We start from the raw sequence: 114,051 nt of genomic DNA on the forward strand, positions 1-114,051 counted from the left end.
CAATTTTGTGTTGCCTAGCGGCTCCACTTTCACTATAGAGGATTGCAGGCATTATGCGGTAAATTGAGCTCTGACCTTGACCTTCACTAAGCTCAAAATATAACAAGAAGGGGTGAGAATGTTTTGCCTGCCGCTAAACAATATTGCCATCTTCACTTTATGCTAAAAATCAATTAAGTTAGATTTTTGTTACAGGGAATGGAGTTTTTGTTCTCTCGATGACAGGCAAAGTTCTAGGAGGCAATGGTACCATTCGGGAGGCAAGCGTCAGGTTGTGAACCTGAGTTTAGAAAATGCTTCTGAGGGTTAGGTCAAATTTAGTACTAAATTTTGAGAAAGATTGGGGCTCGAGCTATTTTTTTTTAATTTATCGGGCCGGGGTCGGGCCAAAAACTTTTAAAATTTATCGGGCCGGGCTTGGGCCAAGAAGTTTAAAAAACTTATCGGGCCGGGCCGGGCTCGGGCCGAAAATCTCTAAAACTTTTCGGGGCCGGACTGGGCCGGGCCTAGGTATGTTCGGGCTGGATTGGGCTCGGGCCGAAAAATTTGGCCCGTGCAGGTCTCTCCTAGATAGCCACATAATACACAAGAAAAACATTAAGTAATCAATCGAATCAGAGAAAAATGTTGCACTTATTACTATTCCTCTTCACTGTAGTTACAAGATGCAACTTCTAGATGTGCTATTTATGTTTCCCTTTAACACATTCTAAGTTGATGTAGTTGAGATATACCTAGGGAACATCCCAGGCAGAGTTGCTACTCAAATTCAAATCAGTAAATTGTTAGGTGAGGCATATATCAAAACTGCTACTCCAAAAACAGCAATAAATGAATTCGAAAAGCGTGGAGTTGTTCTATTTGATGCAGATGTGTTTGTAGAATCGAATTTTTGTCCCTGTGTTTCAAGTGATTGACCTATCCATGGAGAGCATAAGCATTCAAGTTTTCTGAATTCTTTCAACCAATCTGTAGACAGACTTACCACTGATGCATTTTATACTGTCCTATGAACAACCAAAGACTCGTCATTATTAGGTTGTTCTTCCAAAACAAGTGAACCATACTACTCATTGCAGATCCATCCACAAGTTTTAAGTCCCATTGCTCAATCAACAACGAGAAAAGAGAGATTTTGCTACCGTATTAACTAACATTTCCTATGGAAAACAAGTTGTTGACCAGAAACTCCAACAAAGCGAGGAGACACGGAGAAAGACTCAACCATAGAGACGAGCCACTTCCAGGTCAACTGAATCAACTAGGTCAAATTTATCCAAAGGAGGACAAACAGTAAAGTCTGTGAACATCATTGTAGAGCCGGCAACAAATTTTGAAGAGGAAAATGAAGATGCAATATGCCTTTACTAGAGTGACGCCTATTCCCGATCATGTCATGATGAAGGATAGATTCGTTGTTGTGTTTGTTCGAAATTGGCTCATGATGCATGTGTAGGAGTTGATGAGAATGGTTGTGAGGCGTTCATATGTGACTTTTGTATGTAACCGCACAAAATAAGCGTTTTTATTTTTGAATTATCAGTTCAATAGATTCTTTCAAAAGATTCAAAGCTAGAGTTTCATTGATAAAGCATTATGAACACTTGTAGTTATATTTAGTTTTCAGTTCTCCAGAATCACTTGGAAAGATGTGGATTGTGTTTGGCTAACTGCATTATGCTCATAGTATTCAGTAAATTTACAGTGTATTTGATATAACTGCAGAGAAATGATGGATTTTTGCTATGGGAACATTTCACTTACATATCCGGGGTAAAGTAACCAGATGTAACTAGTTACAAAAAGTAAATTTAGGAAACATCTTGTTTGACTTCCAATTTCACATAATATCTAAACAACATGAGACAAAATCCTAATCCACAAAACCAGAAATTGTACGCGATTTAGAAAAGTAATCCTTAAGGTAACCACTTTATCCCAGTTTTCCCTATATCCTTCTTTACTAACTTAGTAACCCAATTTCGTTTTGTAAAATGTACGTGTATTATTACTTAAATTATTACGTAGTAGAGATAAAGACAAATCTTGACAATTAATTTCCGTCACTTGCCTGCATTATGGTATCCAGGTAGATAGCATTGGCACTTCTTCATAGCTTCTCTATATTTACATTGCATTTCACATGCACCACTACTGTATACATTACTTACATCCAATGCAATTTCCTCTTTATAAACACATTTTCTCTGTTCAACTGAAAGTTCCTTCACTGATGGTGTGCTTACAGTTGGAAATAAAGAAAGCACGTAGGCCACAGTATTATCGTCATCATCCATTAAATACTGCACATTGTTACTAAACATCGGAAATTCATAAGGCGAAAGAACAAAAATCTGAAAATATATATTTTTTTAAAAAAAATAGTTATTTCTACATTAAGGTTTTAAAACGCATCACTCATACACTCTTCGTAAAGAATAGAATAGTACTAGAAGGAAGTAATAATGAAGCTGTGTTAACATTACATATGACGCAAACTTAATTCTAGAAACGTATAGTTTTTGTATTTCATACCCTCTCCATTAGCCTAGCCAGTATAATCGTGGGACGTAAAACTAAAAGATTTCATTTAATTTCATTTCTTGTATTTCAAAGCTTGTAGTTTCTTTCGTAATCTACGTTGCTGTCTGCAATAGGTTATAAAACGTAGATATTTCAACACAGACGAACGCAGGAGGTGGAATTTGGGGGTCCGGACATCCGAAATCCTGATTTTTGTGCAAATTTAGTCTAATTCTAGACGATTTCATTCCAGTTTCAACGCTTTTTTGAAACTCTTGATGCATTATACGAGATCCGATTGTGATTCTATTGTAATTACAATTCGTATGAAATTTGTAACTATTTCCAGCTAGATCTGACAAAAGATCCCTAAATTTGCTCATAACTTAACAATGGACAATTGTGATCGCAATGAGTGAGTTGTGACAAATCGCTCTGCTGACAAATTGCTCTTTGGATAATTCCACAATTCAAACATCTCATTGTGTTACTGACAAAGAAAGAAGAAAAATATATTTCATTTCTTATTATTACTTTTGAAGTTACAACTTTTGAGTTGAATTTCCACTCGTTTCACATACTACCGGGAATGTCCATAGCATAAGTCTCTGAGATACACAATGAGATTGAAATCCGGGCTTCTCGGTTGTTGTTTCAGCAGGAAGAATTTGAATGCTCCTCCAAACAGATGGTGGCCAACCGGGATCTGTTACGAGGGTGGTTGTTCTGCTGGTACACTCCATTTCCACTCGTATGACAGAAATAAATATATAGTTGACTCGTATGACAGAAATAAAGATATAGTTGACTCTGGTGATCTTGGTAGTTCGATACAGTACGGGTGAATAGTAGGTACAAAAGGTCCAAAACATTGCTTACAGAAAAACACTATAAATCAACATGGTCTCCGTTATCTTGTACAATTCCAACCTGACATGATTTCGTTGGGCTGACACTAAATTATAGATCACTATCGCGTGATGAGATTGAAATCGAGACTCATCGCACCAGGGTTTGCTGGTTTAAAACAGCTGTTTAAAAAAATGGTTTAAACCAAAAAACGAAAAATGTTCGTAAAAATATGTGTTCGTAAAATCTTGGTGAACACACATTTATGGGTTATCACGTTTCACTCCCGTATATTATTCGTATTATATTCAGACCTAAATTTCCCATTCATTACTCAAAAAGATTATACTACAAAAGCAACTTTTGTAATTTTTAAAATAAGTTTATGAATGCTTCTTTTGTGATTTTTTTTATAGTTTGTTATTATTGTTATGCAATTTCAATCAAAGAAAAATTCTAAATATTGTTTCGTTTAAATAATGTTTACTATTGATAAAATACATCAAAATGCTGTAGTTTTTTGGGGAGAGGAGGGTTCATACAAATCCCACGAGAGGCATTTATTGAAATCAGAAGTATCTTTGGTATTTATTTATGTATAAATGGGTCAGAACCAAAGTGGACTCAAATAATTCGTATCTTTATTCACTTTTCTTACAGATATGCAAATTAAGTCTATTTCTTCTTCTTCTCGTTGTATTTCTCTATCTTGGACTAATAAAAGTCGTAATGAACTAACTTGGACTAAATTAGTTCTTCTGAACTCTGCAGCATTTTGAAATTGTCTATATGTAATTCTGTATAATAGTTTCACTTGTGCAACTGGTTATCTCTTTGTCCTTCTGAAATGACTCTTGACAGCTACATTAACAAGTATCTAAAGATCAGCACAACGTATTTTTAGCAGGAGTCCTTCATGAGTGAGTCGGCAGACATATCGCATTTGTGGTCAATTAGTCCCGGTTTGGAGTTCAAATGGAGGACAATTTCTCTCGGATGTAAGCCCAGAAGCGGTTTGATTCCGCTTTAAGCTTATGTGACCTCTTCCAGCATAACCCGGTTGTTGCATAATAATACCAAGATGAAATAAACTTATTTCTCTCCATATGTGATATAAATACATACAGCAAATTATTTAAAAAAGAAACCTGGTTTAAACTCAAAAATACCAGGTTTAAACAAAAAAAAGGGTTTATTGTTTTTTTAAACATGGTTTTTGCCAACCCTGCATCGCACCATGCTACTCGTTTTTATGGTCCAGTCACGGCATTCTGTTGCCACTGTAAAACATTAATCGTAGTGACATATAATGACAAGTAGTAACCTCGTGGGTCATCGGCTTCTGAAGTCCATACGATGAAGCGAACGTTGTCTACTAACTATCCGGCTGAACCCCTTATTCAGTTGGGTGTCCGTCTTGGCTAAGGTTTACTGGTGTTCGGTGCAGTAAGCAAAGTTATGAAAACATTTATGCTTTGTTCTCTTACATGTGAGTTTCTTTTTACATTGTTAAATTACTGTAGATTTCCAAATTATGCAGATTCAATATTGAAACCGGAAATATATCTATAACTTACGGCAGGAATAGAGTAATAATGTGAGACATGCAACCTGTTTATCGGAAGCTGAATTCTCATCAAAAACAAATTCTCATTATCTCTTACAATTTTTAATATTTAGGAATCAATATTGAAATCGAAAGTTGTACTAGTTTTTACTTTAATAGAAGACTCAAGCTGAGATGAAATCTATACTTAAGATTTGGAATCCATACCATAAATCGTTTGGATCGTTAGAGAAAGTGTCGATATATATACGATATATGAGTAGGCCAATGGCAAAACCCATTAAATTCACTTGTTTTTTAAAAAATGAGATAGTGGTTGCTCTGGAAACCTTAGTTGGAAAGCTATTATTTTCAAATAGTATTCAGTAGAAAAAGCCATTTTAACTAGTTGAAAATTGAGATTGAAATATGTGCCAATTACCAAAACTTGTTAAATCCGTCATGGCAACAGATGCAAAACCAGTTAAATCCCTCTTCCATATTCAGTTTCATAAACTGTTAAATCCCAAACCAGCAAATAACCTAATGAGAAAAGCAGAATCAAACCCGGTTAATTCCATATTTCAAACAATTTGAGTTTTTGTACTGTATAAGATTAGTTTAGTAATCTGAATATTTATTGCAACTCTTCGTAAATCATTCGAAATTTTATTTGGCAGAATTTGAAGTGTTTGCTTTCATTGTTTTAATTTTTGGACTGAAAATTGAAAAAAAAGAAAATGAAATCTTTAGTTTTACGTCCCACGGTTATGCCGGTTAGGCTAAAGGAGACGGTGATGATGACAAATGAATGAAACGGTGGAATGAAGAAAGTGGAAGGAAACGGGAGAACCCCGAGAAAACCAACGAGCACGGTGTTTGTCCACCACAAAGTCCACATGGTGCGAGCTGGGATCGAACCAGGGACCTCAAGCACCGGAGGTGAACGCTCTACTACTGAGCCACCGCGCATCCTGGACTGAAAATGGAGACACTATACGTCTTAACCTAACTGTTCGTGAAACTTTTCTGTGCTTATTTGCTTTTCTTTAATAATTACTAGACAAATGCACGCAAAATCGAAATGAAACGGTACTCTAAGCAGCGATGATCATAATTTTGTTATCAGACAACACCAAAATTGTCTAGAAAACGTACAAGACACATGAAAAACTGGAAACGAATTGTAGCCAAAAAGACAAGGTGAGTGGACTATCTATAGTTAAAAGTCGTTTGTTTTGTATTTCAGGGTAACTCTTTACTTTGAACAGAACATTGTTGGATTAGGTTCTTCTCTAAACGGTCTCTTCAGCTTCAGCAGAACCTCTTTCTCAAAATGTCTCGTATCAATTATCGTTCAAAATTATAACATGCTTCTGGTACAATATGTTAAAAAATTTTTTCACTTATTTACCATTTCTGATTCTATTTCTGCCACTGTTTTGCTCAAACTCAACATTTGCACATTTTGTTTTGCTATATTTCAAATTCATATATTGGGATAATTGGCAAATTAATATTCACCCTATGTTAGTCCATAAAAGGTTACAAACTCTTCCAAAATATAGTCATTCAGTTTAGAAATGTATATGGATAGGTATAATTAACTCCACTTGTAGTTACGAAGGATTTGACGATTGAAAGCAGCTCAAAGCTCACGTTTTACAAAGAGGTTTTTGAGGAATAGAAAACCGAGAAAATGGTGATGCACCAGAGGACGACGACGATATGGATTTCCATTTAGTAGATGATGATGGAGAGGAGGTTACATAATTCAATTTTTTGCACATTTGGATCCATTGTTTTCAATTTAGAACAACATTAATGTAGCATTTATGTATCCATATTCATTTGTGCCAACCTTGTGCAATGTATAGTTGATAATACATTCCCCCTAATATTTTAGTAGGCGTAATACTGATTTCTGACTCTGACTCCCTTTCTTTTTGATAGGTTTTGTATCTTGAGCCTCAACAAAAATGGCCGCTCGTTCAGATGCAAAAGCTATTATTTCCATTTACATACGCAAAACCTGTTAAATCCAAACTATTTTCTTCAATAACGCAATTCACAGACTAGTGTGATTATACAGCTTTCGACAGACCAACACACACATTAATTCTTTCACACGTATATTCTTAATTCACACGTATATTCTTAATTTATTAATGTTCTCTAGTTTCTAATGTTATTTTACAATTATGACGTGTTTAAACAGTTTTCCTGTCACAAATTTTAAAATGTGAATTTAACGGGTTTTGCTATTCACCTACTCATATATATTCGTATATATCCATGGTCCTAGTAAATACATAAAGGAGTTTTGATAATCCTAACTACTCGAAAATAGTTCATATAATATTAATCTATATATTTTGCATTTCTTAATTCTTTATATACTAGGGAATTTTCTCTTATATAATTTCGCTCTAGTTGAATTTCCACGATTTTTTCTTATTAGGCCAAAAACGAGGATTAGGCCAAACGAGGATCCTTTTTTCGCCTAAAATGGCGGACACAAATCTTATCATTTATCTGTCATAAAAGTGTCAGATAATTGGTTAGGCGAAACGAGGATTAGGCCACACGTGGCGACACGAATTGAAATATTTGTTATGCCTTTACTCATAAACTTCAAGCTCTTCTCCAATGAAAATTAGGTATTTTTAGAAAAAACTAAACATTAATATGGAAAACCCTCCCAAAATAATTTTCTGAATCCGCTACTGATTATTTCTATAAAACTGTAATCAAGGTTGTATCCGGAAGATTATTGCTAAATCATTGCACAGCTACGGTATAACAAAAATGTGGAGGTACGCTCTGACAGATATACTAACAAGGGACTTCACCCAATTGTCCGGCTCCGATTTCAATGAAATTTTTATTGCTGATAGAGGACATGTATTCATTACTTATGATGACAGAAATTTTTGCCATCGTGCATGTTTTCTATTTTTTAATAATTTTTAAATGTTGTGATATGGTTAATAGAGATTACTGCAGAGCTCCCTTACTACCCTTTGTAAATGGAGTATTAATGAAAGAACAACCATGTAGATACGTATAGGGCCTAGGGGGAAGTCGTATGGTACGTATGGCCTTGACGGCAGCCATCTTGAAATCCACCATTTTGAATTAAGGTCAAGTTTTTTAAATGGGAATAGGGTAATGTGATACATAATTTTGGGCTAGAATTTAATCAGGAAGACAATGGTGAAGTTAGTTTTAAGATGCGCTCATTTCGTAAAAAGTTACAGGCATATTAATTGTTTATACTTACTGTGTGCGTAAGTCTCTTACCTCCGCTTCTAACCCGCGTATTAATGATAATAAGTGGATAAAGGTTTCTGTAATACATATTATGCCTAGAGGGAAGTGATACGATAAGGGTATCATTGACGGCAGCCATCTTGAAATCCGCCATTTTGAATTAAAGTGAAGTTTCGAAAACTGAAAACCATAGCATGTGGCACCAAATTTTAATAGTAAATTTTCCCCAAAAGCCAATGATATGCTTAGCTTTGTTCTATAGTTAACCAGTATCGTATCACTTCCCTCTAGGCATAATATGTATTACAGAAACCTTTATCCACTTATTATCATTAATACGCGGGTTAGAAGCGGAGGTAAGAGACTTACGCACACAGTAAGTATAAACAATTGATATGCCTGTAACTTTTTACGAAATGAGCGCATCTTAAAACTAACTTCACCATTGTCTTCCTGATTAAATTCTAGCCCGAAATTATGTATCATATTACCCTATTTCCATTTAAAAAACTTGACCTTAATTCAAAATGGCGGATTTCAAGATGGCTGCCGTCAATGATACCCTTATCGTATCACTTCCCTTTAGGCATAATATGTATTACAGAAAACTTTATCCACTTATTATCATTAATACGCGGGTTAGAAGCGGAGGTAAGAGACTTACGCACACAGTAAGTATAAACAATTAATATGCCTGTAACTTTTTACGAAATGAGCGCATCTTAAAACTAACTTCACCATTGTCTTCCTGATTAAATTCTAGCCCGAAATTATGTATCATATTACCCTATTCCCATTTAAAAAACTTGACCTTAATTCAAAATGGTGGATTTCAAGATGGCTGCCGTCAAGGCCATACGTACCATACGACTTCCCCCTAGGCCCTATACGTATCTACATGGTTGTTCTTTCATTAATACTCCATTTACAAAGGGTAGTAAGGGAGCTCTGCAGTAATCTCTATTAACCATATCACAACCTTTAAAAATTATTAAAAAATAGAAAACATGCACGATGGCAAAAATTTCTGTCATCACAAGTAATGAATACATGTCCTCTATCAGCAATAAAAATTTCATTGAAATCGGAGCCGGACAACTGGGTGATGTCTTTTGTAAGAAACGTACGCTCTGACGGATATATTGAAAAACATAAGTTTAACTTATGTGCTGGAAGCTAGAGTAGACCTGCTAATCCCTAGGAAATGAAACACGGATGACTGAAAAAGAAATGATGTAGAGAAGAAAAAAATGTAGACAACTCAGAAGTTAAAATAAAGTTAAATATCCTCGGCAATTGCCCTCAAATACTACGTACTGTATGTTTACTTTAATTCATAAAACATGTGCTCCATACATCATGATGGTGAATTCCAGAGTGAAATATGGTATTTAGGTCATGAAATTTTATTTAACTTTAGTGTATACTATAAGAAAGCTATTCAAATAGAAAAATCATGAAAATGAAAAAAGCCAAAATTTCCAAAATTCACGTTTTTTCCCAAAAAAGCCGGCTTTTTATGTGCAAAAAAAAAAAAAAAAAAACAATCGATTCAAAAAAGCCGGCTTTTTTGCATCTCTATATTTTAGTTGCTTTTGCAGACATAACTCCGTTCTATCACGGTGCTAATTTTGAAGTATTTAGATGAATTGCACACAAAATTTCCCTATTCTAATTCGTTGGTGGCGGAAGAGCATTAAATTGTTCCGCTAATTTGTAGGCACATTTTGACCCACTTTCGATGACGCATAAAACGCAAGAATAGGCACACAAAACGGCACAAAGCGATGCAAATTAAGCATCTCGAAATTCCTTGTGGCGGAAGAGTTGGTTATTTTCGTCCCACTTTGGAGACTCATTTTAACCCACTTCCCATGATGCACAAAAGATGGAAATAGGCGCACAAAACGATGCAAAATAAACAACCTCGAAATTCGTTGGTGGTGGAACAAGTTAATGACGCCGTGAGCACCAATATAAGTATATATTGTAGTTCACCATCAAGGTTGAGAACTGCATGGTCCAATTTTTTTTAACCAAATCAGAAGCCCAACCGGGATAGTGATGTCAACCGGCTCAACTCTGATCAACTGAGCGAACAGCTTGAGCTGGCTTGGTTAGGATGAAACATCGACTGGTTTCAATTGAGCCGATGGCTTGAGCCGGCATGGTAGGGACAAGTCATCGACTCGGCTCAATTGGAGCCGATGGCTCGAGCCAGCTCCGTTGAAACGAGTCCATCGGCTTGGTTCGAGTCAGCTCAACTGAGCCGATGGCTCAAACAGGCTCGGTTGGGGTGAGCAATCAGCTCGGTTCGGTTCGGCTCGGATGAGCCATCTGCTCGAGCTGGCTCGGTTGGGTGAACTATTGTCTCGGCTCGATAGTGAATGAGCTGTAAGCTGAGTCGCTTGAGTAGTTGACAGTCCTAATCGTGGGTCGAGCAGTTTTGAACAAGTTTGGCCGGAGTCATATAACTTTTAACAATTCTTGGCTCAAGCCCGAATACTTGCTCCTCCTGAACTCAAACCCAGAACCTCGTGACCAATTTCCTTGCCTATTGAAGATTTTTCTACGACCGAGATCAACAGTCAACTAATTTTTAGTATTCAGATACAAACCACCTATATTTCATGTTTATACATGGTATAATAATAATAATTAGCTATAGTAGTATCATTGATAATTATATTGTCTATGTAAGATACTTGAAGAGAGTAGTACTTGGAACCACACAAAGGATTTAGCTCGAATTGGCTCGTTTTGGTTCAACTCGACTCGAAACGCGATCGAATTCGAGTCGAGTTGGGTAAATTTTTCGAGCCGAGTTCTCGAGTCGAGCTCAAAGATGTTTGCTTCGAGTCGAGTCGAGTTTTAAAGAAACTCGCTCGAACTCGCTCATGCCCATCCCTATACGGGAAGTAGTTGGCCGGAATGGACACCTTCTGGTACCGACCGCTTTCGTTCGTCAAGTTGACATATATATATATATATATATATATATATATATATATATATATATATATATATATATATATATGCACGACGTGTCATATATATAGGGCGAACTTGAAAGATGTGCATGAACTCTGGGAGGTGATTTGTGACATCAAAAGAAGACATTGGTCCTGTTGCATGTTGTCGAATTCCACGTCGTGTAAGAGTGACACGACTGGCAACTTGGAATCGACACTCGAATAATAATAATTGGAACGGAATAGAAAGATGTACACAGCGTACATGACGTAGAATTGGACAACATGCAAGAGGTCTTTATGTCTTATTTTGATGTTACGAATCACCTCTCGAAGTATGTGCACATCTTTCTGTTCCATATAAAGGCTTATGTACTCAAGCTACAGTCGAACACAGTACAAAGAAGTGCTTAGACAAAGCCAGGTATTCTCAAAATTTCTACGTGGAAACCGCGCGATATGTTCTCAATTGTTTTACATAATGTTCCTTAAGAAATATGTCAACAGCGAGAAACAACACCGTGTTACTATGTCACTTCTACATTGCACTAGAGCTCAGCACTGAGCACCGGGAACCGTGTTTCAAAAATGGCGGAAAACTAGTTGAAACACGATTAAGAGGCAAACATACTGTAAGGATATAGGTAAGATTTTTCTATTATTCTTGAATAAGTTGTTGGTGAAGGTTGTGTTTCGATCCCGGAACTTCACAATAAATGTTTGGAAGACCACAAAAAAGTTTATGAAGATTTTCTAAATGAAGTGTTCTGTAGTTTATTATTCTTATTTTAAAAGTAGAATCTTCGGTAATCGTAAGCATGCACACCACAAGCTTTTCTAACACAGAAAAATGGTTCCATCAACACTGCAAACGGAGTTATTTCAACACTGAAATAGGTGTCGTAGTAACACAGAACTGAAATCGAACTAACAACATAAATGGTGTTAATGTTGTGATTTGACCTTGAATTTTAACACAGAGAGTGTTAAATTAACACCAAAACGGTGTTACTTATAAGACTTTGACCTTGACTTATGACACAGATTCTGTGTTGAAATAAGAAAATGATGTTGAAATAACACAGTGACTGTGTTATATTAATACTTGACATGGTGTAATATTAACAAAAAATAATTAACACACTATACACTGTGTCACTTTCATCGAGTTGGTGCAACACAGCCACAAGTAACACAACACTTTTCCCCACACTACCGACCCTGACATGGTGTCGAATCTACAAAGCAAATACTAACACAGATCAGAATTTAACACCGCTCAACACCGGTTGTGTTAAAAACGTAACACACCACCTGTGTTAAACGCTAACACCACAGGGTCTGTATTGAATTAACACCGCATAGTGGTCGTCACGCTGGAACCACTGCCCTGTCTTAAATTTGAGTTGAATTAACACAGCCATTTTTTTACTGTGTATATTGCATGTGTGCAAACGCTTCAAACTCCCCATCATTGACACCCCTGGATGGAACCTGTATTAGGTAGCATGTGCCGGAACTGGCTGACCGGAAGTGACCAATTTCAATACTGATTGTTTTCTTTCGTCAAGGGAAGGTGATTGATATAGATGTTGCATGTGTGCAATCATTTGAAATACCTCACCCCCGGAAAATATATTAGGTTCTATGTATCGGAAGTACAGTAGTTGGCCGGAAGTGAGTAATACAGGCACTGACTGCTTGTGTTCGTCAACACGAGTTGATATATACGTTCCATATGTGCAAATGCTAGAAATACCAAAATCCTGGAAACAGTATTAGGTGCTTGTACCGGAAGTGGCCGACCAGAAGTAAACCATATCGATAACGATCGCTTTCTTTCGTCAAGGTGAATTGATTAATAATTATGTTGCATGTATGTATTCGTTGAAAATACCTCACCTCCGGAAAATGTGTTAGGTAATGTGTACCAGAAGTAGTTACCCGGAAGTGAGCAGCTCAGGTACCGACCGCTTTTCTTCGTCAGCCAGGATTAATTGATATAAACCTATACGTTGCGCGTGTGCGAAAGCTAGAAACACTCCACCCTCTGCAGACCGCATTAGGTACACGGTCAATCCAAGTTGATTGATATATATGTTGCATGTGAGTAATGATTGGAAATACTTCATTTCCGGAAACTGTATTATTCCCAATTACCCCCTAATTTTGAGACTTTTCTAATTATAGGATCTGTTTTCCTAATCGCTGATTTTGTCAGCAGTCGCTGTTTTTCTCGGCCGTTGTTTTAGGAGTCATTATTTTGTCCGTAAATTGAATGCATGACAGACTTATAGAGTTCTTTCGAGGGGGATAGAACCATAAACATAATATATTTAAAAAATACTGAGTTTCACGGCTTTCTTCCCAAGAGGCCGAAGGGAAGGTTGCTATCCAGCATTTCTTATAGGCATTTTATTTGAAATATGTAAAACAGTAACAAGTGAACAACACAATATACACACATCTTCTTATCTTTACTTTTAAACGCTGACTTCAATTGTAATTAACAATTACAATTAACAATTACAAGTTTTAATTGTCAATTGCAATTAACAATTAAATGTTTCAATTGCACCCTTTGCGATTGACAATTGACAATTACAAGTTTCAATTGCCTGTGACCAATTAAGAATTGACGAAAATTTAATTGCAAATTACAATTGAAATTAATTGCAAAGGACAAATTGAAATCAATTGCAATTGATTTCCAGAGCAATTACTTTCAATTGATTGATCAATTGCACTTGCACTGTTAAAATACTTCCTTAAATTTGAGAAACCATTTCTTATCTGTGCACCGAGAATATCTTTCCTTAGAAACAAGAGTTTGAAACTCTCATTACCGAGAAATAAACAAAGTAGATGAGGTTGCATAAAGCGAAAGGAGAAAATATACTGTTACTTTCTTTATGAATGAGAATTGCCAAATTTCATTTCTAAGAAAATATTGTCTCGGTGCACAGATAAGAAACGGTTTCTCAGATTTAAGAAATTATTTTTAACAGTGTGATTTCAATTGATTTTGCCCAACACTGATATACCCTAAAAATCCTTGGAAATACGTATTATATCAATCAATAAAAAAAGATATCGTTGGTAGAGCCAAAGATAATCGTTTTTGTCCAAAGTTTGCATGATATTTATGATTATAGGGCATATTAAGTAACTTCACTGATTTATGGAAACAATATTGATCTATCTTATTGTTTGTCTAGTATTAATGCAAAACACAACTCTTTGTTCAATAAGAACTTACGTTAACTACTTTTTCCCATTAAAATGTTACGTTTGCTAAATACTTATTAATAATTTTGAAATGCTTCATACGCACAGTAAATGCTCTAATAACATTTTGCTATTATTTCGAACCAAGTTCCGAGAAATATACAAATTAATTACTACAGAAGAGTCTTCTATTCTCTTTGTTAAATAACATTTATAAACGACTATCTAACACATTTCTGTGTTTCTTCTATTTTATTTCCGTGTACTCTACATAGTATTTTCGTTTCTACTTTAGCGACCCTCTTCAATAACTAACTACAATAATACTACGTCAAGAACTTAAAAATGAAATGAAATGAAATCTCTGAGTTGAACTTCCACGATTATGCTCTTTAGGCTAAAGGAACGATGATTAAAATAAGCGAATGATGATCGGAGAATTGGTGAAATGACAAAGTGGGAGGACACGGAAGTACCCAGAGAAAACATACGGGCACGATGTTGTTAACCACAAAGGGTCTTTCGTAGTAAGATAGTGACATCGGCCCATGATTCAAATTGAGTCTCTATTGACCTAAACGGTTTCCCTTGATCTAAAACTACCTAAAAATGACCCCTACTCCCACCTCTTACCGAATCATCGTACCGTGCATGTTCAAAATTGAATATTTTTTTTAATTTGGTGGGGGTGGTCGAAATATTTTGAAAGTTTCACAGATTATAAATACTATCTAGATGTAGATGTGAATTTTTTTTTCAAACCGTCGATGCGTGTTTTTTTATTTTTTGCATGTTGAAAATTTCAAAAAATTGTAGAAAAAAATTTGGGGGAGACACGTCCCTGACCTTTTGGTTTAAAAATTTGTTATACCCTTAGATGCAACATATATCTTTTTCGGGACCTGAAAGTGATGGTAACATTGCCAAAAAGAAATAAAACTGAAAACAAAGTGTTTCTCCCACAATTTTATGGCCTCAAGGTGAGGTTCCTTTCAAACAATCCTTTGACAAAGTTAGCAATTTTTTTCCTCTTTCTACTCATTCGCTCCTGTCGCATTTCGGCTGCTTCGATTGTTACCATTTCGGAATATAAACACCAAATATATCTCCATAACAGTGCTTCCACTTCAACCGATTCTTGCACAAAGAAGTTACACACAGCGCGCGGTAGACACAGACCTCAACCGGTAGAGAGCGCCACTGTGTGCGGCCAGTGAAGCAAGTACTGATAGATAAGAGGAGCCGACGCGAGGTAGGTCTAACTTTGCTGTGCAGGAGTCGGTTGAAGTGAAATCACTGTTACGAAGATATATTTGATGTTTCTATTCCGAAATGGACACAATCGAAGTAGCCGAAGAACGACAGAAGCAGAAGGGACGCTTTGAAAGGAAAACTGTGGACTTTGGCAAAGGATTGTTTGAAGGGACCCTCAGCTTCACGGCCCTAAAGTGGTGGAAAAACTATGCGAAGAACACTTTTTCAGTTTTATTTCTTTTTGACAATGTTGCCATTACTTTCAGGTCCGAAAAAAAATGTTGTACCTAAGGTAAGATATATGTTAACCAAACATTCAGGAACGTGAGCCCCAAAATTGTTACTACAATTTTTTGAAATTTCCAACACGCAAACAAATGAAGAAAATACGCACTGATGGTTTAAAAAAATCATATTTACATCTAGATAGTATCTACAATCTGTGAAACGTTCAAAATTTTTCGACCACCCCCAACAAAATTTTTTAAAAAAATATACAATTTTGAGCATGTATGATACGACAATTCTGTAAGGGTAGGTGATAGGGGGTCAAAATTCTTTTGGAGATAGTTTTAGGTCAAGGGTAACCTTTTGGGTCAATAGCAACCTAATTTGGATCAAGGGCCGATTTCACTATCTTACTGGGAGATACCTTTTACTTGGCCAAAGATCGAAAGACGGACCCCACGTACTAGAGGTAATCGCTTTACCACAGAATGAATAACTTAGAGTAGAATCTGAAACAGCGAGGTTTTACTGATAATCTAGTCTTCAGCCTCCAGCATCAAATGTACGAACCGTATAGAGCGCGTTTTACTGAACAATGGGATCAAGTCCACTTTTTTTGGGGGGGGGAGGGGGTGGTTGGACATGTTTGAACTTTTAAGATCTCAATTTCAAGTTCTTTCAGAGATTAAAGGATCCATATACATATATAATACAAACCTCTTATAATGTAAAAAGTAGTGTTATCTTTTCCATATATCTAAACTGAAAGTACAGACTGTATGTATCCTTTTCTCACAACTCTTGTTATTCGACCTTACTCTCTTGTGTCTTGATCGCCCCATATCTACTACTTAACATTTCTTAATTTACATATATATTGATATTATGTTCATAATGACATTAAGTAACTTTTTTTCGACAAAGAACTATTCATCAAACACTATTCCAAACGTTTTCCATCAATTTTCTACAAGATATACAGTAGATATATCACTCACTATAACAGATTTTGACCTTTGACCCTTAGGCCCGGCAGAAACTAGTATGTTGCTATGCTGTAATAAGGTTGTATGCCTATGTTTATGCTCTTGGACGGCTACTGGCAGTATAAACAAGATGAAACATGTTGTTTTCCTCTTCTTCGTCTTCTCGTCGTGTATTGGGTAGTTATTTTGAACCCCCGCCTCTCGTCCCCCGTTGAAGAGCGTAAGTGTCCATGGGAGCAGACTGAATGAAATTTGTACTTTGATCAATTTGGTCTTACGAGGAAACCTATTCAAGTGTGATATGAAATTGTGGACGAGTTTATGCGCAAACGAAGTGTTTTTGTCTACAATTAACCTCATTAGAGGGAAAAATCCTCGATCACAACCGTTCCGGAGATATAGAGGAATAAGGGGAAGGCTGGTGCTCCAATATTTTGCAAATTTTTGAATATGTAGCGTTAGTACAAATAAAAGAGTCTTTTAAAAATGAATAATTCCTTCATCCAGGAAACTGTAGTAATACGTCGCCTTAGACATGAGGGTTACAGAACCGAAGAGTCTATAAAAACTTTTAGGGGAAGGATGTTTTGGACTGGAAAAGCGAAAATACCGAAGTTCCATTTTTGCCTGAAATAGATGTGTCAGCTATCTATATTCAGGTTTCTTCGTACTCTGAACCGAATAATAGTATCATCAGTCAAATAGGATGAAAAAATGTAAAAAGCGGTGGCAGTCCGAACATTCCAAACATTAATAATTTCTAAATTATTAACCGATCGGAGCTGTATGGGAGACCGGAGTATTCAGAAATACTTAAGCTTTGATGATAAATAACTTTTTTGTTTTTAGAGATAAAATTAAGATTTCTTGTGTATAGAAAGCATGGAGTTTTTCCTGTTTACTAAAGTGCAGAGGAATGTCAAAAGTAACATTTTTCAACAAATCAGTGAGATGTTTTAAAAATATATTTATTTTCGGGGTAATCCCAAACATACTGTTTGTTTTAAACTTTGCTTTACGAAAAAAACGAAATGCATTAAAATACATTAAAATTATACCGTAATTCAATATTTAAATCTTTAATAAGAATTATACTTACAAACAACTCAAGTTAATGAGAAACATGACCAGATCGCATCATCTTTGAAACTAGTACAAATGAAAACTAATAGGTAATAGGCTAAACAAAATGTACTCTTATGAAAAAAAATCAGAAATAACGGTGCATTAAGTAAAATATTCGTTAAAATAAAAAAAAATGGAATTGTACAAATCACAGATATACGCATAATGCTTTGCTTCCAAGGACAGTGTTCTTTATTAGTTAAATGTTCAAATGCGGTTAATAGACTGAAGTTTAGCCGCTGAACAAAACTTGTTAACTGCTAATGGACGCTAGTATGCCAAATAAATTTGAAAAACGCTCTGTGAATCACACACAAAAAATGCTTCCTATGATGAAGAATCAGATATCTAAAATAGGGTTACTAACTATAGAATAATGAAATAGGTTACGAATGACCTAAAATAATAAATATTAAAAATTATTGTAATTAATAAATCTAATAACGTTTATTACCAAGACATGATCTATTTCCAATTTCATTAACTTATTACTTATTTTCAATTTTAAAAAAATAAAATTTTTTGATAATTTATTTCACACCATGTTGTACTCTCGAACACTTCGGGGTAATGAGAAATATTCTGTCCATCATTTCCCCATGAGGCGCCATTTTATTTTTATAATTGAAACTTATTATTGAATGCATAGAGGGTAATAAGATTACAAAGAACCAATGTTCAAATATAGGGGAATATATAGCTATATCTGCAACAATATAGATAAGAGCCAACTTCCCTTGCTCAGATTGTTGAATCAATATTATAAGCAAAACGTCAAAACCAACAAAACGTCTTCTTCCTGGCAATCCACTCAACCGACACTGTCACCAAATTTATGCTACACTTTTCTAAGTCTCTCCGCTAGCGTGCAGCTAAATCGTATGTTTTCTAACAAGCTTCCTTGGGCGTGAACTTGGATATTCGGCATTACTCTAGTGTTCACGAATACCCCGATTTCCCGTATGTGATATACAGCATATAAGGCGTACCGGTTTCCGTTTTTTTAAGTTGAAGATATTTTTTTTTTGTTTATTGATCCATACATTGCGTTTTAATATTTGTCACACAACTACACACTGTCGTACTTACGTTTGCAATAATATGTGTTTATGATTCATATCATTTAATTTGTTTTTCTATAGTACTTTTGCACAAAATATAACGTATTTTTTGTTCACACAACAACGTCTCTGTTCCTTTGGCAATGTAATCAATACATTTTTATATCACCGTTTCTCATTTTCTACGAACAAACGACATGATATATTGACATGTAATATCATACAATTTTATTATTCGTGTCAATGGCGTTTGTTATTACTTAAGCTCCTTCTTTTTCCGGCCCCGGATAAAACCTACGCCACTCACCTCAATATTCAACACCACTTTTATTCCACCCTGGTGCAGCTTCCTTAACGATTCAATGAAATTTTCAAACATATTCGCTTGCAACATAGCCGAAAAATCGCAAAATATACGAGTACCAACCTTCCCCTTATTTCTCTATATCTTCGGAACGGTCGAGATGGTGGGGTTTTCCTTCCAATGGGTTTAATTGTACACAAAATCACTTCGTTTGCGCATGAACTCGTCCACAATTTCATGTCACACTTGAATCGGTTTCCTCGTTAGTTGCTAAGGTGAATATCGTATTTCATGACTTTTCTTTTTTTGAAAATGTAGGATGAGAATTCGTATATGCAAGTGCCCCCATAGACATTGAATGGCCTTCGTTTCCACGAACAACTGCAGCAACAGCAGGAGCATAGAAATTTAACCTTGGTCCTATTCCCCCAGAGACGCCTGTATAAACAAGATGAAACATGACTTTTACCAGATTTTGAGTGAATTGTTCGTTATTTTTGATTTCATCTAACGTTGACTATGAACTGAAGTAGAGATATTGAATGATGGAAGCTTCTCATAGCGTTTCGTAATGTTTTGACAACGTAGAATGAAAAGTCGTATATTACAGCTCCCAGTGGCCTTGCGGTAACGTGAAAGTTGTTATTTGAAGAACTACATTATCGAAAACTATAATATATGATGATCATGCCTGTATTGAAGCCGTGATGAGATATTTTTTCGAAACACGTCCCAATAGGAAACGTTGATGTTGCTATGACTAGTATTCAAAGTCACTTTTGCAGATAGCCCAAGGATCAAATTGGAAGGTAGTATGGCCTTGAGGTCACACGAAAAATTGATTGTGGGTAATGCGGACCTGAATATTTGAAGACGTGTTTGAAAGTTGAAGGGTGCTTTGACCAATGTTTCATAGCCCCCCTTTTTTGCTTGAATGACATGGGAAAATTACTCAGTTCATAAATTCCATAGAATAAAACCCCTGATTCATGTTATGCCATGTTTATGTCGAAGGTAATCACATGTGTGTGTGTGTGATGAAAACTTGTATAGGACTGGAAAAGATTAATTGTAATTGAGAAGTAGATGTATTCAGTGATTCGTCTTCCGGTGATTTCAATATCTGCGTTCAATTGCTGTTTTTATTAAAATAGGTAAGTAAATGAAAGAACTTTGAAATATTAATAGTAAATAAATAATAATATTAAGTTTCGCGTTCTATGAATATGCATTAATATTAATTAAGTTCCACGTTCAATGAAACATTAAAACTGTGTTATATCTTTGCTTAACTACAAGGAATAAAGTGTATTACTTATAGTCATTTCGCACTTGGTAATGACAATGAAATCTAACGTTAAAAAAAGACAGTTATGTGCGTGTTGATGTTTCGTATTTCATCTTCGATCTCAGCCGTCGTGCGAGTAAACGTCTAGAGAGTTGAGTGAAAGCAGATGCTGAACACGAAATTAAAAGAAACATCACTTGTGGTATGTTAAAATATAATAATATGAATGACGATATGTTTGTTTTAGTTATGATAATATCAAATGATAGCTCTAAAATAAAGGTGTCTATCTGTCTATCTGCCTGTGGTCGGGGGCCAGACGAGTGAATCTAAAGTTATTAAAATTCGATCATGGTCCCAGATTAAGACGAAGCGGTTTTCGTTTTGGGTAAACTCGAGTTCATGTTACTTTCAAAGGTATCCCCACATGAGTTAAGGAACATCCCCCATAATAGAGGGTGGGTTATCGAAACATGTAAAAATAATTCAAAACGGCCGATATTAGTGTTAAATCCATAGTTTTCGGGTCGTTGAGCTCAAATGTAAATTCAAATTCACGTTATATGAATAAAAATAAACAGTATGTTTATCTATCCGTCTGAGCGTGTGACGCCTGTGGTGGGCCAGGAGAATGGACCGGTAGTTATCAATGTATATATTATATATGAACAAAAATTGAGATTATACTCATTAAAACACGTTTGTCTGTTGCCTTCATTACAGTTGGTCACGGGGCCCGGGTGATCCCCCCAGGGGTTGTAGGTATCAAGACGTAAAAAAATGACTGATATTAGTGTGAAATACATAGTTTTCGTGGTCGCTGAGATCAATGGTGAAACCCAAGTTAACGTTTACTTTCAAATTTATCCCTCACAGGAGTTAAGGAACAACCCCTAATAGTGGGGCTATCAAGGCGTAAAATAATTCAAAAATGGCTGATATTAGTGTCAAGTCCATAGTTTACTTGGTCGTTAATGATGAAACTTTAATCGCATTCAGTACATATGGTTGTGGACCAAGGTGATCACTAAGGGTGGGAATACCAAGACATGTAAAAATGGCCGATATTAGTGTCAAACACATAGTGTCGTGGTCCCTAAGATTAATGGTAAAACTCAAGTTGACGTTTACTTTCAAATTTATTCCACACAGGAGTTAAGGAACAACCCTTGACAGTAGGATTATCGATACATGTAAAATAATTCAAAACTGATTGATATTAGTGTCAAATCCATAGTTTTCGTGATCGTTGAGATTAATGGTGAAACTTTAATGGCATTCAATACATTTTGTTGTGGATCAGGGTGATCACTATGGGGTGGGAATACCAAGACATGTAACATAATCCATAATGACCGATATTAATATCAAATTCATAGTTTTCGAGGTCGTTAGAGCAATCACCTCTAGTGCGAGGCATCCCTGCTTCGATCCCATGTTATAGACAGAGGAGGTTATACAGATATGAAAAATGAATTATGTTAGTGACGAATACATAGTTTTCGTGGTTACTGAGATGCGTTATGATACTCCTGCATTCATTGAGTTTCAAACACAGCCACACTTGATGGTTATCATTAGACTACTGCTTTAAAAATCGTTTAACGATTATGCCTCGAAACTAAAGAAGACTTTTATAATATTGATGAACTAGATGGTTAAAAGTCCCAGGCATATAGGGTTTGCTCAAATCCGTTTCATGAATATTGGGATATAACCAGGAAACTCACGCACGAAAAGTTAACATTCGATCATGAGCCAGGGCTTCCCTAGAATATTTAATATAGTTATGTTAATCAATCTAGGGATCATGTAACATCACCACAGAGAATCGGGTCGAAACAAAAATTGCGAAACGGAAGAATAAGTATAAGAAACTACGCAAGGTGTTTATCCATCAGAAAACACACTTGAAGCAAACTGTGAACATAGGCTTGTTTCTCTCACGTGTTTATTTTATCGCAGAAGTAAGAAAAACCTTTTTAGTATACGTGTGATAGTGGAAAGGTATGCTTTTTGTTTCTTTGACATCATAAAGTTCTGTCTTACGTTTTCCTTATTACTATTTGAAATTTATGTGTATATATACTGTTTTATAACTATTTGGAGTGTGTGTATAAGTGAGGAGACGAATTTCTTGTTTATTTTAGGTTGAGTACAAATAAACAAAGACTGGTGTATACTACTTTCCTTATCTTTATCGATACTGTTATTCCTTTTTTTAAATACTTATATATATATATACAGAGAGAAAGAGAGAGAGGAAAATGTCCCTTTTTAAATACTTATACACATATAGGGGAGAATAAAATGGAAAACAAGAAGAATACGCAAGAACTATTAAATGAGATTACATATTTTTATTATCGACGTAGAAGAAGAAGAAGAGGACGTACTAAATAAAGAGACGCATGTTTTTCTAGTGGAAATAGATGATGTAATCGGGGCAGAAGAAGAAGATTATCATCATAAGTGGAAGGAAGAAAAAGAAGGTGATGAAAGGAAGAAGAAGGAAGGAACACATAAGGAAGAAGTAGGAATACCAACAGATGTAATTGCCCAAGAAGAAAAAGAAGAAGATAGAGATGCAGATAATGAAATTGAAATAGTAGAAGAAGAAAACGAAAAAGAAGAGATGGTGAACAAAGCTGTAGAAGACAATGAAGAAGAAGTAAAATATAAAGAACTGTTAGAAATATTAGAAAATGAAGATAACAGAATGATAACACAAGAAGAAGAAGAAGCTATCGCTTGTATCGAAAAAAAATTTAAAGAAATGATCACAAGAAGAAGATGAAGAAAAAAGAAGACTTCGAAGAAAGGGAAAAGATGAAGAGGTGCTAAATCTTACGTTTTCACTAATAATACAAGAGGATTTCAATGAGGAAGAAAATAATACAGAAGAAAAAGAGTTTTACGAAATGAACTACAAAATTGGCTTCGCAACTTGTTTCTCAATCCTGGAACAGAAGAAGAAGAAATATATCCATCTTTTATGGAAATATTAGCAGAGGCTAATACTGAACATAAAGAAATAGAAGTTAATTTAGACGAGATATAGAAGCGAATGGATGAATTGTTGTCTGAATTTAAAGCAGAAATAAAACACAAATGTACAAGTGAGATTTGGAAATAATAGCCTAATTAAGATAACAATAGATTTCATATAATAGAAGAACGTAGAAGACAGCATTTAAGACACAATATGGAGGGTACAATGCTAAGAATATGTTTAGCCCCCGTGCGTGCAGATGAAAATCATTTTATGTCATTCGAAAGAGATCAACGGGCTCTAATAGGGTATTTGTTACGTAAAGTGGACCAACATGATTACGTATGAATAACAATCACAAATGAAAGAGAAGGACATCGCCAATTCGATTATCGTTCAGAGAAGCTAGAAATCTCTCAGCAGAAGTGCTATGCATGAGTTATGAGAAAGCACTGCAAAGCAATGCGGCTTTTCTTATAAACGAAGATTGCATCGTGAACTTTCATCACGTACGTATACCAAGAGGAAAAAGTCGTTTGAAACATCATGTTATGAATACCGATGAATATGTGAAGGCAAAACGTGGTATCATCACAATTAAGAACAAAGGTACAAGAAGTTTAGCATATGCAAACGTCGTTGCTATAGGATTAAAGAAAACACAATTGGAGAAAACAAACCGAATACAATAGATATAAAAAACAAAATAAATATATACTTGAAAAAGAAGCAGAAGACCTGTGTGAAGCTGCCGATGAAGACCTTAGTCATGATGGTGGAATTCCTGAAATTCGTAAATTCCAATAACATTTAAAAGATTATAAAATCACAATGTATCGGGGATTTTCAGAAAGCGATGTCATGTTTGAAGCACCACCAAGTGATAACGAGAGAATATCTTTAAATTTACGTTTCATAGATAATCATTACAACGTCATTGAAAACTTGACATCATGTTTTAGCTGCAGGTATTATTGCGAAATTTGTCATAAGAAATATGAAAAAAGCATGAACATTTGAAACATTGTACAGCTGTATGTTACCCATGTCATCAGAATCCACCATGTGATTTTAAAGAAGGCCATATTACATGCAATGATTGTAATCGAGAATTTTATGGTCAGTCAAGCTATGAATATCACAAGTCAACTCCTTATCAAAATGGAAAGCCTTTATGTTCAATTGTGAAATGTTGTGCCCAGGGTTTGAAAATTTATGTGGTAAAAGAAAAAGGATTTCTCGTATGTGGAGAAACGTATTACAACAAGAGCTATACTATAGTATCACCTAAACACGAATGCTACATGAAAGTGAATGAAATAAGAAAAACAAAGAAGCCAATTAAAAGATTATCATGGAGAAGAATGCTGTGGTTGTATGGTATGATATTGAATGCACACAATATACGAAAATAGAAGAGGATGACGCAAACCTATATGAAGATATACGTGAGCATGCATGTACCGTTGTCATGAAGATAACAGCATGAAAAATGATAGTATCGTTTGTGGAAAACGAGAAAATATATTTGATGAAGAAAATGTAATAGAACACTTTCTAAAACATCTACAAAACGACCTCCAAACATTAAATTAGTAACATGTATTGCCCACAACTTGAAAGGCTATGATGCACATTTCATCATAAAGAGAATGGTTGAGAAGATGAATTGGACTCCAGAAGTGATCATGAATGAGGCGAAAGTAGGGAAGGTAATCTTCATAGATTCACTAAGTTTTCTTCCTATGCCCTTAAGTAAATTAAGTGGTGCGTTTTGTCTTCAATCCTGCAAAGGCTATTTTCCACACTTTTTCAATCGACGTGAGAACGAAACGTATGAAGGTACATTTCCAGACATTAGGAATTATGGAACAGATACCATGAAAGTAGACGAAAGACTCAAGTTTCTACAATGGTATACTGAACATAAAAATGAAAACTTCAAAATGAGAGAAGAACTCATCAAGTATTGTGTACAAGATATCAAAGAGATACAAGAGGACGCTTTAATATCTTGTGAGCAAGGAAACTCCATTGAAAAGAAGAAGCATTTATTAGTGCAACAGGATGGATTCTTACCGGCATTATTAGGTACTATTTTAAGTGGTGCATTACCAAGTATACTATTTCGTTAGTGCAATGGAACACGCAAAGAAAATGATTTTAGTTCCACCTGAAGTTCCTAATCGTATACAAACACCACCACCGTCATCATCAGCTCTGGAGAAATGACAATCTAGTTTGGATCAAGAAATGCAAAACATTTTAAATTTATCCTCTTTTAGTGATGAAGTAAATGGAGTCAATATAATAATGTTCGTCAAAAGTATTTACGTTTAATACGAAAACGAGAAAAACCTGACACTTTCGATTACGTCAACTAAATCAGAGAAGCCTGAAGTAGAAGAAGAAATATTGTTATCTATACCCAAAATATTTCGTAAAAGAGCTTAATTACTACTACATAGAATGAAATATGATGATAATATCACGTGGGATAATAAAGAAACTGTTTACATCAAAGGTGATAAACTAGAAGGATTTCACGTTGTAGGTTTAATTTGTGATGTGTCGCGATCACGGAAACACACAAATCCACCTGGGCGGGAGAAATTTTGTAATTATTTATCTTCTAATAACACACCACAAGAATTTATTGGAAATCGAAAACGTTTGTTATATATTTTACGACAAACCAAAGCATCACCGTCAAGGGGAGAACCTCTGAAATCGATTGTACAAGACGACGAAGAAGCAGAAGAAGTAAAAGAAAAAGTAGTATCTCCTATAAGGAAAAGGAAATGTGCGTGTAAACGTCCAGTACGGTCAAGATGGAAATCATAAACAAACAGTTAAACAAAATTTATTACAACCCTTCAATCCTGCTTCGTTTTCAACTGCTAAAAATTGTGGATAGCTGCAAAGAAGAAAATTCCCATACACTGTATAAGAAAGTAGTAACTAAAACAATCAACATATACGTTGCACAAATCAGTAAGTCGTCGTTTTAAAAGAGATTTCTATGTAGTGAATAACATCGATAATGAGTGGGAAAGTGATAATGATCTTCAGTCTCTTCATAAATTTAATGACGCATATCGTTATATTGTTAAAGTGATAAATGTGTTTAGTCGATATGTCTTGGCTCTGCCATTAAGATCTAAAGGTACAAATGATGTCTTAAAAGCATTAAAAATTGTTTTGAAAGACAGAAAATCAATTACATTCCGAACAGATAAAGGAAGTGAGTTTACTAATAAAACAATACAGAATTACTTGAAGGAAAACAAAAGAAAACATATTACAACTAAAATTCCTGATATAAAGGCTAGTATTGTCGAGCGTTTTAACAGAATTCTAAAAGAAAAAAAATGTGGAAATATTTCACAAAGTTTCAAACGTATAATTATGTTAATGTATTACCTCGTCTTGTGAAATACAATGAAGGTTATTATTCAAACATTAAGATGGCACTTGCAAATGTTTCTTAAAATAACAAGTATGGCTAAATCACTATGACAGTAAAATGAAGAAAAATCCGGGTTTCTCAAAACATCTTAAGATTGGTGATAAAATACGAAGTAGTAAAACTTAACGTACATTGATAAAGGATACATGCAAAACTGGACTTGGAAATATTTAAAGTGAAGAAGATGATACCCAAAGATCCAGCTGTTTATGAAATAGAATATTTAAACAAGGAACCACTAGATGGATTATTTTATAGAGAGAATTTAGAACCTGTGACGTTATCAAAAATGTTTTACATAGATGAAATCATACGCACAAGAAGAAAAGGTAGCAGAAAACAATATCTTGTTCATTGGCAATGATATCCTTCTTCTTTCGATTCCTGGATATTTGTATAATCCGTAAAGAAGATCAAGAAGTACAATGAAAAGTAATGGAGATTTTTATGTTACGCTTCCCAGTGATAGTTCTATGGAATATCTTCCTGACAACACCTTATCATACACTACTAAACTTCATCAAAGAATAGCATTCCGTGAAAAGTGGGGAGTAGGTATTGTTGAGATTCATTATCCTCATTCAATTTTAAATATCAATGAACAAAATAAAATTTATTTACAAACCTGCAAAAAGTAATGAATGAAAGTTTGTAACTATTGCTGTACGTTATTACATTGACATTTCAGAGTTGATGAAGATAATTAATACGTACAACAGATTCAGAAATTTACATAATTCCTACATTCGTGAAAGTAATACCTGTTTCACACGACGTCTTCATAAAGATATTAATGTGGACGTTGCATTACCACTAAGTGTTAGTGTGATGTTGGAATTTGAACCAAAGGTTGATTTAAAGGATATGCAACAAGACCAAAGAATTCCAAATTTACGTTTGGGACTTCCATCTACAATGAATGTATATTGTGACATAATTCAATCCGTATTTGTTGGAGATACAATAGCATCATTATTACGTATCGTAAATATGAATCCTGTGAATAATACATTGGGAAGTAGTGCTACAGAAATTTTTAATCTTCCACATTATGTATCTATAGAAAAGATGCATTTTGAACACATCAAAATAGATATAAGAGATAGTGCACGCTCTCCACTGGCATTTACTTTCGGCACTGCATGCGTAAAACTATATTTTCGACCACTGCGCCAACATCAACAATTATGAATAGTCCATATTTACAACATTATCAAAAACAAGCTCTTGCTGGAACTGGAAACGTTTATGTTGGATCACCTTATCGACTTGCATATGGTATTGGAAGTTTCCTTGGACGATTATTTCGTTCTGTAATGCCATTAGTTAAACAAGGAGCTAAAACAATAGGAAAGGAATTATTAAACTGTGGAGCAAACGTTATTAATGATATTATCATCAATAAACAACCTATTAACGAATCCTTTCATCAACGAGTGGGTGAAGCGAGGTATCTTGAAAGAAAAAGCTAAAAATAAGCTGAAATTTATGCTAGGATCTGGATATCAGTGAATTAAATGAAGAATTACACATCGCTCCATCTTTAACCCTTCATCATTACACACCATCAAGCGCAAGAAAAAGAAGTGCAAGAGGAAACGTACACAGAAAGCAAATAAAAATCAGTTTTATAAGAAGAGGAAATTATCAGATGATATCTTTGATTAAATCATCATCATCGCTTTCTTACATCATTAATCCTGCGAGTGTGTAAAAAGTGAACTAGATACTTTTTCTACAAAACCAACGCAAACCAGTATATTAGATAATCATGTTGTTACATATAAACCAATCGCTCCACTAGCTGATAAAGAAACCTATAGAATTTGTTATTCCAGGAAAAAAGTGATGAATACATAGGTCTACCACATACTCTCCTTTACATTGAAGCTCAAATCGTTAAGCCTGATGGATCAGTATTTGTTCAAAGTGATAAGGCTGTGGCTCCTATTAATGAGTTTTTAAATTCTATGTTCAGTGAAGTGGAAGTGTATTTAAATGACAAATTGATCTCATTTCTATCTCATAATCATGCATATCGATAAATTATGATGATTCTGCTAAAAAAAGTCATCTTCAATGTGCATTATCGTTTCAAGATACTGCTGGACATATTGATGCAACATCTAATGGTAATAAGGGATTTCAACAACGTTATGAATTAACAAAAAATAGGGCAAAATTCTACATGCTTGAACATCTTCATTGTGATATTTTTAATCAGGATAATTTTTTAATCCAAGGAGTAGAATTACGCATCAAGCTAATTTCTACAGAGCCAAACTTTTGTCTCATCGCTAGTGATTCGTCTGTTGAGGCTAAAGTGAATATTTTAGACGCTGCTTTACATATTAAGAAAATTGATGTTAGTCCTACAATAAATCAGCACATAACAAGCTTCTACAATCAACAACCGCCAAATATCCTCTCACAAGAGTGCAAATGAAGTCATTCATCATTCCAAAGGATCTTCACTCGAAAACAATCAACAATTTATTTATGGGAGTATTACCAACTCGAGTGATTGTGGCGTTTACTCAAAATGATGCCTATACAGGAACGGCAACTTGAAACCCATTTCATTTCAAATATTTTGACATCAATTTCTTCTCATTATACATTGATAGAAAACATGTACCTTTAAATCCTTTATAACCCAATTTTGAAGGCAACCTATATGTTTCTTCATATCACCCCTTATTCTGTGGATCAGGCATTGACTTTTCCAATCATGGGAACAACATTCCTCGCCTCGACTTTCCTCAAGGATACACTATCTTTGTTTTCGACATTAAGCAAGATGTAGAAGCCAGCGCTGGGCAGCATTGGAATCTAATTAAACAGGGTTGTGTTTGTCTGAAAGTTCACTTTAAGAACCCTCTACCCTCAGGCGAATATCATCATGGATTTTTAAAGGTACGTTATTTTTATTACAACATATATGTACATGTCTGTATTTTTAAGCATGATGTCCACTACACTAGAATTAATCCATGCACTTCAAGAAAACTCTTTATTTCAAAATCATTACGTTGGCTTATTTGCAGCCAACGAATTACCATCACATGTTCCGTTACCTGCACCTAACATCACAAATACCGATCCAGCCAGAAAAAATCAGTACCGATTTGGTATCCATATATATTAATACTGATGGTCGTGCCTACTACTTGGATACATTTGGATTTCCTCCATATGTAATGAACCACATTCAATTCCTACGTAGAAATTCCCTTTCTTAAAAATTCAATAATAAACAAATTCAAAGTTTGAAATCGTCCCTATGTGGACATTATTGATACCTATTCCTATGTTTTAAAGCTAAAGGAAAGTCCTTAAACAATGTTCATCACACCTTTGCATCCACATCCGAAAAAATGATCTTTGATTATTCTATCTATTACTAGAGATAATCATTTCAACTTCTTTGTTTTGTATACATAATATCATTTCTTTATTATTATGACTATATCTTCTTCTTCTTCGTTTGTTTTGTATACTTATTCTTATCATTTCTTTTTTGTTCATTATTATTATCAAAAAACAAATTCTAAAACTTATTTATTTCCTTAGGTAATCATATCTCCTTCTCTGTTAAAACTTCTTTTGTATACATATGATTTCTCGTTTGTTTTGTACACTTATTATTACCTCTTTATTTGTTCATGATTACAGATAAAATAAATTTTAAGTTGTTTTTCATTTTTTCCATTTCAGAGAATAAAAGATCGTCATCGTATGTATGGACAGCATCATTGTACAGTATGACTTCTAGCTAAGTTTGATCATCATCATCATTAATATGAAAATCAGTAGAACTGTGTATGAAGTCATCATCAACAACATGATAGAATATTATTGTGATGTGTGTGTGAAGTGGATATGATCATCAACACTGTACAGTATGGCTTCTAGCTTCGTTACATCATCAATACGAAAATTAGTGTGGACTATGTATGTATGTACCCCGGTTCATCAATTATTTATTGGTTTTAGAAAGGCGTACGCCTCGGTTAGGAGGGAAACATTATACAACGTTCTTACAGAACTTGGAATACCGAGAAAGCTAATTAGATAAATTAAGATATGTTTAAATGTATCTCAAAGTAAAGTTCGGATAGGAAAATTTTTGTCCACGAGCTTTCACGTCGAAAATGGCCTGAAACAAGGAGATGCGCTGTCGCCATTATTATTTAACTTTGTGCTGGAATACGCCATAAGGAAAATCAAAGATAGCAACCAGGGTCTACGTTATTCAGCAGGTATTGGCATATGCTGACGATGTAAATTTAATAGGGGATAATAGGAGAACAATAGAAAGAAATGCAGAGATCTTATTAAACGCTTGCAGAGACATGAGTTTACGAGTAAATGCAGAGAAAGCTAAATACATGGAAGTGCGTCGGGACCGTAATAACGGTGGATGTGTTAAAATATTAAATAATACTTTTGATAAAGTGGATAGTTTCAAATATTTAGGATCGATATTAACAGACGAAAATCATATTCATTAAGAAGTTAAATGTCAACAAAAAGCAGGGAACTTGTGTTACTATTCGGTTCAAAATCTCTTGTCGTCGCGAACTCTGTCGAAGAATTTGATATAAAGCGATAATCATGCCTGTAGATCTGTATGGTTGCGAAACATGGTCGCTTACTCTGAGGGAAGAACATAGACTGAAAGTGTTTGAGAACAAGATCCTGAGAAGAATATTCGGATCCAAGAGGTACGGGAATGGGGAATGGCGGAAATTTCATAACGAGGAATTACATAATTTATACAGTTTACCTAACATTGTTAGGGTCATCAAGTCTAGGAAGCTTAGGTGGGCAGGTCATGTAGCTAGAATGGAAGAAAGTACAAAGGCTTTCAAAGTCTTGACTGGAAGATCCATCGGAAAACGACAATTAGGAAGACCTAGGCCCAGATGGGAGGACAATATTAAGATGGATCTCGCAGCGATAGGAATACAAAGTAGAAACTGGATCCAATTAGCTAAGGATAGAAGCCAGTGGAGAGCTTTTGTGAACGCGGCTTTGAACCACCGGGTTCCATAGGCCATAGAGTTAGAAAGTTAGTTAGTTAGTTATGTATGTGTGTGTGGAGTCATCGACATCAATGTAAACGGATATTATTATAGGATGTGTGTCAAGTGACGCACTGAGTTTGAACAAAGATGCACAGTACTATACTTACCATCATTTTTCTTCTCTAAATATTATTATCATCGTCAATAAATACTGTAGTTTGTATTCTTCGTTTTGTCTTTGAAAAAATGTTTCATTTATTATTTTCTGTCACTTACTAATAAATGTGTTACGAACAATTATGTGATTAAATAAAAATATCATTACACACATTTTGTACTTTCTAAAACTCATTGAATTAAATAAGTTCATATTATTGTTTTAAAAAAAACAAGATCTAGACCTGATTTTTTAATTCAACGATCCAATCCTAATAGTACTAAAATAATAATGAATATTTTATTCATACTAAAAATAATAAGTTCAAATACTAAGGTTTGTCTTTCGTAAATTATAACAGGTATGTGAATTGAACATTATTATTAGGATACGACTTTGTTTTAAACTTTAATATTTTTTAAATAAAAAATTGGCCTGTCGTTCTTAAGACAAAGTTCTATAATAATGAATTTAAGTATGAACTTTTTCTTTTATTTACCAAACAATTCAAGTATGTGAATTCATTATTATTATAAATATTACTTACAGTATACAAGGAAAATATGATATGAATCATATTGCAGTGTATTATGCAAAGACAAAACACAAATTTATTTGTAATACATTTCGAATTCACTATATATTTTTATTATTAAATGCATTAAATTTATTACTACACTGTTCAGTATAAATGTAAAAAATCAATCTTTTCTTTATGAACAGAAGTCCACTACGTCGATACCCTCCAAAGGTTAAGTATCAGTTTCTCCCACTATCAAATAAAGCAGCCACAATTAAATTGATGTGATTTTGTTTGCAAAATACTTTCATTTCAAATTTTAATCTATCACCATCAGTTGTCACATTACTGTTCTCTTCAAGAGATACACCTGGAAAACTGATGTTCATTCCATTAATAATACTATGTTCATCCATACATGTATGAATTCCGGCAAGTCCGTTACATGTAAGACCTTGCGATTGTACATAATTGTGAACAGTATCTGTATACAAGTCAAAATATTCAAGTAGCACAAGACTGGAAGCTTTACTGTGTTTCATATCATGTTCAATACACAGTAATATTAACAAGAAATAAAGCTAATGACTTGAATTTAAGTACAGAGTATTTCTAGGAGCATGAAGTGTTTCTTTCTTCCCCAATATCACTAATTTTTCACCCATTAGTTTTCGTACCACCAGTTCGTTGTTTCCTCCAAGAGATTTTGTAATGTAATTTCCAGTTGAGAATTTAAATAGTCCAAAACAAAACGGGTCAAATCTACAAGTTTCTTCGACTCTGCCAAATTTAACTTCACTTCAAACACAAGTCCTTTACCTACACCGTATCACTGGTTAAAATGTGTCACTATCGAGTCCAATACAAATTAATTTGGTTTTCATTGAATTAAGACTATATTCAACATTTAACAAGTATTCTTTCTTAATAGCCATAGTTGAAGTACAAGCACTCAATGACATGTTACTTCAGTAGCTCATCAACATAGAGTAACGGCACTATGTATACAAACGTCTTTGCATGCATGAAGAGGGACGGAGAAGAAGAACAGGAAAATTAATTTTTCGTTTTGTTTATACATGTTCCATACACTTACGATGAAGATACCAATTCAGTAAATTCAAGATCGTGCATATTACGTCCAGGTAAATTAATCTTCATTCCTTTATATGTCGATCATACATTTCCACTTTTTAAATACATTAATAGTGCGCCATTATCTGCTTCCAATTTTTCAGTACAGCGTCCTGGTAAAATCACTTTTTCGCCTCCTTCAAATGTCACACATGCCTTTCTGTTATACATTTTTGTAATGATCTTACATTTTACAGTACGAAATGGTACGCCAATCTCTAAATCTCGCATTTTTGTAAAAGGTTCCACTGATGGCATATTAAGCTTATCGAATATATTCATTGATGTTGCCATCTTTACTTTGACGTTTCTTCCTTTGCGACAGCTGCTAATGGAATGATCTACACAAATACTTACGTGTACACTCTACGTTCCGTTTCCGACGCCACCATCCTTTCATTCGCTACTTTTCATCACGTGATCGTAAGCCTTTAACTCAAGATCTGGGAAATGACCATTCTTCATAGCAACGGCCAATAAATCAGGTTTCATCTTGTTTATACAGGCGTCTCAGGGGGAATGGGACCAAGGCTAAATTTCCATGCTGCTGTTGTTGCTGCAGTTCTTTGTGGAAACCAAGGCCAATTCAATGTCTAGGGGGCATTTGCATATACGAATTCTCGTCCTACTCTTCCAAAAAAATCATGAAATACCATATTCACCTCAGCAACTAAGACCAAATCGATCAAGGGACAAATTTCATACAGTCTGCTCCCATGGACATTTACTCTCTTCAATGGGGGACAGAGGGGTGGGTCTAAAATAACTACCCAATAGAGGAAAGCAACATGTTTCATCTTGTTTTTGCTGCCGATAGCCGTTCAAGAGCATAAACATAGGCATAATACCTTAATACAGGATAGCATCATACTTGTTTCGGCCGGTTTCGGCCGGGCCTAAGGGTCAAAGGTCAAAATCTGCTATAATGAGGGATATTTACTTATACAACAAATCTTAGTAACAGATTTATTGTTAAAAATATGTACATTACCTTGGATCTTGCATGAGGATTAATCATGTTAAATATTCGTCTAAATTCACTGTTGTCGAGCCTTTTGATATTATTATACTTCTTTCCGTTTAGCGGAAGATCCCTTTGAAGAAAAGAACGCATTTTTAATTTGCAGTATAATTTTCATCATACATTGAAAATCCTCAAATACAAAGGGTACATGTATTGTGTTTAATTGTTAGGTATTTTGAAAGTATTGATATTATACATTTATGTATATTTTAATTAAAGTAATATTATACAGTCAAATAAAGCTTTTTAACTTGTGAATGTGAATCTATGAAATTTTGTACAGCAGAAACGATTCAAACAAAACTGTGAATATCATGTATAAACTAGATATAATGGAAGACGAAAAAGTTCTTTTCATTACTCTTACGTGTGAATGGTTTATGTAAAAACCACTTTGTAAACCATATTATTATACAATTATTAAAATTAATACATTTGTACACTTTAGATCATGCTAGGCATATTAAAATATCGTAAATGATGAAGTGAAATGAAAATAAATTATATTATTTAAATAAAGGGATAAATATTGTGTACCTTAAAAATTTGGAAGAAAGCATACGTAGTCACTTCAATACGTCCGGCAGGTATGTACATTTTAGAGACTTTTAGAAGTCGACTCCCAGAATAGGGTGAGGAGGTTTTATTACGCATTTTTCTGAATGGAGTTGAAGCACAGCTCTGGATTTATGGATAAGTTTTGCTTTATATAATATGAACATCTCTTAGAAATGCAAATTCCGCAAGAAATGGGGATAAGTCAACCAGTTCTAGTGACTTCGATTCACTTGTTTTATTCAAACTTTATATGGACCTCAGTTGAGGTGATATATATGGAAGGTTCGTGGTAAGAAGTTGCTATGGTTACATCTGCATTGTTTCTAGATTGACGATAATTTAAGATTTCAAGAAATTTCATAAATAACATTTTCAGCTTTTTCTTAGAAAATGATGTTATAATGGAAGGTCCCCCATTTCTTCTGCCGATAAAGTTCAACTTGGAATGAATTTAGGCCTAAGTTACTGAATAAATGTAAAAAGAAAGTAAGATTAGTGCTGAAAATTATGACATAGCACTATATTGCTTCTAGACTAAATAAGATGAGCTCTGTTAAGTTATATGACATATTGCGATGCTTTCAGGAAATGTTAATAAAGGATACAGAACATTTGGTAATTGTCTGCTTAAGAGGCTCCATCACGGCGAAATCAAAATACCGCTGATTTTACAGTAATTATATGATATCTTCAAATAGATAAAAGATAATCGAAAAGTGAAACAAGAGCGCGCTAGACAATACCATTTTGCATGATATACTGTTATCACAACTCACTTATCTGCTTTCGATTTCCAGCCATTTAGAAAATCGGCATTTATTTTCACGATTATAAATGCCTGCAAACGGAAAGCTACTAGGTGATTCTTGATAACGACACCTCATGCAAAACAATATTATCTGCAGCGGCCTTGTTCCACATTTTGATTATATTTAATCTGTTTGAAGATATCACATAATTACAGTAAAATTAGCGGTATTTTAATTTAGAGTGATTAGGTCTCTTAATGCCGTTTCTGTATAAATTCTTGATAGGTACTTAACTATTGAATGTTTAGTGTGAAATAAATGTGAAGAAAATACCTATGTATGCAAACACCAAACGTTTTATAATTTGAATAAAACCACAACTTCTATTCCATGTAGGTTCAGCAACACATTCAAACTAAAATAATGTTTACTCTGAATAGTGCAAGATTATTTTTCATATATTCTTAACATTTACCCAACTTTCATATTCAACGATAAAGTATTATTACCGTATTTATATTGAATTTGTTATAGTAAATTTAATGTAATACCAAAGTTAGTTTAACGTAGTTGAAACGATTTGTTAAATGTCTAGAACTGAGTATTACATATTGTAAAACTCTGTCCCATATAGGATGTAGGTAGAGCAAGGTACTGAAAAGAGAGACCGGAATCGACTCCCACTACCGGCTTTTTATTATAAAATTCACTAATTAACTGTATTTTACAAAAAAATACTACAAAGATATTCTTCTCTATCCTTGTGAGGTTAGAATCAGGTAGTCTGTCAGCGAGAGGTTGCAGACAAGATCTCCATAAAGCCCCGTAGCAGGGTAGGCAGAGTGGCGAAGGATTCCCCAAAGCTCCGTGGCAAGCCGTCAGGGGTTAGTGATTAGCAGGCTAAGCAATTGGGTCAAGGATTCCCGACAGAGCCCCGAGGCAGCCTAAGCCAGGTGAAAGGAAAAGTCAAAAGTCCCGAAGCAGACTAGAGGCTTGGGGTTAGATTACTCCTAATGCTCCAAAGCAAAGAATAGGAGGGACACCAGTAAACTGGTACTGGTCCACTGTCGGCTGCCGAATTTGTAGATCCCAGGACGGCGGTGGCGCTGATGCTCCTATGTCGTCGTCTGCTTCGTGGGTAGAGCCAGAAATTCGTCGTCTGCTGATTCTAGTGGATCCACGTAGTGCGTAGTATCTTCACGTAAAACCATGTGGTGGTGTTTATAAACATAATCGTAAAGTATTTGTACACAATATCAGGAGGGATTTTACAATATACTAAGTTTAAACTATGTTAGTGAAAACAATCGTAAGAAGGATATGTGCAAATTTTGAACATCTTGCAGATTTTGATGTTAACAAACGAAGTTCACTCTGTGTTTTCCTTCCCCCGAAAAAATATAATAGTAAATTCACAAAGGCCAACATCACCCCTCGTGTGCACAACAAACGTTTTTCCAATCAAATTAAGACAAAAGTACTTGTCGAAATGATGTATTACGCTGATAAAAACATTATCTGATGCCCTATAGTCTGAATTCTCTTTTCTTCACCGCTGATATTTTGTAGATCAATGTATTGTGAAACAAATGTACATTCATTGGTTTGAGCAACATACACGTTATAATGCATTAACAAGTAATATCTGTCATAATTAACTTGTCATTATTCAGCTGACGTAAATATTGTTTATGACTTTGGAATAAATCCTTCAATGATGTTTTATTAATAATTTCATTAATGTAGTTAAGTGTTAACATAGTACCGGTTCAAGAAGGAGCATACGTTGAATTTGAGAAATAGAGTGCTAAGCTATATTATATTTTAAATCAATGCTCCACTTGCCTAAAATTCGTTCGGTTCCAAAAATTTTTCTTCACTAGCATGAAAAACATATTCCTCTTAACTAGTGCGAAGTATATCTTTTATATAACTTTCTTTGTCTATATAACACATTCTTTTTCTTGCACATTTTGTGATAGTACTGGTATTAGCTTCTGCGATGTAGCTCCGATACTTGGCATAGGTTACTGAAATTTTACGATCATGCTTGTGGGGACACCAAAGATTTATAGCACTTTTGTTGCTATGTCTTAATATGTGTTGAAGCTTTTTACCGACATTTAAAAGTACTACAGACGACTGAATCCAGTGAACGGTGGCGGACATAACTCATAGACCAGGCAATGGCGACTGCTTTGACACGAATTAAATCTGTCATATCTGTAGTTTCGGTGGAGAAGAAGCAAACTTGTGAACCAAAGTTTAAAAAACAACTCAAGTTCTTAATATAAATTTTGCCGAAAATTATTCACTTATATCATCATAAAAGAAACACGAAAGACGTTTTGAAATGAAGAAAAATAACATACAACTTTGCAAGCGGAGGCAAAGAAACCTAACGCAACCGGACTAAAAACGAATCATTTACAGCGTAGTGATCTGCTTCAGTGGCCAATGCGCTTGGTTAGTAATTTGGAGGTTCTTGGATCGAACCCACGTCGGGTAATTTTTTTACTCAAGTAATTTTGATGACGATTAATCGGCGTTGACACAAGTTTTATTATATTCAGATATTTGAATACCCGGATATTTCAAAACTTCAACTATCAAATCTTCATGAATAATAAGAGTAATAGCAATAACGATAATCATCTCGTAGAAGATTAAAAATTATTAGAAACTAATTATCGGTCGGCTCATACCATTACAAGCAGAAACATGATATTAGGCAAAAAGTTTCGGTTTTATTTAATGTTGCCTAAGAAAGAGAAATTTCTCATCTCGATTATAAAACAAACCAAACATAATTGCCATCAGAATGTACATTAACAAATGTAACTTAACATTTTACATTCCAGACGGGACAAAGCTTACTCAAATTATCGTCTCGGTTTGGAGATGAGAATCAAGACAAGGCGAAAAGTATGGTAAACATTATTCGTCTTAACTCGAATCTCGAAATAGTGTATGACACTATTTAAGTTACAATTGCTCTGTAGACTGAATCTTATATGTTATTTATTACTTTGTATTTCCGAGCTCACTGAATTATGGTCTGTGTATATATATTTTGCAGCAAAGCTTTTATAATTACATCTGCATATTCAACAAGTTAGTTTATTAAATGCCTTACTGTTCAACGATATTCAGTTATTTTTATTACAGTTATTTTCCGTAGAAGAGTACAGTAGATATTTTCTACATTGAACTTTAGTGGAAAGCTTTCGTTTAAATTTGGGTAGTTGCAGAGGTGTCTCTTGAAGGTACAGAAAGTCTTTCCTAAAATCCCTACGTTTAAGTAAGTTTTGCCAAATTTTAGGGCACTTTACATTTTTAATACTATTCTTCTTCTTCTGCTTATTATTATTATTATTATTACTGAGTGTTGTTAATATAATGGTTCACCCCATTCCACCAAGCTCTCGCCTAGTGGGCATTGTGCTGAACAAACACCGTGTGTGTAGGTTTTTTCCGGATTTCGTTTCCTCCCACTTCCTTTATTCCGATATTTCTTTCATTCTCATCATCGATGTCTTCTGTAGCTTAGCCGGCATAATGATTACTTAAAAACAAATTCCATTACGGCTCTTACGAGTTCAGTATTCCCACTTTCTACATGAAATATGCCTGTGAACATTCCGTTCTAATGTTTTGCTAGTTGTATGGACGTATGCAGGGGGGGTATTTCCTGATGATCCTGGCACTTCTCTCTAATCCCGACTATTTTGTAACTTCTGCATAATGCTAGGGGCGATGTTACAGATTTTAATACAGTCTATCCTCATACGGAATTTGTCATCTATATTATTATTATTATTATTATTATTATTATTATTATTATTATTATTATTATTATTATTATTATTACTGAATACTTGAGACCTCAATATTAGGTCCTATTAAAAAGCAAATAAGCATACTGAAGTTAAGAAAAATGAAAAGACATTTGTTGGACCCTCTATAAGGATGAATAGCCTTATAAGAGATACTTTGGAGAGAAAAGAAGAAGAAAAGAAAGTGTCAGCTACTGGTCCATATGAAAATCGAACCTTCGGATGCCTTAACAGAAACTAAGTAGGACGTGTCTTCATCACGATACATAGTAACGCCCTTTCTTTGAGTAAAAGACATTGGATTATGTATGCGTTATATTGATATTTTAACAAAATGTAGAAACAAATATAAAAAGAATAGTTCCTATTTACCAATTTTTGTTGAACGAATATATGGAACGTGTTGAAAAAGGCGAACGAAAATATTATTATTATTTCTAGTAAGAGTGGAAGAACTTAGTAAAAATTCCACAATGACGTTTCAGACAAATGTGTGACTGATACTAGGCCTTAAGGATGAGCCATCTGTATTCATGAATTGTTTGCGAAAACGCGAAGTTTTCAGACAGTAGGAATCGAGAGTGTAGACTGTGAAGTCATGTTGTTAGTTTTTCCCTGTGAAGGAAGTCGTTTCAACTCTAAGTTGTAAGAACGATAGAAATTGACTATTTTTCATGTTGTTATGCATGAAATATATGAACATTCTAAATTATAAAGTTTTTCTGAATTTCCTCGGAGGGAATCAAACTGCGGACACTTAACTCAGGAAGCGTATGCTCATGTCACTACCATAAGACTGCTCTTTTAAGTAGAAGTCAAGAAAGACTCGTCAATGTAGCAAATTGCAAACGTTTACGACTGCAATATTTTATTAACGATGAAACACTGATTTTGATCATGATAAAATATTATAGTCCAGAGAATTCAAGTTTAAATTTTAAAAAGACCGAAAGTATCTACGTAACTTAACTCTATTATATTCGGTTATCCTCGTTTTACAGTTATTTCCGATAATCTTGAACGACAGGGACACGGACATAGATACAGCGAGGACATTTAATCTTTTAATGGCTCTCCCATCGGGAATCGAAAGAGACCACGCCTACTAAACTATCTGGTGGGTGGGGTGCCTGGTTCGTTCCCAACGTAAGTAAGCTTGAGACGGACAACATTGTGTTCGTGGGTTTTCTCGGGACACTCCCACTTTTTCATTCCACCAATTCGTCCATCGTAATTCACTTGCTTCAATCATAGTCTTCCTTAACCTAAGCTGTATAATAGTGGGACATTAAACGTAAACTTTACATTTTCAAGCTGTTAACCCGAACCAATTTGAATTGACAGTTGTATTTTCCATTGCTAATTAACGTGTTTTCAGAAAAATATATATAGTAAAAAACATGGGGAATCGTAATTAAATTCAAAAAGTGCCAATCAGAGCTGGGGTGGGTCAGTAAGTCGGTGGGTTAGTGGATCAAGTGGGTCGAGTTTTGTGTCAGTGAGACGTGGGTCATCAGCATGTGACCCACTGTGGCCCACGACCCAACGTGACCCACTGCGGAAGACCACCGACCATGACCCACTGCGACCCACCACTCACCGACCCACTCTGCTCACTGCATTGTAGACAGCATCTCCTGAACAGCATATTTAACACTCGACCCTAACCACAGTAACTAAAAACACGTTTCTGATTAGTTGTAGTTTACGATTGTCCAAACCAGGTCCGCAACTAGAAATGAAATGAAATGAAATCTCTAGTTTTACGTCCCACGGTTATGCCGGTTAAGCTAAAGGAGACGGTGATGATGAGAGATGAGTGAAATGGTGGAATGAAGAAAGTGGGAGGAAACGGGAGTACCCCGAGAAAACCCACGAGCACGGTGTTTGTCCACCACAAAGTTCACTTGGCGGAGGCTGGGATCGAACCCGGGACCCCAAGCACCAGAGGGGTCCGCAACTAGAGGGGGCTAGGGGGCTGTACCCCCTAAACTTTTCGTCGCCCCTCCAGACCTCAACACAGACACACAATTTAGATATATGTAAGAGAAGTTTTAATCACTTGTCCCTCCTGACATATTCATGGCTCCTGCAAACCTCTGTGGCTAGTTGCTGGCCTGGTCCATAACTTCTGGTGTATGTATTGTGCATTATAGTTGTAATAGAAGAAACTTGTCACTTTGTTGGAACTGAACAAGACAATTGAAGAAGCAGTTGCTTTTACACTTATATCATGGCAGTCAAGGTGGAAAGAAACCAGCCCTGCGGGGTTCTAATCCGTTACTACTGCTACTACTACTACTACTACTTCTTCTTCTTCTTTTTCTTCGTATACAGTGGAATTGTATAGCAAACCTGCATACGTATCGTAAGTAAATAACTTTTTTGAGTATTATTTTTTATAAAAATAGAAAAAAATTCCTTGGCCCGTGTTTGAACCCATGCCAAAAGCAATTATAATTGCTAGCGCATTGCGCTAGTACACACGGCCACGAAGACACCAATAACAGTTATTTGATTTGTGCTCAATTTATGGTACGTGGCAAGAAACGGAAACTCTAAACAGAACTGCGTGTTTAGCTCCTATGAGTAGTGTCGAGTGTGATTTAAAAATACGCTTCTGAACACTGGTGAATTTGTCTACATTTACTTTCAAGGCATCCATTTCCCTTTTTCATTTGTTTCTATTTTACATACCTGAGATGAGTATCTCTAGGTGAAAAAAGAACTTGAGTCATTTTTGGATATTGATATTTACAATTGTAATAATAGCAATAGGACTTATACTACTACTACTTCGCTTTTGAGATTGTGAGTTTTTAGAGGAGCTATTACAGGAAAAAATACATTTTTGAATCACTGTAATATACAAATCATTATATAAAAATGAATGTAACTGTGTGTGCCTAATCATTACGGCGAAATTACAGTCAAATAAAATGAATTTTGGTATATAGTTAGGCCTTAATCCAAACTTGGATGTTATCATATTGCTGTCATTGTAATAATATCCTAAGGGATAGTGGGGACCCGAAATGCGCAAAACAAATTGAGTATCTTACAAGCCTTTCAACATACGAAGCTGAAATTCAGTATATTAACACTTTATTGAAAATGAAAAGAACGTCTCCTAGCTTTTTTTTTAAAAAAAAAACTCCTCCTTTATGAGGAGAGGCGGTACTTTTTATATATGGTAGATTGATAGTTTGTTAGTTTGTAAAAATAATCGAAAACGATCAATATTAGTTAAACAAACAAACAATACAGTGTTTTGCATGATATATCCATATATCCTTAGCATCAGGGGCGGATCCAGGACGCAATTCTGGTGGGTGGTGGTATGTTATACTGCTACTTAGAGCTACTTTTAAGAGCTCCGATATCCGGTTTTATTTATATGTAAAATAAGAAAGTTTTCTCTGAGGGGCGATCGCCCCCTGGATCCGCCCTGCTTAATATACGCTTTCTACGATAATAATTGCTGAAGCTTGTTTATTATATGGAGCGCTTAGAGCACAGGGCAATCAACCCATAAAATTGTGAGAAAAATAGACATAAAATTTGTAACGTAAGCTTCTCTACGTTGGTCTACTTACTTCTATTTGGGACTTTAAAAATTTCATCCGCTTTTACACTGAAAAGTATCGATAACTCAACAAGTAAATAATTAGACCATGATAATTTAGTTGAAATTTATCGTAATTTTACCCATGACAAACACTTTACCATTTATATCGTACACGTAAGATATATCGTTATTGTAACAGTGCGTTGCTTGAGCGATTGACCGCAGAAATTCAAACTCCGATTAGTTAGAATTTCACAACCTCGTTGTATGACAAGTATAAACTCTTTAGTCGGTAAAGAGGCCGTGGATCATGTGTAAGAATTGATCACGATGTGATATGGTGGGTCAGTGGTTCATGGTGGATGGTGGGTCGGAGTGGGTAAAGATGCGTGGTGAGTCATTGGTCAGAGTGGGTGGGTGCTGGGTGATGGGTCACGGTGGGTGCTGGGTGGCTGGGTCAAGTTTTCATTGACCCACGTCATCTCCGAGTTAACTGGTTTGGGTTCGGTTTAAACTCGAAACAGAATGTGTCCGTTTATTTCAGAAAACAAACCATAATTTGGTTCAGTTTTGTTTGAAAACAGAAACTATATTGTCACTTTTCAGAATATCCGTATATATTTGGGAAAAGTTCCAAACGATATGTAATGGTTACGTTTTAGGTTAAAGTATTATGAGTCTGCTGTTTCATTTTTGAATGGAATTACGATTCCCCATGTTTTTTCTCTACATATTTTTTTTGTGAAAACACGTTAATGAGCAATAGAAAATACAACTGTTTTTCGGTTCGGATTGGTTTGGGTTAACAGCTTGAAAATGTAATCTTTACGTTCAATGTCGCACGATTAAACATGTTAGGTTGAGGAAGACTATGATTGAAGCCGATTATAATAGAGTTAAGTAGATACTATCGGTCTTTTTAAAATTTAAACTTGAATTCTTTGGACTATAATATTTTATCGTGACCAAAATCAGTGTTTCATCGTTAATAAAATATTGGAATCGTAAACGTTTGCAATTTGCTACATTGACGAGTCTTTCTTGACTTTTACTTAAAAGAGCAGTCTTATGGTAGTGGCTTGAGGATTTATTTCCTGAGTTAGGTGTCCGCGGTTCGATTCCCTCTTTATTCGATTATATTCGCTTCGATTATATTTATCATGCTCAAGATTCGGTTGTTTTAAATCGGAAATATGAAAATCATTAAATATAATATCTTGATATGCAAAGTTAAATTTCTTTATAAGATATCAAAGAATATTTACGTCTATATACGTTACATGTGGTTTTAAATATTGTTAAAATATTTGATCATGAGTTGATCTCCTAATTAGGAAATTCCACAAAATAATATTTAAAACTTCACCAGTTTCACTTACATATTTGTGCAGTTTCTTTTTCACTATGTATTCGCACCATTTCCACAAAGTAACGGTTCAAAGAGTTTATAATTTTGTAATAATTGTTTTACACAAACTTCACTTACTTCATTAGGAGTACAATCACAGTTCACATAATTGAATATTAGAATGAATTAAGAATTGTATTTTGAACTACTACTTCTTCTTCAAAGGGACATCTGGATATCTGAAATCTCTTCTATACACAGCGTTATGTACTATATCTTGTATGCGATAGATGTTGACTGCATCAAATTCTTCGGGAATATCAGGATGATTTGGAAGTACAACAATAGTTTTCTTTTGATATTCAAGTTCAAAACGTTTTTCATGTGGTAAAATATAATTAGAGTTTACACGTTTACTTTGCGATAAGAAAAGATTAGTTTGAATTAGTTATTATGAGAAGAATATGTTCTTACATCCAGAACATTATGTAAGTCTATTTTTTCGTTTTGCTTCCGCTGAAACAGCTAGCTTTTGACTGAACATCTTAAGAATGTATAAATCACTTTATTTGTACCAGTACCACACCACGCATGCGACAATTTATACTGAAAAGGATTCGCAAAAAATGCGCGAATTTTAGTACTTTGAAACATAGTTTCTATTCGACTTTCCATAGGAATTTTAACAGCGAGTAAGTTGCATGAAAAATAAAAAAAACATTGGGAAGCATTGGGAGATACTGAGGAGTGCAGAGGCCATGTTTCAGGGCTCATAGGAGGTCCCTGGATGGTGTGTGAGGTATGGGACATATTTTAATTTTATTATATCATAATTAAAAATTGTTCATCGAGCTTTTTAGTACGTTTACACAATCTGTTCGCGTATAATTTGGCATACGAACTAATACAAAACCTGAGCTTCCTATGTAATTTTAATATGATCATAGCATAGCTGTGCGAGTAAACTATGAGAAGAAATAAAGAAAACATCTGGCGGTCATTTTCCAGAGCGGCAACCCTGAAAAGCTTCAGGACCCATGGTTCTAGGAACAGTAAAGGTTGACAACCTCACCACAACCTTTCAGGAACCAGTCAAACTCTTCTAACGGTGCGGCAATAAACGGCACAAAATATTCTCATCTATCTAACCACACCAGGGCCATTAAAAAGCAATAAATCGAATTTTATAGTTCTAGGCGCTATTGTAGTGTACAACCTCGTCATTTTCTACTCACTATGTTGGTCTGAGCCCGCCAAATACAAGATTTAGTTATGTACGGAGGAATTTAACATGAGGAAGCAGTATAGTGGAAAATTTGGAGAGTTAGGGAAATTTTGATAAAATACAAGATTTCTTCCAGATCTGAACGTAGAAGTTAGATTTACAGATGATTCTTTTTACATACTATTCAATGCACGGTAATAAACGTTATTAGATTTATTAATTAAAATAATTTTTAATATTTATTATTTTAGGTCATTAGTAACCTACTCCATTATTCTATGGTCAGTAACCATATTTTAGATATGTGATTCTTCATCATAGGCTGCATTTTTTCTGTGTGATTCACAGAGCGTTTTTCAAATGTATTTAGCCTACTAGCGTCCATTAGCAGTTAGTCAATTTTGTTCAGCGATTAAACTTCAGTCTATTAACCGCATTTGAACATTTAACTAATAAAGAATACTGTCTTTGGAAGCAAAGGATTATGCGTATATGTGTGATTTCTACCATTTTAAATCATGTTCTCATTTTGAGGAATATTTTAGTTACTGCACGCTTATTTCTGAATTTGCTTCATAAGAGTACATTTTGTTAGGCTATTACCTTTAGCTTTCATTTGTAACAGTTTCAAAGATGATGAGATCTGGTCATGTTTCTCATTAACTTGAGTTGCTTGTAATTATAATTGTTATTAAAGATTTAAATATTGAATTACGGTATAATTTTAATGTATATGATGCATTTCGCTTCTTTGTTAAAGGAAAGTTCCCAAACGGTATTAGTTCTCAAACAGTATGTTCGGGATTACAGTATGTTTTTAAAACATCTCACTGATTTGTTGAAAAATGTTACTTTTGACATTCCTTTGCACTTTAGTAAACAGGAAAAACTCCATTGTTTCTATACACAAGAAATCTTAATTTTATCTCTAAATACAAAAAAATGTTTATAATCAAAGCTTAAGTGTTTCTGAATACCCCGGTCTCCCATACAGTTCCTACCGGTTAATAATTGTAGAAATTATTAATGTTTGGAAAGTTCGGACGGCCACCGCTATTTACATTTTTCATCCTATTTCATTGATGATACTATTATTTGATTCAGCGTACCAAGAAACCTGAACATAGATAGCTGACACACCTATTTCAGGCAACAATGGAACTCCGGTATTTTCACCTTTCCAGTCCAAAACATTCTTCCCCTGTTTTTTATGGACTCTTCGGTTCTGTAACTCTCATGTGTAAGGCGACGTATTACTACAGTTTCATGGACGAAGGAATTATTCATATTTAAAAGACTCTTTTATTTGTACTAACGGTACATATTCAATTATTCGCAAACTATCGGAGCACCAGCCTTCCTCTTAGTCCTCTATATCTCCGGAACGGTTGAGATCGACGATTTTTCCCTCTAATGAGGTTAATTGTACACAAAACATTTTGTTTGCGCATAAACTCGTCCACAATTTCGTGTCACACTAATAACAGCATATTTTGTTATATACAAGTATTCAGTCGTATTTTTAGCTATATTATATCACTAAATTCATTCAAACAGTTTATGTAGCGTTTAGATTTCTTAGTGTTATGGTGGCACAGAATTATTGAAATAAAACACACATTTTTAATTATGCGTACATACTTTATATGATGGTTCGTGAACTATTATATCGTTTATTTATAAAACGTTGTTATGACAACCGAAGAACACAAAACTCATCACATTAAAATATTAGAATCAATTTTGATTCTCTTTTTCATATTATTTTCTTCTTCTTCTAACTAGTTATTGCATATTTTAAAATTACACATTGCCCAGAAGTATAACAAAAGATATTTAGAATTACACTGAAAATTAAGATATCGTTACATATGTCGCCTGAAATATAGGACTTTCTTTTATTGAATTTACAGATAGAAGAGAAGAATCCTGGACCGTTAAGTAATACATTTTAATCATTCGAGTTTTCGAACGCACCTCGTATATATGAAAATTACAATTCACATAAATATACATATATCATATTTATTTTTATAACAATATTATTATCATATTTATTTTAAATTTTGTCATTGACTTTAATTATTTATACATTTGAACGACGATAAGGCACATTCGAAATTTGATTTACAAGTTATTTAATTTTAAGTCCTTTTTCGGGTAAATTAAATGTTTGTTACAAGTTAATAATTATTTATTTGGGAATAATGAAGGGGGTTTTGAAAGAGATATATTTATGATATTCATATGGTTGTTCTTTGTACGAAAAAGGATTAAACACATATATTTTCAACAATAACATTCAAGATAAAATATGGCAATTAATATTAGAACAGAAATTAAAGTTACACTGTGAGCAAAAGACAAGATCTTACCATAATCATGAATATACAGAATTTAAATAAAAGTATGAACGACAAACTGGATCATAACGACATTTACGATAAAGCATAACACAAAACTAATTAAATATATTATAGCAATTAGCTTATGTTACATGTGCAACAAAATCATTTATTTCATATTAAATATGATAAACTAGAATAGAACATGACACGTCATATATATCTCTAAATTTCTTTATTTCCCATTTAAGAGTTAGTGCTTTACAATATTATCCACACTCTTATGAGACGAATCATTGTTTCCTAACATAGATTGTTCCTTTTCAATTTCCTTAACATTGTTTTTTTTCTGAATATCTGAGTTGGTACTTAAAACGTCAATAATAAACGGACGACATTAGCAAGCAACGCGGTCATTAACGGGGATTAATTTTTGAATAATTTTGTCATCCAGTGTGCGTATTGCAAATATTTTTTCTCAAAGTCTATAACAGCACATAATTGGGTTAAGAAATCTAATCCTATTAATACATTTTCATTTAATTCGTTAATGAGTAAGGGACCGTAATTTCATAATCTTGTATGGTAATTGCTATTTGTGTTTTACCCATAACCATTTTCATATGTTTGACTGTATAATCGATTCATATCAAATTATCTACCTTTTGCAATCTGCGATTAGAATAATCTTTTGTAAGTTCACGCCAAAATGAATAAGACAGAAATGATACTCTAGCTTCGGTATCAATTAGAGCTTGAAGAGGAATTCCATTAATTTTGACATGTATTTTAGCAGTACTAAACGTTTCTAGAAAAACAAAATCATCTTCAGAGGTGCCTTCCTCTCCTATTTCATCATCAAACATCCAATGACAATTTGCTATAGGAATATATTGATATTTATCATTAGTATCTAGAATTTCAAGGTAAGTTTCATTTTCAGAAGATGGTTTGGCCGCATCAGACGCTGATGTGGTTTTAACCCCCTCCACGCCAGCTGGATCTAGTTTAAATTACGATAATCTGATAATTCTGTTATATTACACTGTATTCCACAGTCCTGTGTATTTTCTTGCCTGCTATATACCGTTACAGTATTCCGATTTCTATATTGGTAATTCCTGCCACCTGTGAACCTGTTTCGTGAAAAAGTACCACGATTACTATTTCTATTGTAGTTCCTGCGATTAGGTTCAGTTCGACTACCGGTAGCATTTAATTCATTTTTTTCCTATTAGAATGAAAGCTATTATTACTTCGCACTCTTGAAATACCTTCTTATTGGACATTAATATTTCGGACAGAGGCATAATTAACGTGATTACAATTAAGATTAGCCTGCCCTCTATTGTTGTTTTTGCATCATGGATTGGCTTTCAAAATTTTGAACAATCGTGATAAGATGGTTGAAATTGACGCACTGGGCCGAAATTAACATTTGCTGTAATTTGAAAGGTAATAAGATACGTATGGTTGCTATAATTCTGGATTCAGGACGAAAAGGATTAATAGATTTCAATTCGTTATAAGCTGATATTACAAAATCCGTAATACTCCTATCCACTTTAGGGTGATAATGTCGGTTACGAATTAATGCATCCCTATTGGCTAACATAAAGTCATTTTCAAAGTTGGCTAATAACGCATACCTGAAATCGGAGTAACCACGTAGATTAACTTTATAGCCTTAAACCAAGTGGAGCAGGGAGGCAATAGAAGATGCGGAAGAATTTTTAGGAATTTAGATTCATCCACCCCCATTAGATCACATTCATCTTCGAATTTTTCCATAAATGTGCTAGCCGGTATATCACCAGACCTGCCACTAAACTTTGTGCGAGATTTAACTTCACTGACACGAAAAAAATTACCTTTGTTTCTATTCTTCACCTGCCGGGAATTCACGGGATGATTTCTGCCACGATGCGAGGAACGATTGGTTCTTCGACGCTGGCCCACACAAATGTCACTATCAGTACTTGACGAATATTCAGCGGAATCATCACTTTCCTTCACGTTCTTCCGATGATGATGATGATGATATTGGGATGCCTGCCTAATACCAGTAAGAATTCCATCACCGTTCGTATGAGTATCAACAGGATTCTCACTAGCAACCATAAGATTTCCTTTAATAGAATTCACTTCTTGCAATTCTCTAATCTGATTATTGTGTTCATTTATTCGGGCGGAGTGATCATTAACTATATTTTCTACCACTTCGATGGAATTTTGCATTTCAGTGAATCTATGTATAATTCGTTCCATTTTAAGGTCACTTTGTTCAATTCGCAGAGTTGTCTGGTCGATTTTACTATTTAGTTGTGTCATCTGTTCACCAAGATCTTGCTTTAATTGTCCCATCTGTTGATCAATTTTACTCTCAAGTTGGTTCATTCGTTGATCCATTCGATCACCAAAATCTTGCTTTAATTATTCTATTTGTTGATCAATTTTACTGTCAAGTTGGTTCATTCGTTGATCCATTCGGTCACCTAAATCTTGCTTTACTTGTCCAATCTGCTGTTTAATTAGGTCAGCTAGGTCAATCTCCCTATTACAATTTGATTCTGTTGCATTTCCAACGTCAGTACGATTCATTTTAATAGTTCTGAAAATTTTTGTGCCACTCCTTAATCATGTTTACTCCGTATTGATATTTCTTTTTATCAAAACTATGTAACCTTGAAGTCAATCTGTACACTTAAATTTTATTGCTTAGGAGATTGTCTACTGAACTTCATCCAAAATCTCCTAAGGTCCCCAGTTCGATCCTGGACGGAATCACCAAATTTATATAACAGCATATTTTGTTATATACAGGTCCTCAGTCGTATTTTTAGCTATACTATATCACTAAATTCACTCAAACAGTTTATGTAGCGTTTAGATTTCGTAGTTTTATGGTAGCACACAATTATTGAAATAGTACATACCTTTTTAATTATGCGTACATACTTTATATGGTGGTTCGTGAATTATTATATCGTTTATTTATAAAACGTTGTTATGACAACCAAAGAACACAAAACTCATCAAATTAACATATTAGAATGAATTTTGATTCTCTTCTTTTTCGTATTATTTTCTTCTTCTTCTTCTAACTAGTTAGTGCATATTTTAAAATCACACATTAGACAGAAGTATAATAAAAGATATTTAGAATTACACTGAAAATACAAAGATATCCTTACACACTTGAATCGGTTTCCTCGTAAGACATCGTAGAAGTGATTGTGTTTGAAAAGAATGTATAACGTTAGTGGATATATGCTCATTGAAGTAAGGTAGGTGAAGGGGTGAATACAATTCTATGCCCCATATTGCTAAGAATAAAGCCTACTGATCAGAATTGTCACATGTACGAAAATTATATGTTAGGGGCAACATGCATATATTGTTGTTGGGATAAAAAGCACATATGTGGAAATTATCCAAACAAATAGTACAAGGAATTAAAATATATATGTGTACATTTGCATGTCTGATTCAACATAGTACGTACTGGTACATTTGATTGCTAGTTGGATATTTAAAAGTGGATGAACTGCATGCTATACATCGGATCCTTTATTGACTTACATATAAATATAAACAAATTAGATATTTGTTCACTGTTGTTTATGTTTAATGACAAGGAGCTACACAAATATTTTCCTTCCTGTTTCAGCCCAGTAATTGGAGATTATTAACGACAAACACAGCGATGTTCATATGGAGAAGAAGGAGTGCAGGCAGCTTTGTCCACGATAAGAGAAAGCACGAAAATATATACTACCTGTGAAACATTTGGAATTCCGCGAAGGAAATTGGAACATAAACTTAAAAAGGACCACAGATATCAACAAAAATTAGGTTACTCAATTGCATTTGGTTCTGGAGAAGAGGAATTGGTTCAACATATGTTAAAATTGGAGTAGAAAGGTTTTCCATCTACAATGACCGGCACTAAGCTACTAGCTTATCACTATGCAACGAAGAAAGAATTTCGCAATCCATTTAGTTCAAGGAGAAAAGGTGCAAGATATGACTGGTCATACCGACTACTACGAAGACATCCAAATGTCAGTGTGTGAAGGGCGCAGCCAGTATCTTATGAACAAACTGATGGATTAAACAAGAATGTAGGACATTTTATTATGTTCTTGAAGATTTAATGACTGAATGAAATGGTGGATTTCTTCTACCTTCGCATAGATTCAATTGTGATTAAACTAGATTACAGTTAATTATCAAACCAGGAAAAATATTGTCAGAAAAAAGAAAATGAACTGTACAGGCCTTTACAACATGAGAAATGGAAGAAACTCTAACAGTAATCGGATACGTTACATTACTGCTTTTGTAATATCCAAAACGGGAGGAATTTAATGTTGGACTACCTTCCGGTTCGGTCATTATCATGCCAGATTCTGGATGCATGACAGAGGTAAATTTCATGTGGTGGTTGAAATATTCTGTCAATCACAAATCTTCTGGTACAGAGCTATTGGAGGGGTTTTCCACCCACTATAGGAATGTTGAAACCATATGCTTCTGCATTCATAATCAAATTTCCTTGCTCTGTATTCCGAGACAAATTAACCATTGGTAGCAGCTCTTAGATAGAGCAATCTATAAACCCCTCAAATTCAACTCGAATGAACAGTGCTCTTCATTTATTTGTCAAAACAGGAGAATAAAGATACCAAATTTGTTCTAGGAGGACTTTTTTGCCGCATGGGAAGAGGCAACGACAGTTGGATCAGCAGTGCAGGCTTTCATGCTTGTGGCATTTATAAAGGGAATCACGACACCATACTAGCAAGTGCCTTTTATACTGAAACTGAGACAGTAGACTTATCTGTTTTTTTTTCACTTTTTGTAATTTGATATCTCTGTGGCGTAGATCTCTATTCCATGCATTTAGTCTTTACAAACATTTTCTCTACTTTCATCACATTGTAGTTCGAAATGTTACAATTCCTAACCATTCTTCTTATCTTCTACTTACTTCTACCAAATATTATACATAGATATCATACATTCATTGCATAATGTGCTACATGACTGCATAATTTACATATATGCAGATATTATCCGAATATTAAGGGAACTTGCCCAATTCGTAGACTTCTGTTTAAGCTGCACTAGCATTGTCAATTGAAACATTAACACGATCTTACTTGTACATAACAATAAAGGAAAGTCTACTGTATGTTGTCTGAAATTCTCACTCCGAAGAACCCTTTACACTGCTAATACATGATCAAAAAGCTTAATGTGTGCATATTCCCCCGAATGACTATATTCTCTTTTAAAGAAAGGGAAAAATCTAAATTTAAATAAACGTGAAAAATCATTTGAGAGCTAAATTGTGAAACAGGTATTGACAAACCGTTTTCAAGTACCTGTATTGACACATTGCTTTTTATACAACGCAATGAATTTTCATTCCAAAGAATGTAATGGCAATTTATTCACGTCTCAAATCGAAAATATTCATGCATTGGCAAGTGTGGTATAAGTTCATTTCAAGGAGAAAACATGTTCCTCGATATATCTGAGGTACTCGGTGGGGGAAATCAAATTAGGAACGGACTTCTAGAAACGGACTTATTTGCTTGAGGAAGGTAAAACTTTCGTACTGGTAAACTACTCTCTAAACAAAACAATACCTTTTATTTAAAAAAATATAATGACGTATAGCTTGATGAGTTCCGTAATGGGATTGGCTGACGTGAGCCAATTAGAAAACAGGTATATCTCAGCTGTCTTCTGTATTAAATCTGTTACGGCTACTATAATTTATAGTCTAAATGAACGTATTTGCACTAGTTATCTAACCACTAGTCCCGTAGGACATCGCCTCAGATAACAAAGGATAAATCTTCAACGTTTCATCAGTTACATACTACGTGGAGCAAAAAAAAAAAATAAGATTTTCGAGTATCGAATTCTCATAGGGCTCAACAGCTGCGTATTCACTTGCTAATCAATGGGAAAATAACGAAGCAATTACACTTCGGTTCTTCAGATAGCGCAAATGACCTATTTTTTAAATGGCAAAATACACCAAAATTTATCTTTACGCAAAAAATAAGATTTTCGAGTGTCAAATTCTAATAGGTCTCAAAAGTTTTGTATTTGTGTGGTAATCAATGAAAAAAAACGAAATGAATCACAGTTTGGATATTCAGTTCGCACAATCATCCTAAAGTTTGAAAAAAATATATAAAAAACATTAAAATTTACCTTTACGCAATAAATATACTGGTTACGTTTTTCATTTCTATAGCGTCTAGGTACTTTATCTTTAGTTCCGTGAGGTCATGTTTGTTAATAATTCGTTAATGTGAGTGATTTTATAAATTCTCATAATGATTTTGCACCTCTTCGCCCATTTCTGAACTCTTTTGTTTTCATGAAATGGTCCAGAACTCACCACGAGAAGGTGGCTGCAATTCGAGTTTCACTCATACCCTACCCAGCCATCCTACCAGATTGTTTTAAAGTGAAATTTTGGCATTGTGGCTCTTGAGAACAAAGTCTCTCTAATGTAGCCATCTTTGTTCTCTTGTCCTCACACTTTTCTTGCAGACTCTGCGACAAGTTTGACATATCTTTCAACTTCCTGAGTATAGCATGGCAAATTTAAGAAGTCAAACTCATGACCAGATTTGCCGTTCATAAGTGATAAGGTAGTTCTTGTTGTCAAGCTTTCGAGCACTGTAGGGGGAGACAGTTTACGTTTCCTCCAATCTATCAGCTCATTGTAGTCCATGGCATCAAAATTTTTTGAAGATGCCATAAAAGTTCTAACAAAGGAATTCAGACAGAACAGTTTTCTCCAGATGTGGAAAGACATATGCTACTGTCTGGTTAGACGAAAAGAAATATCAGTCAGTGAAATATGGACCTAAACGTATTTTGAACGTAGTTCAAACAACAAGACATTTGCCAAATAACATTAAAAGAACCATCGATACTGTGATTGAGAAAAACGGGTTCTTCTGTCATCCAGAGCATATTGTTGGCTATGATAGTGGATGAGAGACAACATGTACAAGAGTTGGGTTACAGGAGAGTGCCAGAGAGAAGAAATCAAGATCTGAAGGACAAAGTTTTATGGCACTTTCAAAAATTTTGATGCCACAAACTACAACGAACTGATAGATTGGAGAAAATGTAAGCTGTCTTCCTCTCCAGCTCTCGAAACTTTGACAACAGAAACTACCTTATCACTTATGCATGACAAATTTCCTCATGAGCTTGACTTCTTAAATTTTCCATGCTATACTATGTGTCAAACTTGTCACAGAGTCTGCAGGAAAAGTGTGCGGACAAGAAAAGAGAGATGGCTACATTAAAGCAACTTTGTTCTCAAGACTCACAATGCCAAAATTTGTTAAAAAAAACATGGGTTTAAGAGAACGTCCTTGACTAAGTCAACATAATTAGCACACTCTCTGTAATTGGTATTGTGGTTGGGTAGGATGTGAGTGGAACGCGAATTGTAGTCACCTCCTTGTGGTGAGTTCTAGCCATTTCATAAATCATTATGGAAATGTATAAAATCATTCACATTAACGAACTATTAACAAATATGACCTCACAGATCTAAGATAAAGTACTTAGACGCAGAGACGTACGCAGGGGGTGGGTCCCGAGGGTCCGGACGCCCCCGAAATTTCGACCTTTGTGTAAATTTAACCTAATTTTAGGGACAATTTTAGGAATTTTAATATAAAATACCCTCATATTGAGTTTGGACCATTCCCGAAATATATTCCTGCGTACGGCACTGCTTAGACGCTATAGATATGGAAAAAGTAATCTATATATATCTTGCGTCAAAGTAAATTTTGGTGATTTTTTAATATTTCTTTCAAACTTTAGACCGTTTGCGTAGATCCAAAGTGTGATTTTTTGCGTTATTTGCCCTTTGATTAGCTCGCGAATACGCAACTTTTGACCGCTATTAGAATTCGGTACTCGGAAATCTCTTTTTCTTCACTCCACCCTATTACATATGTCATTCCATTTAGTCGGATAATTCACATTACATAAGCTTATATAACTCCATTGATATATAATAAAGTCTGCAGAAAATTTTCTTTCCTATTGACGAGCCGTCAAAATAACAAGGACTTTTCCATAAATAATGACTTTCTTAATCCCATTCCAAATTTTTAGCACTGTTAGCATGGCCTGATACTTTCTCATTATCAGCAAGGACATACCTGGAGGGAGTGATTATACATCACGCTGTAGTGACGTTCACAAAATCGTCTCTAAAGATTAAGAGTTTTTTTGATTGTCTTTCTTCAAGTGCTTATTTGCCCTCTGCTGTTGTAATTCGTCTTTAGTTGATAGTCTAATGTTGTTGATTACTGTCACCTGCCTTTCTGATTGTGGATTTGGATGAGGACCACCAGACTCCAGTGGTAGAGAGTCCAATATGGAGCCAGCCGGGTGGTCACAGGTTTAGAGGAAGCCCTGTGACTGTCCCGTTAGTCAATAGAGAGCACGACCATCAAGAAGAAGAGCTGTGCAGGAGCCTGTAGTTCGAGAGGAAGTGACCCTCTTGTCCCAAGATGGAGTCCGAGTTCCTCTACATCTTCATCCTGATCTCTTTGATGTAGTTTGAGACAGGATTCATGATGTTATTGGATTGGCTCGTAGAGCAGATGGAGTGATGCTGAAATTCGGAAAGTAACAGGCAAACCTTATAATTCTTCCCCCTCATACAACCCCATGCACCTATCTTCTGCACACTTTTTAAATTTGATTGTTGAATATCATTTCCGTATTCATTATAAACTTACACTATCAATGTGTTTCACACTTACAGCCTTCTGAGTTTTGCACCTTACCCATTCTACTGTCTACTTCTACTGTCTACTGAAGATGACAAGTTGTGCCCTACTTCCAAACTCTGGTCTCAAAACATAGCCAAAATAGTACACGATGAAGCCAAGGTGGATAATTAAAGAAACGATTACACGTTATTACACTTTTAAAATACAAAGTATTGTTTTCATGAGTGAATGAGTTAATTAAGTTAACAAGAAACAGAGCTAGTTAATATGGAAAGTGAAGTGAATCTAACATATTCTGAAATATCTATGTCCTTGTCTAATTTTCTAGAAATTGAAATTTTTGATTTGTTTGCAAGTATTACTTTCTACTTATGGCGTAAAGAATGAACACTTCAATTGTTAAATTATAAAATAGCATAAGTATATACCTACTCTAAGATCTCTAAATTTTAAACTTCCTAACAGTAAGGATTAAATTAATCAATTCTCAATATTATGTTCTTTTAGATTTGTATTTCACGTATGTATTAATATGGTTCTATTTTCAAAATTTCAAAGTTCAAAATGAAATGTTACTTACATAATTAATCATCGTCACGCGTTTTAGAATCTACACCTTAGTTTACTACTCAGGACTAGGGACTAGGAACTATAATTACACTGATAAACCATAGTTCGCACATAGATCATACGAATGCTACAACTCACCTTAAGTTTTGAACATAAGCAGAATTGTAAGCTGAACAAACACCATACTTAGTTCCCATTGTAACTCCAATGATTGAGTTCTTTTTGTTCAATTCAAACATTGATGATAATTCACGACGTACCTATAAGATAAGTTGTAACATCGAAAGCTATAGTCTGTAGTGATTACAGTGTCATTATCTTAAGTTACAAAAAATCCACATCGAATTAACTATATCGAATCATTCCAATTGTTAGTTTGGTCGTTTTAAAAATTTTCGCTTGTTACAGAATAGTAGTATTCAAGGTACAAAGTCAGCAGATTCTTTATGAAGTTTCTTAGCACAATATATAACAGGTAAGGACTAGAAAAAAATATATTATTTGAAGAAGGATGGAGTTAGAAACAACGCTGCGTTTGCAATGTTATTTCATTAATTTCTTGATTTTGTAGAACTTACTTAAATTGGAGTTTTATATGTTGGATGCATTAAATCTTATCAGTAAAGTTCTCTCAATTTCTGACGGCTGGTTGAAGATGCATGCAATCTGGCGTTATCGACATGGTATAAAACATCCTTTCTGTTGACCAGGTCCGGACGTTTGTTTTAAATTGCTAGATGGACTTTCACGTATTGTGGACACTATAAGCCCAAATTTATCGTTCCATATGGACGAACTAGCTCGTGATGCACAGCGTCCTTCCAATTCCAATTAACACACAGTATAACTACCTGAGAGTTGATATGGGTTTGGAAACAGACGGAACAGACTGTGGAGCTTCTCGTCGGATCGATCACGGTTCTTTTGCACATTGTTGTGGTAAGTTATTCACTTTTCATAACAAGTGATCAACCATTTCAGTACGGAAACAGAGCTCAGTAGTAAAACCTTATCTTTGATGCGTGGAGTCCTTGTCTCGATCCATGGCCAAGTAAGTTAATGTTGGTAAATGTTCTGTCAGTGGGTTTTCTTGGGGTACTCCTGTTTTCTTCCGCATTCTCATTCTACCTATTATTTTATCATCAGTCACTTGCCTTCATCATCTGTCTCCCGTAACCTAAGAGAAATAATTGTGGGACGTTAAACTGAAAGAAAGAAATGGCTTGAATTCGTTACGTTTTAGTGGAGTCACAGATAGAACTTTTATTGAGTAAATGTTTTGAAGTCTTATCACGTATATCAAGCTTCTTTCTTTGAGCCAATTTTCTCCAAACGGTTTTTACTCTATTCAATAATGGATTTTTAAGTCATTGGCGATGTCATGACTGCCTACGTGCCAGTGTTACTGGACTTCAGCCTGAACATCATTTAATTTTACTATGGTTGGTCGCCAAATTTGAGAAGCACCTTGGACATACAATTCCCATAATGAAAGCAACTGAACAGTTTTTACCAATATATTGCAAAACAATTCTTGACCTGCCTGTGTAGCGTTTGCACCTTTATCATTAATTGTAAAATGTGGAACAGTTCTACGAAAAGTTCACTCATCTTCACAGCGAAATACTGTACGTCTGATATGATAAAAAGTCCACCACTTTCTGCATGTTTATTAACTTCAATTGTCAGCTGTTGAATCACTTTATCCTAACCTGCTGTGACCCATATATCCTGAAACAATTATGTCGTTCTTATTTGCGTACACAGATTTTGAACTAATATTAAAACAATAGAGAAGTTATTAATCGAATATAATTTTTGGGTACAACATGCCTAACTTTCTAAGATTTAACATTCTTTACTGTATATATTGTATACTGTAAAAATTACGATAAACAAATTAACCCTTAATTAGTCGCATGCGGAATTTTGTTCCGCACTTTTACATTTCTCTTTTTGTTTTCCTTACTTTCGATCGTATGCTTTTGAACTTTTGTCTAGCTGTCTTTTAAAGTTTCATGATTAAACAACAATACATATTTGAATTGTTGCCCAAGCCACTAGTGAATATTTTGTTATTTATTTTGGAGTGATGCAGTTTGCGGAGCAAAGTTCCGCGCGCGACTAAATAAGTTACCCTTTTTTTTCTCCTACAAATTCTACGCTTTCTTTCAGTTTATTGTTTTTAGCCGACAACAATTAAGCGATTCGGTGACTACGAAACATATCACAAGCAAGCGCCACCACCACTATTTTTTAAAATTTATTTTACAAAAATATATTTTCAGATACAGTTCATTTGTAAGCAACTGAAGTTATAAGCGGTTTATATGTGCATTGTGCGTTCTGAAAATAAATACATAAAGAAGAGAGTCAGTCTTTTCTTTCAAAATGGATCATCATGAACGTGATGTGGACAGAATTAGAAACATGTTGTTGGAAGTTCTGGCTGAAGACGACAATTTAGATGTTCCGGATATGGAAGATGGCGATGAAGAAGATATCATTGAAAAAAGCGACCATATCTCTGCCAGTGAAGAATCAGCAGATGAAGGTGAAGTGTTGCCACAAGCAGATCATGTGAAATCACTCTCAAATACTACTGCACGGGGACCATATCTTCTAGGAAAGGACAATGTCACTAAATGGTACGCACATGCTCCACGGCAAATTATACGAAGAAGAAGTCAGAATATTTTGACCCATTTACCAGGAGTCAAAGGACATGCTAAAGAAGCGAAAACGCCGAGCGAATTTTGGAGTTTGTTCTTTAGTACGTCTATGCTGGAGAGAATCGTTGAATTTACAAACCAGTGCATTGAAACACATAGGGACGCTTATAGCAGAGAAAGAGATGCTCAAAATACTAATATAATAGAAGTAAAGGCCTTGCTGGGCCTTCTGTATCTTGCAGGAGGACTGAACTTGCAGGAGGAGGATAATTAGTCAATAGCATAAAATAACTTAAGACGACTTTTAAAACAAATATTTTAACCTAAAATTAAATACAAATTTAAAAAAAAAACAAATATTACACGAGTTTTACTATGTAGTTATTATGCGGAACAAAATTCCGCACGCGACTAATTAAGTAACTTTTTACACGCGACTAGTTAAGGGTTAAAATACATTTTTGTACATACAAAGTCAAGAGCACCTCGATGTTACTACGACAATGTTGTAAATTATATCTTTTTGTTTGTACTCAGGGCAACAGTGCTCAAGTATTTTTGTAGAAGAAGAAGAAAGATATATCTCTCTTTGTACGTTGCTATGGTGACGTCAACCGTTGTCAAGGAGATGTTTTATAATAATTGAGAAAATCGCCATGACAGTTAAATGTATGATTTCGAACTGAGATGTAAAATAAGTCATTTTTCGTCAAATATAGTAATTTAGATTTTGAGAGTGGTGTATGTTTCAATGTATGCATAATAGTTAAAAATACTTGAACAACAAATATACGAACTGTGGAGATATGTAATATATATGGTAATATATTAATGGTGGATTCCACTCCAGAAAAATTGGCTTAACCTGAAGCAAGGTAAGATTATTCAAAATAGTGTTAATGTTATTACGTAACCATGCGTCACATGTGTCTATGAAAAGACAACCAAACAACATTTTGCCGTCTTCTTTTCCTGTCTCTTGTAGTATAAAAAATTAATTACTTCTTTATATATATATATATATATATATATATATATATATATATATATATATATATATCGCAACCACTTAAGTAGTAGTATTAATACTACTTTGGCTCAAAAAACCTTTTAATTCCAGGCCTGGAATTAAATGAACTTAAAAACTATTAGATTATATATATATATCTATATTTAAACCAGATATTTTTACACAGTTAATTTATTACAAGTAAGTGGATCGAAAATATCCACTTACACTCTGACCTAGTCAAAGGCAGTCCCCATAATAATAATAAAATGAAAGTATATTGTGAATATAATCGAGCACAGCCCTTTATGACAGAGTTCATAAAAGATTTTAACTAAAATTAAATCAATCAAAAGATATTGACACTCCCCTGAAAACATGTAATAGTCCCAACATTGACATGCATCCACATAAATTTTGGAAAGTCGGGGCCGTTGTCGTAGTATTATGGATTTTGTCATAAATACCTACAATGAATTGAAACAACTCAACACGTTTCAACAAATTCCTTGCATCAATTAGGGTTTTACTACCCTATAAGCTACAGCAAGTATTACTTTCTTTCCAGTGTATGAACTTTAGTCACTTAGTTTTGATTGTTAAAATTTATGAAAATCAGATGTCTGTTTAGTGTAGTGTAAATAAGAATATACGTAATAATCCTAATAATTCTTTGTCTATACGTAACATTACGATTAAAAACAGTACAAATACTTAAAATTGCATTTCCACACAGAACGGTGATGCAATTAGAGACAATGCAAATAATAACGGTCCATGTTTCGTTAAGGGGGTCCAAAACTAACCTAACCTAATATAACCTAACCTAACCTAACCTAATATAACTACATTATGTAATCAAACGAAAATCAATGGAAAGAAGTGAAGACATTGCAAATTTCGCGTGGAAGAAATTACTGGACCCCCTTAACGGAACATTGACCATAATAGCATTGCTTTCATCGGTTCGAAGAATAATAGGTACCGCCAATATAACACAGTTAGTCGTAATAGGTTTGGTAATAACCGCAGTGGGATAAATGGCACAACTTTCTATGGGGGGAAGGCTAATAAATAATGAGTCGAATTTCCCTTGGCATGATACACAAGATTGCGTTGTGCAGAGTGACTTAATTGACACAGCGTACAGGACTAGTTTAACCTAATGCTTGTTGGCGTTGAACAGATCGAAGACTATGACGACAAATGAAGCACGGTGTTGTTTGAGATTGAAGTGAGACTTAATTATATAATATATGTAATACACTTCCTTTTATATGAAAAGCAAACGATTGCAGATTTAAACTTAGAGTACTCAAGAAGTAATATCTAAACCTAATTTATATCACGTTTGATTTTTCTGATTGATTCTTAGTGAAATAATTTTGTTCAGTATATAATTTTAAAGTGATACTAATTAGTGTTTGTTTCTTTTTCTTTGGGTTATCGTTACGATTTATTGATTGATTTATTTATTTTTTGTTCTATTTCTTGACATACAAGTTATTCTTTCTGATCTTATAATGACTGCACCCGAACTGAAGAGCAACATTAACCTCTATTGTATTGTTTGGCAAATAAATAATGTTTTCTGATTTTATAACAACTGCGCCCGAATGAAAAAAAACCATCTTTATGTCGTATTATAACTTGTAATGGCTCAAATATATAGAATTTTATTATAAACTTGGAACAAACAACTAAAGCGTTAAATTTTGAATATGCCATATTTAGTCGTTATTTGAGTAAATGTAATTAATAATTGTGAAAAAGAATATAGTAAAATGAGATATTAAAATAAATATTAAAAGGAATGATGTTAATGAATGTGTAATGTAAGGGAAATTCAAAAAGTAATGGGACTGTAATATTATATTCGGTCCAGGATATATATATACGGTCCAGGATTCTTCCTTAAATCTAAATGATTTAAGGATTCCCTTTGGTTCAGGAGCGAGATAAAGCGACAACGCTGTATACCTTGTTGTTTGTACTCAGGGCAGCAGTGCTCAAGTATTTTTGTAGAAGAAGAAGAAGAAGAAAGGTATATTTCTAGTTGTACGTTGCTATGGTGATGTCAACCGTTGTCAAGGATGTTTTATAATAATTGAGAAAATCGCCATGACAGTTAAATGTATGATTTCGAACTGAGATGTAAAATAAGTAATCTCTCGTTAAATATAGTAATTTAGAGTTTGAGATTGGTGTATGGTTGAATGTAACTATTGCTAATATACGCAATAGCCAAAAATACTTGAACAACAAATATACAAACTGTGGCAATATGTAATATATATGGTTATCATGTGATACTTCAAAATCCAAGGTTTTATGTTGAAATCTAAGCATAGATCTTGCACAACATATAGATAAATCTTTAAATGTTTGAATAAAATAAAGGTATTTGAAACTTACATTTTGTTGCATTTCACTTAACGACACGTTTTGGAATCTTGCATCATCCTTGAATTTCAGCAATCTGTGTAAATTAGTACCATTAATATTGGCAACAGCACGTGCAAATTCTATGTATCTGGTTCTGTTTGCTTTACTCATTTTACCAAACATGCTGTAAAGATAAATAAAAACAACACTAGAAACTGCTGAATCGAAACTGCAAAGTAGAGTAAGTTTTTTGAACGTTTTGCAATATATTGCAAATTATTTCGTTAGTATTTACAGTTCAGTATAAAATAAATTGAAAATGTGTATATTAGTATAAAAAATATGAACAGGAAAAGCTGCTTGTCACATATTTCTCACATACAATTTTAGTTTACCGTTTCTACAGCAAATTACTTTTATCTCACCTGAAAATAAAGCCCTATAATAGAAGCAGCCTTGTTTCCATTGTGAAAGCAAAAAAAAAAAAAAAAAAAAAAATCAATGTGGATGAGGAATGATGACAGAAACCGAATACAAGGAAAAATATCGCAACCGGCATAAAACGCACATCATGGAACAGAGAATGAAACAGAAAACTATACAGGGTAGTGGTGGCTCAGTGGTAGAATGCTCACCTGTTGTACATGGGATCCTTGGTTCGATCTCAGCTCACGTCAAGTGAAGTTTATGGTGGACAAACACGTGTGCGTGGGTATCCTCGAGGTTCTCCCACTTTCTTCATTCCACCGTTTCACTCATTTCCCATCATCACCGTTTCCTTTAACCTATCCGTCATACTCGTGGGATGTACAGATTTCATTTCATTTCATTTTTTTTTCAGAAAGCCGTATCAGAAGAAGTACCATATTACCAATATCAAACGGAAACCATTAGTAAAGAAATAGCCACATACAGTAAAACCTGCCTTCAACGGACCCTTCATTAAACAGAAAACTGTCTAAACGGAAATATTTCACGGTCCCATGAATTTTGGAGTACAAAACCTGTAAAAGTTCCTTCATTGAACGAAAACTGTATTATGTTGACAACGGAAAGCAAAATAAACATTTAACGGAAAATTATGATTTCCAGATTTTAGCATGTAAAAAATGTTTAGACATTCTGTGAGAGGGTAAACATATACATTACGCTGTCTGCGATAAAATGTTCATTCTTTTGTTACATCTTTCTGGACAGTGCTGACCTTCCCCAACCACTACTCATATTCAACACCCACAATTTGTACTTAATCCCCGCAACTTAATTAAGAATCATACGGAAACTCGGAAAGGAGAAAACGAGGTGGAGGAAGAAGAGGAATACGATACCGAGTTCGAAGAAGAGTGTAGAAAAAAAAACGTATCAAGATGCTCTCAGAAGTTTAAAGAAACTGCAACAGTTTGCCTTACAGAAAAATGATTCTGATTTGCTTAGTTTTTCAGGCTAAAGTGTGTGCGGAAAGTCGTGAAGCTAAGTAGCAATTTATACAGAAAATCCTGCTTGACTGCTGAAAAAGAAAGAAAACATGTGCATATTTTGTATTTATTTTTTTGTGTGTATTAACACGTACAAGAAAGAAGTACTGTAATTGAACAGGGTACTACAGCAATATATTTTAGCAGTATGCCCCTTATAAGCATGCATTTGTTTTTTAAAAGGTAAGGTCTACCTCCATTACGCGGAAACCTGACCAACGGAATTTTTTGCAAGTCCCGCTCGATTCCGCTAAAGACAGATTTCACTGTATAAACATTATTGGGAGAGAACAATACTAATCGACAAACATGCTGCACAACACAGTAATTAGGAGAGAAAAGAACTACGTCTAATAGACATTACAATAAAAATACAGGGTGGCCTAAAAGTAGGTATACACTCCTGCATTGATCAAGTATAACATTCCAGCTTGTGTTCGGTGTTCCGAGCTTAAGATATAAGTAAAAAGACATTCAGAACAAATAATAAAGAAACTAAGTCTACCTGATGGATGACAATAAGAAATTATATAAAATGCAACGAGTTGATCAGTACGATACTGTATACCTACTTTTAAGTCATCCTGTATTGCAAATATTAAACAAAACAAAACAAATATTAGAATAATACCAACAGTAATATAAGATACAGGAGTGGCAATGAAAATGTTGAAAAAAGCACTATAAATAATCGGAATTGGACCAAAAACAAGAAGACACAGAAGAGTGTAATAGTGGACAAATGCAATTGGAAGAAGCTTCTTGGGTTCGATTCCCGGTGGGAGCTCATGTGGTTCGGATTACACGTTAATAGTAGGTCCACGTCTCATATAGCCTCGTTGCTGAATGGTACGCTAAACTAAAATCAACTCAACTCAAGAAGCTTCTTGCAAATCGCAGACTACTCAGGGGAAAATACAGATAAACAATAATAAACTTGGGTGGACCGTTAATTACTATAGAGCTCCTACGTTAGCGTACGTGCCTTTGGCGTGGGAGACCCCGGGAGCTCATTCGGTTTGATTCCCCGTTAATCAGTAGATCCCGTCTTATTTAGCCTCGCTGCTGAAAGGAATGTTCGAATAATAATAATAATAATAATAATAATAATAATAATAATAATAATAATAATAATAATAATAATAGCGCCAATTTATATTTACATATATTTAGTTTTGAATGTTATAAAAATTTTAAATATGAGTAGGAAAGAAAAGATATAAAACATGTAGCTTTTCTGAAGTTTGCTAAAGCTACACTGTAAATTATTTTTTACAAGCGGTGTTTTATTCAGAATTTCAGTTTTCTTCCGCTAATAGCTTGCGACTCCCTTGATTGCTATTTACACTTGCACCTTCCCGTTCCCCAGGTTGGGAACCATTGCACTAGAGAGAATTCAATATCTCAATATAATGCTTATAAACAAAAATATAAGTTATAAAATCACTTACTCTCTAATGTATCGTTTCATTTTCCTATCCTCAACAACATCTTCGGAACAGAATATGCCTGCTGGTTCTTCAACGGTCCATTCCATGTAGTTTCTCTCTATGGTGATCACGGTTGGATGTTCTTGATATTTTTTCCAATTTTTCCATATTAGCCATATAGTGGATGTTAAACTTCCCAAAATTATTAACAACCAAAATAATCTGAAATTCAAGGAATACGAAACTAAAATTTGTATTCGATAGTATTATGTTCTAATTTAAAATCAACTGCATGGAGTGGTACACAAGACCAGGCTGCGGGTAGAAAAACTATATATACAGACTAAACAAAATGTAAGATTTTATTATTATAAACTCTAAGTGAAAGCAAATGTAGATATAACCGTCAGAGTCGCCAATCTAACTATTTTATGGTTAAATCTAATCGTTTTCAGATGTTGATTGGTTAGATAAAATTTGGTTTTGGTATTAGTTATATTTTTTTGTCGATTCTACATTCAAAATTGCCTATTTCTAGCTATTTGTTCTTAGGAACATTTGAGTCTCTTTTACAATCAAAATTTATATTAGAAAACTATAAATTAAACAAAGCTTAGTATCTGCCATGCAGACACACTTGTATGGCCATATCACAGTTTGCATCTTATTTAGATCATTCTTACCTATGCTTCACAGAATAATGGCAAATCAAGATTCTGGGACCCTTGTTTATATATTGTTTGTATCATACTTGGAGAGAGCGATCCATTGAAGTTTTACAGTATTTTCTATGAGTACATTGCTCTGTTCTGATCATACCACCCTGTCTGGATTCCGCATTCTTTAGTGTACTGCCGGGTTCAATGATAGAAAACTGCTGAATTGAACCTAGGAAGTGACTTCTGAATAAAATCCAGACTACAGGAAGACTACGGATGATTGTGGTTAGAACCTCGGTCCGTCGTCTTTGTGGTCATAAGTGAAAAGACATCCAACGAAAAGAGAAGTAGTGGGACCGGTATGGACAGGAAAAGAGGTATGTACACAAGGTCTCTCTGAGTATGATATGACTTTCATCCTAGGCCAATAGACTCATTTATCAACAGGAAGGGAACAAATTCGTATATTAAAAGGTATAAATTTGAATCTGTTCATTTAGTTCGCTCAAATGTTAGTTTGTCAGTGCATCCCCAATTCCTTACTACTCTCGCGTAAGACTTGCTACGATCCCAATTAAGCATGGTGGAATGCTGGTCTAGTTTATTATATTTAATTTGTGTATGATTTGTTTTGAGTATCTTTTAGTCTCTTGAGCCGTACACTTTTTGTTTTTTGGTAGATCAATAATGTCAACAAAATATAGCCAGAATTACCGTAAGAATTGGAAACGAAGAAAAAAAATGAGTTCTACTCAACGAAGGATCAAAAGGTGTTAATATTTTAAGTATGATTGGGAGATGGGGCGAGATTAAATGTTTGTTTTGAGAATACCAGGAAGAATATTACAGCATATTTTAAGTTAGTACATTCATATTAGCGAATATTTTTGCTTACTTGTTAAATTCTGCTAGCTACTAGTTATAAATTTATATCCGCTTTTAGGTAAGCTTAGTCCATTTAAGCCAGATCTTGTATTTCACTTAGCTACTTTCTGAAAACTCTTGTTGGCAACAGTTCTCCCAGTGTCTTCCGTTCGACAAATAGTTCGTGGTTGATAGTCCAGAAGTCGAGGAATCCGACTACTACAGTGCCAAGATTTTTACAGAAGTCATTTCCAAATATACTGTCAGAGTAATACTTCGCACTTGGAGCTTTTACACTGAGAAAGAAATAAGAGTGAAGGAGATAATCGTGGACATTGGTAATAGTCATGGCATACTTGCCAAACAATCCACTCTGCTGTAGGCGTTCTTTTGCTTGGCCATCCCTTCTAACTTTGCTAACATCAAGGATTCTTAAATCTTCTCTTTTGTCTTCTCCTGGGTTACTGAGAATCACATTATGACCATACAGACCATCGAGTTTTACTTTAACAGCTTTGTAGTGACATAGATTTTTAACACAATTGCTACTATCACATGCAGCGTAGCAAACTTCACTATTACAAATTTTTGTACAGGTACATATTGCCCGATGTTAAACGCAAAATTATGCTTTGACAGTTAAAAAACATTACAGCTCCGTTTGAACAACGGAGCAATAGACAAAACTAAAATAAATTTACGTTTGCGCGTGTGTGTTAAATTGTATTTGTAGATTTGTTAATGGACAATATAAAATTTTTCTCTGATTCTTTTTTCAATTAGAAAACAATAGAAAGACAGAAAACATTTACTTGTTTTGTTAACTAAACTTGGTTCCTCTCTTCTGGTGATTGCAATAAGAAAAGAATGTCATGAGTTGCAACAATGCAAGGTTTTTACTTATAGTTGCGATAAAATGTGCAAGTAAATAGAATTGTTTGTTTCAATTTGTGTTAAGATACAATTTTTAGAGAATATATAAATTTTGACGTATCGGCGATAACTTTAGCATTATAAACACAGGAATTACATCTGAACAATGATGAATAGCCGTAGAACGAAGTTGACATTGATGGGGGCAGTAGATGCTAACGAATTTTTGTCCAAATTTTCTGGTGATTTCAGAGCTTATTAGGCAACTTTTGCCATCCCTTGTGTTTTTGGATCTTAAAAATTCGACCTCATCCTTATGTGTATGTCGTACCAGTAAATTATATTTTATGTTTTACATATTTTTAAGTTATGTATGCATTTTATATTCTACGCATAGTTCACTATGAACCTATGGAAATTTGATACTATCATTTGTATTGTTTCACTTCATTTCGATTAAACAACATCTGACGGTCTGGTAAACTTAAATTTTGATGTTCCTTTTTCCGCCATGAATCCTGCGCACAAGGAGTGTATACACATATTTAAAAAGAGTTAGTTTTAATTTTATAATGGTGCTATATATTTTAAAACACTTTATAACATTAATCTGTAGTAGTGAGATATGTAGCTATCTATTTGTCATTGCTTTCCTACATTGTTTTGCTATAGAAGGTAAACCGTATCATCTCTGTAGATAATTATTTGTACAATACGAAGCAAAAAACCTGCAACATGAAAGTTTAAGTTCATTGTGAAACTACGCCAACAACATAGGCAACCAACCTAACGTCTTTGTGGCACTGATCACGCCAGGATAACCTTCGGCTTCGTCCCCCTGCACACTTCGTTTGGAGCAAGAAATGCATAGACCACGTGACTACAAATCACAAATTTCTCACAAGATGGAGTAATAGATTGAGGTTCTTCTCATTTCTCTTCTCATTTTACATCCTCAGTTTTAAAGAGAGAGAAAGAGAAAAAGGTCAACGTGATAAAAACTAAATAAAGAGGAATATGCGAAATATAAAGGAAAAGAAAACGTGCGCATATATGACAAATGACACATGCACTTCAAAGGAGACCACCTCAAATTTTGTTATGAACCATATATAATAACTGTGAGAATCAGCAAACCACAAAGACATAATTACACACAGTAAGTGTTATATAACACATATTTATTTATTTTTATTTATTTATTGAACAAATTCCCAGATACAGCATAACTTTGCCATTTTACACAGGGACATTCTAACAAAAGAAAGAAAAAAAAAACAAGATAACAATAACAACAACATAGAAAGAAGAGTGTAAGAGTAAAACTATTCCGTCAAAGCTCGCTTAATTGCTCTTTCAAACACTGGGTAGCTCGAAAATATGTCCACATCAGTTGTTACTTGATTATAACAGTTTGGTATTCTATAAAAAAGAGACCTCTGTATAACAGCCAACCTAGGACGGGCAAGATGGAATAGGTGGGTATTCCGGGTGATGCGGGAAGGGACACGTAAGGATAGTTCCTGAAGTAATATTTCCGATCTTAAGTTTCCATTAACTATTTTATGTAGATATTTCAGGTCAGAGATAGTTCTGCGTACTTCAGGAGTCTGAATATTAAGATGTCGCAAGAGTTCCTTCTTAGATAATATTCGAAGTGCAGGAACACGAAAACGGACTATAGCGATGAAGAAATTGAGAACAGAATCAAGTCTGGAGAGATGTGTAGGTGCTGCCATGGCCCATATGGGAGAGCAATATTCGATCTTGGGCGCTATTAATGTCTTATAAAAAGTTGCTAGTGAAGAAACAGTGCGTAGTTCGGTGAATCGATAAAGAAGTCCCAACATGCGCATTGAATTCTTTAGTATTGAGGAGATGTGGTCAGAGAATGTGAGTTTTGAATCAAAGATGACACCAAGATCATTATGACTAGCAGAATGTGTGATAGGGGAATCGTTGATATGGTATGTGGAGGGAACAGGAGACTTTTTCAAAGTAATAGTAATACTGTCACACTTCTTACTGTTGAGTTTCAAGTGCCACATTTCACACCAGCCTGTAAGGTAATTTATGTCTTCCTGTAGAGCAGTTGTGTCATGGAGACACGATATTTCTCTGTATAACTTACAATCGTCAGCAAAAAGCAGAAGGCCACTAGGTTGAGCTGATAAGTGCGTGTAGAGATCATCCATATACAGGACAAACAGCAGAGGCCCAAGTACACTCCCCTGAGGCACCCCTGAGATCACGGGTTGGGGGTTAGAAGTCGCCCCTGAAAGAACAACTCTCTGTTTACGGTCCTTCAAGTAGCTTGTGATTAGAGAGAGAAATTTGCCATGTACATTAAATCTATTGGAGAGTTTATGAAGAAGATGAATGTGACTGACAGAATCAAAGGCCTTCGAGAGATCAAAATAGATAACATCTAATTGAGTATTGTTATTCATACATTTGACTGCACAGGAAAGAAGAGTACTTAAGTTTGAGAGACTTGAGCTTTTCGGTAGAAAGCCGTGCTGAGAACTATGGATGTAAGGTGAGGTGAATTTAAGTAGCCTGTCTTTGATTATTTTTTCGCAGATAATTGATATTACAGAAAGAAGAGATATTGGCCTATAGGAGGATACATGATCTTTAAGTCCTGATTTATATATTGGGGTCACGTGAGCTAGTTTCCAACTGGTGGGATAATACCCTTCCTTGAAGCATCTATTGAATAAGATAGATAGAGGAACCGTAATAACTGAAGCAGTTTTGTTGAGAAAGAGAGGACTAATTTTATCAGGTCCAAGTGATCTGTGTGGAGATAACGATAGCAAGAGAGCCAGAACTTCGCCCGGGGTGGTAGAGAGATTGGATAAGGTGTCCGAACAGATGGAGCGGAGAGGGGGAAGATGGGGTGTAGAGGGAAGGGAAGTAAATGTTTTGCAGAAGTAGTTATTGAAGAGGTCGGGTCTTTGATCATCACTCGCTTCAGTATTTTCATCTTGAACTGTTGCCGGTATGCCCGGAGATTTTGTTCTAGATTTAATTACAGACCAAAAGACTTTAGGGTTACTAACAGTAAAATTACCAATTGAGTCCATGTATTCAAAGTATTTACGCCGCTGTACCTTCTTGGCAAGACTTCTAATTCTAGCAAAGTTTTTGTATGTGTAGTCACTAAACAAATAAAAATGCTTGCAGAAAGCTGAAAATGTCTTTAAAATCTCAACCATAACTGAAACAAGAGATTACTTCTCTATTGTTTTTCTTCGTAGCATCCATCTACATGGAGAAATGAGAAAGAGAGAACATCTTAAGAGATTCGCACGTATACAATATCGGAAACTGCTAAATGGAAAAAATTACAGTCTTTGGATGGGATTCGAACCCAGAGCCATAGTATTAGAAATCCCACACTCTACCGATGTAGCTAGTCTGACAGTAATACCCTGTTCCTCCATCATTACCTATGAAAGACGGAATGGAGTCTGCAGAAAACTACGTCTAACATGTCCACGACAGACCGCCTATAACCTATGTCTAATTGGTACTTTAAAAAGCTAGTTCTACACGTGCATAGAAAAGTAAAATCAAATGAGTAGTTAGTACACATCACTTTGTCTGTCTCACTCTATCTCTGACTATAGAAATCGAGGAAGAAGAAAAAAGTATAGAGGTGAGAACATAGGAAGAACAAGCAAAAATATAAGTTGCAGGAAACTGAATATCAAGAGGAGAGAGAGAGAGAGACATAGAGACAGAGAGAAAAATAGAGGAACGGAGCAAATGATTTAATATACATCGGAAAAGAAGGTTCACAACTGTGCTATACATTTAATGTATTGAATACTCTGCAGGCCCGTATCCACGGGGGGCTAGGGAGGCCGGGCCCCCCCTAAACTTTGGCCGGCCCCAATAAAGGTTTCACGATAGGCTTGCAAATGAACTATAATATGGTGATGAAGTATAATATGATTGGGTCGGGCTCCCCTAACTTCGGCCGCCCCTCCCCCCTAAATTTTTGGACTGGCTACGGGCCTGATACTCTGTTTCTTCTAAATTGCTTGCTAGATGACAAATATTAATTTGTAAAAACGTAGCAAATGCCCGCGTTGTCTTGTTTTCTTACTGTTTCAGTAATAGTGGAAAACGTGGTTTATGCAACATAATAAATTACTAATTTTCCCACAACAATCATGTAGATGTTGTTGATGATTTTGAGTTTAACGTCCGTTCAGCAGCGAGACTATATGAGACGTGGACCTACTTATTAACGTGGAATCCGAACCATATGAGCTGCTGCCGGGAATAGAAGCAACCATGTACTGTTGGTAAGAAATTTCTAAGCAAAAGAAAAAACTGATCAGCAAAATACATAAAACGATAGTCCTGCAAACTATTACTTAAAGAGAATTTATTGTAAAATCAATACATCCATGTGGCGGTATATAGTCGTAAAGTGATTAGAAAACTTAATATTAAACTGTCGATCACATTGTTTTATTTATTTGAATTCAATGTCGTATAGATTCGGTTTTAGCTCTAGATTTCAGCGTTCTCACTTCGATTCTTAACTTGTTGGAAATATTCATTAATCGAAATTATAAAAGTATACGAAATTTAACTAGCTAAAAGAAGAGAATAACATAAAAATCCGGATTAGAGTACGTCGTCGCCAACATGTGCTTTTATTTCAGGGAGCATAAAGTCGAGAAGATCAACATTTTTTTTACCATTAAGTCGGCCTATAATTCGATGGATACCACCTCAACCTGCAGTCTCGCATATCCATCCCCAACAGTGAATCGTCACATGACCCATTCGCGCTGAGCGGGCCATATATTGTGGATCAAACCGTCTTCCAGATGGGCGATACACACGTGTTGGCCCAAAGTTTCCAGTGGAAAATATTTTCTCATCTGTAAAGACAACAGTGCCCCAGTGACAAGTAATATTTAGCTCTGCAAACGCCAGTCTATCGACTTTGTGATCTTCTGTCAATCTCTCCTTAACAGCAGCCCGGAAGGACCTTAAGCCTGCGGCCCGAAGTCGCCGTTGGACTGTAGTTACATCACCTGGAAAGGCGGTAGACTGCTGCAGTTGTCGGGCACACATGAAAGACTGTCGACAGCATTGATCAACTAATCGTTGGTCTTGTGTCGGTGAGGACACTCGTGGCCGACCACTTCTAGATTTTCGAGTTAGACTTCCAGTTTCCTCATATTTTTTCCACCGCCTGAACGCTGTTGCACGATGCACGCCTAATCGAGCGCCTGCTTCAGGAACACTCAATCCCGCATGTTCAATAAGAGCGATAACACTCTCACGTACAGAATGATCATATTGCGCCATTCTTACACAAAAGTAAAAGTGCTAAAAACGTCTTTGAATATACGATAATGCACAATATTGCTATACATGACGTCGTATTATGAAAAACATGCGCAGAAGAAGTAGATGTGCCTGTAATCAACTGTTGTTGCACGCAAAAATACTCACTCACTGTTAGTAACAAAATATTTTCCATTTTTTTTAAATCCAATACATTAGAATATAGTAGCAGTTACTATCTTTCAAGAACATAACTTCCATCGAGTGGTGGGCATAAACAAAAGCTCGTAACTATGCAACAGTTAACTTCCATCAAAACTCCCGAAGCACTTTACAGATTTAATCTGATTTATTTGTGCAATTTAGATATATATAAGATTACAACTTGTCTGAGAAATTTGTTCATACTCGTCTAAAACAGTTCTATTCTATTATTCGCCACTCGTATACATTATATGACAAACAACCAAACAGAAACAAGTAAAGTGCAAATACTCTAGACAATATTTTTCAAAACGTACTAGAGAATTAAGATATAGCCGAGCGGTTTAGTAGAGTAGTCTACTACCTCCGTGTTCAAACCCACCTGAGGTTTGTGTCTATTCTCTGCTTTCTTTCTTGTGCTTTCACAACGAACGTTTTTTCTATAATTCCTATAAGCTATGACTTCCAAACCCTAAACAAAATACACATGTTTATTGTAATACTCTAATCCGGATTTTTATGTTATTCTCTTCTTTTAGCTAGTTAAATTTCGTATACTTTTATAATTTCGATTAATGAATATTTCCAACAAGTTAAGAATCGAAGTGAGAACGCTGAAATCTAGAGCTAAAACCGAATCTATACGACATTGAATTCAAATAAGTAAAACAATGTGATCGACAGTTTAATATTAAGTTTTCTAATCACTTTACGACTATATACCGCCACATGGATGTATTGATTTTACAATAAATTCTCTTTAAGTAATAGTTTGCAGGACTATCGTTTTATGTATTTTGCTGATCAGTTTTTTCTTTTGCTTAGAAATTTCTTACCAACAGTACATGGTTGCTTCGATTCCCGGCAGCAGCTCATATGGTTCGGATTCCACGTTAATAAGTAGGTCCACGTCTCATATAGTCTCGCTGCTGAACGGACGTTAAACTCAAAATCATCAACAACATCTACATGATTGTTGTGGGAAAATTAGTAATTTATTATGTTGCATAAACCACGTTTTCCACTATTACTGAAACAGTAAGAAAACAAGACAACGCGGGCATTTGCTACGTTTTTACAAATTAATATTTGTCATCTAGCAAGCAATTTAGAAGAAACAGAATATCAGGCCCGTAGCCAGTCCAAAAATATAGGGGGGGGGGGCCGAAGTTAGGGGAGCCCGACCCAATCATATTATACTTCATCACCATATTATAGTTCATTTGCAAGCCTATCGTGAAACCTTTATTGGGGCCAGCCAAAGTTTAGGGGGGTCCTTCCCCCCTAGCCCCCCCGTGGATACGGGCCTGCAGAGTATTCAATACATTAAATGTATAGCACAGTTGTGAACCTTCTTTTCCGATGTATATTAAATCATTTGCTCCGTTCCTCTATTTTTCTCTCTGTCTCTATGTCTCTCTCTCTCTCCCCTTGATATTCAGTTTCCTGCAACTTATATTTTTGCTTGTTCTTCCTATGTTCTCACCTCTATACTTTTTTCTTCTTCCTCGGTTTCTATAGTCAGAGATAGAGTGAGACAGACAAAGTAATGTGTACTAACTACTCATTTGATTTTACTTTTCTATGCACGTGTAGAACTAGCTTTTTTAAGTACCAATTAGACATAGGTTATAGGCGGTCTGTCGTGGACATGTTAGACGTAGGTTTCTGCAGACTCCATTCCGTCTTTCATAGGTAATGATGGAGGAACAGGGTATTACTGTCAGACTAGCTACATCGGTAGAGTGTGGGGTTTCTAATACTATGGTTCTGGGTTCGAATCCCATCCAAAGACTGTAATTTTTTCCATTTAGCAGTTTCCGATATTGTATACGTGCGAATCTCTTAAGATGTTCTCTCTTTCTCATTTCTCCATGTAGATGGATGCTACGAAGAAAAACAATAGAGAAGTAATCTCTTGTTTCAGTTATGGTTGAGATTTTAAAGACATTTTCAGCTTTCTGCGAGCATTTTTATTTGTTTAAATAAATATGTGTTATATAACACTTACTGTGTGTAATTATGTCTTTGTGGTTTGCTGATTCTCACAGTTATTATATATGGTTCATAACAAAATTTGAGGTGGTCTCCTTTGAAGTGCATGTGTCATTTGTCATATATGCGCACGTTTTCTTTTCCTTTATATTTCGCATATTCCTCTTTATTTAGTTTTTATCACGTTGACCTTTTTCTCTTTCTCTCTCTTTAAAACTGAGGATGTAAAATGAGAAGAGAAATGAGAAGAACCTCAATCTATTACTCCATCTTGTGAGAAATTTGTGATTTGTAGTCACGTGGTCTATGCATTTCTTGCTCCAAACGAAGTGTGCAGGGGGACGAAGCCGAAGGTTATCCTGGCGTGATCAGTGCCACAAAGACGTTAGGTTGGTTGCCTATGTTGTTGGCGTAGTTTCACAATGAACTTAAACTTTCATGTTGCAGGTTTTTTGCTTCGTATTGTACATGTTTTAGAATTCATTAAAATATTTTATAGTATTGCATTACCTTTCAAAGCCTGATTGTCCTTTCTTCAGTAAGTGAGCAAAGCCATGTACAGATGTTTCATTGAAAATTCTCTGCAAGTAGTTCATCTTTCGTGTTTAGTTATGTAGTTGTATCTGAAATATATACATTATTACGTTTTAACTCTAAAAGTGTTATATATATTACATACAAATAATACAGCTATGATTTTTACAACTCAGTTTTTCATGTAATCGGACACCGGTTCAAAACTGGACAGATGGCAACTCGTCGACAACGCTCTAGGTTCCTGAACGAGAAACGAAAGACCAGTATCTAAATATAAAATTTTGCAACGAACTTCTCAAAACCGAAACCTAAACAAATATGTGAAGACAATACATTGGTCCCTTCCAGTGCTTTTGCGTGGTATAAATGTTCTTGTATGGCACAATCATGATCACCAAAAGTATGATCCGTAATTCACAGGTCACTTGGTGCAACTGAGATGCTTCCATCCTATTTTTTATATCATCTCTTAATTGCAGTTTCCTTCGCTCTCTTCCTCTGCCTACTGCCGTTATACACTCTAAAGCGTGCCTCATGATACATTTGCTTCTTTATGAATGTCCCAACCAGTTTCTCTTCCCCTTCTTAATAATATTTAAAACTTCTTTTCTCCCCCATCTTTTCTAATACCCTGTCATTTATTTCCCACTCGAACCAACTAATTCTATCCATTCTGCTCCATACCCACATTTTGAAAGGCTTCAATTGTTTTTCATTATTTTTATGTAATGTCCATATTTCTGACCCATACAACATAATACTCCACACCACTGGCGCAAATCCCGGGGGGATAAGGGGAACATGTTTTCCTCAATCTTCGAACGGGGGGACTGTCCCCTCAATAATGTGATTTTCATCTACATTGTGGATGAGGATGATTGTGGATGCCCTAAGTAGAAATATATCAATTATAAATATATGCAAGTATTCAGATTTCAGAATGTGTCAGTGGCACTGATTTGTACCACTACTTCATCTACATCGCCTGATACATAATATAGAATAGGTTCTCCTCAGAAATCAGATTCATCTACCGTAATATGAGTCTCTTCTCCCCCATAAGAATATGCCACAAATCTGCCCGTCTTCCAATGTTGAAGACAACTCTGCCTCCTGACCTCCACAGCATTGTTTTTCAACTTCCTAAATATTTTGAACATCGCTTTAAAAGAAAGCTTATTTAAATTGTCTTACCCGTCCCTCCCAATGTTGAAAACAGATTTGCGTCGCTGTTCCACACGAAGCACTTTATGGGTCTTTCTTCAACATTTTGTTCAAGGCCCCACAGAATAGTATTTTCTTCCTCCTCAAGGCTTCTTTCGCCATTCCCATCTTTGCTTTTATTTCATGTTCACACTTCTTTTCATCACTAGTAATACTACCCAGCTATCGAAAACTGCTCACCTTTCTATTTTCTTCCCTCTTACTTCTATATTTGACACCGACTCCTTCGTTCTAATCACCATGACTTTTGTCTTTCAAACATTTATTTATATCCCATATTCCTCACAGCCCTTCTTCAAGTTTCCTAACATCTTGTTGATTTTCTCTTCAAATTCTGGAACAAGCGCCATATCATCTGTAAACCATATGCACCTAATCATTCTACCTCCTGCTGAAATGCTCTCTTCATTTTTCACTGTCTCTTCTAGATAGTTATTAAATAATGTAGGCGAGAGACAGAGCCGTAGCTAGAGATTTTGGCGCTGGCGCCTCCTACATTCACCATACCATACTTTTGCCTCTTTCTTTTCTTTTCTTTTATTCTTTATTCTTTTCTTTTTCTCTTTTTGAATATAAGGGAAGCAGCTTTTGTTATTATGCTACGGTATGCTGATTTTTTTTTTATTATTATTATCAAACTGCTCGGAAAACCATTACAACATCCAAAAAAGATCTTTTACAAATAAGAACTCTTTTCCAGAGGCTTTTTCTTTTCTTTTTCTTTCTTTTTTTTTTTTTGATTCAGCGAAGCAAAACTTCACAAAACTACCTTTCGTTGTATACAAATCCACTTGGAGAATAGTTATGAAAATTTATAGCTATTTACAACGTTTCATGCTATCGATAAGAAATGAAATTTCAACACATTAGAAACTATGTGCTTTTAAAATGTTCGAAATAGGTAACAGCATGAATTTCTATTAATTTTATTCTGTATATGACCACACAAATAGAATTTCAATTTCTATTCGTTTAATACCAGCAATTAAACGAGTTGAATTTGTTAATGATAGACTTTCTTTTATTACTCTTAAGGGTTGGTAGTGTGATATTATTGTTTTAAATGTGCATGCTCCAACAGAAGATAAGGATGAGGATATAAAAGGCAGTTTTTACGAAGAAGTAGTAGAACAGGTATTTGTCTTACTTCCGCAATACCATCCCAACAGGAGAATACCAGATTGAAGTGTCGAATAGATTTTCGGTTTTAGAAGATTTTGAGAGCACTGGTGTTGAGGATACTTGAGTTTAAATTAGGGATAGCAGTAAAATTACAGCAAGAGAAAAAATGGGACACTCGAAAATACGTCGGAATAAACCATTGTTAAACTAGGAATGCATAAAACTGTTCATGGAAACCGTCAAGCTTAAATCATCAAAGAAACATGGAAAAATTTCTTTGACGATTTGTTTAACATGCAGCCAAAAGCTAATGTTTGTGGGGAAAGGGAAAAACGCACGGCAGGACATCGCTATATAGAAATTAAAGAAACACAAATCTCCAGGTATAGACGAAATTCCGGCTGAGTTAATTTTAGCTGGAAGGGAAACGTTTCGAACAAGATACACAAACTTATTCTTCTTATCTGGAATAAGGAGGAATTACCACAAGAGTGTAAAGGATGAATCATTGTTCCAATTCACAAGAAAGACAACAAAGCAGATTGTAACAATTATTGAGGCATTTCTGTTCTGTCATCATCCTATAAAACCCTATTAAATAGTCTATTAGCAAGACTGACAGCATACGGAAATGAAATTATTGGGGATTATCAGTGTGGATTGAAAAGAAATCAATCAACTATCGATCAGATATCTACTATTTGACAAATATTCGAAAGAAAATGGGAATACAATACTTTGGTACATCAACTATTTATTGATTTTGGAAAGGCTTACAATAAGTTAGGAGACAAACATTGTACAACATTCTTACAGAATTTGGAATACCGAAAAAGCTAATTAGGTTTATTAAGATATGTTTAAATAAATCCCAAAGTAAAGTCCGAGTAGGAAAACTTTTGTCTACTAGCTTTCATGTCGAGGATGGCCTGAAACAAGGAGATGTGTCGAAGCCAGTATTATTCAACCTTGTCCTGGAGTTGAATGGTATTCACCAGGTTACGGCGTATGCTGATGATGTAAATTTAATAGGGGATGATAGGAGAACAAAATAAAGAAATGCAGAGGCCTTATTAAACGCTTGCAGGTTTAGAAGTAAATGAAAAAAAAAACAACCAATGGAAGTACGCTGGGATCGTAATACTGCAAACTATGGATGCGTCAAAGTATCAAATAATACTTTCGGTAAAGTGGATACTTTCAGGTATCTAGGATCAAAATCTTATCCACGAAGAAATTATATGTCAACTGAAAGCAGGGAATTCGTGTTATTACTCAGTTCAAAATCTCTTGTCGTCGCGAATTCTGTCGAGGAGTTTGAAGCTTAAAATATATAAAACGATAATCATGCCTGTTGTTCTGTATGGTTGCAAAACATGGCCACTTACGTTAAGGGAAAAATGCAGACTGAAAGTATTTTAGAATAATATTTTAGTATAAAATCCTGAGACGAATATTCGGACCCAAAAGGAATGGGAATGGACAATGGCGGAAACTTCATAACGAGGAATTGCGTAATTTATATATTTTACCAAGCATTGTTATTCATCAAATCTAGGAAGTTCAGGGAGGCAGGATATGTAGCGAGAATGGAAAAAAAGTACACTTTGTTTTCAAAGTTTTGACTGGAAATCCAACAGAGAAACGTCCATTAGGAAGGCCTAAGCCCAGATGAGAGGAAAATATTAAGACATATCTCGCGTCAATAGTAATACAAAGTAGAAACTGGATCCAGTTGGCTAAGGATAAAGGTCATTGTAGAGGCTTTATGAACGCGGTATTGAACTTCCGGGCTTCCATAAGCCATAGAGTTAGTTAGTTAGTTCTTTTACGGTAAAAGAAAAATATTTTGTGAAGTATAACGGAATTTCAGAAGGAGCCTTGTTTGTGAATTTTGATGGAGGTGAAGAATATGTTTAATGTTTGTATTTAAAATCCAAAATAAAGTTTGGCTACTACATATGTTTCAAATTATAGTAATTACTTATATTCTTAATGAATGAAAATTCTGAATTTAAGATTACTTATTGTTAATTAGCATATTAAAAATATACTATCATATTCACACTTACATGCACACACATATTACATATATTGTACGTATGTAGATAGATAAAACAAAATAGAACTAGATACGTATGCACAGAAAAAGTATCCTGGCGATACAAGTATTTGATGGAGAAACGATCCCAATGAATTCCTTTAAATTGGAAGCATTTTATATGCCAATGGAATAAATAGTCTAGTCCCTGTCCATAAGACCCGTAGGAAAGTCATGTCTGACGGCTGTTCTCTTCAAATCCTGTTAGTACATGTCTAAACAAGTGTAAATCACGAGGGTAGACTTTTTGACTTATGGGCAGTTTTTTTCTGCAGGGGCGTAATCCTAGGGTGGCGGCGCCCCTTTTGAGTTGCTGCCGACGTTTCTTAAAATGATTGTAGCTGCGATTGTGATTGTAACAGAACAATGAATGAGGGTTGTTTTCTTTCTAAATAGTCCACGAAATAAACCTAGATATAAATTTTTTGGCGTAGCCGTACAAATAGAGGGAGAAGAGGGGGCAAAGTCCAATTTCGGCTAATTTTTTAAAAGGCTGTTTTTATTTTCTTTCCATAATGTCTGAGCGGTGATCTCTTGTGTAACAACGATTTCTCGGCCAAGACTTACAACAATCCTCTATACAGGGACGCATTTTTTGACAAAAATCTTCCAATAGTTATCTCCACAAAAATATAATATAGTCAGATGTGCGAAATTTTTCAGAATGTAAACTTCCATGGTTTCGTGTTTGCTTCACTACACACGTTGCACTTCTAATAGAAGTAGAAAATTATTAACACATCGTTGTATTATTATTCAAGATTCTTAGAATAAACAGCACTGATAATGTTCTGTGTGATATTCCTGCTCCAAAAAGTACGTGTTGTACAAGAAAATTTCTTGGTATTAAGTGGCTTTATTTGTGAACCTTTTGCTAACTGTGGATAACTTTGTTTTCATTTTGTGAACTAATAAAGAGTTTCAATGTAAAATGTCTCGAATTTTACCTCTAAAATAGAAATTTTGGCGTATGTGAATTTTTCCAGGTTTTCTCTACAGTAACTGCTAGAAAGGGTGGAGACAAACGTACTGATTTAGTGTGCCTTACTGCCTGCTATCTCCACTTTAAAAAATTGTTTATGCATTTCAGGTGGTGATGTTACCTTCGCTGTAGGAATAATTTTGAATGTATTCATGTCCAGTCTAGTAACAATGGACTATCTTTATTCTTGCAGATTACTGATGTAATAATTTTCTGAAAGGATTTGAAGTTATTCTGGTGAAGTAGTTATGGCATCAAGTGTAGAAAGTTCTTTACGGGAGTGAAATTAACACAAGGAACTAGTAGTGATTTTGATCTTACAAAATGTGTGATTTGCCAAATTAGCCCAATACACTGTCAAGTCTTGTCCTGACGTTATTTCATTTTCAAGTCACTTTGTTAGTAATGAATTTAGAATAGGTATGATGGATAACTTCGACCACGAAGAAGCTACACTTTCAGGTTTGCAAGGAAATCATAACACTGTTCTGGTAATATTTCAAGAGAAACCTAAAAAGCCAACAAAAAAGTCCTATTCACTGGATATAAGCAATCGCTGCCTTTGATGGTATATCAAAATTTAAAAACGTTTGAAGATTTATTTGATGCGGATGTAAGTGAAGTGACATTAAGGAAATCTGTGATCAGAATGATGAAAGCTTTGCATTCACTTAGTGATAGGGAAGTTAACGTAACCTGGGGGCTGTCAACGCAGTGATATCGAAATCTGAAGTTCCTCTTCAGCAAGTTGGGTTCTTACCTATATTGCCATACCCTATTACAACATACGACAGTGTCTATTCTGCAATGAAAAACTTCCAATACCTTCTCAATCATCTTCATCAACCCGCTTTACCTATAGTTTGCGACGAGGGAGTTTACCACATCGCTGCAGAAATCCAAATTACTTCAAACGAGTTCCCAGACATCACCCTGATGATGGGATCTTTCCATATGACCAAAGCACTATTGGCGTGCATAGGTAAATATATATCAAGAAGTGGATTAGAAAACATCCTTATTAAAAACTCAGTATTTGGACCAGGAGTAGCCGAAAGTGTCCTGAAAGGGATTAAATACATTCGTTCTACAAAAGCAATGTTCATGCTTGCTGAAGTAATTGAAAGGCTGAAATGGAAAACATTTTTGAAAGGTAATGTCAGCGCACCTAGTAAAATAGCCATAGACACATTGAGAGCAATTAAAGATAAAGATATTGAAAAAGCACAACTCCTGTTTCAAGATCTTACTAACAATTTTATAAGCTTAATCCAAGGCATGAAACAGTTCTCTCAGATGAATGCGGAGCGATCAGAAACGTGTCGGTATTTGGGACGTTTTCTTGTTTCTTGTGTCTCTTGTGAAGAATCTTATTCGAGCAGACAGAAAAGGTAATTGGCGTCTTCATTTGAATACCGTTCAACAACTCCTTCCAGTGTTTCACGTTTTTGATAGAATCAATTACTTGAGGTGGGCATCCCTGTATTTAGAGCAGATGCGAAACTTGGAATTTCAATATCCACAAGTTTTTGAAAAATTCATGAAATGATTCTTTGTAGTCCGAAGAACCACAGGGAAATTCAATGAGGTTGGCTTGGGCATGGCACTGGAGCAGACGATTAATAGATCCCAAAAACCACAAGGAGGAATAATTGGTGAAACAAAAAGAAAAGAGTACGTTGTTGAATGGCAGTTTATCTACCACGAGATTCTTTGAAATAAGAAATGCTTCTCGGTCATTAATAGGTGTTGCAGTGGTTAACTACGATCTTCAGATACATCACGAATTAGTAAGGAAACAGAATGAGGAGCTTGAAGCAAGCATCTAGATGATGTGCTCTTATATTAAGGAAGACATAATCCTTATTATACCACTGGAACGATGAAACTCCAAAATCTATCGGCAAATGAACTTGTACCGCCACATAATGCAAAATCAATACTTTCGTTTCCTGCAAAAGGGAGTGCACTTTATCTTGAATTTAGGAATGAGAGATTTGTTTCCAAATCAAAAGCACTATCTGCCCCCATACACAAAGTGAAGTTGGAACCTTTCAATTCTGTTGGTTCATAGGATGCAAAAAATGATAGGTCTAATTCAGTTACAGATATCATCCATGCGCAAAGACTTGTTAATATTTGTAAGGAGAGAGGCATGTTGTTGAGGGAGATTCTAACTTACGACATTTTACCAGTTACAACGTTTGTGGATAAAAAGAGTGCAACCATTAAATCGCAGAAATCGGATTTGATGACTGCTTTGATAAGGAAATTAGACGATTCCGAGTGCAGTTCTACTTTTGAAAAAAAAATCTACCGACGTGTTTGATAGTGGATGTTATGAACCAAATCCGCAGGATGTTTCTAAAGGAATTTAATACTTTCAGTGACCTTTTTGCTGCCCTCGTTGAAAGCATGAGTACCATTTACCAAGAAAAGTCACGAACGAATTTTGTCTTTGATAGCTACCGAAGAAACTCGATAAAGAACGGAGAAAGGGAACTAAGAGCTTCAGTTCAACCAATACCTGTATGTAACATTTCAACTTCTACTCGATTACCGGTTCAAATGAACAAACTTTGGGGGTCCATTGAAAACAAAAGTATGCTTCGGAGCGCTTAGCGATATTATCTACAAGAACATTCACTTCATTTGCAAGGAACTATTGTTCTGAGTAGTGAGGTGAGTGATGGAGGACCAATTCCGATTTTAAAAATCAAATTTGTAAGTACAATGAAGTTTCGGATGAAGGTTTAATGAAGCCTATTGAAGAAGCAGATTTGAGAATAATTTCACTTATATATCACGCACTTAAAGAAGGCTACCAGCAAGTAATGGTAGCATCAAATGATACAGATGTATTTGTCATTCTTCTTCACTTCTTCAAGCTCTTTCAAACGAAAGGTTTTCAGGCTCTTTGGCTGCGAAAATCTTCAAAAGAGTGCATACCAATTCACACGTTAGCACGAAAAATTGGCACATTATGTGACGTTATTCTATCAGTGCATTTCCTCACAGGTTTGGACGTCACTAGTAAAGCGGGGAAGAAGTTTTCGGCATTGAAAGCAAATCCTGAAAAGTACCTTCTATATTTTGGCCAGAAATTACCTGCAAATCCGGATACATTTCAACTAGCAGAAAACTATCTTGTACAGGTGTTAAAGCCTGGGAGTCTGCTTCAACGCTTGATCAGCTACGGCTCGAACCATTTTCACATTCAAAGACTCCAAATCTGCTATCACTACCACCTACAAGCTTTTCATTAAGCGCACATCTTCAGCGTGGCTTTTCATGGTTTACACTTGCTCCTCTGTATTGAGTTCAAACACTTCACTGTTACCAGAACATTATGGTTGGTCAGTGGATCACGACGGTACGATAATTCCAGACTCTCATTTAAACTTCCTCCCAGAAGATCTCTTGATTACTTGTGGCTCCAAAATGAAATGTACAAAACGTTGTCGCTGTATCTCCAACTTTGTGTTTTCCATAGATTTCTGCAAGTGCTGTGAATTCTGTGAACATCGAGGGAAAAATGACTTCTAGCTACGTTAGCGCATTTAACAGAGATGGGTGACGTAAACAAAAATTAAATACTGTATGTATATATTTATAAAGAGGTGATTCTTCACCTGATCTATTTACGTAGTTATTCTCCAAAAATATAACAACATACTATATAATACAAAAGGAAAACATCCCTCTCGAATAATGTCTCCTTGATCCCAAGAAACATTATCAATGCTGTTTATTCTAAGAATCTTGAATAATAATACAACGATGTGTTAATAATTTTCTACTTCTATTAGAAGTGCAACGTGTGTAGTGAAGCAAACACGAAACCATGGAAGTTTACATTCTGAAAAATTTCGCACATCTGACTATATTATATTTTTGTGGAGATAACTATTGGAAGATTTTTTGTCAAAAAATGCGTCCCTGTATAGAGGATTGTTGTAAGTCTTGGCCGAGAAATCGTTGTTACACAAGAGATCACCGCTCAGACATTATGGAAAGAAAATAAAAACAGCCTTTTAAAAAATTAGCCGAAATTGGACTTTGCCCCCTCTTCTCCCTCTATTTGTACGGCTACGCCAAAAAAATTATATCTAGGTTTATTTCGTGGACTATTTAGAAAGAAAACAACCCTCATTCATTGTTCTGTTACAATCACAATGGCAGCTACAATCATTTTAAGAAACGTCGGCAGCAACTCAAAAGGGGCGCCGCCGCCCTAGGATTACGCCCCTGCAGAAAAAAACTGCCCATAAGTCAAAAAGTCTACCCTCGTGATTTACACTTGCTTAGACATGTACTAACAGGATTTGAAGAGAACAGCCGTCAGACATGACTTTCCTACGGGTCTTATGGACAGGGACTGCATTAAAAGAAAAATCACTCGTAGTTAAAAGTCTTTGAAAAGGACGAAATTCGTTGGGTGAAGTTCTGATCCCTTAAAAGCCTGTTCTTCAAGTTCGAAAATGTTATTATTGCCCTTGTTTACCTTCATTTTTAATATTCCCGTTCAAACAGCAGCTTGTGTGTGTCTCTTCAACTTCCTCATTTTCATACCTTCATTCTCACCAGCGTGATTAATCCGATTGGGTATAAAAGCGTGATTCATCACCATCACAACGCCAAACACGTATTTCAGAGTTTGAACGTTTCCAATTTTGAAAGCGCTCCTGCGTACACTATAAGTCATTACTGGGCACCTTGTATATCACACCGTCATCAACAAATCAAAGTAATAAAGTAAAAACTTCTTGTGACTCTTATTGAAATATGTAAATTGCGAGCGGAGCGTGCAAGAACATTTTTAACAAATTTATTTTTTGCAAACTGAGAATTTTGATTTAATAGGGTGCCAATACTTATACGGGGCACCGTGTCGTTTGCTCTTTTCCAATGTCTAGTTTCTTTTGTTCGTTCGGCGCCCCCTTGTTATCACCGTATAAGTAAAAACTTGTGATTCTTATTGAAACATGTGAATTGCGAGCGGTGCGAGCTAATTTTTTTTTTTAACAAATTCAATATTGATTTGGTAGAGCGCAAATACTCATAGGGGACCCCGTTCGTTTGCTCTTTTCCAACATTTTTTTCTTTCTTCTTGCTCGTTCGGCGCCCCCTTGCTATCAGCGAGAAAGTAAAAACTAGTTGTGACTCTTAATGAAACATGCGAATTGCGAGCGGAGCGAGCAAGAAGAGTTTTAAAAAAAATTATTTCTTTGCAAACTGAACAACAATATTGATTTAGTAGGGCGCCAATATTCATACGGGGCGCCGCTCGTTTGCTCTTTTCCAACATTTTTTCTTTATTCTTGCTCGTTCGGCGCCCCCTTGATATCAGCGCCCGGGGCGACCACCCCGCTCGCCCCCCCCCCTCGCCACGGCACTGGCGAGAGACAGTTTCCCTGTCGACTTTCCTTCCAATTGGACTCCCCTCTGTCATTTTCTTCCCTATTCTAACACTTACCTGTTGCTTCATATATAAGTTTCTTACCAGTCTACGACCTTTCCATTCCAACCTAAACTTCTTTAGGACTACCAGCAATTCCTAATTCACACGATCAAAAGTACTTTTTAGATAAAAAAAAAGGCATAATCGTAGGCTCAGTTATAGTACTGACCCAGAACGTCCACGCTTAACGCCAACGTCTCAAATAACTTAGGTACTGAAAGGGTACGACAAACTTCAACAACAATTTATAAGCAATGAATACTAGTAAGAAAAAAAAAAACTTTAACTTGAGCGGCAAGAAATTAGCCGAGATACTGACCACATGCAATTGTGCATTATTTTCTTTGAATATAAAACTAGTTTAGCAGTCCTACGATTATACTATTAGGCTAAAGGAGATGGATGATTAATGAAACTAAATGATCCTTAAACAAAATATTATTATTATTATTAATAATAATAATAATAATAATAATAATAATAATAATAATAATAATAATAATAATAATAATAATAATAATAATAATAATAATAATAATCTTCCCTGGAATTGACGCCAGGATTACGGGCAGCAAGGGCGGACGAACTAGTCATTAGACTAACTGCGAAGGTTTTGAATAAAATCATTGTTACTAAATGTAAGAAACAAAATTAATATTTTCTAATAATTATTAGAATATATTAATATTCTATATTAATTAGAATATATTATTCTAATTATTAGAATATATTATATTGTAATTATTAGTTCCGAGTAAACTGTTCGGAGAAATTTCGGAAGTTCTGCTAGTAAAACAAAAATGAAACGTGTGTAACTTTCATAAAACAAATCGATCACTTTCTCTCTTCGGGATTTTACTAGAACTGAGCTTTGAAAAAATCTTTATAAGTGTATGAGGAAGTTGAATGCAAGTGAGTATGAGTGTGTTTTGGAGGGCAAGTAACGGTTAGTGTGTTTTTGGGGAGCAAGTTAGTGCGAGGGTGATTTACGTTAAAACATTTTAAAATTTCAGTATTCTGTTTTGAAATAGACTTCCAAGTTCCAGAAAATACACATACTAATAGTTCCAGGGGAAAACATTTAGAAATGTCAAAATTGTATCAGTATATTACAGACAAGTGTCGATTACATCAGTAAGCTATTTGACATTTCGTGTAGTACTTAGTTTAATTTCAGTCGAAACTACCTTTTGTGTTGAAGCTTTAAAACATGAAATATTACATCAAATTGATATTTATATTTTAATATAAGGGAAATAAATAAAAAATGGTTTAACATTGTTTTAGTAAAGTTAGAACTAATTTTATTTATTTGCCTAAATGGCTAGAGTTGATACCATTGATACATGTGGACTCGACCGTTTCCTTTCTGGATAGAATCTTATTTGGTACGGATCACTCTTTAAGCTGCTGGTCTCTGCCTCATGAAGCATTTGAATTTAGAAACTCTTTCTTTCTTTTCTTAAAAAGGAAAACTTATGCCACTAGAAAAATCCGGTAAGATTTGAGGCTTGTATGTGATATAAAAAAATAGAAATCACAAGAAATCCCTTGGATTGGGCCAGTCTTGACTTATAATACACTGTACGTACAGTATACTATGCATTAGTTCATTATTCGATTTTAATTATTAACTTAGGCAGAAATAAACAAACACATATATGATAATTTAGTGATGCACACACAAAAAGGTCTACGATGGTTCAAGCCCCGTTCAAAAGCAACTTGAGAAACAAATTAAAAGTACGGACCACTACACTAAACGTTCTGGCCCCAATTTCTGAAACTAATTCATATTACATTGACATTTATAACGAAAGATTTATGTCTGAAATTCAAACAAAACTATAATGTGTTTTCGAAAAACTTTGTCGGCAGAGAAGTCACCTTCAATTGTAAACTATCCTTTATGCATTTGTCATAAAGTTATTTATCCTGTATTGTAGGCCTATTACTCAAACATTTATATTTGAAGTGTGAACTAAATCGCGGGAGTAGTCTTTTTGAGAACTTAACTCTCAACAGGAAACTACTAGTTGATGTCTCGTTTTTTTTTTCCCCACGAAAAGCAATTTATCTCATATGGTACGACTTTTTTTATAAAACGTTTATTTATGAAATAGGAACAAAATCGAATGAATAGTTTTTGAAATAATCGAGTGAGTAAAACCCATATCGAGGACAAACTAGCTGTTGCGGACTTTTTCCCGAGAAGTAACATGTACCACAGAATAGAATGAAATCTTAATGTATGAAATACATACACATTCTTTTGAGCCGTTTAGATGTACGTCCCACAGTTATGGTGTTTAGGCTTAAGGAGACGAATACATAAACTAAAAGACATTTTTTAGTGATATTCCACCGGTAATCGAACACAGAACCACTTGCAAAATAGGTACACGCGTTAACCACTAAAGTTTTTTTTTTTTTAAATTTACTAATTAATCGAACATTCATCAGTAACTTTTTTCGCCTAATTACCACAATTTTCTTAATTTCACTCCCTTCCATTCCGTTTTCTACTTATCATGACAGGGACACAAACACGTAAGTATCGAAAAAAAAAAATTAAAAAAAAACTTGAAGTTTTACGTCTCACTGCTCTGCTGGCTAGACTAGAGGAGACGGTGATGATGAGAAATGAATGAAATGGCGGAATATAAAAGGAGAACCCCGAGAAAATATACGCATACGGTGTTCGTCCACCACAAAGTTCACTTAGCGCGAGCTGGGATCGAACCAAGGACCCCATGGACCAGAGGTGAACGCTCTACCACTGAGCCATCGCGGTCCCTATTAGAAGTATCGAGGAATGTTAAAATTGTATATATACTCTCCTAGCGGGAATTGTATACGGGACCATGTACACCAAAATTGCACACGCTAGCCACTAGGCCAGTAGGGACAACCTAGGCAGAGGCGATAGCTGTGGTGCGAATATAGCCTTTCGCTATATTACACAAAAACTTTGGATTATATCAGCATACTACTTGATCCATTACGTGTAGTTCTGGGTTTAATTTTCCAGTGACTTACATTTTGAGCTGAAGTTCTACAGCATGAAATATAACGTGAAATCGATACTTTTACTTTATGATAAGAACAGTAGGTACAGGCAACAGTTGTTTGAAATTGTCTTAGTTAAATTTGAACTAATTTTATTCATTGGGATTATAATTACGCCATTGACATTGATAGACTGGACCTGGTTCGATTCTGGATAGAACTTTATTTTGGTACAGATCTCTGTAAACTATTGACTGTGCTTCTTGAGGTATTGAATTTAAAAATATATGTATATATTTTTCTTTTCTTTTTTAAAAGTCGAATTTTCCTACTCTACGAAGAAACACTAAGGTTTGAGGATTACAATGAAAGATGTGCGATATAAGAAAGTGGAAGCCAGAATAAATCCCTTGCATTTGGTGAGTTTACCGCTATACCATTAGCCGTTCTTAAGTGTTCGCTACAATTTCTTAATCTTGTTGTGCTATAATAATTTGTGAAACTTGTTTGTTGACTAGCATCAAAATTATAGTCTGTTTGCGGAGAACTTCATAGACAGAAACACAGCTCAAAATGTAAAATATCTCTTATAAAGTTTTTCATGTGAAATTAGTTATCTCATATTGTAGAGTTATTAACAAAACATTTATCCCTAAGACAGAACAATTGGAATGGTGATCTCTAAGAAAATCTTTGGAAAATAACTCACCCACAAGAGTAAATTGAGTTTTCATGGAAAGTGATTCATTACGTAAACTAAATCATTTATGAAATGTGAACAAAATCGAATGAGTCGTTTTTTTTTTTTTTTTTTTTTTTTTTTGTAATAACCACTCCAAAGAACATACCCCAAGAATAAACTACCTGATTTGGACTTTTTTCTTGAGAAATAACTTATACCACTGTATATGATTGTTAATGAAATGAAATATAAACAAAATCATTAAAGTTGTTTACGAGAAAAATGCAACTTTGTAACATTTCATCGTTATTTAGCTATCTCTATTTTGGAGCAGAAAGAAAATTCGATCCCCTCTCCAAAGAATCTTATGAAACACTTAATTTTAAATATGGTATGGGTGTGTTATATGGTATGGTCTCTAGACGAGTGTACAGACAAGAAGAGAATAGACAGTCAGGCATTAAAATATATATATATATATATATATATATATATATATATATATATATATATATATATATATATATTGGCGTGTACGGCTTATGAAACGTGTGAATCCGTTCAAATCTTAAATCCGATCTTTCTATGATGACCAGACTTTCTTCCATTTTATCATAGCTCGAAAGTGAAAGAAAATCAAAACGTAAGTAGGAAACCATTTTTACTTTTTTACTTTTCCCGCTTGGGAATGCAATGAAATGAAATCTTGGAGTTTTACATCCCACGATTATGCTGATTATGCTAAAGAAGACAGTGATGATGAGAAATGAATGAAATGATGGAATGAAGAAAGTGGGAGGAAACGGGAGAACCTCGAGGAAACCCGCGCACACGGTGTTTGTCCACCACAAAGTTCCCTTGGCGCGAGCTGGGAACAAACTAGGGATCCTATGCACGAGAGGTGAACGCTTTACCACTGAGCCACCTCGGCCCACACTTCCGCTTGAAAATGTTTGCTAATATCCAAATGAGGCAAAGCAGAAAACTACTGGTCTTGAGGAAAGGCAAACTATGTGAGAATGTGATTGAGACAGAATTATCTAAAAGTAAGGAAGAGTGAGTGTGAATGAAGGTGAGGGCTATCGAGTCTGATTTTTAGGATATGGACAAGTAGATGTGAGTTAAGGATTTGAGTGTGAGTGAGTGTGAATGAGGATATCAATAATATTTGAGGGCGTGAGTGTGAGGGAGTTTTATGCTGTCATTTCCAAGTTTCGGCATTCAGCTTTGAAATATATTTCCATTTTTAAAAAGTATTTCTGGAATTCAAGTAGTTCCACAATGTATTTATCAAAGATGTAATTTAAAAATATCAAACTTAAAATCAGAAGAAATTTAGAGATACCAAAGTTGTATTGCTACATTACAGAAGAAATGCCGATTATCTCAGATTCCACTTGACATTTTATGTAGGTCGCCTAGATACCTGAATTTTAATATTAATAAGCGGGGCTACAGTAGAAAGAAAACAGCAGAACTCTTGGAGGTGGTGAATATTCCGCTTTAATATTACGATGTGTAGAATTTTATTAAAAAGTAATGACCACCTTCCTTGCTTTAGAAGGAAATATTCTTCCAACCACATAAAGGAAATTCTAATATTTTGTCTCTAAATAACGATCTCAATAACCATTGCATTTATTTGATTTAGTTTTAGGTAAAAGCGCAGGGCTTTCACTTAGATTTGAGTGGCCAGGAATTTTTAACAAGACTGTACGTTATGTATCAGCTAGGTTTTACATATTACTTCAGGCAAAAATAATATAAAATATTAATACTAATTAAGTAACTTACCCAAAAAAAGACAAGAATAGAATTTACTTTCTGGGTATTATTGGCGTCTACGACCTTAAGCCCATCTCACTGGAAGGATGTCGTCCCCGGACGAGCAGTATCCTTGGAAGAGGGAAGGAAGGAGGCAAGTAACCTGGAATCTATATGTTAGGTACAATTCCGGCATTTTTCTGTTGTTAATGAAGAAAACAAAGAAAAAGCTTCAGTCAGGATAAGTGGTCTGAAAAAGCTGTTGAACATTTTCGACCTAGTGAACCCACTGGGACACGAATCTAGGACAAAAGCGAGAACGTAAGCGACTACGACAGGCGGGGGCACTAGAATGGTTCAAGTGCCTTTCTCGCAGTAGATATCAAGAAACTATATATATATATATATATATATATATATATATATATATATATATATATATATATATATATATATATATATATATATATATATATATATATATATATATATATATACGGCCTGACCATATATATAGGGTGAACCTGAAAGATGTGCATGAACTCTGGGAGGTGATTTGTGACATCAAAAGAAGACAGAATGTCCCGTGGCATGTTGTAGAATTTTAGGTCGGTAAGAGTGATAAGACTTCCAACTTGGAATCGAAACTCGAATCCTGATAATTGGAACGGAATAGAAAGATGTACACAGCATACATGACTTAGAATTGGACAACATGCAAGAGGACTTTTTTGTTTTATTTTGATGTTACGAATCACCTCTTGGAGTGTATGCATATCTTTCAGGTTCACCCTATATATATATATGCATACACCCTATATATATATATATATATATATATATATATATATATATATATATATATATATATATATATATATATATATATATAGAGAGAGAGAGAGAGAGAGAATATTGTTTCCTATATAAATAATAACAATATATGAAATGTAAGCTTCAATAAAATTTGGGTGTGAGTGTAAGAGAGTTAATTGAGGGTGAGTGTGAGTGAATGTAGGAGCTTACGTGATATATGCGGATGAGAGCGGTTAAGTGTGAGTGTGAGTAAGTTGATTGAAGGTAAGGATGAGTGACGGTTAGAAGAAATGCTCATTTCTTTTACAGACAAACCAATAGAACTACTTATTCCCTATAACCCAGAACACTATTATTATTATTATTATTTATAACAACAGTTATTTCTATTCTAAGAAGGAGGATCATTTTAGTGATCCAAGCCGATTGCAAATAAATGTTTCAGGTAGATACTAGACATGAAATAAGTTAATAATATTTTTATTTTCTGCAGAAAACGGTTTAGAAGCTAAATCATTTATAAAAATGGGAAACCTCTTTTATTATTTTCCTCGCTGTTTAACAGGTAAAACTTAGACGTCTCTTTGGGCCACTCGACATTAAAGAGCACTATTTCGGTAACATTCGATAAGAGATTCTAATTTAAAATGTTTTTGATAATTCTTTGGGCTTTGATATGTAGTAGAAACTTCCATATAGGTTTCTAGCGACAAGAATAAAAGTCAGACACTTCCATGGAAAAAATAAATAAAGTAGGATCACGGTTGTCTGGTTGTTTTGGAGTTTAACGTCATGGAACCACTAAGGAAATGTGAAACTTGGACTTACAGTTCATCAGTGGTTTCGAGACACAGGAGCTCCAACAGAAATGGAACCCGAATCTGCCGCAAAGAAAGCGTGTACATTTTCGACCGAAACTTACCGGCAATGCCTCTGACAACTGCTCATGAAAATGTAAATGTCCAAATAAAACAAGAGTGATGATTGCGGATCCGAAGGTCATTTGACTAGTCCTTGCAATCCTGGAGATGCTGTCGAATTCTCTAAAAATAGATCCTTGATAAAATCACTAACGTGAAAGTTGCATGTAAATCTCAGAAAGTATAATACGAGTTGTGTTGAAAAAGAATTGAACCTTTTTTTTTTTTTTTTGGCAGAAAGTATATATATATATACTGATTTGGAAATCCGAAACACTAGTCCCCTCTAAAGTAGTTTCCTTGGTAATGCACACAACTTCTCCTAATACTTCTGAAACTCAGTGTTTGAAATGGGAGCAACAGTGCCGTCGCATTCCGCATGATATCTTCTGTTGGCTCAAATCGGGTCTCTTTTAGTGGCATATTCAGCTTGGAAAAAACCAAAAGTAACACGGAACCATGTCTGGTGAGTAGGGAGCCTGACGACACACAAGAATGTTGTGTTTGGTGATGAAAGTCTGAATCAAATTTCGCGGACACTCTCTTCATGTCCACATTCTACTTCAAAATTCAATGTAGCGATGCGATTGAATGGTTTCCGCTTGGGAATCGCCAAGCTTATGGCAAAAATTTGACGCAATATGGCTGCTCAAGTTTTTCTATCATTAAAACAAAACTAAAATCCGAGGACCGCTTATTACACGTCTTCACTCATTGGCTGACTGCCAGCGACTGGGTTTACCGCGGACGGGCATCACAACTACTCATGTGTGTCTACTCTACCTCTACACTGAAGAAAGTTTCCCGCGCTTCATTGGTATATGCGAGATAAAAAATAAGGTTCAATAGCGTTTGAACATACCTCGTATAAAGTAAACGTTTGTTCATGGCTTTCTTCTTCCTCGAAATAAAAAGTTCTGATGGACAGAAAGGTGAATAGAAAAGTAACTGTGTTCTCAGATACCAACTATAATGACTTTGCTATAACGCCATTTGTGAATTCCTCTTTTTTAAAAGACTTCATGGCGGACAGACAACAGTTGCCTTGACCTGACTAAGCTGCTAAATTTGTTTTTAATATTTGGTGTTGCTCAGTGGAGTTTAGCGTCCGTTTCAAGCAGCGAAACTATGAGACGTGGTCCTACAGATAAAGGTAGAATCCCAACGGCCACAAAGCGTTCAATGCTCTCCTACCAGGAATCGAAACCGAGACCATGTGTTCCGAAAGTACGTGCGCTTAAGAACAGATCATTGAAAAGAGATAAAGTTGGTTTCCTATAATAATAATAATTGTCCGAAGTTCATTTTTAAATACTTCATAGCGGAAAGACTGAAGAAAGAGAAAAATATATTTATCCACACATAGCTTCTAAAATGTATTTACTCAAAGAACACGATTTATAATCAATTATTCTTCCTGCAGTTTTATATTGTTTAAAGTATGTTCAACTACTTAGAAAGACTGTTTTCTGACAAATTTTGTTCTTACATATTAACTATTTTTTATGATTAAGAATAACGTCTTCTAATTTGTGGTCATTTGTACACTCATGTCCAAAATTATTGTCGCATGTCTATAAATATGTTGTTCTAAGAATATAATTTGATAACGAATTCGCCCCGTATTTCTTATAATGTTAGTATGGGTATAATCGGCAAAGACATGTATGTGGCAAATTTCATGTCAAAAGAGCAGTAAATAAGAACAATAAAACGAAAATAAAACTTTCTTGTCCATTTAGCAACATTTTGTTTTACTCATTCTAATTTTCGTATTTATAATTCTTTTCTTATGAAATTTACCACAAATGTACATTTCACGATTATACACATAGCATCAGCATTAAAAATACTCTCCAAAATAATTATAAAATTATATACTTACAAGAAGACAGTGATAGATATGCAACAATCATTTTGGACATGAGTGTACCTACTTTTCTTCTTTTTCTTTCAGAAACCACACGAGCTTCGACTATACCTTTTGATAGTTCACTTGAATACAATATTCTTCTCAAACACACAACAAACTGCGTCTATTTTCTCTGTTCCTTTGTATATTATAATGTAGATTTAACATTAGGATAAGCATTGCATGCAATGCTTCAAGAACAGTATCCATAAGTATTCCAACATGCTATGCAAACATAATCCTTTCATGTATACTACACATAATCACTTCTTTATTCGTTTCTCCTGCGGCACGTTATTCAGTTTTAGTAAAGAATTTATTATTAGTAGTACAGACATATTTTATTGTGGAAATTGATGGATAATATTATTGTAGTACGTGACATAATACAGTTACTGATAATAAACGAAAAACGTACAGAATAATAAAATAAAATATTCATTATTCAATTTACTACTTCACACTAGAGTACAATGAAAAGCATACCTGTGTCTCGAGGCTGCTTTTTATTTATTTATTAACATTGTTCCAAATACATCTTATAATAAGCAAACCGGCAAAGGCAGTCAGTTATATTTTAACTTGGAACTTATCATATACCAATATATTTGAACAATTATATTTTTATTTAACTCCTGTAATATTTAACATGTCTTTGCAATTCGTACATTTATGAGTTGTCTCAACTTTCTGATCTCTTACACAAGAAGCAGGGGCCACGGTGGCTCAGTGGTAGAGGATTCACCTCTGGTGCAACGGGTCCCTGGTTCGATCCCAGCTCGCGCCAAGTGAACTTTGTTGTGAACAAACATTGTATGTGTGGGTTGTCCCGTTTCCTCCCACTTTCTTCACTTCATCATTTCATTCATTTCTTATCATCACCTTCTTCTATAGCCTAAACAGAACAACTGTGGGACGTAAAACTCAAAGATTTGGTTTCATTTTCATACAATAAGACACAAAGATATATTTTCGAAGAGAATAATGCTAGAAGGAGCTGTAAACAAACACCAACATTGAATGACTTATTTTACAAAGTGGAATTTTCAGGTTAACCTTCCTTTTCGTTACACGGCTAACATACGCTCCTTTGCCACAGGACAAACGTGTTTGAAGGGGCGGCTCTGTATTGTAGTCGCAAAGTTGTCTTCCCAAGTAAAAAAAAAAAAAAAAAAAAAAAGTAATGACATTTATTCATGTATAGGAACCAGAAACGACCAAACAAAACATATACAGGGTGTTTTAAAACAACACTGACAACGTGTGGGAAGTGATTCCTGACACCAAAATAAGACAAAAAGTATAGACCAACCTGCGTGCACAAATGCTTCCTTTCCGAGTTACAGGCTGCCGTAAACATGAAAAACTAAACTTTAGGTGTCCATAGCTCCAAAACTATGGGACCTACCGTAATCGGCTCAAGACTTTACTTAGGAACTATTATGTGCCTTATTCAAATACCCAAGTTTCAGAATCCTGCAATACTTCCACAACAATTTTTATAAAGGTAGTTGATGAGTATTTCAAATTATATGCCTGTAGGCAAACTCCCTCTATAAAAACTGTTGCGTGACTATCTTAGGATTTTGAAACATTGATTTTTGGATAGGGAACATACTATTTCTTAAGTGAAATCTTCATCCGACTACAGTAAATCCTAAGTTTTGGAGCTATTATGTCTTATTTTGATGTCAGAAATCACCTCTCAAACGCTGTCTTTGTTGTTTTGTAACACCCTGTAGTTATTTTAATATGGATTCTCTAACAACTCAGATTGACGTCCATGAGAGACTTTTCAACAGAGCCTAAATCACTTTTCTGAATGCTACTCTTTGTTTACATCTTCTCGTTTGACTCCTTCTCGCACTAAACTGCTTCTCAGAAGAGTCGTTTAAACACCTAACTTTATGTACACCTTATTTTAAAACGAATGAGCGCATTGATTATGGCTATTTTGTGTCTAAAATTTTCTAAGTAAAATTTCGAGTATCCTTGGAAACAGTAAACCAAAGATATCAAGTTCGAGCCCCAACCTTCCCAATCGGGAAAAATTGTGAATATGTGTTTTTCTCTTTTAAGTATAAGATAATTTGAATTTTTTTAAGTGTAGAAGAGAGTAATATTCATTGACATACATAGTGATATAGTATTTCGAAACTATGTATTCATGTGAGCATAAGCTGGTTTTCTCGCCTATATTTCTATGTGTGAACATGCCTCACGCATCCATAATAGAATGAAAAACATGAAGGAGAAAAGAAAAAAACATTTCGATGGATTTGAATGTCATTGTCTTCGAAATTCAGTTATATTTCTTCAGAAGGAGTTTCCTGGTGTGTTTATGTTAGCTCAATAGTCAAGCGAGAGATTTCTAATTATATGGTCGTGAGTTCGATTTCCGTTTGGGTCAAACGTTTCGGTATTTAATAATATATAATCCTCAATGCATAAATAATTACATTAAAATCAATCACTTTATATATATATATGCGCTTATATAAATATATAAGCGTTTTCTTAGATTTTGACATTTGCGTACCAAAATGCAGTGCGAAACAAATTTAAATTTGGATCGCAATTAGTAATTTTATATTGCAATCTCGGCAGCCAAGAAAAAATATTATTATTATTTCATACAGTGAAATAATACACATTTTCTATGCATCACAAACAAGTGTGATAATGAAAAGCTTTTGTAAGGAAAGCTAAAATAAAGAAACAGTAACAACAATCATATATTAAAAAAAAAAAAAAAAACAACTTAATTTTGACATTCATGAGATTGTTCAGGCTGGTTGCCATTTTCGAATGTGTCCATACCTTTTTTAAAAAATATTTTGAGTCCGTAATGATTTGAAGAAACGGGTTAGTTCAATTACGCACCACGAAGTTAACTTCTTTTCTTAGAATAAAAGAAAATATCTTATACAAAGCCCAGTTTCTAATTGTAGCCAACTGCTACTCGGATCCAATTAATTTTCCATATTCTAAGCGGTTAGCGTACGCGCCTTTGGTGTGGGAGACCCGGGTTCGATTCCCTGCGGAGCTCATGGGGTTCGCATTCCACGTTAATCAGTAGGTCCATGTCTCATATAGCCTCGCTGCTGAAAAGGACGCTAAACTAAAATCAACTCAACTCAACTCATCTCATTTTCCATATTTTAAAGATTTTAAACCTAACATTTTTTTCTTTGTAACTTCAATGCAAAATAAGCGAGCACAGCAAAATTTATACGTATATTTCTAGGTCAATACTAAAAAGCAAATATGAAAAAAAAATAATAGGAAGGCAGAAAAGAGTACTGCTAAGACCCCGTATTTTAACTAGTAATCTAGTTTTTAAAAAGTAAGCTCAAATCTTGGATTTGGAGAGTCGATTGAGCCTCTTTCCTTACAGATGGAATAAACTGTCTCTGTCATTAGTTCTGCGGTCTGTTTCCAATAATTGGTTTGTAGTTAGTAGCAGATTATGTTTTTAAGAGCTAATAGACACCTCCAACAAAAAGTAAACGTCGGGTTTCCAAGAAGATTAATCACTGACAAAGGAACATCTTATATTCATAGTAGCGTTGCCCAATCAATGTGCAATCGATAGAGGAGTGAAGAAAAGTGAGAAATCCAAACTTTTACGGGCCGACACCCAGAAACACAGGAGATATAGAGGAAAGAAGAATCTAGAATCATGTGAAGATAGCAATGTAAAAGATACACTGACACAGAAAGAACTTGAAAATGATTAACGTAAGCAAAATGACATTTACATGACGGTATAGTAAGCAAACATTGTGTCCACAGACATGTTCAATAACATCATATGTAGTGCAGTGTTGCCAACTGAGCACAAAATGATGTTTTGTTAAATGGCACAGAACACAAATTACAACATCTAGCAAATATAATTATGAGTAAAATCAAACCTGTGAAGTCGTGATGTACAATGTTGCCAACGTTTGAAGATAGACCTATATGAGTTCCTAGTTTCTGTAGGTTATAAATCTCGGATGTAGTGATCACAAAACTGTCGGATACCAGAAAAAAACACCTCACAAGAGGGGAGAAGGAAGGGAAAACCGACATTTTCGACGTTTCTATTATTCACTATATCTCCATAACCATTAGAGCTAGAGCATCCGATTTTTTTTTAGTTATCTTCTACAATTTAATTTTGGTGCATTTTTGAGCTAAATATAATTGTTTTCTTGTTAGTATTGGTTGCACGTGACGTCAGTCTTTTAACTACAGATTCTTAACAAAATCGAATTCGGAAAAATGTGTTGTCTAAAACTTTTTCGTCATTTAATGCTCTTTCAAAAAATGTATAATTACATTAGTGTAGGACTAATAATGCCTACTGTCGTGTGCGAGACTGATCACAGCGCGGCCCAAGAGTTACCTTTCAACAAACGGTAGATATTAGCAGCTGATGATTATATATATATATATAGGAGAGTGACAAAAAATATAAACACTTCATACAGGACACATAAGTTTGGCCCTCCACTGTACAACACTTGTTGCGTTTGCCGATCGTTTTCTTGTTTTCAATGTGTCTTGTGAACCTTCCTCTTCCATTAGCAGTAACCAGTTCACCTGTGAGTCTCGTGGTGTGAAAGTGGTGCGGTAAAATGGGCGACCTGACAGACTTCCAAAGAGGCATGATCGTTGGTGCCTGTCTGGTTGTAGCTTCAGTAGCAACAGTGGCGAACATTGTGGGGGTACCGAAAGGCACTGTGTCCAACGCCACAAGGGCAGAGACAATTCATGGACATGATGTCTGCAAAGCACAGAAGTGGTCGAAAGACAATCTTGTCAGATAGGTACCCGAGTGCATTAAAACGGATTCTAGCAGCTAAAAAGAAGACTACTGCAATGAAAATTACGTCTGAAATCAATTCCGGCCTACAGAACCCGGTTTCATTAAAACCAGTGCGACGGGAACTTCATAAAATGAAAATTCATGGCAGGGCCGCTATCGCCAAACCCCTGGTCGCAGCAGTAAATGCGAAGAGGCGTATCCAGTGCTGCAAGGACTACAAGGCGTGGACATATGAGCAGTGGGCACACGTAATGCGGTCCGATGAATCGACATTCACATTGTTTCCAACAATCGGTCGTGTTTATGTATGGAGAACACCGTCGCAGTTCTATGATACAGACTGTCTGCTCCCAACTGTAAAGCATGGGGGTGGTTCTGTTACAGTATGGGCAGTGATATCATGGTTTTCTGCAGGTCCCATCATAGCCCTGCATGGAATGATGAATGCTAAGGCTATGAGGCCATTTTTGGGGACCAGGTTTTACCCATGGCCTAAATATTGGTCCCTGATGGTGATGGCATCTACCAAGATGATTTGGCACCCTGTCACGCTGCAAAAACGGTGAAATCACGATTTGAGGAGCATGACCAGGAGCTATCACACCTCCCCTGGGTCCCACAATCACCAGATTTGAACATCATTGAGCCATTGTGGTCTGAGTTAGAAAGGCGTTTTCGGTCTCATTACCCTCCACCAGCATCCCTTAAGCAACTGGAGCATGTTTTGGAGGAACAATGGTAAAAAATTCCACACACCACGACTCAGTAGCTGTATACGTCCATTCCACGTCAGATCCAAGCTGTTTTGGATGCTAAAGGAGGCCCCACACCATAGTAGGTATGATTTTCACACTTTTGCAAACGTTTTAGATTTTTTGTTCAACCCCTATATACATACATACATACATACATATATATATATATATATATATATATATAATATATATATATATATATATATATATATATATATATATATATATATATATATATACAGTAAACCCACGTTAACACGAATTCCAAGGGACTGAAAAATGAGGAGTTCGTGTTAAAAAAATTCGTGTTAACCGGGGACCCAAATTTTATTGTTCGAATACATTTTCTCCATACATACGCACTACAGTATACAGACTATACATACCACTACAGTACATTATGTATGTCATAGAAAACACTAGAGAGGGGGTGCGGTGGCTCAGTGGTAGAGCGTTCACCTCCGGTGCTTGGGGTCCCTGGTTCGATCCCAGCTCGCGCCGTGTGGACTTTGAGGTGGACAAACACCGTGCTCGTGGGTTTTCTCGGGGTTCTCCCACTTTCCTCATTTCACTCATTTCTCATAATCACCGTCTCCTTTAGCCTAACCGGCATAACCGTGGGACGTAAAACCCAAAGATTTCATTTCATTTTTTTCAAAACACTAGAGATGGTATCGAGACGAAACTGAGTAGTCTCGGTCTCGTCTCGGTTCCAAATTCGAGACGAGACCAAGACTATTCTCCGCCTTGATACCATCCACAGAATTGTATCGAGGCGAGACAGAAATTCGGTCTCGTCTCGATTTCGAAAAGCACGGCTCGGTCTCAAATTCGAGTTAAGATCGAGATCGAGACTAGTTTCGGTCTCGGTACCGTCCTCTGAAAAGTGAAAACACTACAGTAAGGTTATCCTATCTTCTAAAATTTAAAAAAAAAGTTTCCACGCAGAAAATCCAGGTCAAGTTATAAAATTGATAACCGCTAGCAGGTTGGGTACCGCTAGTAACGGAAAGGTATTTATAACTGCTGTCACCAGTTTGGAGTTACAGGGGAGAGAAGAGGTTTTGTCTCGAGCTGTCGCCAGCAGCTCGTCTGCCAAGCACCTGCATATTCAGCGCTTGACGGAGGACAGAATCAACACCTCATAAGGGAGGAAAGATACCTGTTTCTGGTTTTTCTCTTATTTACAAGGCAATTTTAGTCTGTATAAATACTGTATGACAAAACCTGATCTGGAATGAAATCTGAAATAAGAAAAATGATCTGAAAAAAAAAAGATTGAAAGTTCGTGTTAAATGAAAACCTTTACTGACTCAAGGGACTAAAAATTAGTTCGTAATTCGTGCTAACCGAAATTCGTGTTAACCGATAAAACTTCCTATAAGATAACGTACAGCGATGCCGGGACCGAAATTTTGTTCGTCCTAACCGAGTGTTCGGCTTAAGCGAGTTCGTGTTAACGGGGTTATACTGTATATATATATACAAGGGCGGATCCAAGGGGGCTAAGGGGCTATAGCCCCCGCTTGACGCTCAGGTTTACACAGGATAAAATGGGCTTCAATTCTGCTTTACACTGGATAAAACGGCAAATTATGGCTTAGCCCCTCCCTTGATCATATTCTGGATCCGACACTGTATATATATATATATATATATATATTTGGTCTAGGAATTAATTCGTGCGGTTGGTACGCACACATTGAAGCTGTAGTACAAACACAAAATACATAAATACCTTAAGAAAAATATTGTCCATCGCTAGCCACCACTTTCGCCCATCTGTCAGGCAATGTACGGATTCCGTGGCGAAAGAAGTCCTCATCCTTGGAAGCGATCCAGTCAGAGACCCATGTTTCGATATCTTCTGAAGAAGTAAACCGCTGTCCAATCAAATCGTTGTTCATGCAATCGAACAAGTAGTAGTCCGAAGGAGCAACGTCTGGTGAATACGGCGGGTGGGGTAAAACTTCCCATCCGACATTTTCGAAATAGGTTTTGACCGGTTTTGCGACATGTGGGCGAGCGTTATCATGTTGAACAATAAGTTTATCATGTCTGTTCTCTCATTCTGGTCGTGTTCTGGCCAGAGCTTGCTTCAAACGCATTAATTGTCGTCGATAACGTTCTCCATTCATAGTTTCACCCGGTTGCAGCAGCTCATAGTACACCACACCTTTCATATTCCACCATATGCAGAGCATAACCTTTGCACAGTGAATATCTCGTTTTGGTTGTGATGGACCTGGTTCACCTGGTTTCACCCAGGCCTTTTTTCGTTTAGGGTTCTCGTAATGGATCCACTTCTCATCACCCGTAATAATTCGATGCAGAAACCCCTTTCTGCTCTGTCGTTGAAGCAGCAATCTTTTTTTTTTTTTTAATACGTTTCTCTGATACCTTCTAAAACATGCACAAACATGAAGCTTTCTATTCATTTTTCTGAAAAAAAAAAAAAATTTTGACAAGGGCTGTTGACACGGTTTTGCTACATGTCCTTTAATTTATGTATTACAATAATACTAAACGAAATAGAGCAGGAACCAGATTTCAAAATTGCCTTCAAGAGAGAATCATGAACAGTTTGCCATCCACTTTGTTAAATATATTACAACCTTTTCCTATTAATACTTACTGTCAAAGTAAGAAAAAAAGCATAAAATATGCCTAACATATTTTATAAATGTTCAGTTTTTAACCCTTTTAGGATTTTTGGTAACTTTTGTAACCATAGCGTAGTATCGTCTTTGACCGTTTATTTAGGTTCCGTAACAGGTATTTAAACCGGTTCCTTTATTGGTCAAGTCAAGGATGGACCAAAGGAATACTCGACAAAACGTACTAGCGACAAAACGTACCACCGACAAAACGTACCACTTACCCTGAGGGCTGCTTGTGAAGGGTTTTCTAAAAACACTTTAAATAATGACAAGCGACAAAACGTACCACTTGCCTGGAGGGCTACTTGCGAAGAGTCTTCCAATCAGCCATCAAATAATGTCATGCGACAAAACGTACCACTTACTAGGACGGTATATAAGTATATATATATATCGGCCAAAATAAGGTTAAAAGTTGAACAGATTGGTGCTGAGAAAAGTACCGATGCAAAACCAAGACTAAGACTAAGGCTAAGACTAAGACCATGCCTTCAAGATTCTCGCAATATCAAGACAATACCTGCAAGATTCTCGCCAGAGCAAGACCAGCAAGAATCTTGCATATGCAATATTTGAATATTTGCTGATTTCCATCACTTTATCCAGGCTTTGGACCAGAGACGGATAGACATTATTAGAGGGAAGCGGGCGCTTCTCCCACAAGGGCCGCCAGCATCTCAATGTCACAAATCAACTGCACAGTTTTTTTTCCTACAGTAAGTCAATAGTATTAACAATTGACAATTAAAACCTGATATTCTTTCATCAGTATATTATTCTGAATTGTTCAAAATATTATGTGAAGTTCAAGGAGAACGTATACTATATTGCAAAATTAGCAGATGTTTTAGTGTACTAGTGTTTGATGCTACTGTATCTATCACTTTTGCATTCGAAATATTTTTTCATAAATCTTTTTCAATAGACATCAACAAAATGTTTTCAAATGTTCCTGAGACATGGTACTCGTTAGCCTATTTTTAATGTATTTCAGTTTATTTCAATTTTGAAAAATTTCTTTCACATGTTACCTGAGTTACGGGCAAAGTCAATAAAAATTTGTATGCTGGAAACCTGGATAAGTATTGCTGCACAAATTACAATTCTGCAAAATTAAAAAGTAGCACATTGGACAATTTTGCAACACGTTTTGCATTCGCTTTCCTTGTAAACAAATATATTTTCTCCTAATTCTGAATCACTTGCACCATCAGCACAGTCATTTTTCTTCGGTTGTGCTCGTCATCAAGACTGACTTTCAAGGATATCCACGTCCTTCAAAAGTCCAAGAGAATACATTTATAGTATCCTTGGAAACTTCTTAGCTGAAGCTTTTCAGAAAATATGTAAGTTTATCAAAAGGCACGTCTGCAAGTTCTGTTACTTGGTTGAAGTGTCTAGGGTCCAAACAATCCATAAAGTACATTGCTTCTTGAATCTTGAAGAAATACTCAAAACTACCCGTAAATCAGTATGTCCCGTCTCATATAGCCTCGCTGCTAAAAGGGCCGTTAAACTCAAAATCAACTGAATCACACGTGTAACAGATCATAGGTGAATTGAAAAAATCCGAATATTGTCCTTGCATGTTACTTGAGCCATCGGTTGAATTTCAAATACGTTTCTTAATATCAAGGTTCAACTTTTGCAGAATTTCCAGCAGTAAACCGCAAAGACACTGGCCTGTGGTAGATATGCATTTTACAATGACAACAATACTTTTTTTAACAACAGAGCACTGGCCTGAAACTACTATATCTTGAGTAGTGTCTAATAGAACAGAAAATACTGAAGCTTGAGAGACTTCTTTCGAAATATCTTCTCTGATAAGTGTGCTGATAGCATTCGAAACATAATTCACCGTGTTTAGTAAAAGTTATGCGACCACTATCCTGCTTACTTCCTCGTATATGACTCTTCTCGGTGACCTTATCTAAATTACTTTTAAGCGGAAGATCAAATTTGTTTAAGAAAGGAATAATATCCAAAAAGTTTCCATGATCTATAGCTGCGTCTTTCAGTTTATAGGCTGCTACATTTCCTCTGTAAATGAGACCTCTTTTACCAATGAGTTTCTGACTTTGACATCTCGATACATTACCTGTCTGTTCTTCTCAACCTTATACTGCCGTTGTTTTACCTGTTCATGAGAAAGTAGTTTTGTCGCGGATTAAATATCCGAAATGTTTTAATTAGTCCATGACAGGTTGTAATTTATATAAGTGGTACGTTTTGTCGTGGAATAAATATCAGAAATGCTCTAATTAATCCATGATAGGTTGTCATTTATGACAGGTCGTCAAAAGTGGTACGTTTTGTCGCGAAAATTCAAGTGGTACGTTTTGTCACTGGTACGTTTTGTCGGGACACCGGACCAAAGAACCCCCCAGATGCGCTTTGGAAAGTTCTTTATTTTTTCTTAACGCAAGTTTCAAAAAAATTCACGCCCTCAGTTTTCAAGATATCAGATTAAAGCTTTGCCTATGGATTGTGCGTATCTTTGGAATTTTTTTTGAGATCCTTACGTGAAACCGGAACGGGGTCCGAGAGGTTCAAGTGTTCCGAGGCGATGATTTTTTTTTTCAGAAAAATTCCGTTTATTCCGATTATTCCGGTTCAGGTGTAAGATACGGACATGTGAGTGATACCATTGGGAAGGGCTTGTTATACTAAAGAAAATGACATTTGAACATGACTCTAGCCTAAATGGTAATGAAGCAGTAAATTTTTATAATACGTATATTCAGTGGCGTATTTAGGGGGGTGTATTCCGGGCTTAAGCTTCCCCCCGAAATCTTACTTAGTATAGTAAAGTAAATGAAATATCTTGCAGAATTTTCACATTTCTAGGCAAAGCGCCCCCGAAAGTTAGGAAAGCCCCTCCCGAAACAAAATCGTAAATACGCCACTGCGTATATTTATGTGTATAGGGCCTTAATTCAGATTTTCAACAATTTTTTCTGCCCTTTGTTTTCAAGATACAAGATTAAAATTTTGCACATGTATTATGTACATAAAAACATATTTTTAAAATAAAATTCAGATCCCTACATTAACCCAGGCCTGAGCCAGAGGGGCAAAGTGTTCCTGGGGATTTTCAGAAAACATTCCGGCTTTTCCCAAATTTTCCGGTCCAGGTGTATGATATGAACATTTGAGTAACACCATTGAAAAGGGCTCTTTGTACTGAAGGAAATGGTGTTTGAGCCATGACTCTAGGCCAAATAGTAATGACGCAGTACATTTTTGAAGTATTTTTATGTACACTCGTATAAATATATATATGAAAAAATGGGTCACTTTCAGACTTTCAAAAATTTCTCCCGACCTCAGTTTTCAAGATACAAGATTGAAATTTTGCATACATATTAGGTACATAACATCGTATTGTTTTTTTATAACCAGATCCCTACGTGAACCCAGACTTGAGCCATAGGAATGCGCAAGAGACAAGATTTGTGGCTGTCTCGTCTCGAAAATGTGCTGTACAAGTGATGTCTCGACTCGAAAAATATATATATTTTTTATTGGAAGAGCCGTGTCTCGACTCGAATTTTGTCAGGAAAATCCTGTCTCGACTCATCTCGTGCGTATCTCTACTGGGCCAGAGGGATGCAAATTTTTTCAATTTTTTTTTTCTTTCGAAAAATCTCTTTGTATTTCCCGATCTTCTCGTTTCTGGTGTATAATATGGAAATCCCGAAAGGATTAAACTGTTAAATCTTATTTACAGAAGAAGCACTTGCCTATTATTAAGATTGTATACAGTTGCTATAATACAATAAATCTATAATAAGAAACGTGATAGAAGGAAACCATGTATTTAAGAAATCGCTACACAAGAGAACAAATTATTCGATTTCTAGAATTAGTTCTCAATAATGTTATGCCACTTTTATTTATATCTCGGAAAACAAAGAAATTTGTGATGTATTTAATGCATCATTCAGTCTTCTTCGTCGCTCGTTCATTAACTGATTGAATTTTTATACCCGCTCGGACAACTAAACAGTGGAGTGCAAAAAGAAACCGCGATTCTAACATTTGCATTTCAAACTCAAGTTTCTGACAGCTATACATGGTAATCTCTAAACAAGCCTTGGGAATATCTTCGAGTGTTTTCAAAACTGGCTTCAGAATTTGGTCCTCCAAATACCATCCGAAGTCTTCTGGCCTTGGTAGATCGATCAACGATCACACTTATCAGCGTTTCCCAAATTGCTGTTTGGTAATGGAATCTCTTTATACGCTGTTTCAGAGCATCACTAGTTGGAGGTAATCTATCCAGGTCTTGGTAATCTTGAGGTGCTTTGTGCAAAACAGTTCTGCAATTCAATACCAAATTGCAACATTTCGGTTACTTTGGATATTTCTAGTAGGTGGGTGCAAATTTGTTATATGTAAAATTAAATGATATAATAACTGATGGCATCAGCTTAGGAACCCCGAAAACTATGGATTCGATATTAATATTGGTTATTATTATTATTATTATTATTATTATTATTATTATTATTATTATTATTATTATTATTATTATTTTCTTCATGTCATCATTGTTCCACCACCACCAAGGGTAATAATGGGACTTAACTTGGACTTATACGGAATCTGAAGTATTTCTATTTATCTCAGCTGCCCCGAAAACTAAGTACTCTATACTAATATTGGTCGTTTTCGATCATTTTATATGTTACTTCTTTCCACATTCCCTAGGCGTGCTAGGAACCTTACCTCTACTGGAGGCTGAATTTAAAGGTGATCGGAACTACTATTAATCAACTTAGGGACTCCGAAACTAATGAACTCTACACTAATATCAGCCATTTTCAATTATTTTTAGATGGCAATTCCACACTCTTCAGGGTGATAATGGGGGTTGAACTTAAATACCATCTGGAACGTCACTCTTTATCTTAGCGACCCCAGAAAACTGAGTTTGACACTAGTATTGGTCGATTTTTAATCATTTTTATGTTTGCGCTCCCAATTCCTTTAGGAGAGCTAAAGGGGTCTTGCCACCTCTTGAGGGGGCACGGTGGCTCTGTGGTAGAGTGCTTACTTCTGGGTCGTGAGGTCCCTGGTTTGATCTCCGGATAAGTATGTTTGTGGTTGACAAAGACGATCAATTGGTTTTCTCAGGATATACTATCATTCCACCAATTCTTCCATTATATTTCACTTGCCTTTGCCATCCGTCTTCCTTAGCCTAAAGGGCATAACCGTGGGACGTTAAAGTGAAAGAGAGTGAAAGAGTTACAGAGCCATTACTGGGGGGCTGAACTTAGAGTTCAACGGCTTCAAAACAGCCACCAACTCACTTAGCGACGCTTAAAAAGTAATGATTCGGCAGTAATATCGATATATTTCGTTACTTTTACATGTCACTACGTCACCTCACGTGGTGCACATGGGGGTTTAAATCGGAGTTAAACAGCATGGGGAATGTCACTGTTTATCTAAGTGACACCGAAAGCTGTGGATTCGATTTGTGATTTAGGATTAAGATTTCTGGGCTTTCGGTATCTATGGACATTTAGCCAGTCACGTATGAGGAATGACGTAACTCGGCGAGCACAATATCCGGTTAAAGGGAAGGAAGGACGCAGACTGGGACCTATAGGTTAGGTACCACCCCAATATTTGGCTAGTGTGAAAGACGAAAACTTCATTCAAGATGGCTAGTCTGAAAAAGCTTTTAACCCTTTTTCAACCGAGTGTCCCCAGCGGGAATTGAACTCGGGACCACTCGCACCCGCTGTGACTTAGACAAGAATATCGGTCACTTTCGATCATTTTCATGTCCCGTCCTCTCCTCCCCTAGGAGTTTTAGGGCAAGACATTCCTAACTGATAGCAGACCTTGGACTTAGAGGGCACCAAAGCTGTCACTAATCAGGTAATGGACCCCAAAAACTGTGTTCGACACTAATATCAATCGATTTCAATAATTTTTATATTTATTTCCCCTCCCTGCTCCTAGGTGTACTAGGAGTACAGTACTCTTTTCGAAACATAAATAATATGTTTAGGAACTTTGGTTAAACCTACCGGAGGCGTTTCAGAGTTATGCTGGAGCACACTCATACATTAGGGTGGTCCTTAAATAAGTGAAATTTTCCCCCCAATATTCTTTGGGGCACCCTGCTATTTTTTTATCTATCATATAAAGAACATTTACTGTATTTTTTATTTTTAAACTAAATTTTAGGGCTCGCTACCACCTTGTAAAGTTTTCATTAAAAAAACTAGGAATGAAAGAATAATAAAATTTAGGTTAGGTTATGTTAGGATTTAGATTTCTGGACTTTCAGCATCTAAGGCCATTTAGCCCTTCACGTTTGAGGGATAACGTCTTCCCGGCGAGCACATGGGGGAAAGGAAAGGAAGAAAAGATGGGGGAAGTAATGAAGCGGCCTTGGACCTATAAGTTAGGTACCACCCCGGCATTTGCCTGGTGTGAATAAGGAAAACCCAGGAAAACCTCATTCAGGGTGGCTGGCCTGAAAAAGCGTTTTACACTTTTTCGACCGAGTGCCCCCACCGGGAATGGAACCCGGGACCGAATAAAATTTAGTTACAAGAGAAGTTATATTTCATAAACATGTAAATACATTGCTACTATGTAATAAGAATTAAAAAAGACTGTTAATAGAATACACTGTCAGTTTTTACTTCATGTTTAGAGATCAAAGTTGATTTCCTCTATTCCGAATTCTTGCTTCTAAATTGTTTTACAAACAAGAGTAAGTACTGCTTTTGTTCTTCACTTTTTTTAATGACGTTTGCTGTATTCTTCCATCAGCGCAACACCACGTTCAGCTACGTCATTAATAACGTTAAGTGAACTAGCTATTGCCTTTCTTTTCTTGTAGGATTTGTTGTCTTTCCAGGCAGTTATGTCTGTTTTCCCAAATATTCTGATGGTAGATCCAGGATTTTAGAAAACCTGTTGGTGTTACTGGATACAAAATCTTGCAAGTTCTTTGTAAGAATGACATCAGGATCAATTTGTGCACGTTTTAATGGTTCGTCACTGTCTTCATTTCTTAAAGAATCCAAACACTTTCCTTTTAGTTTTCTGAGGAACATCGTCATAAAAAAAGACAAGCGAAACAAGCTCTTCTGATAGGTACCACAATTGTGAGAGAAACGTTTTCATTACACACGTTGCAAATTTCCTCATTGACATCTTCATATTCCTTTAAATTTCTCAAAAATTGCAAGTCATTTCTGGGGACAGTACAAGGAGATGGTGCTTGAAACCAGCTGTTAACGTAAACTCTCACAACAAATAAGCAAATGCCACGAATTCCTGTTTCTTCATGTTTCGAAAATTTGAACTGATCTCTAAATAAGTATATCTTTAGCGAGTAAATTGCCTTTGCCATCGATCGGGATGGATGCACTCCCTCTGGAGCTCCAAAATGTATACTTCTTTCTGGAACATACATTTCGCTTGGTCTGTAACTCTCCAGCATTCCAATGTTTCATTAACATCACAATCTATTGCTTCCCTTGTTTGTGATTAAAGTTTTGGAACAGCTGTCACTTAACTTTACTGCATCAAGGCTTGCAGCTTCGTTACTGTCTAAAATATTCTTTCTACCTCTTTTCTTTGGAGGTGGATCACAAGATGAAACCACTTCTTCATGTATCGAACTATTTTCAGTTTCAGTTGAACTGTTTTGTTCATATGCATCTGGAGGAATTGGTGTTCGTTCAATACGTATTATTTCATTTTCTTCTTCACGCTCGTTCATTTTTCCAAACGTGTTTTTCTCTCTCTTGAATTTGCTTCATTCTTTACAAATTTCATATCGACATTTTCCATTTTACTGGGTCATCCTTTTTGTCTGTGAGTAATCAGAAAATCTTTATTTTCTTCCATTTTCATCATATTGAGAGCATTAGCGTGGGGAATATCAAAAAGACCTTCCAGAGCCATTTTCCAATCATCTTCTTTCTTCTTCAAATTTGCTGAGCGCTTGGCTTTGTTTTCTTTGTTCTTTTTCAGCTTTTGCCACTCCTTGAACAGATTTTCAATTTTATCAACCACATGTTTTTAATCTTGTGGCAATATTAGCCTCTTCACAAATCTGAATCACATCACTAGCAACACAGTGAGCTGAACCCCTTATATTTAATTTAAGCAGAATTTCAGAGCAAACGCATACAGAAGCACAGAATTAAAAGTTATGTTCGAATTATTGCAGACGGTAAAGCATTACAAAACTGAACGGGCCCACGTGTGTTTTGCACCCATGCATACTTACGTTTTTGCACCCTGGACTTAATTAAATAACAAAATATGCATTAATGGGTGCTGTTTTGATATTTACGCCATTCCTTTGCATCTCACCCCAGTAGGCATGCAACCTGTGCGGTACATTCGAGACTCCTGATTGGTTGAGATGAAAGTAGAGGGCAAATTCCTGTCCTA

The 114,051-nt window shown here is 35.3% G+C and overlaps 1 protein-coding gene across 1 annotated transcript; it reads right to left on the reverse strand.

Moving 5' to 3' along the window:
* Positions 1-2,063: 2,063 nt before the first annotated feature.
* Positions 2,064-77,471, reverse strand: LOC145665894 (bile acid-sensitive ion channel-like). The gene is made up of 6 exons (XM_081733001.1): positions 77,359-77,471; positions 66,956-67,156; positions 64,060-64,213; positions 58,102-58,223; positions 34,931-35,033; positions 2,064-2,354 (listed from the first exon to the last, which is right to left on the reverse strand). Exons 1-6 carry the CDS (start codon positions 77,442-77,444, stop codon positions 2,064-2,066), a joined length of 957 nt encoding a protein of 318 aa, XP_081589127.1. The 5' UTR covers positions 77,445-77,471.
* Between the last annotated feature and the right edge of the window lie 36,580 nt (positions 77,472-114,051).

Source organism: Thermobia domestica, chromosome 12 (genome assembly GCF_964235325.1).
Source record: "Thermobia domestica chromosome 12, izTheDome1.hap1.1, whole genome shotgun sequence".
NCBI classification, from domain to species: Eukaryota; Metazoa; Arthropoda; class Insecta; order Zygentoma; family Lepismatidae; genus Thermobia; species Thermobia domestica.

Coding starts and splice junctions, on each gene's coding strand:
- LOC145665894 (XM_081733001.1), bottom strand. CDS start 77,444: ATGAACTACTTGCAGAGAATTTTCAATGAAACATCTGTACATGGCTTT. Junction 64,214..66,955: donor ATGAAACGATACATTAGAGA/GTAAGTGATTTT, acceptor TTATCTTTACAG/CATGTTTGGTAAAATGAGTA. Junction 2,355..34,930: donor ATCCTCATGCAAGATCCAAG/GTAATGTACATA, acceptor ATATATTTTCAG/ATTTTTGTTCTTTCGCCTTA.